The sequence below is a fragment of the Anolis carolinensis genome, chromosome 1 (assembly GCF_035594765.1).
Source record: "Anolis carolinensis isolate JA03-04 chromosome 1, rAnoCar3.1.pri, whole genome shotgun sequence".
Taxonomy (NCBI): Eukaryota; Metazoa; Chordata; class Lepidosauria; order Squamata; family Dactyloidae; genus Anolis; species Anolis carolinensis.
The window spans coordinates 134,032,070-134,176,248 of NC_085841.1; the positions used below are offsets into that span (position 1 = coordinate 134,032,070).

The 144,179-nt window shown below is 38.7% G+C and overlaps 2 protein-coding genes across 9 annotated transcripts; one reads left to right on the plus strand and one right to left on the minus strand.

Annotated features, from left to right (window-relative positions):
- Positions 1–18,556: 18,556 nt before the first annotated feature.
- Positions 18,557–69,412, plus strand: fbxo25 (F-box protein 25). Of its 6 annotated transcripts, none has more exons than XM_008118417.3 (11): positions 18,560–18,720; positions 28,662–28,804; positions 37,770–37,867; positions 38,834–38,883; positions 39,676–39,768; positions 43,658–43,751; positions 50,873–51,057; positions 55,230–55,409; positions 56,360–56,503; positions 59,014–59,040; positions 68,213–69,412. In XM_008118417.3, exons 2-11 carry the CDS (start codon positions 28,668–28,670, stop codon positions 68,300–68,302), a joined length of 1,098 nt encoding a protein of 365 aa, XP_008116624.1. In that variant the 5' UTR covers positions 18,560–18,720; positions 28,662–28,667; the 3' UTR covers positions 68,303–69,412. The 6 variants fall into 6 exon arrangements, with proteins under 6 accessions (XP_062838802.1, XP_062838804.1, XP_008116624.1 ...); XM_003215494.3 differs by having other exon boundaries at positions 18,563–18,720; positions 55,227–55,409; XM_062982732.1 differs by lacking the exon at positions 59,014–59,040 and having other exon boundaries at positions 18,557–18,720.
- Positions 69,413–81,066: 11,654 nt separating this feature from the next.
- Positions 81,067–119,740, minus strand: tdrp (testis development related protein). Of its 3 annotated transcripts, none has more exons than XM_008118398.3 (5): positions 119,583–119,740; positions 117,068–117,301; positions 96,635–96,694; positions 86,643–86,746; positions 81,067–85,941 (listed from the first exon to the last, which is right to left on the minus strand). In XM_008118398.3, the coding sequence occupies exons 2-5, from the start codon at positions 117,191–117,193 to the stop codon at positions 85,596–85,598; spliced, it is 636 nt and encodes a 211-aa protein (XP_008116605.1). In that variant the 5' UTR covers positions 117,194–117,301; positions 119,583–119,740; the 3' UTR covers positions 81,067–85,595. The 3 variants fall into 3 exon arrangements, with proteins under 3 accessions (XP_008116605.1, XP_062838866.1, XP_003215528.1); XM_062982796.1 differs by lacking the exon at positions 119,583–119,740 and adding an exon at positions 117,545–119,452; XM_003215480.4 differs by lacking the exon at positions 96,635–96,694.
- Positions 119,741–144,179: the final 24,439 nt, after the last annotated feature.

A 144,179-nucleotide genomic window follows, 5' to 3' on the forward strand; every position in this document is an offset into this window, starting at 1 on the left:
GGAATTTATAGTTCACCTACAAAGAGCCCCTTGAATCCCACCTACAATTGCCAAACTTCCCACACAGAATCCCCATTACCAACAGAATATACTGGAGGGATTTGGGAGGAATTCACAGTGATTTAGGGAAGATGTAGTATACCTACCTCTGGAGAACACTGTGAATTAATATGTTTTCTGACGGTTTTTGGCAACTCCTCTGACACCCCCTCGCGACCGCCCCAGGGGTCCTGACCCCCAGGTTGAGAAACAAAGCATTACTCCTCAGCCAGCAACATGTCACTTCATCACACCCTTATCAACAAACAGCCATTCAGCAATTGCCCAAATGCAAACCACAGAGTTCTTTGGTTGTGCTTTGGATGGGTTATATGTTCATAATTGGGTTTTTTTCTCCTGGGCATTTGTGTATTTTATCATTCTTCTTTACAGCTACAGTGACTTTTAAAAATATTTATTAGCTTCTTTTATTCTTCTGGCAATCATTTTTATTCTTTCTTAGATTGTTTGGTTGGTTAAAGATGTATTGATCAACTCTCAGTGTGGCTTTGCTCTGAAAGTGATACGCACGCAATAGAAACTGATAAAATTTTACTTTTCTGGGATTGTATACCAGACCCGTGGCCCAAATTCTTCTATACAGCACATATGGGAGCCATCCCAGGTCTTGACTACTGATTTCTAGTGAGAATGACAGGTTGCAGAGAACTTGCTGTTTAACTCGGTCTCTTCAGATCAATTATGAAATTCTGATATTTCTGTATCTTTCTGTTTATGATAAACAGCTAAGATAAATCTTTAGAAATGGTGAAACATGCTGGCACCAAATAGTTCATTTCAAGTATTATTAGCTGAAATTTGGAACAGGAAATTCTTTTTTTCCCCAGCTGTCACTGAATTGTCTCATTGCTATTTTTACTAGACATGTTTTATAATTTAGCATTGATGAAGAACACTGTCTATCTATCTGTGTCTAGTCATCAAACTCATAAAATGTTATGTTTCAGTTTAGTCTACTGTTCAACACTTGGAACATGTATTAGTTGTCTCCTTGCCGTAGGCTGATTCTATCTTCATGGCTCAAAAGGCAGACTTCTGACATAATGGGAAATTAGTACAGTTTGGAAAGGTTTTTTGTACTACTAGTTCCAGAATTCTCCATAACTATCTACAGTACGTTGTTTATTTAACAACAACTCGTTTGTTGACTAGAGATTTCTTTACTTTACATCAGCAGCCACCCATGACATATGACATATACTCTTGTGAAATAGATCCAATAAGACTTGGGTCAACTGCTCTTTCCTGTTCAATCAAAGAAAAGTTTGCAGATAAGTTTGCCATGAAGACAGTTTGGTAAGACTGTGATTTCCATATTCCTTAGATAATTTGTAATATTTTAAGTATTGTATTTTTAAAAAATCTGAAAACTATGTGAAAATTTCTGTTTATATTAAGAAAATGATGGCATCTAGTGGCAAAACACCTGATGTATGGTGCTTCCGAGACAATGCAATCACAAGGGAGACGGACATCAAAACTGATCTTTGCTTTGTTTCATCATCACAATTTCTGCTCTGTTCTTTCATCATGTTTAGCATCAAGCTATTATAATGAAAGTGTCTTGCATCTGACAAATCTTTTCATCTTGCAAGAGCCAAATTGCTTTGAAAGTGAAACATCGGGAGAAAATAAATATGAAAGCTATCTCATGGCAAGCAACAGTGTAGTCTACTGCATATATCGGTGGCAGAGTAAAGATTAAAAATGGGTGAGCTGCTGATGCTGGGCAAGCCAGCCCTCCAAATTGCTTAATGGCAGAACCCTTCTCTTAAGGGACTTCAATCCAGGGGCCTTGTCCCATTCCACGTTTATAGCACTATGGTTCCATTTTGACTGCCATGGCAACACCTTGTGGAATCTTGGGATTTGCTGCTAAGAGAGGGATATTTACAGTCTTGAGCCAAAGACTTCCTCCATGAGTTCTTACCAAGCTGCAAACTTCAGGATTTCATAGTGCACAGACATGGCAGCTAATACAACATCATAATCCTATACCTGTGTAGAACGAATTGACTCCAGAGTTGCATTAGAGTGCAAACTCAGGGCAACATGTATAAGGAAAATCCAATCCATTGTTGGTATTTCTATTGCTTATTGTATCATTCTCCCAAAACAGCTTTGTCTGTAGAGATAGTTCTACACAATTGTGTATTATCCAGTTTGGAAGTGGATCAAAATGAACTGGTTTGTGGTTTCCTATGCAGCACCTAGAGGGACTGGTTTGGGGTGGAGATAGTGGCCACAATATCTGTTGATTGGGGATTGGAACTGAACCCAAAAACTGTGGTCGCCATGGCTAGACAGCTGCTCAGGGTTTTCTTTTTTGCATAAACACTGCACCAAGATGCACTGGTGCACATATCAGTGTCCTTTTGAGATCAGTGCTGGACCATGGCAGGGCACAGGAAATGAGAACAAAAGGGTGGAAATCCAATGTTCCTATAGGAATGATGTGGTTTCCTCTCCCAAGGAAATAATGGTTTACCTTCTGGTCAGCTGTGTTCCAGTGTTTTTTTAAATGCTTCATTGCTAGTGGTCTCTTGACAAGCACTCCGCATTTTCCAGTCCCAGTTTCGAGCCCTGCATGGGATATACTCTGATCAGATGCAGCACATTAACGGCCTTGTTCCAGACATCCGTATGAATATTTTTAATGTGCTGCTTCTGGCTGTTTCTGCAGTGCCCATTGGGCACCCTGCTCTCAAAGTGGTATGAAACTGTATTATAATGTCAGTGTAGAACTGCACTAGGATAGACATTTTGTTAGTCATGCATATGGAATGTAAACAATTATCCTTAGTGAACTGAATGAAATGTTTATATTATTATTATTATTATTATTATTATTATTATTATTATTATTATTATTTTATTGTTGTTTTACTGTTTCATCAATTAGTTTTATTGGCTAGGATCTGGAGGAGTCCTTGTGCTCAAGGCAAAAGCTATCAGCCAATCTTGGAGAAGACAATTTCGTTCTGCCTCTACAACAGCCTCAGGATTCTATAATGGGACATTCTCCTTCTCTTCTTACAACCCTACACCTGCTGCCATATTATTCAATTCACTACTGGACTGGGTTTTTACAGCCCTCTGGAGCAGATATTGAGGGCAAGTTGTGTGTTTGTATGAGAGGGGTTTTGTTGAATCTACTTCCTCTAAGATTTCATAACAATCTTTTTCGATGCAAGGATCCAGTTGGATACCGGCTGCTGTGTTGCCTTTGTTTTGAGCTGCTTGGCAATTTTAAAAATTAAAATAGGTATAAATGTCTTCACTCTAGTGGTCAAATACCTTACAAATTAAAATGTGTTTATATTATGCAATTTACCTCGCTTTGGTGATTTATTTTATTGCTCATTTTTCATAGAGGAGCTAAGAGTGGATAATTATTGAAATGATGGCATGTCTCTTACAATTTTGGTACAGAACATGCAGTAGTACAAATATCCCAAATGGCATGAAATACCCCAGCAAAAGTCATTCCAGCTGTTTCTTTGCTTCATATTGTATAAGATCCCTTCAGGCTCCCCCATTATAAGCTGAGAGTACTGGGTCCATATGTGTATGTATGGTGGTAGCTGCAAGCTGACACGTATTGTGTCCCCGGTTGCCTCTTTCTAGTCTCACAGCAGCTCTCCTTCATTTGCCATTGCAAGATAACCTTATTATTTTCCCCGACATTTTCTGCAAATTGCTGAAGAATGCTTTGATGTTTCTAGTAGCTGCAGGCAGCCATCTTCCCCTGAGCCACAGCTTGAACAAATTTGGGCCTGTTTATCCAAACGTTGACAGCTGATCAGTTTTGTACTGGCAAAGTGTCAGGGGTGGACAGACTGCTAGAGAAAAGGAAGAGAGAAAAAGAGAGAACACTAACAAGGCCAACCTGGCGACTAGGCAGAAGGGAACAGCCATGCAGTCCAATGATATTTTGCAGCCTGAGGCAAGCAACAAAATTGTGATCCTTCCTGTTTCAGACACAAAAGATCACTCAACAAACAACTGAACTTTTTTCCAACACAGATAATGAGACAGTGGCCATGGCTCAAAGCTCTGGAATTATAAGTGTTGCCGTTTGGTGAGGCACCAGAGGAGGTTAAAGACTTGCAAAACTACAACTCCCATGATTCCATAGCATTGGACCATGGCAGTTCAAGTGGTGTCGAACTGCATTCATTCTACAGTGCAGATGCCCCCTTAGAAAGCTGTGGTCAGTTGGTTGCGTTGAATGCCCACTTCCTGAACACATAGGCTCAGTTCCCTTGTTGGAAAGGCTTCATGGTTCATTGGGGAGACCTTGAAGAAAGATAGATAAGGCATCTGAACTGCCTGACCTCCCAAATAATCATCATGTTCTTTTTCACATAGAAGGGAGATCACTATTAGCACATATTGTGGCACAAAATAATGGTATGAGGTGAAAATGTCCATGTGACATTCCAGTTTCACAGCTGATTTAATCTAATCACATACAGGTTCTTTACAGTCATTTCAAAGCAAAAGAGAAAAGGAACATTTTGAAATGTCATAATTAATCAATCAATCCTAGGAACGCACATAGACTGAGAAAGACGAATGAAACCTATCCTCAAGCAGAGTTTAGAAAAGTATTCCCTTCTGTTACGCTATGTTGTAAGTAATCTATAGGTGTTACTTGTTACAATGACAGGAAGTCAGAGTTAACTCATTTTATTTCTAGTTGCACTGTTCATTACCTTGCCCCCGGTGTCACAGTGGGTTAAACCCTTGTGCCAGCAGGACTGCTGACTAACAGGTTGGCAGTCTGAATCCAGGGAAAGCGGGCGAGCTCCCTCTGTCAGCTCCAGCTCCCCATGTGAGGATATGAGAGAAACCTCCCACAGGATGATAAAAATCAAACATCTGGGCATTCCCTGGGCAACGTCCTTGCAGACGGTCAATTCTCTCACACCAGAAGTGACTTGCAGTTTCTCAAGTTGCTCCTGACACGAAAAAAAACAAACCCTTTCAATTACTTTTTTTCTTTGAGAAAGGAATTTCATAAAATTTGAAAATATCTTGTTAAAATGCTCCTTAAAATACCCATATTTTTATGGGAAGGAACTAGACATTCTTACGTGTTACTCCAGGAAAATAATTTTGCTGTTAGTTACACTCTTTGATTATAATAAGTAATTTTGTCACACTCATATTTCCTAGAAAGTAACTGGTTACTAATATTACTTTTAAGCTCTGCTCCCAAATAGATGAGCATAGCATCAGGGATAAAAATTATGTAAACTATATTTATTGACTGTTTTAAGAAGAAATAATATTTCCAGGGAAAATAACTCCATTACAAACAGAACCTGTGTTTTTGTTAAAAGTGATTATATTAACACAGATTTCTGAAATCCAAAATACTCCAAAATTTTAAAATTGTCCATATGAGTGGCTGAGATGCTGACATCTTTACTTTTTGATGGTCCAATGTACATACAATTTGTTTCATGTACAAAAATATTCATATGTTCTATGAAATGCCTCTCAGGCTATGCGTATAATGAAGTATATATGAAACATAAATCAGCTGCATGTTTAGCCTTTGGTCCCATGTCCAAGATATCTCATTGTATATGTATATGAAAATATAGATATTCTGAATTTATGGGAGGGAGCAGGAATAAAATCCAAAGTAGTCCCTATTTCAAGTAGTGAATGCACAATCTGCAATGCAATCTAAACCGTCTTGATGCTTCTTTCATACAAATGTTAGCATATATACTCCAGTTATATATTTTTATGAGCTCATGTCTAAAATGAATTACACCCCAGATACAACAGTAAAAAAAAAACCTTCCTTGTTTTTGCAGCAAACCAGGCAAAGTTAGGTATACATAACTGAATCATCATATTGGATCTCTGAGCTCTTCATTTTAATACACTTTCTTTGCGGAAATCTATCATTGACCATTATAGATTATTGTGATCCAAATAAGTCATCTGACTTGCTATAACAATTGTAAGATTGTGTGAATGCCATTGAGATGATTCTTAATGTATCTATATGTATTAAAATGTTGAATACACTAGGCATCTTCTTTACTGTCTAGATGCTTTCTATAAAAGCGGATACACAAAATAGATCAATATCTTGTATCCAATGGGGTCACAGCTGTTTTGCATCCCTAGTATGAGAAAAAGGGGCTGGACACACCTAAGAAGGAGCCTTGAGCAATTTTGTGATTAAATCTGTTTTCTTCTCTTAAAAGCTGGGCTGTTTTCATATTTTCTGTCATCAAAAGTCAAAAGATTTGCCCATGTTCTCCCAGGCCCCAACCAAAAGCATATCCAGCAGTGAGCCTTACCAGATGGTAAGGCTCACTGCTGGATATGCCTTTGGTTGGAGCACCATGTCCACATCTATGGGACATTCTGGGAATTTTGTTTTTTCTTCTCCCTATCCATATATTTTGATTCACAGAAGGCAAACTTGCAGTATACCATCAGAAATCACATGGTTTCCTCTCCCACCTCTGCTTATTCTTCTCCTTTTTCAGCACAGAACATGTCTAGGACTTGTGTCTTTTGCTACCATTCAGCGAGGAAAGGAAATGGGATGAAGCACATGCCATTTTTTGCCGTTGGAGTATCACATTGTTCCCATCAGAGCGCCAGAGAAGAACTGCTATTATATTGCTCAGGCAGAAGAAGTAAATGTAGCCAGAGATCAAAAGAGAGAAAAGGAGGAAAGAGAATCTTCCTTAGCAATTTGAAGTAGCAGCTCCATTCCCTAATGTTAAGAAGCATAAACAAAATCTCATTAAGATATTTTTTGTGCAAGTGTGCAGGTGACAGGCATACAAAAGCATTCTTTCCCAAATAATCCTAAGAAACTAATCTTTTGTTCAGTAACAGTTAGAAAGCATTGCAGAAATTCAGAAGGAGCCCTTGAGAGAGAGAAGAGGTTGCAAATGCAGAGGTTTAATCAGATCAGGTTTTCAAGGACTCAGGACATGTAAGGTTACAATTGCAGGAGAGATAAACAAGGTTGTGGCTTTTCTATTCTCCATGATGTTGCCTTCCACTGTCCATGCCATATTGCTGTGCTTGTTCTATAAGAGTTTGTTATCTAAAACTTTTTCATAAAAATTGAAATTTCTAAGACCTTTAAGCTCTAATGAAGTACACAATTAGGAATCAGAGTTTATTAGCTCAAGCTGTCATTCTTGCTTAAAGTAGACCCACTGAAATGAATGAATGAATGAATGAATGGTTTATTGTACCAGCCATAGGCCATGACATCAAATAATATTTAAACTTTAAAAGTACAATAATCACTTTCCAATATAAACATTAAAACGTATTCGATATACTGGCTCTTTAAAATTACAGTAGCAGTGATGTGATAACAATACAATGTCTTATTTGTATCATCCCAAACTATCTCCATTTCCATTTCTAGACTCTGCTGTGGACTTTACTAATTTAGCTCTAATTTTTTGGGCTGCAACTGCAAATGTGGCGACCTTTAATGTTATATTTTTGGAATAATCTGCTAACAAGTCACAGATAATCGCTGAAATCAATGGATTTAGTGTAAGATAGCTTTTACAACCATTGGCATATACAATGTGGATCCCCATTCCGAGTATTGTGTGAATGCCCCTCAACTGTGCAAATGTACAGGTAAGTGTATAATGTTAAATATTATGTGAGAATTAACTGTAGAAGATCAGCAGTTTATGTGCACAAGTATACAAAATATTCATGCTCTGAATCCAGTTGATTTTAATGCTCCTTCTATAATGATGGCAAGGTCTGGATCCAGTTAATTCTTTCCTGTTTCTACATTATACATTATCATCTTTAATCCTAATATGATTGTGAACATCTTCCAGTAAACATCTCCTTTCACTGTTGTCCATTACTGAAATGTTCCATATTTATACCCTGTCATTCCTGCAAGGCTACTTCTTAGAAGATGAGATGTATTTAGGTGTATTTTTCCATTAACTGATTTTATTATATTTCAGTCTGTAGTGAAGAATAAATGACGGCAAGTTGGATCCATGGGGGAAATGTAAAAATTCAAAAACCATACTGACAAATCAGACAGGAAAACCTGGTAAGACAGGAAAACCTAGCACAGAAACACATATTTCTCTGTTCTTATTTAAATTTGATTCCTTGTTCCTGCAAAATTGCATGGCAGGTTCTGAAATTATCATCTGTCTTTTGCATTTATATGGGGAGGACCCCTTATTTTCAATGTGGTCTGTTGCCATCTAGTGTTAAGCATAAGCAATTTGCCTAAAGCTGTCTTCTCTACATTGTAAAACCACCAGCAACGCCCACATTCAAACATAAAAGAAAGTTATTATCTTTCCCAAAGGAACAATAGTTCTATGAGCCGAGCACAAATTCTCAAAAGTCTCACCAAAGTATTATTCACAGGATTTTTTCAATGAAGACTTAAAAGTATTGAATACTCTGAAAGTAATGTACCATAACATTACATGGGAATTGTACAGATGTCAAAGTACTGTTGGATTGTAATTCCCAGCAGCCTTGAACAGCACAGCAAATGGTGAGGAAAACTGGAGGCTGCAGTGCCAACAACATTTGGAAGTCTGACTGTGCGATTCTCACTACTGGTGCAGATACACCTTCTATTCAAGGACTTATACGGTGGGTTTTTTGTCATAGTCACATATTTGAGAAATATTTTGTTGGTGTTCATTACAGTCAATTTAAACAATTATGTTGAAACTCAGAAGGAAAGGGTTTCTCCCCAACTTATACCACAAATTACAGAGTTCCCCAAATGTGCCATGAGATCAAGAGTTTGAGTTTGTAAAGGAGTAACATCTGATTTTATCTGCTTGGATTTTAATGTATTTGTCCATTATTTTATTTTGTGTATTGTTGGAATGTTTTAAGTTTATGTTAAATATGTTGTTGTTGTTCGGGCTTGTCCCTGTTGTGAGCCGCCCCGAGTCCCTTCGGGGAGATGGGGCAGGATATAAAAATAAAGTTTATTATTATTATTATTATCACAGGGAGTCCACATTGGTGCAGCAAGTTAAACTGCTGAGCTGCTGAACTTGCTGGCTGAAAAGTTGGTGGTTTGAATCCGGGGAGCGGGGTGAGCTCCCGCTCTTAGCCCCAGCTTCTGCCAACCTAGCAGTTCGAAAACATGCTAATGTGAGTAGATCAAGAAGTACTGCTTTGGCAGGAAGGTAACGGCGCTCTATGCAGTCATGCTGGCTACATGACCTTGGAGGTATCTGCGGACAACGCCAACTCTTCGGCTTAGAATTAGAAATGAACACCAACCCCCAGAGTCAGACACGACTCAACTTAATATCAAGGGGAAAAGCTCTACCTTTACCTTAATATCTGAAGTATGAGACAGAGGTGTGAAGCCTCGGGTCCTGTGGATAGAGGAGCTTCTAGGTCGCTCCATCTGTGGGAAGGAAAAGATAACTGCCCCCACCCCATACATGCTCCAAAAGATTTGAAGGCCTTCCAGAAATGTGTGACGGATGGCAGCTGAAATGTTGCAGCAAAAACTGGGGATCTGAAAAAAATCAGCCACAGCAGCATCGCATCCTCTTCCTCCTCCTCAGAACCTCTGCTGGATGAAAAGACCCTGTTGTGGCTTGAGGAAGACCTTGTGGTTACACAGGGACAGCCCTACCATTAGATGGAGTTGAGAAAGCTGGTTTGGGCAACAGATTTGGAGTGTTGTGGCTAAAAATATTCAGGAAAAAATCCCCCAAACAAATCTTAATTTTGCTGCTCACCAAGAACTACAATGACATGTAGACATTTCCCACTGCAGACTATCACCATTCCACAGAGCCTCAGGCTCTCTCTGGTCCTTGTTTGATTTGTTTGCCATTTTACATAGGGGACATCATCTTACTATGCCATTTTACATAATCTGACTGGAGCATTTACAGGGAAGTAAGCAGAAGGCATCCTGTAATTCAGGCAGGGGGTTATTCAGAAAACATTCGGGGAGGCAGTTGGGACCATGAGGCACAAATACATATAAGCCAGACAGGTCCTTTGTGTGTTCTCCAGAGTGATGCCTTCCAGCATTTCAAGAAGTCAGGCTCTTGTTTATAATGCAGCAGAAGTTACAGAGCAGTTACACTGTTTAATCAGCAATCGCAGGGACATGAAATGATTTCAAATAACATAATTATTTCAAGACCCAGTGCTCTCTGTCAGTTGAAGCCCGCATACAATTTTCACATTGCTGAAAAACAGTTTGGACCTAAGTGGAAACAGCTCTTTCTCCTGTAAGAAAAGGTTATAAACCTTTGCTAATGCTGTTCATTTCTTTGGTTAACCCTGCCAACTCGTATGTACATACCGCTCCTTTTAAAGCAATTGTTTTGATGCAGTTGGATTCAGACAGCAGAACTAGTAGTCTGATCCTACTGTTGGCTGCGTCAACAAATCAATGCTCAAAAGCACACGTTCGTAACAGAATATAGAGCCAGCAGGCATTGTCAGTGTATATTTTGAAGCAACTGATTTTTTACCAAACAAAAAAGAGCATGAGTAATGTTACAGGCATGACAGCTCACATGGTTTCAATACAAAGGGAAGGGCAGGTGTGACAAAAAGGACTATTTGGGAAGAGCAAGAGTGACCAAAAACACCACCCCTCTTCAAGGCAGTTCCCCAGAATACAACCCTTAGGTCAATTGGTACTGAACCTAGCCTGTTTTACCACAAAATCCTTATCTGGATGCCTACCAGAGTGTTAAGGTAGTAACCCAGATCACTGATTTGAAAGGTAGTGTGTCTTTTGATAGATGGATTGGTCACAGGTATAGAGATGGCAAAGCACACATTCACATCCAGGAAAGAGGTAACAAAACAGAAATCTTCAGGCATCACCAAGAATCATAATGGTTACAGTGTAACTCGCTAATTCCTTAAAACCCCACCATGCCAGCTTCTCTCTCTTTCTCACCATTCACATGAAAGCCATCAATAGCCAGGATCTATGTCTGCTCCTTAAATCCAGATCTCTAACTATTTAACACACTCTAAAATAGGGGACATGGATTTATATATTTGTTTCTGGGATATTTGAAAGAAGATTCTGTTAAGTAGTTGAGCACATTCTTTATGTACAAGCCCCATCTGGGAATCCTGATTGTCCAACAGATAAAAGCAATTGATGAGAAATGCCTCCACCTGAGACCCTGGAGAGCCATTGCTAGTGAGAATAGATCAGGGATGAACATACATTTGCAGATTTTCCAATCTGCAAACAGCCCACTTTAAAACTAGTCCACTGAATCCCCTGAGTCCCTGTCTAGTGAGATTTGGGAATTAATGACAATGGTGACAGATGGCTTCCATATCTGGAGTACGGTGAATTTACCCTAAATTTTGTTTGAGAAATGCTATCCAGGGTGCTGAATCCTACTCCCCAAATAGGCCAGTGCCTTGGATAACTACTTTCAAATCTATATCTTATCTATATCTATCTTCTATCTATCTATCTATTAATAATAATAATAATAATAATAATAATAATAATAATAATGAATCTGTTGATCTATCTATCCATCTATCTATCTATCTATCTATCTATCTATCTATCTATTTTCCAAAACAGCTCCCCTTTCCAGAGAGCCCTGTGACTCTCACTGAAAATGAATCTCAACCAAACTTGGTCCACAGATTCCTTCCAACCTGCAGAAAAAAAGTGGTGGCTTTATGGGGGACTGACCCAGCATGATGGGGGATGCAATACAGTCAAATCCAGAAAGCACTGTGAACCCCACCGTTGATGGATTTGGACCACACATACCCATCATGACCAACTTTAAATACCAGCGGGGTTTGGAGAGGGACAATGGCAGAGGATGATGGGAGTTGTATTTTACCCACATTCTAATGGGACCATTCATAAATTCCAAAAACAATAAAAACCATAATGGATTCTCTGCATCCCCAACACAAAAGCCTCAGGCTGCCATGGATTGTGTATATGCGTGTGTGTAAGTAAAAACCTCTCTCATCCTCCAGATATCACTACACTGAGTCTATTGCTTCTCCTCCTCTATCAGAGACAGGAAAACAACCAAGGTCAGGGAAGACATTCCCCACCCACTGCCCCATAGCCTTATGCCCCCAAAGTCTCTACATTTGCTATTAAGTTAAAACAAATAAACACTCACATATACACTGACATGGTTTGGGATGGTTAAGTAGTTCCAGTAGTTTGGAACTGCTGGAAGCTGAATTGGTTGGTATTTTGGAACATTCCTCATTAACATGTATTTCACCCAAGTGTTTGTAAGGGAGGTGTTTTGTGGGCTCTCACAATCCATTTAGTATGATTTTCCCACATGGGCTTCCTTTAATTTCTTTTAGGCAATGCTCCCATATGGCAAAAACAGTGGTGCTTAGCTGTTATGATTAAACACTAATGAAAAAGTCAAGCTGGCTGAGAAAGGAAAGGGGGGAGCTTTATCTCCTGCCTCTGTGTTTTCTAAGTGGAACATTTCTGTCCATATGTTTACTTCAGTCTTACTTTCCAGAGCACTTGTCCTGATGTTTTAGTGAAGTGACTTCATCATAGGAACGGAAGTACTGTGCCAAATTCTCCATTGATGGATGAACGAATGACTAAATGTTCCACTTTTGTAAGCCTTTTCATCCATCCTCCCGTCTCAAAGATTTATGACTACAGAATTACAGCCACCTTTGCCAGCCCAAAGATTTCACAAACCATCTTCTTCTGCTGTAGGCTATGAATCTTTCTTTTTATTGGGCGAGGGGGGGGGGGGCACAACAGGAACATGCTTCTGAATGCAGCATTAACATAAATCACTTGGTGGAACACTTGTTGAAATCAGTTAAAATTATGCATCATTCAATAAAGTAAATAACATTAGAGTAGTTTATGTTTATATACAAAATGATGCCTTGCATAATTACGTGAAATTACAGTCTAGCTTATAATACTTTATTGTCTGTACTGATCTTTCAGAAAACATTTTTGGGTATTAAACATTTGGATGAACAGGATTTTTGCCTTTAGAGAAAGATCGTTTACTTTTCATTGTCCTTGTAGCAAACAAATGGCAGCTCTCACTAACTATTTATAATACCAGGACACTACCACACGTAATTGGGAATTACAACTCTTACTGGAACCTCATTTGCTGATCTATTGATCCATGGTATTTTTAAAATTCAATTAAAATGCTGTTAAAAGGCTTTGAGGCCTGTCCTAGTCTGGGAGGACAGTACCCCAAACTCTGCCTGTCTCTAAAAATGTCTGTGACTTCACTAAGCTCATCAGTTTCCCTTCTTTGAAGTTTCTGGCCATCTGAGGAATGGAGTAGTTACTGGTAAGCAAGGCTGACCTTAGCATTAGGTAGAATGAGACAAGTTCCCCCGGTTGGCTAATAAAAGCAAGGAAATGGCAGGCTTCTCGCTACTTTTCCTGAGTCCCAGAGCAAAATGTGACCACATAGTCTGCCCTCTGTCTCTAAGATAACCTATAGCTTTTATTTAAAATCATTCTCCTGTCACTGGTTGCATTGTTAGTGTGTGCCATCAAATCATTTCTGATTTATGGTGGCCCTACTATGGTGTTTTTGCCACAATTTGTTCAGAAGGGTTTTACCATTACCACTCTCTCAACCTGGAAGAATGTGCACAAGGTTATCAAATGAGTTTCTGTGGCTGAGCAGGGAATCAAACCCTGATCTCTATAATCCAAACCATTAAACCATGTTGACTCCCTCCCATTATCAGTAATGAGGTAAATTCAACCACCTATCAGGTTTGCTTCCATATGCCAAAAGATGCAGAGAGGGGCAATCTTATTCTTTGCTCACATGAACAAAATATTTTGGGCGTTATCACTGGTGGCATTCCAAATATACAGTGCATTTCCATAGGAACTTTGAAATGGAAGGTAGAAGGGGTGTGCCTCTGTTGGTTCTGCTGGACCTCTTATCAGATTTTGACACCAACAGTTAGGGTATTTTTCTAGGCTGCATTGCTGGAAAGCCATCGTCTTACAGTGGCTCCATTCCTTTCTGGAGGGGGTGAGCCCAGAAGATGGTGCTAGGATACTCCTGTTCAAATCTTTGCCTGCTGGTCAGCAGAGTCTTCCAGGGCTCTGATTTGTCTCCCATGCCTATCAAGGTCTCTACACCGAAATGTCTGAGAAAGATTGCTCAGAAGTACTGGAATTGGTATTACCCAACTCCATAGAAAGCAGTTTCATTTCTAAAACAATGCTTTAGCATTGCTGGCAGATTGGACTCGGTGAGGATGAACGAATTGAATCTCCATCTAGACAAGACAGAAGTCCTCTTGGCTAACTGTGAGGCAGGTCTGGGGATAGGAATTTGGTGTGTGCTGAACTGGATTCCAATCTCCCTGCAGATGCAGGCTTGCAGGTTGGGTGTACTCCTGGAGTCAGACATCAGTGCTTTGATTACATTTTAATGTAAGCATTTGTACATTTCAACTATATTGTGATTTAATTTGTAAGGTGACTTGAGTCCCACATTTGGAAAAAAAGGCAAAATATATGAAGAAGAGAAGGAAAAGGAGAAGAAACAGATGTTTAGCCCCAACTACCTCTACCTTTTTCCGTGCCTTTGTCATAGAAAAATAGACCCCAAATTTATGAATTATGGTCAGCAGCTCTATTGAGACATATAGCAAGCCTGCACTGACTTTTTCCTTTCTTTGACGAATTTCCCTTGAAATGTTGCTTCATCACACCCTGGACCTCAGGATGTAGCCTCATGATCACAATCGCCTCACAATGCCCGAGGAAGACATATGGGACACACAATGGGCTTACGGAAGAACCTCGGAAACTTTTCCTGTTTTTCCCTGATATGATCTGATTAATTTATGGGAATGTTTCCTCATACCTGTCACCAAACTGGACCTCTCCCTGGGGCTCCCATTGAAATGATCAAACCTCCTGAGTACCCTCTGTCTGCTGAATTTGTCTGCTGAATTAGAGTGCTGTCTCCCCTAACATCCTCTTTGGCCATTGAGAATAAAGCCTCTGGTTTTGCCTTTAATCCTACTGTTTCTCACCTGGCCTGCTGGAAAACATGACATGCCGGGCTCTGAACCCACAGATCTTGTGGAAGCTGAAATCATGTAAACACTGTCACAACTTTTTTGGCTTTCCTTTCATCAGAGGGACTCAACCCTAGCTCCCACTAAGTCTCAATCTCCACAAATCCTTCCTGGATGTTGGTGTTGTCATGTGCCTTCAAGTCATTTCTGATTTATTGAGTCCCGAAAGTAAAGCTATCACTTGAATTTCTTGGCAGAATTTGTTCAGAAGAATTTGCCCTTGCCTTCCTCTGAGGCTGTGACTCAAGATCAATGGGTGATGATCAGGGTCATAGTACAACACTAGAGCTAATATACCAAGCTGCTCCTCACCACAGGTTGCAGCCTCCCCATTCTGAGAATAAGCAAGGCTTCGGATGAGCTGTTACATAAGTCCTAGGTTAAAAACTCTATTTTTCTGACTCAACTAATTGAGAAATCTGGACCTTCAGCATCATCTTTGCCAAAGATGATCTCCAGTCCTTTACTGGTCATTTCACTCCTTCCTGGCATGTCTTTGGTGCCTCCAATAAAGTCCATCCTTTCACAGAAAAGATAGAAAATTTGGAAATTAACATTTAATGCTCCGAATAGAAGCCACCATGAGCCCAAATTATTCTAGAATAGAATTTGCTGTTTAAAAAAAATGCTACCATTAGTCACACAAAGTACAAGGTGAACCTATTAAGATGGTAAAGTATTCAGAGAATAATAGTTACATCAACTGACTAAAGAGAAGAAAGTTGCATTATGGTAAAAGGATCTGTATCTTGCTCATGTGCTTCTTTTGCTATTAGTCATAAATACACATCCCACCTCCAATTCATATATGAATAGAATGTATATGCAAAAATGTATTTGCCACAGTTGTGCCAAGTTTCGCCAATAGATAATGACTAATTAAAGGTGAATACACATACACACAACTGATATTTAAGATGGCTGGTGTATATTTAATTAAAGTTTAAGAAATCTCACTAAAATGGAAATGATCTCTTTAATTCAAATTAATTCAAGAAAACGGGCCTTGATTTCTAATTTGGCATTAGATATTCTGTCAAATGCACGACATCTTGCCAAGGTGCAAATCACAAAGATGGGGATGAATCTATTGATCAATATGTAATTCAAACATCCTTCCAAAGCCAAAGAATTAATCTGATGAGAGAGGTTAAAAGTGATAATTAATGCTTGATCATCTGTGAACACATTCTGTAAAATGTGAGATTTAAATATAGGCAGAAAGAAGACCTTCAAGCTAATTTGAAGTCTGCTTCTAATCTCCTGTGGGCATTTTTTTAACCAAACACCCTCTGTTTCTATGGCTAAATAGAATGCATGGTGATTTGGAAACAGCAGTGCAGAGTTCATTTAAAACATCTTGCTACCTATGGTAGATTAATAGAGATAGCCCACTTTTCAAATCAAGGCATAAAATCTGGCACACAAAACAGAAAACACCACAAGTCTATTAAAATAACATATGATGAGCTCTTTATTTAATGACGCCCACAATCACATTTTGCCTAATGGTAGCATTGTCCCACATACCTTCAAAATATAGTCACCTTTCCACATTTGAAGTCTTGACTTTTGCAGATTTGATTATTCACAGAAGTAATTAAAATATTATCTCTGGGAATCTTAAGGTCTTCCAGTGTGGAACTATGGTCAACGTCCTTCATCATAGCCATACACGACTTAAGTGGTTCTCGACCTGTGGTTCCCCAGATGTTTTGGTCTACAACTCCCAGAAATCCCAGCCAGTTTACCAGCTATTGGGATTTCTGAGAATTGAAGGCCAAAACATCTGGGGACCCCAGGTTGAGAACCACTGATCTAGGGGTTTATAGAGAGAAGCAATTCTATGGCCAGTTTCCAGTAGAAATTGATGATAGTTTCTTTGGGCGAAGAGACTCGTCTATTCCTGATTGCTGACTGGCCAAAAGTTTAAAGGTCTGTGAATCTCAGCCGTTGATTGGCCGAGGAGTCTGGCAGGAATTCTGATAAACTGTCACTGGTTGTCTTGGAAGCTGCCTGCTGTCCTTTTGTGTCAGCCCTCTGGAGGATGGGAAGGCATGTGGGCTAGATTTTGGGGACAAGGAGAGTTGATGGGCTTACTCCTAGTGATGTAGGTTTAAGGGGATGCCCAGATGTTGGTCAATGGGTGCAGGATGTCCTGATGGGTTTCAAGATTAGGACAATGGATGCACTTTGATGAGCTTTTTCAATGAATATATCAGTGTCTCAACCAATTCAACAGAGTTTGTGGCTGCCACAAAAACAAAGTTTCTGGAGTATAACAACTACTTTCAAAGTATTGTTGAAGGCTTTCATGGCCGGGATCACTGGGTTGCTGAGAGTCTTTTGGGATGTATGGCCATGTTCCAGAAGCTTTCTATCCTGATCTTTTCCCCACATCTGTGACAGGCATCCTCAGAGGTTGTGAGGTATGTTTCAAAGTAAATACCGCACATTTAAACAAGAATAACACTTTCCAACCAGGAGCAGAACATTTTTCAAATTGTGTTACATAGTGTATTCAGGGTTAAGTGTCCCTTTTATAGTGTTCTCATTGACATCTTAGATGGCATGCTTCTTGTATCTTGTTTGTATTTCCTGTAAATCTCTGTAAAATGCAGCATTGCTTAAGCCGCTGTGTCGAAAGCTTAAGTATCCACTTGCCAAAGGCCATATATGGTGATGCTGCTGTATGCCAGGAAGTTGAGGTCACAGTTGTAACTTTGGACGATGGCAACCTGGGTCCAAATTCCATTCAAACAGTATTCCCCCCCCCCCCCCCCCGATAGGCCTGATTATTGTTTAAATTAGCAACACACCAGCTTATCCTGGCATGATGGGGAAACTGAGTATGAGAGCATCTACAATGTAAAAATAATGCAGTTTGACACCACTTTAATTGCTACGGAATCCTGGGAGTTGTGGTTTAATTTCGCCGGCAGAGGAGGCAAAAGACCCGGTGGAACTACAATTCCCAGGATTCCATAGCAGTTAGAGCGGTGTTAAATTGCATTCGTTCCACAGTGCACCCTATTTCTGGTTCTCTCATCCTGAGTGGTCATCTCCCTGAAAAGGTGTCAGTTCGTATTCCTTGACATTATAAATACCAATTCCCTTCAAAGGAGTGCTGAGTGCGTTTGCCACTCTAACTCATGCTTCCCAGCGAAGCTCCGCCCACCATAGGCTAGGCCACGCCCCTCGTCCGACCCTCTGTGTGTGTGTGTGTGTGTGTCTCTCTCTCTCTCTCTCTCTCAACCCCCTCCTCACCAAAACATTGACACGTGCTCAGGTTCCTTCTGGTCACGTGAGGCGGGAGCGTCACAATGCCCGCAGCAGCCAATGGCCGGGCCGGGTTCAGGGTGGCAACAAGCGAGGCTGCGCTTTAACCAATGGGAGAAATGCAAAGCGGGGCGGGGACTGATGGAAGTGCCTTGCTGCTTCCGTCAATAACAAAGCTCTCGCTTTGGTTGGGGGTCTTCGGGAGCGAGGAAGGAGTAAGACCCGTGCCTGGCTTGGGCTGGCTTCTCTCCATTATTTACGGTAAGGGGGAACACAGTAACTCCCACCTCCTTCCAGGTGGGTGCATCTACACTGTGGAATCAATGCAGTTTAAGACCACTTGAACTGCCGTGGCTCAATGTTAGGGGCACCTGGGAAGTGCAGTATTGCAAGGTCTTTCGCCTTCTCTGCAGTGGGTTATTTGTGCCTCAGGCTGGATCTACACTGCCATATCAAATCCAGATCATCTGCTTTAAACTGGATTATGTGGCAGTGTAGACTCATATAATCCAGTTCAAAGCAGATAATCTGGATTATATGGCAGTGTAGACTCACATAATCCAGTTCAAAGCAGATAATCTGGATTATATGTCAGTGTAGACTCACATAATCCAGTTCAAATCAGATAATCTGGATTATATTGCAATGTAGACTCACATAAGCCAGTTCAAAACAGATACTCTGGATTATTGTATGACAGTGTCGATCCAGCCTCAGCAAACTGAAGGTCCCATGATTCCATAGCATTGAGCTTTGGCAGTTCAAGTGGGGTCAAACTGCATTAATCCCACAATGTAGATGCTTGAGAACTTCCTCTTCATTGAACTGACAACAGCCCACCTGAAGAAGCCCCTTTCTGATGCCTCATAGTGGTCAAAGGCCTTTCTTTTTGCCACATTAAAAAAATAATAGGCCAGTCTTGTGCTAGTCTACTTGGATGCATGTCCTTAATTCAATAGGAATGGCTTCCAAGGCTGTGCAAAAGATTTGGGCCCCCAGTCCTCTGGAGCAATGAGAAAATATAATATTCAGCAAAATTCCTTTTCACCCTTCTTTTTATTCTGAATGTAGGTTGAGCCTTCCTTATCCTCAAATCTGATCATATAAAATCCAGATTATCTGCTTTGAACTGGATTATATGACTGTGCAGACTCATATAATTTGGATTACCTACTTTGATAATCTGGATTATATGGCAGTGTAGAAGGGGCCTGAAAGACTCCAGAATCATCCATGTGGGTGGCTGAGGTAAGGACACCTTTTCTTTTGGATGGTTTAATATACACAAACTTTTTTCATGCATAGGATTATTTAGAATATCTATCTATATAAATTAAAATATGTGTGTAGATGGTCAATTCTGTCACACCTGAAGTGACTTGCAGTATGTTCTCAAGTTGCTTCTGACATGATTAAAAAACAGCAAAAGGTTATTGCTTGGTGAAGTGACTCCTGTGATGTCACTGCTAGGGGAAGGATTTTACTGTTGGTAATCCTCTGTGATGTCACTGGTAAGTTGCATGAGGAAAAGCAAGGATGACAGAGAGAGAGAAGAGAAGATCTAGGAAGGAACCAAAGGACAGAAAGAAAGGGCCACAAAGGGAGCCTGCCCACCGTTGGCATGAGGTTGCCATTGAGACATTGCGAGGTAGGCCTTACCATAGCTGGAGAAGGGAGAAAGCAGATGGAGAGCCGTCTCAGAGACACCTGGCCAACTTTGGTTGTATACACAAGTCTATATGTATAAAAGTAAAAGTAAGCCTGTCTGCCTGTACCACAAAGGTTATTGCGATGAAATAATCCAGTGGACCTTTGTGATGTCACTGGTCCTCCTCACAGCCATATAATGCAGAATATCAAGGCAGAAAATCCGACAATATCTGCTTTGAACTGAGTTATCTGAGTCCACACTGCCATATATTCCAGTTCAAAGGAGAAAATGCGGGATTTTATTCAGCTATGTGGAAGGGACCACTGTATTGGCTGTTGCTTGGCGAAAGATTGGCTGATGCCATACAAAATAGCCCTCTGATGTCACTGGGAAAGAAAGGTAGCCTATCTGAGGGGGAGGGAGGAGGGAGGAAAGAGCCACAAAGAGAGCCATGTTGCCACAGAGACAATGGAAGGGAAAGAAAGAAAGAGAAGGCAAAGGAGAAGGGAGGAAGAAAGAAAAACGAAGAAGTGAAGAGAAGGGAAAGGGGGAACGATGCGAAAAGGGAGAAAGAAGGAATGAAAGCAGGGAGCAGCAGTCACTTTGAAACCCTGGCAACACCAGATATATATGTTATATACATTAGTTGTGTATGAAAAATGACCTCCAGGCTATGTGTATTTAAAATGTAAATAAATTTCCCATTTAGTCTTGGGCCCCGTCTCCAAGATATTTCATTATGTACATGCAGGTATTCCAAAATATGGAACACTTCTGGTCCCAAGGATTTTGGATAAGGGCTACTCACCCAGTATTTCTCCCTTTCACTTTGCACCCATATTCAGCCATTTCACTGTTCTTCTTTTTCATAGAATCATAGAATAGTAGAGTTGGAAGACACCACATGGGCCATCCAGTCCAACCCCCTGCTAAGAAGCAGGAAATCGCATTCAAAGCACCCCCGACAGATGGCCATCCAGCCTCTGCTTAAAAGCCTCCAAAGAAGGAGCCTCCACCACGGCCCCGGGGAGAGAGTTCCACTGTCGAACAGCTCTCACAGTGAGGAAGTTCTTCCTGATGTTCAGGTGGAATCTCCTTTCCTGTAGTTTGAAGCCATTGTTCCGTGTCCTAGTCTGCAGGGCAGCAGAAAGCAAGCTTGCTCCCTCCTCCCTATGACTTCCCTTCACGTATTTGTACATGGCTATCATGTCTCCTCTCAGCCTTCTCTTCTGCAGGCTAAACATGCCCAGCTCTTTAAGCCGCTCCTCATAGGGCTTGTTCTCCAGACCCTTAATCATTTTAGTCGCCCTCCTCTGGACGCTTTCCAGCTTGTCAACATCTCCCTTCAACTGTGGTGCCCAAAATTGGACACAGTATTCCAGGTGTGGTCTGACCAAGGCAGAATAGAGGGGGAGCATAACTTCCCTGGATCTAGATGCTATTCCCCTATTGATGCAGGCCAGAATCCCATTGGCTTTTTTAGCAGCCGCATCACATTGTTGGCTCATGTTTAACTTGTTGTCCACAAGGACTCCAAGGTCTTTTTCGCACACACTGCTGTCAAGCCAGGCGTCCCCCATTCTGTATCTTTGATTTCCATTTTTTCTGCCGAAGTGAAGTATCTTGCATTTGTCCCTGTTGAACTTCATTTTGTTAGTTTTGGCCCATCTCTCTAGTCTGTCAAGATCATTTTGAATTCTGCTTCTGTCTTCTGGAGTGTTAGCTATCCCTCCCAGTTTTGTGTCGTCTGCAAACTTGATGATCGTGCCTTCTAACCCTTCATCTAAGTCGTTAATAAAGATGTTGAACAGAACCGGGCCCAGGACGGAGCCCTGCGGCACTCCACTTGTCACTTCTTTCCATGATGAAGACGACGCATTTGTGAGCACCCTTTGGGTTCGTTCGCTTAGCCAATTACAGATCCACCTAACCGTAGTTTTGTCTAGCCCACATTTTACTAGTTTGTTTGCCAGAAGGTCGTGGGGGACTTTGTCGAAGGCCTTACTGAAATCCAGGTACGCTACATCCACAGCATTCCCTGTATCGACCCAACTCGTAACTCTATCGAAAAAAGAGATCAGATTAGTCTGGCTTGACTTGTTTTTGGTAAATCCGTGTTGACTATTAGCAATGACCGCATTTGTTTCTAAGTGTTCGCAGACCACTTCCTTAATGATCTTTTCCAGAATTTTGCCTGGTATTAATGTGAGGCTGACCGGACGGTAATTGTTTGGGTCGTTCTTTTTTCCCTTCTTGAAGATAGGGACCACATTCGCCCTCCTCCAATCTGCTGGGACTTCTCCCGTTCTCCAAGAACTCTCGAAGATAATTGCCAGTGGTTCTGAAATAACTTCCGCTAGTTCCTTCAGTACTCTTGGATGTAGCTGATCTGGCCCTGGGGACTTGAATTCGTTTAGAGTGGCCAGGTGTTCCTGGACAACTTGTTTCGCTATTTGGGGTTGGATTTCCCCCAATCCTTCGTCCATTCCATGTTGCTGAGGTTGAAGATGGCTTTCTTTTTGTGAGAAGACCGAGGCAAAGAAGGCATTAAGTAGTTCTGCCTTTTCCCTGTCCCCTGTCGCCATCACCCCATCTTCTCCTTGCAATGGCCCTATCGCCTCCTTTTTCTTCCTTTTTCTACCAACGTAAGCAAAAAAGCCTTTTTTGTTGTTTTTTATGTCCCTGGCAAGCCTGAGCTCATTTTGTGCTTTAGCCTTGCGAACCTTTTCCCTACAGGTGTTGGCTATACGTTTGAATTCTTCTTTGGTGATTTCTCCCCTTTTCCACTTCTTGTGCATGTCACTTTTGAGCTTTAGCTCAGTTAGAAGTTCTTTGGACATCCATTCTGGCTTCTTTGCACTTGTCTTATTTTTCTTCTTTGTTGGCACTGTTTGCATTTGCCCCTTGAGTATTTCACTTTTGAAAAACTCCCATCCATCCTTAACTCCCTTGTTTTTTAATATCGGCGTCCATGGAATGCCGCTCAGTAATTCCTTCATTTTTTGGAAGTCAGCTCTCTTAAAGTCCAGAATGCGTGTTTGACTTGTCTTAGTTTCAGCATTCCTTTGTATTGCAAACTGCAGGAGCACATGGTCACTTGCCCCTAAGGATCCAACCACTTCAACTGTATTGATCAGGTCTTCCACATTTGTTAAGATTAGATCAAGAGTTGCGGATCCCCTTGTTGCCTCTTCTACCTTCTGGACCATAAAATTATCTGCAAGGCAAGTGAGGAATTTGTTGGACTTTGTACTCTTGGCTGAGTTTGTTTTCCAGCAGATATCGGGATAATTGAAATCGCCCATGACTACTATATCTCTTCTTTGTGCCTGTTTGGTCAGCTGTTGACAGAAGGCTTCATCAAGTCCTTCATCCTGACTCGGAGGTCTGTAGTAGACACCCACGACAAGATCTTTTTGAGTCCTGGTTCCCTTGATTCTTATCCAGATGCTTTCAAGCTGGTTTCCCGGATTACAGTCTTGCATTTCTTCTGCAACGTAACTGTTTTTGACATATAAAGCTACTCCCCCTCCTCTCCCCTTTGTTCTATTTATGTGAAAGAGGTTATAGCCCTCAATGGTTAAATTCCAGTGATGGGAGTCATCCCACCAGGTTTCAGTGATGCCTATGACATCGTATGTGTGGTGCTGTGCTAGGAGTTGGAGTTCGTCTTGCTTATTTCCCATGCTCTGAGCATTAGTGTAAAGACATGTAAGCCCCTGTGACCTCCCCTCGAACTGTTTATTTGGGATTATTGTGCTCTCTGTACTTGGTCCTTGCTGTGTTTGTGCAGCCCTCCGTTTAGCCTTTCGGCGGTTCCCTGTGGTCATGGGTAATATAGTGTTCGCCAGGCTGTTGTTCCCCTCCCCCAGTGGATCTAGTTTAAAGTGCGCCTGATGAGGTTTGTGAGTCTGTGTGCAAAAAGATGTTTTCCTACTTGTGTGAGATGCACCCCATCGCTTGCCAGTAGTCCATCCTCTTGGAAGAGTAGACCATGGTCAAGGAAGCCAAAATGCTCCTCTTGACACCATTTTCTGAGCCAGTTATTGACCTGTACTATTTTTCCGGCCCTTGTAGAGCCGTGTCCTACAACGGGGAGGAGGGATGAAAAGATCACATGTACATTATACAGTTTTAGCTTTGTTCCCAGAGCTCGAAAATCATTTGTGATCTTTTGAAAAGTATGCCTAGCGGTATCATTGGTACCTACATGAATCAACATAAGGTGGGGAGGGTGATGGGGCTTTAGGAGCCTGCTGAGCCTCTGAGTGATATGGTGTATTTTAGCCCCCGGGAGGCAGCATGTTTCTCGAGCCATCCCATCCGGTCTGGAAATGATGGCTTCCGTTCCTCTAAGGAGGGAGTCACCTACTACCAAGACCTGTTTCCTTTGAGGATTGACAGGGTCCCTTTTGTGCAAGACAGTGTGTATGTCCCCTGAAGAGTGTTCCTGTTGAAGTGAATCATGTAGGTGTAAAGTGTTGTCCTCCTCCTCAACATCCCCAGTGCATTCATCAATGACAATCCATTGAGATACATCCGAGAGCCCATTACTCTCCCAAGGATGTTCCTGTTGTTCCTGGTCTACGATTGGGGATGGAGCATTTGCATGATTACATAAGTGTGACTGTGGTGATGCACTGTCCCCGTCAGGGCTATCCCCTGCGCATTGATCCAGGGTGGTCCACTGAGTGGTATCTAAGAAACTGTGGTCCTCCACAAGATGTGTTTCCTGATTGTATGTTAATGATGTAAGAATTTCAAATCTGTTGTGTAAATGCAGCTGAGCAGAGGAGTTCTGCGGAGGCTGCCTGGTCCTGCGTCTCCTTCTATGGGTGACCTCCTTCCATGCCTGAGGGTTGTCTACCTTTGAGTTTTCAGAAAGGGGCTTTAAACATAGTTTGTGAAGTTTCCTATTGAACTAGTTAGTTCTTGAAACCAGTTTGTGAAATAGTTTAGAGTGGAAATGGTCAGTGTTTGGGTATATAGAAGGACTTTTTTGCTGAGATTTGTTCCCAGTATCACTGTAGATACCAAACTTCACAGATGCTCAAGTCCCATTATATGCAGTGGGATCGTAAAATAGTGTCCCTATAAACAGCAAAACCAAGGTTTCCTTTTTGGATTTTGTTTTAAAAAAATATTTTCAAGCCACAGATGTTAGAATCCATGGATGCAGGACTCGTGGATACAGGGGGTCCTTCCACACAGCCCTATATTCCAGAATATCAAGGCAGAAAATCCCACATTAACTGAGTGTGGACTGAGATAACCCAGTTCAAAGCAGATATTGTGGGATTTTCTGCCTTTTTATTCTGGAATATAGGGCTGTGTGGAAGGGTCCTCAGTAAATCAAGTAGAGAGATCTCTCCACATTACTACTTGACCAGAAACTTTGGTATCAGAGGCAGAATTAACACTGAAAGAATAGGAATAATTTCCTAAAGCACAAAAAAAGAAAAGAAAAACATTTGAACATATTTCACCAAACATTTTATCAACATTAAAAATATGCCTCTGTCAAATGAAACAACAAGCTCGGATAAGGCTTGAAGAAATTTGAAAAAATGTCAGTCCTCTAGTGACCATTTGAAGGGTCTTCAAAATGAAGTTAAAAGTAGTGTCGTCCCTCTGCATTTGCCGTTTGACTTTAGTAGATTTGATGAAAAATGTTTTCTCTGAGTTTTCCAGTGTAACTCTAATGCCAGCTTCCTTTAGTCATGCTGGAGGATCTGAAGCAGTGTTGCCCAACCTTTTGTCTTTTGGACTTCAGTACCCAGAATTCCTGACTGGTGGCCAAGCTGGCTATGGATTATGTGAGATGATGTCTAAAACAGCTGGAGGACCAACATTTGGGAAGCACTGAAGAGTTTTGAGAGGGAACATCTGTCCGAGACCACTTCTATACTGCCATATAATCCAGATTATCAAAGCATATAATCCAGATTATCTGCTTTTAACTGGTTTATATGAGTCTGCACTGCCGTATAATCCAGTTCAGAGCAGATGATCTAGATTTTATATGGCAGTGTAGAAGAGACCTGAGAATCTTTAGTTCTTCTGATGCAATTCTGTAGTCAGCTTTCCGTGGAAGTCGACCAAAGAGTCATGTTGGAAGACCTATTTCCTAGTGCAGTGTTTGGGTAAAAAAAAAAAAAATCACTTTCTTTATTTGCAGCTTTTCACTTTCACACGGGTCTTGTGCCCCTAGCCCAGTGGTTCTCAACCTGTGGGTCCCCAGATGTTTTGACCTTCAACTCCCAGAAATCTTAACAGCTGGTAAACTGGCTGGGATTTCTGGGAGTTGTAGGCCAGAGTACCTGGGAACCCACAGCTTGAGAACCACTGCTCTATCCACAACAAATGAGGGTTCTCTGTTGTGTGGATGAGGCATTGTAAATGTAGAATATACAGCCAGTTCCGTTTATTGTGTTTTACTCATTGATATATTAGATTGTAAGCTCCTTGTGTCTTGTTTATGCTTACTATATATATTTGTAAAGTTCAGTGCTCCTTAAACTGATGAGCTTTATCCTAAGTATATTTACTTCCTTGCCAAATGCCATATATGGTGATGCTGCTACATGCTTTGAAGTTGTAACATTGGACTATGGCAACCTGGGTTCAAATTCCTACTCAGGCACTATATACAAGTTGTTGACTTTAGGCTGGTGATATTCTTTGTTTCACTTTCATGACAGAGTAAGCTAATGTGCTGTGAATTAAAATAATCTTACCTTTGTGTTAAATGCCATATATGGTGATAATCCTTGTGCTAGAGCATTGATCTCATATTATGCCACCTTGATTTCCTTAGATGAAAGGGCATGTATATTATTTACATAACTAGGTGATAAAACAAATATCTGCCCGAACAAACAGAGTTCGTTTAAAGAAGAGGTATATAAAAGCTAATTGCAAACTTGTAGCTACTACTGACCACCCTTCCTTAAAGGTGAGTGAGAGGAGATGAACCAGGTTATAGATTTCTAGAGAGGGCAAACAAAAAATATTTTTTACAATACAATAATCAGACATATTGTAGATTAAAAGTAGATTTCATGCCTTTCTTCCATTCTCTTCTTGCTTTGGATAATCATCCTGAAGTTGGTAAGATTACAGTTATTAGTTAACAGTGACAGCAATAAATGTATTTTTCTTTTTGGTATGATGAAGAAAACAGTCTATATGGATACATATTTAGAAGTGAGGGGCACAACTACAGTTGCAGCATTAGGGGCTCAGTTTGTATGGGCTGTGTGTGTAAAAATAATTCTAGGTAAGTTTAGAATTCAAAGTCATCACCATGCTAGTCTATACTATTAGTATGCAAAGGGATCTTGTTGTACCTTAGGGACTGACAAAACAAAGTTGGTAGCATAAGCTTTTGTAGTCTACATGTATTTATTACCTGTCGTATATCTGTCCTTTCCTCCCAGGAGCTCAAGGTGGCATTGAGTGAGATCATCTGGGGAAGTAGACTTAGGCTACAAAAGCTTTTGATAAATGTGTGCAAATAGAGTATTGTGTCTGTAACTTTCAGACCAGATCAAAAATCCAAATGCAGTGGTTGAGTGATGTTGAGCAGTAGGAAGTTCAAGATTAAACAACTGAAGTATTTCTTCACATAGCCTATAGTTAAACTGTGTGATTGGTGCACGCAAGATATGTTGGTCACCAATTTAGATGACATTCAAAGTGATGGTAGGGAAGATAACGTTCAGTATCAGCAATAGCATGCCATCAAGTACCACAAACTAGAGCACCAGTCTTTAACATTTGGTCTTCCAAATATTTTATGCTTCCAGAAGCCCCAGAGGACATGGACAGTAGTGAGGACATCTCTAGATGTCCCAAACATCTAGAAGATCAAAGATTGAGAACTACTCTCCTAGGGGACAATAGTGCAAAGGGGTTTTCCCTCACATCCTTCTGATAGATATTAGGAACATTAGGAAGAACTTCCTCACTGTGAGAGCTGTTCGGCAGTGGAACTCTCTGCCCCGGACTGTGGTGGCTTTTAAGCAGAGGCTGGGTGGCCATCTGTCAGGGGTGCTTTGAATGAGATTTTCCTCCTTGCAGGGGGTTGGACTGGATAGCTCGTGGGGTCTCTTCCAACTCTATGATTCTATGATAGGTCAAACTCATAACTCATCAATCTCCTCTAAGCAAGCTTTGAAAAGTTAGAATACTTTTCTGTTTTGCTCCTTATTAAATATAGTCAACATATTTATGAGTGATGTTAGAGACACATTAATCTGGATTAAATTATTTTGAAGTGTGCACAGTGCTGTACTATAGACCCAGTACTGGAGAGATAAGCTATAGTATAAAATGCTGAAGGCATGCTTTGATTTTCTTCACTGTGTCTGATACCTTGTAATTGAAGATTCAGTTACTCAGTAGCCACTGAATAGTTATTATCTTTGTGACCATGTCTTATCTTAGTCTTCCTTCCAACAAGCTTTTTTGGGTTGATAGATGCTAAAGATTATTATACTGCCACAATGTTAAAATTGATAAAACTGCAATGACTATTTCTTGCCTTAAGGAAACAATGCCTTTTTTGGGCCAGGACTGGCGGTCTCCAGGGTGGAGGTGGATTAAGACAGAAGATGGTTGGAAGCGATGTGAGCCATCCAGCTCAGAACTCGAAGAGGAGAATAATCGCCTTAATGACATCAGTCATGCTGTGTAAGTGTTTTTAAGTTAGCAAAAAATGGGTGGGTTTTTTTTTTGGAAGCTGAGTAATAATGCATTTCTCTAATTTTATTTATGTTTATCTGCTGTAGTTTATATATTAGAACAACCAAGAAACTATCTACCTGGTGGCCTCAATTGTGACTGGAACCATATTTTGTATTCATGTGATGATTGGTTGCCAGCATTAAAATTGCTTTTAGATAAGTAGCCATTAGGGCCAAAACAAAACATTTGTTACAAAGCAAAGCAGCAATAATAAAACCATATACAGGCGCTGCCTGGTCTGATTGTCGGATGGTTGGGATTAAGAGAAGACTAGACATATCAATTTAAATACATTATTGAACTTCGAAATTCAATATAGGTGCAAGATCTTTTGAAGAAGCCTGTTGATGTGTGAATTTAGGACTGTGGGCAAGATAACTCTCCTGGAGTTAAACATTTTCAGACTTTACCCTATTGCTTCATGCCTTGCTACTTTAAAGCATTTACTAAATGTTTACCTCCTTGAATTGTTAGGATTACACTTACAGTGCTGTAAGTGTTGAAAAATGCCTTGTGTTTCGGCAGTGGAAATAAAGTATTAATGTGTGATGGTGCAGGTGTTGAGACGTGAAATCAGTTTTGTCTAACATCATAGTAGATGAAAGCTATTTTGGATTACCATGGTATTCAGCAATAATATAACCACCTAATTAACTGATACAGGGTTGCCATGGGGACTCTGGCTGTTTTGAGTGTGAGATGGGCCATTAGACCCATATCACTAAAATGAGGTTATTGCTGCAAAAAGCTTGAAATTGCTAGCTTTACGAGACTCAGTATGTGAACTTCACAAAAGTCATAACAACGCTTTAACATTCAGAGCACCCCCCCAAAAAAAATGTTTAAAATATGAGCATTCTTTGTTCGTTTGACACATTAGGGGATAGAGCATTGTCAAACTGGAAATCGGTGAAATGCAGAACCCTACGTCACATTTTCATTTGGTTTTATTTTAACATGGTTGTGTATTAAATTGGTAAAATTTTCATTCAGTTTCATTTTATAAAAGCACAAAATGGATCATGCATACAGTATCCACGTTCTGAGTACAATTCAAAACTGGTAGAAGAGTAGGTTCTCAGAAAAAGGGGTTGTGGAAAAATGGGAGACTCTTACATACCAGTAGACATTTACATGGAAGAAGAAAAGAAAACCATGAACATTTTTTATCTTGGGAAGGTTTTTATAGTGAATCGGGCCTCTGCTTCCAAGCAGATGGGCTTTGAAGTCTATATTAGTAGCATGTTAACAGATGTAAAGAACGTGTCAAGAAAGAGTCCATTTGTAGGACTGACCTTGCCGATAATTTTGTATTAGTATTTGTGAACTTTCCTGTATTATTAACCTGCCTGTAAAGGTCTCATAGCTATGAAGGGGGAGATAAGACATGCTTCTGCATTTAATTTTTCTTGGTTTGCTCCACCATTATATAACCCTTCGGAGTTCATTTGCCCCAACCGTTGTGTCCCAAATATTTAGCAATGAGGAATGTTTTGGCTGTAGATAATGTTGGCTACAGATAATCTGGGCAGAATTAGTTTTTGGGCCTGCTTGTGCCACTGGCTGTAAGAGGATGCTGGGCTCCATCAGCAAAGTGGTTGGAATGCTGCTTTGCTGTGTACCATCAGCTGTATTATTTACCAACAGTGAAGTTTATGCTATAGCCAAAGTACATGTCAGTGTTGAACAACGAAATGACTCTTGGTGAGCTCTACCAATATTCCCAATTTTGGAACAGAACTACTTTTATACTCTGTAGCTTCCATAATTCTAAGTGAACATTTCATATATATTCCAAAAGTTCACAGCTACCGACCTTTCTAGTGGCAGTAACAATGGTAATTCTAATCATGAGCTGTTCATCCATGTTGCCTCTTGTTTAATTATATTCTACATCCAAAGTGACAGAAAATGAGCTGTAATTACTGCTTGTTGGAATCAATTTTATAGAAGTGATATTGTTTCTTTATTGAAGGTTGCTTCGCTGCCCTAGATTATTTGCAGTGCATGGGCAAGATAGATTAGATTTATTCATGTGCAACTAAGCTTAGTCTAAGGTTCAGTGTGCATGATTTTAATATATCTGTTGTCTGTTTAAGCAACCCCTTTGTTGTATGAGCAGGAACATATCGGAAATGTCTAACCATTGTTTCTCATTTTCTGAATTAACTTGTTACCAGCTTGAGAACAAGTCAGACTGTTAAACCACCTTCAAAACTAGTTTTATATCCTGGCTTCTTCCAAAACGTGTAACCAAAATTTACATGTTGAGACAAAATGTGAGAATAGGATAACTTAAAGCAGAGCTTTCCAAACTTTTCGAGTTGCTGACATGCTTTGTAGACAGGCATCCTTTTGCAACACAGCAATTCAGTTTTACTAACAAGTCAGGGGTTAAACCAACCCCTTAGAAGAGTTTAATGCAATATAAATAACATTTGTATTCATATAATCTTTACTGTTTAAATGAGTTTCGGAATTTTTTCCAAGTGATTCTTGTGTCGTTTCCTCTATAGCTGTTCCATGGGGTTCATCACAAACATCACTGCCAACAATTTTTTCTTTCCTTAATTAGAAACTAGTCAATTTTCGTGGTCATTACTGCAAGTCAATAAACAAACTGTAAATGTTCTAGCTGCACCTACACTTGAACAGCACCAGCATTCTACATCTGTATTGATTAAACTTCTCTGGAGGCTTTGAAATGGAGGTTGGATAGCCATCTGTCAGAAGGGCTTTGACTGTGTCTTCCTGCCTGGCTGAAGGGAGTTGGACTAGATGCCCCTTGGGGTCTCTTCCAGTGGTGTCTTCTTCTCTGGAGGTTTTGACACACTTAGGGACTACAGGTGACACACTGGTGTGTCCCAACACGCCATTTGGAAAGCTCTGAATTGGAGGCTTCCTGTTATGCTTAGTAAGAGTGAAAGTGCTATGTGTGACTTGTTCACATCTTGTGTGTGACTTTTTCACTTCTTATCCAAAGAGAGCATTACATCTTTTCAGGAATAATCCCAGGAGAGTCTAACAAGAGATTTGGCAGTTATCTTACAAGGGGCTAGGTTCTTTCCAGCAGAAGAAATCAGAATGCCAGCTGACTGTTTCTGCCAAAAGCTGAAGCTGGAATTAATACATTTCAGCCTGGATATGGGTCGTTTCCCACCTCCTGCATTTGCAATATGTAGAATCATCATGGCAAAAGTAGAGTGGGTTTTGCCAGTCTACAGACTTTGCCACCCTTAACAAAAAAAAAACACCCTTGGTTGTAAAAGCTGTACAATTTTTGTCTTGCACTTATCTTTACGGTGAAGCTATAAGCATGACATTTAATTTATTGTGCCTCTCATATCATTGATGTGTGGCCACTCTGGGAGAGAGTACTGTATTTTTTGGTTAATTGTGTTTTGCCTAACAATCTTAATACCTATCTGCAGAATGATTTTAAGATAGCTACCACTGCTGTCTTTTCAAATGAAAGCAGACTGGAATGCTTGCTTGATCTAGCAAATTGCTGAAAAACTTATGGTCCTTCAGACATTCATGTGCTACCACTTTCATAAACTCTCTGCATTGACCAGGCTGAGTCTGATGGAATTTATGACCTAAATCAATGAGAAAGCCACATATTTTTGACCCTGATTGATCCCAAAATATCCTATCTTAGCCTTCCCAAACCTAGTGTCTTTCAAGTGTTTTGGTCTTCAGCTCCCATCAGTCCCATAAGTAATTATCAATAATGCAGGGAGCTATCGCCCAAAATATTTGGAGGGCAACCTTAGGGAGTCCTCTGATAGTCCAAAGAAATATTGAAGACAATTGCAGGACAATGTGGGTAAGAGTAGTCTAGAAAAGACCACGTTTTTTTGTAAATTCTCTTCCTGTGTAAATTCTGGTGCTTAAATGCACACTTGAATTAGAAGCTAGTGTCACAACAGTGACTATAAAGATTTTGGATGGCTTGTTTATGTGCAGGGAAGATACTAAGATTTTCCCCATTCTAATCAATGACTTAATTGCATAGTAAATAGTACATTTCTCAAATAGCTATTTTTACTATGTTTATTATTTTATGCAGTCTTTCAAAGTTTTAAAAACACCCTGCTGTTCCCATGAAGTGTACACTTTAGTTTATAGTAACCTCTCAATATTGCAACTTGCTTAAGCGAGAGTGACTTTTGCCCAAGGGAAAAAGTTTGGCAGCCTTCCTTTCCTGTAATAGTCACCTTATTAGCAATTAAAATAACCCCCCTGGGAGGTCATTTTATACTTCTTGAGCTATGAATACACATTATCTGTAAAAACAACAATAAACAAGGACCACATAAACTGGTGGAATTTTGTTGTGTGTGCATTGAAAATATTGGTAAAGTGGAGGGACGGGACTTGTGGCATCAGTCATTCTTGCTGTTCCCAAGCAGCATTGCAGAAAAGCAAGACAGAATTACTGAATAGACATCACTGAAGGGAGGCATTATAACAATAACATTCTGGGCATTAAAATGGAGGGGTTGTTTTAAAGGAGTCACAGATAGCAGACCTCAGGCATGGTATGTAAAAGAAGCAAAACTAGTATAGTATGGCCTGTATATGCATAGGGGATATGTTTCAATATGTTTGTGAACACTTGAAACTGTGAATAAATTGGACTACACCCAAGCTGAAACATCTTTTAGAAAATAAATGATTTAAAAATGCAAATCAAGAAAATATTTTAATGGAATGCAGTCAGTTTTCCTTATCTTGATTTGCATTTTTAAAACATTTATTTAGTAAAAGATGATTCAGCTTGAGTCACGTAGTCTGTATAACATCATGCATTTCTTTCATAACTCCATTAACATTAGCATAATATCCAGAAAGGCCTTATAAAGATACAGGCTGTTGCACTGTATTAACTGGGAAACAATGATGGCGTGAGGACAAACCTGCCTAGCAATCCCTTCCCTGTGAGAGGGCAGACCTTCACTGTTGTTGCTTGGGATTTAGAGCCCTGGTTCCCAAAATGGGGCACACACCCCACAGGAGGGAGTGAAAATTGATTTTTAAGGTTGGCAGTTTGAGAATTAGTTATTAACAGTGATTTTTTGCATTTCTTATAGTTCTAGAGGCCTCATATATGGTAATATACATATATATTGTGACATACATATTTTTGAAATTAAAATCAGAATGTACATGGCGGTCAGCTAGTAACAATGGAGAGGGAGAAAATCCGCTAATAGAGAAGGAGTGACGAGAGTATAGATAACTAGAGAGTACATGATCTCAGAAGGGGAGAGACCACTTTCATTCCAAACTCCTCCATTAACTTGTTTAGACCAAGTCATTGGCCTTTTAAGCTTCCTCCACACTTTTGAATACTAAAAATTATATGTCATGAGGGGAGGGGGGTGAGGACTTAGAGGTGCTTAGGTGGGGCATGGGGACCACTAGTTTAGAGGGAAGAGGGGAGCTGCCACATGCTACCAATCAGAAGATTAGAAGGGGTGGGGGTGAATGTTGCCAACCTGTATTACCTTGGAATAAGATGCATTGAAATAATGGGGTATATTTCTGAGTAAATGTGTGCAGCTAAGTTTTGTTTTGAAAAGGCAGCCCTCCCCAAATGAGAGGAATGCTGCCTAAACCAGAAACAGCTGCCTGACAACTCTGTTGGGCAATTTTCTATCCAGTGTTGCAAGAGGTTTCATAGGTTTAAAAAGGGAAACATAGATGGCATAGCAGAGCTGATTTGTTCAGTTCACAAAACTTCCATAGAGTTGTGCCTCTGCAGTATTAGGTACTTTTTCTCTGAGTAGTAAAATAATGGCTTTTTAGTTGCAAAGAAAATGATAGATCATTGGCACTGAAGGTCCAATTTTTTTCTTGCAGTGTAGGTGAATATACACTAGTAGATAACTTTTACCTGGGGTGGAGAGACCCTTATTTTGGTTGCACCTGTCTTGACTTCAGTGAAGATGATACTTCTATCCAAGCCGAGCATGATGTTAATCTATAATTTAAGAATATGCTCAAGATACAAGCTTTCAATTCCTTCTGTCTATTAACATTTGTTATTTTCATTGGAAATTTGCCAGACTTTCATTTATGTGTATAAAAGGTGATGTGAAATAAAGCTTATCATGTTTTGTGCAAGTTAAGAAATCCCCAGCTGTAGGTGCTGAACAAAAGATCTTACAGATAGATCCAGCTTTCTGCTTGTCAGGCCTGGATGTTTATAATAAAAAGGGGTAAGTCTCACTGCTGATAATTGGCGTAGACCTACCAGTATCAGAGACTTTTGTGTATTGAATGTGAAATGCTCTGTAATTCTGTTCAGTTGAGGGTGGCAACTCCTTTGATTGGAAATATTTGGGGAGAGATCCTGAGTGCACACGCTCATTCCTATCCCTGCTTCAGTCCTGCATAAACGCAGGTCATATCTTGTACGAGACTCCATAAAATAGATATTTCAAGGATCTCGTTTTGATGCTGAAGTTTGGATTTCTAGAGCACACATCACTCTACCAAGGCTGCCTTTACATTTGAATTTTTGACAATTTGAAAGCCTTTCAGTATCATCGAATTCCTGTAATTAATTGTTTGAAATCCAGCATTAAACTGATGGTGTGCCATCTTTTTAAATACGTGCTGTTTCAGTCCTAAATATATGGATACTCAGACATTCTTTGGCTCTTCCTTTTTCTCATCTTAGTAATTTACAACATCTAAGCTACATGTGTATGTTTTGTAAACCTACGTTGACAGTGATAAATACTTTCATTTAACAGAGTCAGCTGTTTATTAAAAGTGAACACTGGCAAGCATAGAAAACACTTGTATACAATTTTCCTGTCAGGGAATGAAGGTGGGAAGATGTTTACTGTCTTTTATTGTACATGTTGTGTTTGTAAAGCTTCAGCAATTCTCATCTGTTTAAGGTGAACTGCTTTGTGTGAAGGAGAACGTCCTAGCTAATCAGAGTTCTGGGAAGGTGATTACTTTGTCTTTATATCACTATTGTTCCTTGAAATATTGTGTGTGTGTTTGTGAATCAAAACGTTTAGACTGAGGAATTTTTTTTTAAAACCCTTTGCTAATTTTTTACACCAAACTGCTCTTGGCTCTGATCTTAAACAGCCTGGAATAATAGTGAAATAGTGTCATAAAATATTATAGCAAGCCATTAATTAGTACACAGTATTATCAGATGACCATATTTATTCCAAAAAGACTGAACATAATTACAATTTATCTACTCAGTTGCTTTGCCCATAAATAATGGTGTATATCTTTGCCAGCCAGATCTATTTTTGGAGATTGCAGAGAGTAGACACAGGTTTGGGAGTGAGTGGGAATTTTAAAAGCAGTGTTTTCTATTCCTTGTTTATGTTTTTACTGTGTTACAAATGTTATTTGAATTTTGCTGTTTAATTGCCTTCAGAACCATTTCTAACAGAAAGATGGGATATGAATGTAATTTTTAAATACAAAAGCATTCCTTCCATCTGATCAGTCTTAAAATTGGTAATAATAATAAATACACTTTATTTGTATCCTGCCACCATCTCCCTGGAGAGACTCGAGTCTGCTCATATTTTCAGAATATATTAGATATTTTCAGAATATATAATGTATTATTTTAACATTTAGTGTTCACACTGCATGATCTGTTTCATATATGTGAGTAGTAAATGGAATTGTATCGGTACTTTCATTAGTGGCACCACTTTTAAAGATACATTTTGTATGTACACATTTGTTGCCTACTTGTTTTGAAATGTATTCAAGGAAATTGACAGTTGTAGTCTTGTATGTGTTTAATTGGAAGTCCGATGCAGCACTCCAGAAATCATGATGCCTGTTATGGCTTCACGTGAACTTAATGGAAGACCAGCCAATGGGAGCAATAAAGAAAGGAATAAAACAGGGTGATAATTTTTTAGTTTTGGGTATTTAGCTTTCTCTGACTTTTAAATATACCTCTGTCAGCTGTAATACAGTTCATATGCTGTGGCACATGGTGGGCAATTGTGGAAGGCTGGACCACATTAGCTCTCCATGGGACCTTGGAGGATCCCACAATCTATAATATTCACTGGAAAAGACTAAAAATGTACAACATCAAAATGCCTCTAAAGGTACAGTAGTGATTTTTGCCATGCTTTTAACATTCTTAGGACATTTTATGTGAACCAAGGTCACTTCTTCTCGTTCAAAAAAAGACCTCTTATAATCCCAGTTTAGCTAATGGGTGGCAAGAATGTGGTGAAATGCTCCTATGGCCCCAGGAGGGCATTTGAGGACAAAAGTTTTAACATCTAGGAGGCTCTGGGGACTAGAGCTGTTTAGGATACATGCAGCTCATGGGCTGCCATTTGTCCATCCTTGATCTAGTGCTTTTCGTGGTTGATTTAGGCATGCTTCAGCTCTTCTCTTGGAAAATCTAATTTAGGGGAATGGTCATTCTCGGAACCCCACAGCTAATGGGGCAAGTTAGGAAGATCATTCTGGGAGATGTTCTATCCCATCTAGTTCTGTTCCAGCTTGATCAACCTGATCTACTCAAGCCAACATGGCTGGATTCACCCTGTGGTGTTACAAGTGTAGGTGAACTCTTGTGTTTACACACAAAGAATGAAAGCTTGTACTGTATGAAGTAATAGAGTTGGAAGAGAGCCCAAGGACTATCATGCAGGAACACACAATCAAAGCACTTCCAAAAGATGGCCATCTAGCCTCTGTTTAAAAACCTCCAGACAGAGAAAGGAAGCTTTTTTTCCTTGAGAACTGCAAATAACTAACACTTGTTGATGACCTTAATATGCTTGTTTGCTACTTTAGGATTTCAGTATTCAATGATTTCTATAGTATATGAAATGCATTTTATGAAATAGTTCACTAGCTGAAATGTGTATGTGTGTTCTTCTTCCAGCATCTTGGATAATGATGAAGAAATATATAATGCTGACTGTGAATTTGCAAGCAAGAAAAGGAAAAAGGATCATTTTAGAAATAATGCAAAATCTCAATGTAAGCTTTAATTTTTATTTTTAACTTTCAGTTCTAGAAAGAAAAGAAATAAATATTCAATGTAAATATAAACTTGTGCTTCAGTAGTACCTACGGAAAAACATAATGTAAACATAACACTTCGTATATATGAGAAGTGTAAATATGTGGAGATTCTGCTATTATATATCTAATTACCAATAAATAGAGAGAGGGGAAAAGAGGGATGTACAGTATGATGCCCGTATCTGCGGGACATATCTTCCCAGGCTTCATCGGGATACACAAAACCACAGAAAATAGCAAACCCTGTTGAAATGAAGGATTTCTGGTCAATCATAGCATTGTGTTGGAGGACCTAGAAAATGGCATTTTGTTAGACAGTGAAACCGCAGGAACCCTTCTTGAAGATCTGGAGGTCATACAGTATTTTACCCAAAATTTGACAAGGGGAAACCTGAAGGAAAATGATGTGCTTTTATTTAAGGCATGGGTTCTTACCATACCCATACAGAGGGTCTTTTTTAAACCTATGGCTTACTTCAATAAAATAACTTGTTTATGGTTATGTAGACTGTAGGTTTGTGAGACCCTAAGCATTTTATGCAAGCAAAAGTTTTTATGGCTCTGTCAGCCTATGTTCAACATATGCATTAGATAACCTCTGCCTCTCTCCCCAACCACCCAGCTGTGTGGAAAATATCCCAAAACTGGCTACAGGGAGCTTCACAATCCATAGGAGCAGATTTATAATGTACTCAAGTTGATATAAAGGGAAGAAGACAAGCCCTTCTAACTTAGGATTCTGCTTGCAGACATCTAGTGCTGGACAGAATTATTAAAGTCTGTTTCAGTCTGTGGAAGTCTTGCCTGTAGACAATATTTACTTTATTCCAGTTCTTCAAACAAAATATTTGTTATCCTCTCTTATAACTGTTATCACTGTAAAGTAGAACATTGGAATTAGTTTTGTGTTTTATTTTTCAGATTTCTATGGGGAGAAATGGATATATGTCCATAAAGAAAGTACTAAAGAAGTAAGTGTAACACAAACTAACATATTGCGTAGTACTCATCTATTTAATTAATACCTTTAATTAAATACCTGATTCCCTGTGGTGTGGTTTTTAATTCAAATACCTGTTGGTGATTTTAATGTTTGTGTCCTTACTGGATTATACTCAGCTGCTATCTGAATTAGTTTCATGATGCTTTTATTGGATTTTGTTACATGTATTTCACTGTGCCTAGAGCAATCTATTTTATTATAAGATTAATAAATTAATTAATAAAATAATTAAATATACATTCTACCCAAGGGGAGACTGGCTAACTAGTCTTCAGGGGTGGGAATAGAATGAGATATTTTTTTGCCATTCTTTCATTCATATGGACAAGAGGGAACAATTTAGATTTCAAGGCTTCAGTATCAACTGTCAGTCATCTGGGATTTTTTTCTTTTTTTATACGCTCTGTATTCCAATTTGTTTATCCAGAAGTGCAACACAGCATATATGTCTTCCTGCATATAGGTAGATCAAGGACATGCTGCTAAATATGGGAGAATGGGCCATTGCTGAGTGAAGAGGCACAGAAAACCAAGGCTGTTTCTGTGCTTTCGGGTACAGCTTCATTTGTCTTCTTTTAATAGTCTCTCTCTCATCTCTGAAGGTTATGGTACAGCTAGGTAGCTCAATGACTATATCACAGGGAAGGCTGTAGGTGGACCGTTGTATGGGCAGGGCACTTAAGGCTCTTGTATGCATCCCTTCAAGAAGCTTTATTTTTTAAATGGACTGCTAATATCCATTTCTCTTTTTCTCCTCCAGAGGCACGGCTATTGCACTTTGGGAGAAGCCTTTAATCGCTTAGATTTTTCAAGCGCAATTCAAGACATCAGAAGATTCAATTACGTTGTTAAAGTAAGATATTTGTGTGTTCACTCCATGTTTGAATTTCACTGAACTGTAAAAAATCATCAGCTCATTGCATGCTGGTGGCCTTCGGGGGAGAGCTTATCTGAGACTGGGAGAAAGCAATTGCCTCCATTTGTCAGATTAAACACGAAGGGAGAGTTATATGGTAACAGAACTTAAGCAGTCAGGAAATCTTTCTCCAACAGTAACCTGAGAGTTGGCTTCTCACTTTCGCAGGGCACTTGTCATAGTAGATGAGATGCCCCTCTTGCCTGTTCAATGAATATTCAAAGTTCTTCTTTTGAAGCTGCTTTCTGTGAGCCTGATAACATCTATGTTGTAATTTTTCCTCTAGTGCTGCTGTCTCATGTATTATAATAATATCAAAGTTCAACACCATAGGAGAATGAAGCCCTTATTTACATAATAATAACATATGCATCAAGGTAAAAGTACATAGTTTCCCTAGTTTTGACTGCTGTTCCTAGAAGCTGTTATTGGTCTGTTTCACTGCTGTGCTTTCCTAATATTACTAGGAACAGGAAATGCAATTTTTGTCCTCTTATATCATGTAGTAATTCCTGGTTGGTCAATTGGTTTGAATTCCTCCAGTGAGTAAAACAAGATATATATGTTTTTTAAAAAATGACACAACAGATGACATGTTAGAATTCTATATTATGGTTCACATTGTTTTACTTAAAATATAAAATATACAATGTGTCTTTTGCAGGAGTTGGGATGCAGGACCCTCATGGAAGTGGTAAAACCATGAATTCAAAAGATGTAAATTTGTATACGTTTCTAGGAATCTCTAGATCCTTCAGATCGGCTTTATGGTCAACGTCTGCCATAAGTTAAGCACAGAGTTGTGCTGGAGCAACTTGGGATTCTAGAGAGAAAATATTAATCAAATCTGCAAATAAACAAATCCATAAATGTTAAACCTACAAATGTGAAGGGCTGATTGTGTTTGGATGTCTGTTTTGTCACTCTTGCATTCAAGCCTTCTGCCAGAAGACAGTCCTCAAATAATCCTATGCAGATTTTTTTCAGACATTTATTCATATTCACATAAAAATCAGAATTAGGAATGGGGTCAATTCTCAGTCAAATATAGAAGATAGTTGAGAATGTCATTGATAAAATGGAGGCCTGATGTATATACAATGCTACTGATTTTGAGAGGAGTGTCTGCTTATGGTTTCAAAATGTACATTGTATGAATGGTTATTCACATATTCCTAGTTTCATTAACTTATCATAAATATCATAGACTTTTCATACTCCCAGCTTCCTTCTCTAAGCTAAATACTACTGTAACTTATTCCCCAGATGTCATTCAATCATCTTGTACTGTTTTTTTCTCTTCATCTCAAGTAGTTTTGGGAATATTCTTTATATTGTGGGCACCTCCCAAGTTTAGATTGGCCTTGGAATAAGATGGAGAAATGCCAATCGTACGTTTTGATTCTTTGGATACCCCAGCTGGTCTACACTATGGGATTAATGCAGTTGAAAGCCTTTTAACTGCCATGGCTCAATACTGTGGAAAACCGTGATTTGTAATTTAGTGAGACACCAAAACTTTGGCAGAGAAGGCTAAAAATCTTCCTATGATTCCATTTGACTGAGCCATGGCAGTTAAAGTGGTGTCAACCTGCTTCAATTCTACGGTGTACATGCCCCCCCCCCCGGGTGTTTCAGTTCAGACTGGAGCTTGGGTTGGTACCAAAGCAGGGGTTACTAGCTCTCTTGACATTTTGCAGGTCACCCCACAGGAATACAGCCTCAATGCTTCAGATTTTTAAAACAGCTTTTCTGTAATGGAACTAAGCTCCATTAAACACAGTATGGCTTGTTCAGTTGCATTTAAAACATTTTGACTAAACGTGTAGGATTGCACAGCAATTCAAAGAAATGTATTTGAAGTTTAATTGTCCAAATTTCAAACATGCAAATAAAAATATGCTGAGTGTGATTTCCCCCCACTATTTCTCCTCTTTTCCTTTCATATTCTTGATTGTTCCCTAACTGCTCCATTGAAAAAAGTGGGATGTGACTGTGTTTCGTTGAAGCTGATCTGTGTTTGAAGTGTCTCAAAAATGTAGGCAGGTGAACAAGAAATATTTTATCTCCATCATGGGGGCGATGTAAAAGTGTAGAAAAGAGTTTTAAAATGTTTTTGAGAGAATATTTCTGGAGGATTTAATTTCCAATCTGTCTTGCAATAGTAGGAAACAATTGCTTCTTCCTTTTGTGTGCCAATCTTTTAAAAATATATAAGTATATTTTGTTTTGAAGCAGAATTCAGTTTGAAAGGGAACACTGTGTATCTCCTAGGAGAGCTTTTGATGTTAACAGCAAGTGCTGACAATGGATACACAAGTAACTTGGACTCCTGCTGTGATACTGAAAAGGGGAATTTACATGGATTAGTGAGATATCAGAGATTGGAACATAGTTTGTGCCTATCTCTATTAAGAATTCAATCTTTGCCAACTTCAGAAGCGTCATTCACTTGCCCATCTTCTTCTCTAGAATTGCTCTTTAGCTGCATTTAGTGTCTTTGCCAAAATAGTAGGATAGTAGTAATAGTTTAAAATTAAATAATAACATAGTATGTCTATATGTATCCCAGTTTGCTTCTAACAAATGGTGACCCCCATGAATTTTATAGTTTTTTTTAGGTAAGGAATATTCAGGCAATTTTGCCAATTCCCCCCTCTGAAAGATACCCTATAACACCTGGTATTATTTGGCAGTCTCACATCCAGGCTGTGCTTGCTTAGCTTCCAAGATTAAACGGTGTCTGATGCCTTTAGGATATTGGATGTGAAATGTAGTCCTGGAGAAGAGTTCTCTGCACTGTTAAAAAGACACATGGCAGGCTCCAAGAATACATCAATCTTGAACTCTCATTAGAAGAGAAGATGTCTAAATTGAGGCATTGGTTCTTTGAGAATACCATGAGATTAAATGACTGACTGGGGGGGAGGGGATGGTAATTCTTGGCAAAGTGGGATATAGCAGGAAAAGTGGGGAACACTATACTGGATTAATTCAGTCAAGGTCCTGAGTTTGCAAGACCAGAGTAAGGCAATTGATGACGGGAGTTTTTAGAGATGCTTCATTCACAGAGTTATTGAAAATCAAAAGGTTTATCCGCACTGTAGAGTTAATGCAGCAAGTAATCTGGTGCAGTGATAGATATGAAAGAGATGGAATTGACCAATGGAATGGCACGGACTTGCTCTTGGATCACGTGATTTACTCTGTTGTCAAGGCAAGTGTTAATAGTTTTAATTATGTTTTAATTGTACTTTAATGTGTATTTTAATGACTTCCTTTGTATTTGTTTTTAAAGGCACTGAATTATTACCACATTGTCAAGCTGCCCTGAGTCCCCTCTGGGGTGAGAAAATCAGGGTTAAAGTATAGTAAATAAATAAATAAATTGACACCACTTCAACTGTCATGAGCACAATGTTGTGAAATCATATCAGCTGTCATTTTACAAGGTCTTGAGCCTTCTGTGCAAAAGAGTGCTGGTACCGTTAGTTACAGTTTTGTAACTAAATTCTATATAGCATTAAGTCATGGCACTTAAAAGTGATATCAAACTGTATTAATTCTACAGTGTGGATTCACCCAAAATCAGCTTGACAGCAAATAGCACATTGCATCACAATGGCAAGGGGCAAGGTTGGGTATTTAGTAGAGCTCCAAAATGACAGTGAGTTCACCATTCTAACAGTGCTGCTGTTTCCACCAGATCCTAGAAAACTGCCATACTAGTTGGGGGTTCTGTGTCTTATGTTGTTGTTGTCTTTATGACACAACTAAATGCTCTGTCTGGGCTTCTATGTTTTCTAATACAGGCTGATGTTTTTAGCTTTTGCAGTTAATAGCCAAATCTCAGTTGACGTCATTGAGTGGTGCAGCTCAAAAGAACTATTTCAATATCTTGGACAAAATTGTTCAAAAAGGTAAGGCTACAGTTATCCTGATCTGACTAAATGCTTGGAAGTAATGGGAGTTTGGGGTAGGGGTTTTACTGGTTTAGGTTTTGCTCACAGAAAAGCTTCTTGTATTTTCCTATCCCCTTTTCCCTTATTTATTTCCCCTCCCTTCCATCCCTTCCCTTCCCTCCTTGGCTCTTAGGGTCTAAGGATACCAGTAGCCATGTTTTGCCTATAATGACTTTATTTTTAGCTAAATGTTTAAAATAATTCTGAATAAAAATATTTTTAAAGATGTGAGCAATCAGGGATTCTCCATGGTGAATGAGCAAACTAGCAGCAGATGTGACACACAGTCACAAACATTTTTCCTCTGCAGCTCAGCACAGACAAGCATAAGACTGCAGGGTGAAGTTTGTGGCCTCTCTTCTGTCAGCCTCTAGCAAGCCAGTCGCTTGTGGAGTTATTTACTAGGCTGAGAAGGTCTAACCTTTCATGTGCTTGGTATGCTGTTCACCTGAGTAATCAAGTGTTTCAGGAATATAAATATGTAGATAACGCCTTGCCTTGCCTTTTTACTAGAAAGCAAGCAAGAAAAAAAATAGAAGAAATCCTTTTGGAGTTTCAACTCCAAGCCAAGGTAGCCATCAGTCATGTTGTGTAGGAGCTGGTAAAACAAGAAACTCTAGAAGCACAATATATGTTCTCTTATTGTAGACATCTCAAAGCAATTGTTGGCAAAGGCTATAAATTCTTGTTGTCAGATTAAGAGAAATGCAGATGTTCACTCCGCCTTGAATTTAATTGAATTACACTGAGCTGCCTGGACACACTCAGGGTGTATCTACGCTATACAGTAGAATTAATGTAGGTTTACATCATTTGAACCAGCATACCTGAATTCTATGGGATCGTGAGAGCTGTATTTTGAATATTTTAACTGTTATAAAAAAGGAACTATTCTCATCTCTGAACAGAGTAGTGAGAGGTAAGTGCTTAGTCAGTCCTAGTACAACCTCCTTACTCTCTCTGCCTTGGCACCACTTCTGGCTTGTTTGAAAGCCTGAGCGGGAAAATGGCTGTGTAGCAGTGGCGTTGGTACTTTCTTCTCTCTGCAGAATGGCCCTTGACTGATCCATGGATTATATCATAATCTATAAATTTAGCCCCGAAGCCTGCCATCAACTTCTACATAGTTGTGTATGGTAGATGTGGTTCCAGATATTACTTCTTTAACGAAAAAATTGGTGCAGGCTAAATATCTATACAAAATCCCAGAATACTTGTAAAGTATCTACACAAACACGATATAGTCTATATACAAAGAAAATATGTCCAAATAACATATAATATTATTAAAGTTCCCCGTACAAAGCTCAATTTGACAGTATCAGACAAAATGTCAATGAAAATATCTTCCAAACAAATTAAACAGATGGTTGGTCATGTTGCTGTATAGTGGAATGAAAAAAATAATGATGGAGCACCGCTCTCAAAAAAGTCTTCGAAAGTAAAGGGGCGGGGGGGGGGGGGGGTGAGAAGTGTTTTGGATTTCTGATTTTAGAATACTTGAGTTGGCATGTATTTCCATAATAATCTATTTTGGAGATGGGACCCAAGTCTAAACATGAAATTCATTAATGTTTCATATAAGTTGTACATGTAGTCTGAAGATAATCGTATATACCCAGCATTGTCTGAGTGTTGGAATGGCTGCTGCCCACCTGTTTTCTTATTTCTCCAGCTGTGAGAAAGCCTAATTCAAAATGTCTCCATGGCAATACTCTGACAACAGTGTCTTTGTGACTTGGCCACGGTGGTCCACGTTCTAGTTACATCCAGATTGGATTACTGCAATGTTCTCTATGTGGGGCTGCCCTTGAAAATGGGCCGGGAACTTCAGCTGGTTCAGAGATTGGCAACCAGTCTCCTAACTGGAGCTAATTACAGGGAGCATACTACACCGGTGCTAAAACAGCTCCACTGGTTGCCGATAAGCTGCCTGTCCCAATTCAAGATGCAGGTCATGGCCTATAAAGCTCTATATGGCTCAGGACCAACCTTTCTCCGTGATCGCATCTCCCCCTATGAACCGGCATGAGCCTTAAGATCCTCCGGAGAGGCCCTCCTCTCACTTCTGCCACCGTCTCAGGCACGGCTGGTGGGGATGAGGGAGAGGGCCTTCTCGATGGTAGCTCCCTGGCTCTGGAATACCCTTCTTAGAGAGATTAGGCAAGCCTCCACTCATTCCGTAAAGAGCTGAAAACTTGGTGGTTTAAGCAGATTTTTAATAGAGTCCCTTAGACTCTCAGTTATGCCCTGTTTAACCTTTTATACATCCTTGTCCACCCGGTATTGGAATACCTGGCACAATTAGCACTTTATAGTTGGCCACTTCAATGCTAAATCTTGGCCACTGTATTCGGATTCATTGATGGAGTTCTGTTATTAGGTTTTAAATGGTGAGTTATGTGTTTTATGATTATTTGTTGTATACATCTGTTTGGTGTCTAATGTTTTAATTGCTGTATTTTAATTAACTATGTTTTTAATATGTAGGAAACCACTCAAAGTCCCTTGAGGAGATAGGGCGGTATATAAAGTTGTTTATAATAATAATAATAATAATAATAATAATAATAATAATTATTATTATTATTATTATTATTATTATTATTTATTCTTGGGGGCTGTGTGGTGGTGGCGGCAGTGTGGAGGGAGGGATGGTTTTGTGATGTGTGCAGGGGGAAAACATTTAATTTCATTGTACAATGTACAATGACAATACAGGTATTCTATTCTTTGTGGTTCTTTCATTTCTTCTATTTCCTTCATATAACTTCTCCCTCTCTCTGTTCTCCTTTACTTCCCTTCTTCCGTGCTTTCTATCATACACTTTTTCCTTCTCTTCCTTCCATCCAGATTTTTCCCTTTTTTCCTTTTTCCCTTTCTTCTTCTTTATATCTTTATTGTTTTTTTTCTTTTCTCCCATCATACCCTTTCCTTTCCTTCCTTCCTTCCTTCCCTCCCTTTCTTTCTTTCTTTCTTTCTTTCTTTCTTTCTTTCTTTCTTTCTTTCTTTCCCTTCTCTTTCTTTTTCCCCTTCCTCCCTCCCCTCCTTCCTTCCCCTCCTTCCTTCCCCTTATAAACATGTCACCTAGCAACAGCCAATCTGCTTTATTATTATTATTATCAACACAACGACGTTGTATGGCACAGCAAACAAGATAGATATGCTGGATTTCGTTTCGCAAAACCACAAGTCGAACACTTCCCAAGTGTCTAGGACTGTGTGATGTATTTTCTGATGATGTGTGCAGATCCCAGTAGGGTGGCCTTTTGCAGTTGGCAGATGGTGATTTTGTCAATGTCTATTGTTTCCAAATGCCGGCTGAGATCTTTTGGCACAGCACCCAGTGTGCCCATCACCACCGGGACCACCTGTACTGGTTTCTGCCAGAGTCTTTGAAGTTCAATCTTGAGGTCCTGATAGCGGCTGAGTTTTTCCTGTTGTTTTTCATCTATGCGACTGTCACCTGGGATGGCAACATCAATGATCCAAACCTTGTTCTTTTCCACAACTGTGATGTCCGGTGTGTTGTGTTCCAGAACTTTGTCAGTCTGGATTCGGAAGTCCCACAGTATCTTTGCGTGCTCATTTTCCAATACTTTTGCAGGTTTGTGATCCCACCAGTTCTTTGCTGCTGGGAGGTGGTACTTGAGGCATAAGTTCCAATGAATCATTTGGGCCACATAGTTGTGCCTCTGTTTGTAGTCTGTCTGTGCGATTTTCTTACAGCAGCTGAGGATATGATCAATGGTTTCGTCGGTTTCCTTGCACAGTCTGCATTTTGGGTCATCAGCTGATTTTTCAATCTTGGCCTTAATTGCATTTGTTCTGATGGCTTGCTCCTGGGCTGCAAGGATCAGGCCTTCTGTCTCCTTCTTCAGGGTCCCATTCGTGAGCCAGAGCCAGGTCTTCTCCTTATCAGCTTTTCCTTCAATTTTGTCAAGGAACTTTCCATGCAGTGTTTTGTTGTGCCAGCTGTCAGCTCTAGTTTGTAGTGCGGTTTTCTTGTACTGGTTTTTTGTCTGCTGTGTTTTGAGGAGTTTCTGATTTTTGACTTCAATCAAAGCAGGTTCTTCACTTTGCTTGACATCTTCTGCCAGGGCATGTTCTTCTTCTTTGACTGCTTGCTTTACTTGTAAGAGTCCTCTGCCCCCTGATCTTCTAGGCAGATATAGCCGGTCAACATCACTGCGAGGGTGCAGTGAATGATGAATGGTCATGAGTTTTCTTGTTTTTCTGTCCAAATTGTCCAGTTCCACCTGTGTCCAATTTATAATGCCAGCAGTATATCTTATGACAGGTATGGCCCAGGTGTTTATGGCCTTGATGGTGTTGCCTCCATTGAGCTTGCTTTTGAGAATTTTTCTGACCCTTTGTGTGTATTCTTTGCTGACCACAGTTTTCACATGTTCATGCTTGATGTTGTCCAGCTGTAGTATGCCCAGATATTTATAGGCCTCTGGCTGGTGACACTTTATTGTTTGGCCATTGGGCATATTTATGCCCTCACTTTCAATGATTTTTCCCTTCTTCAATGCCACTGTCTTCAATGCCATTGCCTTCTTCAATGCCATTGATAAACTTTACAGGCGGGTTATAAATATAATAATAATAATAATAATAATAATAATAATAATAATAATAATAATATTATTATTATTATTATTATTATATTTATAACCCGCCTGTAAAGAGCTAAGAACGACTGAGGTTCTCTCAGGCAGGGGAGAAATCCTTTTGAATCCCACCGCTGCCACCAATTTGTGGAGAACTCAGGCAGGGGGGAATCTTTTTTTAAAAAAAATCCCACTTTTGCTATCAAATTTAAAGATGTTTATTTACGCTGCCACCAGAGGTAAAGATGTTTATAATGCTGCCACCAAATGTCAAGGGGATCATCAATTCTTGCCACCACTATAGGAATATGTAGCCACTAGCTACTTAGAGAGGAGACTTTTAAAATTTTATTTTTCTTACTTTCTTGTTTGCTTTTGATGGTAAAATAGATGACAGAAGCTGAGATGTTAAAAAGAACAATAACACATTTATTCAGGCACAAGCTTAATGGTTACAGCAACCTTTTCTTCTTGTTTGAGGCACTTTGACTAACAGTTGCAATAACAGAATGAGGTGATTCAAGCTTCCTAAAATGTCACTTCTTTCTCCACTGCTTTAACCTGCAGTCACCCTGTGAATTTCAGTCACAGACTATCTGTTCCTTATCTGGAAACAGACTACCTTAAAATAAGTCACCAAACTTACTTTAAACTTGACTCAAGATCCAACCTTTGAGCCACCCTGATTCTCCAACTGAGAATCAGTCTTAACTGCAATTCCTCCAATTACAGACTACCTTAAAATAAGTCACCAAACTTATTTTATTCCTGATCCCCTAACTTAGGATCAGCCTTCCCTGAGCTTCACCAGAGCCCAGACTAAAATCAACCTTCCCTGTGGTTCTCTGACCACACACACTGAGTTTCCCTCCAATTCTACTCTCTTCAGTTAACCCAGTTGGCTCCGCCCCCTTCTCCATGGCAACCAGCCTCTGAGTGCTGAGTAACTGAAATAATAACCCTTTTTAAAACACAGTTAAACATGGCATCTGTAAACTAAAAAATTCACACTTCTTTACACCGCCCTATCTCCCTGAGGGAGCTCAGAGCGGTTTCCAGCAAAAGTTAACAAAGTGACAAACATTCAGTGCCAAAAAATAATAACAAATCAAAACAGTGGATTAAAAAATCTCAATATAAAATTATAAAACTATCCAAAAAATTAACCAAAATTAAACTTAAATAAACATAACATGCTTCACTCTTTTATTTCCCAGTCACATGACAGGGCCACTTCACCTATCTGCAGCAAATAGATTTTGTGCTCTTTTACTTTCCCTCTGCTTTGGGCTCAAAAGGGATGGAGTTTTTCAGGCTTTGGTCCAGATATATCAAGCTATGTAGGAGCCTTTGTGGTACAAACCAGCCAACAAAAACATACATGCTTACATACAGGACCATAGCCAGAAAAATGGAGGGTGTGTGAAATTTTTCTTAGCGAATCATGAAGAGTAGTTCCATAACATAAAATAATTGAGAATCAGGCTCCATTGATAAACTTCAGTAGACACTCAAGACAGATAAACTTCAGTGGATACTCATGGGGATTTGGTTAATCAGTTAAATTCGTGATTAAACCAGTTTTTTAAAAAACTGAAAAAATTCAGTGGGGGGGGGGAGGAGTTGAACCCTTACCCTTCTCCCCTTGGCTACAGTTCTGCTTACATACTTTCCTTCCAAAAATGCATCCAGGAATGCAATTTCTTTTATAGGCTTCCCCTTTTTATGATTTCCATTTTGGTTGTCACACTTATAGGTCTAGACTTTTTTTTAACATGCTGTGGGGGCAGTTGGCTAGGCAAGATAATTTGCAAAAATTGGCTTCTGTGTCAGAAACTTAATGGACTGAGGTATACCTGCATATCTTTGTAAGGCAACTTTAAGCCTGATTTACTGAAAAGTGACAGGACAGGAGAGCTGATTCTCCCATGTTTGAATCAACTAGCAAGATTATGAGCAGCAGGCTCTCAGCCCTAATTGCATAGATGGCTGTACAGGTCAGGCACCCACTGAGATATATGCAATTACTGCAAAATGAGTGCCACCATCTTCGCTTTTGCTTGATCGAGGTCTGGGCAGGCAGGATGTTGCATCTACTTTCCTAAATGCAATGTCTCCATGATATCTTAAGGTGTTTCCTTAGTTTGCATATTCTGCTCCCCTATCTCATTCAGGGCTGGTTTGGGAAAGTCTTTTTGAGGTTTTGGACTTCAGCTTCTACTAATCTTTAATACATGTGCATTATTATCGGCAGTAATAGAGAAATATAGAAATGATGTCTTATTCAGAGTATGGCTTTCTATAATATATTAGGAAAGAGCACAGATGTACTATACGCTTCTGAAAATTGCAGTGTCACTTTTATCTTACAGAACTAAATTTCGATTGTAACGTAGTCTTTTAAAAAATTGAACATAACAGTAACCCAAAATACATATGTGTTTTTAAATTTTCCCCATCTAGTTCTAGAAGACCAGTACAACCCACGTCTCATCAAAGACCTCCTTCAAGACCTGAGTTCTACACTCTGCACCTTAATAAGAGGCGTAGGGAAGTCAGTGCTGGTAGGAAACATCAATATTTGGATTTGCCGGCTGGAGACTATCCTTTTGTGGCAGCAGCAGCTCAGCAATCTTCAGATGACCAAGGTATAGCTGGCTTTTATATTATGTCACTGATGTTTTTGATTTGTTATAATGGAAACATTTAAGTACACCTTTAATGATTGCAGCGTTAAATAACCATACTTGGTAACACTATTGCTTGAGAGAGGAGCAGATCCTGATGCTAAAAATGAGTTTGGCAAAGGTGCCCTCAAAATAGCTAGAGGATTGAACCGAATGAGTGTCACTTCAATAATAGAAGATAAAAAAGACAATTGAGTAGTATGTCCATTCAGCTTTCTCCATCTTCCAGTACAGTTGTGTGAAACAAGTAAATGACCTCCTGATAGTTTTCCAGGAAGGTGAGATCATAAAGACTGAATTCTTGCTGTTTCCCCCTTTTTGTGTTTGGTTGTTAACGCATTCTTGGACATCTTGATTAAATTCTAGCTTTGATTCTCAAAAAAAAAGTTTGGAAGCACAAAATCCTTTCCTCTAAATTTCTCAACAGTGTCTCTTCCCCTCCTGTCCCAACCTCAAATTGTGGGAAACAGTTATAAAATCTTTTAACTTTTTTTAAAAAGTTAGCCATTAAATAATTGAAACTGCAACCTAGCTAAGCTGTGATGGGTTTTCTTTTCAGTGTTGGATGTTTTCCCCCATTGGGAAGAAGTAACTAGTTTAAGCGCCTGGATATATTCCATAGCTGTGAAAGTATACATTTTATCTAGTTCCCATTAGAACACATTAGAACGGCTAAATATGAAGAAAGAACAATAAGGCATTCCTACATATTCATATTGGACTCTTTTCCATCATTTATTCCCTTGTCTTTTCTCCAAATTTCAGATCATTGGGCAATATGAAAGGGGAAAGTTTTAGATAGTCCCATCTTTCTGGTGTTTGTGGGGAATTTTAGTACATTATGTTTGATCACAGTTTTGTTTATACTTACATACATTAACAACACAGTGTAAACAGAACAGAAAACAATGAACATTTTACAAACACATAACCCCACTACCAAGGCCTGAACGAGTATCATTTTCTTTGCCATAATTTTATGAGTCAATCAGTAAACAAATATCATATCCAAAATTCCCGACCAAAAAGGTTGTATTATTTTCCCTTATCACTATCTAAAATATATTTAATGAAAACTAAACACAGTATTTAATATCAAAGCTAGGGTGAAATTTGAAATCCCATGAAATAGTACCCCAGTTTCTGTAAGCTGGAGAATCCAGAGAGGCCATTTACACTTCTGTTGTTGTTAACTGCCATGAAGTCAACTTCAACCTGTGGTGACCCTATGAATGAGAGATGTCCAAGTCACCTTGCAAACATGTTGCAGACCCCTGAGATCCATCTGTAATGTGGTCTTTCACTTTTTTAAACTGCAAAAGCATAATTGTCTTTTCTATAGAATCATGTCTTCTCAGGATACAATCTAAAGTTCAACAGCCTAGTTTGGTCGTATTGGCTTCTTCAGATAGCTCAGGCTTGATTTTCCCTGGACCCATTTATTCCTCTTTTTGGCAGTCCACAATGTCCATAGAACTTCTACAGCACTACGTTTTAAATGAACTGGTGTCTGGTGTCAGTAATGAAGCAGATGAGAGAGAAATTGAAACTTAATCCAGACTTGGAAGGCAGGCTAGGAAATAAGGATTCAACCTCTGGTAATTGGGATTGTGCTTTCTCTGAAATCTCAGGATTGCATTTTGTTCTCCTGGATGCCAAGGTTTCAGCAGTGGAAAGAAGTGCATTTGCCACAGCTAAAGTTAATGCACCAGTTGCATTTGTTTCTTAAGGCATCAGATCTGGCTATAGTAGTGATATTATATTCCTTGATTAAATCCCTTTGGACTAATGTAACACACTCTATGTGGGGACTACCTTTGGAAACTGTTTGGAAACTTCAAATGCTGCAGCCAGAACATTGACCAGGACAAGTTTCAGGGATCATGTAACTCCCTCGTTTCATAGTTCATTTCCAAACACAATTCAAAGTGTTGGTCATCATCTATAACACACTGTATGGCTTAGGTCCAGACTATCTGAAAACCCACATCACCCCATGAAAACCTACCAGAGTTCTAATATTTATAGGGTAAATGTTTTCCCTCAGTCTTGCCACCATCCCAGGCCCCCTCCTTGCTTTCCTTTAGTAAGCAGGCAAGTAAGGTTTGTTGTTGTTGTTTAAACAGGCTTTTGATGCATAAGCAGGGTGGCTTTTTATTGGGATGTTTTATTTATCTCTTTAAATATATGTTTGTTAAAAAACTAAATGTTTTATATGACAAGTGTTTTTACATTTTATTGTGAATGTTTTGAATTGACTGTCTCTAAAAGCTGCTCTGGGTCCTGCTGTGAGAGAAAACTGGTGTACAGTGAAATAGATAAATGATGAATTTATTTTCTTTCTGTCAGCTTTCTTCACTGTCCAGCTTTTTCAGCTATAAATAGAAATTGGAAATGTGATTGCTCTAATTAAATGTTACTTAGTGCCCAGTAGAAGCATTCATATTGATACAGCCATAATATCATAAGCTATTGAATATAAAATGCTAGAAATATCAACAGTATATCTTGTGGCTTTAATCAATGTTTACTTACTTAGGAAAAATAGGCTTAAGGTATTTTTCTTGTCCAAGAAGGGTTCCTTACTCCCCCCCCAATAATGAATCTAATATTCAATTAAAAATAATTATAATGAGAAGAGCAGTGATTTTTCTTTGTCATAATTAGTTGAATTAGTATAGCTTTAATGGGTTCCTTTTTACAATGGGGGTAAATGAAATAAAGAACTCCTATAAATTATGTTAATGATTTTACTTTTAATTCCCTGTCAGTAGAAAAATTAGACCCTGTAGTCCAATTCTTGAGTCAAATGTACCTCAGGAGAACCATATGAACCAAATATCTGCCTAAACCTAATCATGATAGTATTTAATTAACTTATAACACCTGATGCAACACGCCAAAACAGCTGGGACTAACGTGGAAATCACAACCAGAAGTAACTTGTGGTTGTCATTTTCAGCTGATAGTTGCATAGTGCAACCAACTACACCTCTACATGCCCTCTACTCATAAACATTCCTGGTTTTCACTACAGTATGTATAACTGGGCCAGGCTTGCATGTTTGTATGTGTGTGTGTGTGTGTACACACGCGCACACATTCATACATACATACATACATTAAATGCTAAAGTATTTTTTGAAACCAGAAATATTCTTCCCATGATAGTATTTTTGAGCAAGAAACACAAGGGCAATTTTTATTCACTATCCAGCCAGAATAATAATGCCTTGGCTAGTGACCCACTGGTATAACCTTTATCAGTTGTAATAATTAATGTAGATTCCTGTAAAATACATTGATTTGTGAACCACTTCAGATTTTAGATTTTGAGCTGCTGTTGCATCCTTAGATGTTAGCCCATAACCATAACTGTAATTACAACACAAGATAAATGGCACTAGTAGCTTTCATTTGCAACACCGGTATCTCCTGTGAAGCATTGTGGGAGATCTCATAGCTGAAATAACTGTTAAAAACATACATATTCTTTGATGTATCAAAAAAAAAAACTTGAAGAATGGAATTTTTAAAAACATGATTTGTAAAGATGTTTTCCTGTTTGCGATGGTAGCAAATAATTTGCTTTGCCTGTTAAGAAAAAAGATAAATACTGGTTCTCTATGCTGTATGCTCTTTTCTTAGATGAGAAATTTCTGGGCTAAGTGCTTCTAGAGACTACATTGTACCAATAGCTTTAAATCACTTGAATAGGGGAAAGAATCACTTAACTCTTCATATGCATGGTTTTCTTGTTGTCATTCTGGTAGAAGTAGAATTGATACTACATTATAAGGCAGATATAAAGATTATGTGACCCTCTGGATACTATTAGTCACTGCCTTCCAGATATAGAACTAGTTCATTTTGGCCAGTTGCAATGGATACTAGAAATTTGCTTTCCAAATATATTTGGAGAGCCACACAGCTACTACCTGCAATAAAAGTAAAGTTACATAAACTGAGTCTTGAAACATCTTAAATAGCTTATATGTCATTTTGGTTGAAGGTTACCAGGAACATGATTATGTGAAAGACATTCATAGGTTGTTTTCAGTGCTATCAAAGTGTGTTTCATGACTTGAGCATTAAACTAACAAACTAACAGTGATCAACTTGCTTTGCAGCAGGTCAACAATGGATGTACACTCAGTGATCTTCCTTTGCACATGTTGAACAACATTTTGTATAGATTTTCAGATGGTTGGGACATTATTACTTTGGGCCAAGTGACTCCCACTTTGTATATGCTCAGCGAAGACAGACAGCTGTGGAAAAAACTCTGCCAGTACCATTTTGCTGAAAAACAGGTAAGAGGAGCCTTCCTATATATCTGTACAGATATCAGGAGCTTCCATAAGCAGTGATCAGAAGGGGTGACAATAAAATGACTGTTGATAAAAGTTTTGTGCAGTATTTCAGCAGAAATTTATTGTTTTATTATTTAATATATACTTCTAGTTAGTTATAACCTCAGAATTGTTTTTTGTAAAGCTAACTGACGTGTCATATATTGATATACTTACACTGTGCTACCTTACTATCTGACTCTTCCAAAGTGGATGTGCTTTGGCAAGAACTGTCATTATTGCCCAGTTACAATGACAAATTGAATCATATTCTTTTGTTTGCACATACTAGAAGCATGCAGTTTTTCTTGCTGCTATTTGTTGTAGTCACTGATTTTGTCATTGCATTCAATAATATATGGGAAATATGCTTTATGAATAACATTAGTAGAAAAACATTGCTAAGGATTCTATATAGTCTAGTTACTAGTACAAGAGATAGTCCATGGGATGACACCATAAGTTACCACATTTGGTGACACCAATCCTAGTGACACAACTGTGTATAAATTTAGCTCTATGTAAATACAGCAGATATACAACAGAAAGAGAGAGAGAGAGAAGAAATCATACCCCTTTCATATTTGTTTAAAGGTCTGTGAATAATGTAGATCATAGAATTTATTTAAGCAAAAGAAAAGAATGTTCCTTTGTTGTCACATGTTCATTGTAAGTCTACTTTTAAAAGAAATGAACCCCACTCATTTCTGTGGAGTTTGCTTTCAGTCGAGTGTGCTTATGATGAAAGATAATGGGTGACTACAGAAATTTAGCATTTTTAGCAAAATCATCATCTAGTGTTAAATTTTGACAATAGTTTTCTGTAGCTATGTTTGGAGTTAAGCATTTTGGCGCCATTAGATATTTCTTCGCAGACTTGATTGAAATAACATGATGGCTTTTATGTTCAGTTTTGTAGGCATCTTATTCTGTCAGAAAAAGGTCACATTGACTGGAAGCTGATGTACTTCGCACTTCAGAAATGTTATCCTATAAAGGAACAGTATGGAGACACCCTGCATTTTTGTCGACATTGCAGTATTCTTTTTTGGAAGGTAATAAAATACTGGTTATAACTGGTTTTAACCATTACTTGGTAGCACTGGGAATGTTACTGTGTCTAATACTATTTTTCATATATTCTCTAGAGTGATCACAGTTTTCAAATATCCATATTTTCAAAACATATATATAATTTAAAAGATCAAACATTGTGTTATATTTATTAGTGAATTGTTTGGGGGACTTATTTTGAGAGCGTACTGATTGCAAACTTAGAGATGCAACACTGAAAGCAGCTTTGACATGACGAGTTGTGCCAGCTTCCATTGTCTTCTCTTTGAGCTTCTTCCAAATATCCAAATGGAACCCGGATTAGCAGAAATTGACTTAATAAATAAATCAATAATAAATACTGTCCCTTACAGTCATGCTGGTCTGCTTGGGTCCCATATTGCCCATTTAGATATGTGTAACCTAAATGGAGCAACAATTTTAAAAAACTAGGCAAGTGACAAAAAGAAAAAAAGACATGCTGTCCTCTCTAATTTGGGGTTTCTCCACAAGGATTCTCTGGAACCCTAAGATCATGCAAGTGATCAGTAGAGATCATGATTGCTAAAACAGGGGGGCATCTTTTATGCAGGAGTTCCTTGAGACTTAAAAATTATTTCATATATTCTTCCAGACTAAAAGGTTACGAAGAGCTGTCTAAATGTAGAATGGGTGCTTTTAGGCACCAGGAGCCATCCGCTTGGGCCTGCTGATTGAGACAGCTTCCTTAGTCCCTTGACAAGTCTTATTTTTTTGGTGGAAACTGACATACAACTGGTCATACTATCCTTACCCATTTCCCAAGATTTGAAGCTAGAAGGATGATTGATTGTGCATTAAGCTTGCCAATAATTAAACTTGCCAGAGCCACATTTTACCATGTTGAATAGGTTGATGAAGGTTTGTAAGCATCACAAGAGCCTTTCTAAATAAGGTCTAAGGCTTGTCTTATCTAGCATTCAGTTTCTGAACAAGCCTGATACAAAGGACAATCCTTTTCTTGCTAGTTTACAATCATAGCTGATCTATAACACTGCTTCTTAAACTGTGAGTCCTGACCCCAAATGGGATCCCCTTAGCTTAATGTTGTGGTCATGAAAAATTTCACAACAATGAAGATTTTCTGAATGCCGCCTCGTGGCTGTTTTAGATATTTATCTGACTGTTTGTGTAGGGTTTACGGTGGACTCTGCAGAAAATGCTTCAGCTGTATTTCATAAAAAGGAAAATCAGCCTGTTTAGCAAGCTTTGCAAATGCTGATTTGCTATTAGTAAATGTTTGGTTTTTATACCTGTTTTATATACCAGGTGGAAAGGGGTCATGAGTCTGTAAAAGTTGTAAGAAGCCCTAATCTAAAGCATAGTATTGCTATATTCTATCAGTTACAATGTTTCATAACAGCTAAAGGTACTGATGTTTTTGTGCACACATGGGCATTAAGCAGCTCTTGTTTCAATCAGTTTTATAAAGGGAGTGCAGGAGTACAGTGCTCATGACAGCTGCCTGCCTCTGAACAGCTATCAGACATTTAACATATAAATAGCGCAGAAAAACTCAGAGATGATTTAAGTATCACAAATGAAAATGCCTTGAGGCAGAGGTAACTGCAAACAGGGTCGAAGAGATGAGAAGAGGAGATATATTTAATGTCAGTCATTGGCAATGAGTAACAGTCAGGTTAACAGCCTCCCACCTACAGTGTTTAACTACTAGCTTTTAAAATAATTTACAATGAGAAATTATGCCAGTTTTTTTTGGAAGCAAGCACTACTGGTTTTAAAACAACCAAATTCCAAAGAGAGCTTTGAGGATACAGTGTCTGCCAAGCACCGTCTCCTGAGATAAACCTGCGTTTGGGAAGTGTGAAGATGGCGGAGATTCTGTAATTAAATAATATGACCTGCTGGATTTAGGCAGAGAAAGGAGCTGATACTCATATTTTTAATTTGAATTCCACCAACAAAGACCTTTAGTATGTCAAAGGATAAACAATGCAACAAATTGACTTTCATACAGAATGTAGAGTCTCACTTATCCAACACTTGCTTATCCAACGTTCTGGATTATCCAACGCATTTTTGTAGTCAATGTTTTCAATATATTGTGATATTTTGGTGCTAAATTCGTAAATACAGTAATTACTACATAGCATTACTGCGTATTGAACTACTTTTCTGTGAAATTTGTTGTATAACATAATGTTTTGGTGCTTAATTTGTAAAATCATAACCTAATTTGATGTTTAATAGGCTTTTCCTTAATCCCTCCTTATTATCCAACATTCTGCCGGCCCATTTATGTTGGATAAGTGAGACTCTACTGTACTTCTTATTCTTAATGTATTTTAAGGGATAATTTTCCCCGCTTGGCTTGTCTAGATAGGAATGCTCAGTAGACAGAATTGTAATCATGTATTGAACATTGCTAATTCTTGTCATTCTGTCTAGTAAAATCTTCCTCTCTTTTGCTTTACTGCCTTCCTTCCTGTTTCTTCTCTCATGGCTTCAAAAGGACTACCATCTTGCTTTGTTACTCAAGGTACTTCCACACGCTTTTCTTCGTGGTTTTTTTTTCTGTGTCATACTGTGGGCCTGACTAGTATGTTTAAAAACCACTTGGGTACTTAGAGTGGCAGAAGGTGGGGTTTTTTTCCATGTCAGGAGCAACCTGAGAAACTGCAAGTAGCTTCTGGTGTGAGAGACATGGCCATCTGCAAGGATGTTGCCCAGGGGACGCACGTTTTTTGTTTGTTTTTGTTTTTTTACCATCCTGCGGGAGGCTTCTTTCATGTCCCCGCATGAGGAGCTGGAGCTGACAGAGGGAGCTCACCTGCTCTCCCCAGATTCGAATGGCCAACCTGTTCGTCAGCAGTCCTGCTGCACAAGGGTGTAACCCATTGCACCACCAGGGGCTCCAGAAGGTGGCTTAAAGAAGAGGATTCAATCCTTTGACACATCACCCATGTGCACCTTCAGTAATTGCCTCAGAGGACTAAAAAAACCACCAAAGCAGAGCTTTAGATAATATAAGTATAGGTGGGAAGATCTTGCTTCTGGTGAAGGGGTTACTCAGGTCTTCCTTGATCCTCTGCTGGGCTTCCTCTGTCAACATAAGTCCCCAGTTGGGTCTGGGCTATACAGTTACTCATCCACATTTGTGGTTTCATTTTTGCAGATTTTATTATTGATGGATTTACTTGAAAATATTCTCTCTAAGAATCTCTAGGTCCTCAATTTGCTCCAGTCATGCTGGAGGATCTAGAGATTTCTAGAAATCTCTAGGTCCTCCCAATGCGATTCTGGTGGAAGTAGGCCATTATAGAGTCATACTGGATGAGGTATAAATTCCTAGAGAAGTGTATCTCACATAAAAATAATAGACATTGCTTTATTCATGGTTTTTCACTTTCATGGGAGTCCTGTGCCCCTACCCCAACAAATGTGAGGGTTGGCTTTGCCTCTTTGTAAATGAAATTTATTAAATCCAAGCATGTTCTCTCAGCTCTGGGTAATGTATAATATGTCTAGGTTACAGTTTTTAAGTACAGTACTGTAAACAAAACAACCCCCCCCCCCCCCCCCCGTTTAGCTTTCTAATGTAAGCAAGCACAGTTTCCAGTTAGCTTAAAGGCAGGAAAATGTGCTCTGTCAGATACTAAGTCAGAAGAGGGTGTCTCTTTATCTCCTAAGGAGCAAGAATTTTAAGATTTATTTTAGATTGTTTCTGCCCAGATATGGATGTCTAAAATGCCTTGAATAATTTCTTGATCCTTTGTTATATATTGACTGATACTTCCTGACAGCTTTTCCCAATCCTGAATCCTCCAGTTTCCATAGTGGGTGGATTGAGGAAAGCTAGTGTTTTAAATGAGGAACGTAATAAAAAGGTACTGTATGGGAAACTTAACTTTGGCTATCGCTACTCAATTTCTTCCTCATCTTGGGAAACAACCTTTTGGCAGAGTGTTTTGCAAATGGAAAAAAACTGCACTGCACTGCACTAGACTGCAAATTTTTCATTTTAAGTCTAAGTTTTTAATTTTTCCAAATGATTTTTGTCAGTTTTTATTCCAGAAATATAACACTTTAGATAGTATGTTCATTTTCATTGCCAGTTTCCTGCCCAATAGAGACAGCTCTGGTTTGCTCCATTTTTGTAAATTCTACTGCATCTCTTTCCACATTTTTTTAATAATTGTTTTTGAATAAGTCTGAATTATTGTTTGTCTCATAAATTCACAAATATTTTCTTTTCTTTACTGTATCTATTTTTACCTCTTGTGACAGAGTTTCTTGGTTCTTCTTGCTCATGTTATATGTCATAATCTTTGTCTTGTCTCTGTTTATAGATAAGTCTGTGATTTTCTCAAATTCTTTGGTATATTCTTTGAAGAATTATGAGTCAATATCACTCATCTGCAAACAGTCTCATTTTGTAATTTTTTTATTGTTAAGCCTTCTATGTTGTCATTGGTTCTAATCCTTCTTGCCAAGACTTCCGCTGCTAAGATGAAAAGTAGAGGTGAGAGAGGGCAACTGCATTGCACTAGATTAAGTGAATCAAATGTAATGAATTTGATTTAGATCCCACCTTCTTAGGATTGTGGCCCAAAGTTTGCCCCATATTACCACGTCTTATTTTTTGGGGGAAGTTAGTTTGATAAAATATGGTCCACTTCAAGCATAGAGAAACACTTCATTCCCAGACAAATACAAGGGGTCAGTTAGAGCAGAACTTTCCAAACATTTCATGTTGGTGACACATTTTTTAGATACACATTGTTTTACACCACAGTAATTCATTTACTACTAAACTGGAGGTTAAGCCAACCCCTTATGAGACATGTGGACACATACATAAATTGTTATAACTAAGTGTATGAAGACACAATGTGTCGCATGAAAACCTTTCAATAATATTTTTTAAAATACATGATTTCTAAAAGATTGACATACATTCCCAAGACTATCTTCATTTCTGATGTGTCTGTGTCTGTACAGCTGCTGTCTGTAGCTGTGTTGCATGAACATACGGATAAATGACAAAAGTCTGGAAAGTTTGGAAAGCTCTGAGTTATAACCATGGCCACAAAGCCCTTTCCTGTCTGCACCCTAAATAATTCAGAGGTCTCCCTCCTTTTATCACATATGTCATCTAGGCTCTCCTAAGAAGGCAGTGTATGTTTGTATGTCTTCAACATATTTCTGATCTGTTGTGGCCCTAAACCAAATCTATCACAGGGTTTTCTTGACAGGAGTTTTCAGAATGGGGGTTGCCCTAGTGTTCCTCTGAAGTTTAGAGAGAGTGACTTGCCCAAGATCAATTAGTGAATTTCCATGGCTCTTCAGAGTCGTAATCCAATAGTCAAACCACTACACCATATTTGCTCTCAAGAAGGCCCTACTTTTCTACATACAGTGGGGGAGAAAGTATTTAGTCAGATACCAGTTGTACGAGTTCTCCCACTTAAAAAAAATGAGAGAGGCCTGTAATTGGCATCATAGGTAGACCTCAACTATGAGAGACAACATACGAAAACACATCCAGAAAATCACATTGTCTGATTTGTCACAAATTTATTTGCAAATTATGGTGGAAAATAAGTATTTGGTCACCTACAAACAAGCAAGATTTCTGGGTCTCACAGACCTGTAACTACTTCTTTAAGAGGCCCCTCTGTCCTCCACTCATTACTTGTAGTATTGGCACCTATTTGAACTTGTTATCAGTATAAAAGATACCTGTCCATGACCTCAAGCAGTCACACTCCAAACTCCACTCTGGTGAAGACCAAAGAGCTGTCGAAGGACACCAGAAACAAAATTGTAGCCCTGCACCAGACTGGGAAGACTGAATCTGCAATAGGCAAACAGCTTGGTGTGAAGAAATCAACTGTGGGAACAATAATTAGAAAATGGAAGAGATACAAGCCCACTGATAATCTCCCTCAATCTGGGGCTCCACGCAAGATCTCATCCCGTGGGGTCAAAATGATCACAAGAACGGTGAGCAAAAATCCCAAAACCACACCGGGGGGGGGGGGGGGGGGGGCTTAGTGAATGACCTGCAGAGAGCTGGGACCAACATCACAGAAACTTGGATCCAAGAGGGGGATGAGATCCTACTCCAGGAAATAACACCTCCAGGTTATGTAATCACCCACCAGATGCAGAGTGGGAGGCGGGGGGGGGGGGGGTGGCTATGCTCTCCTGTGAAGGCTTTTCTCTTAGGGCAGTTCCTGTTTTGGACATCTTTGGCATTGAAAGTGTTGGTCTGGTGTGGGATTCCCCTGAGAGCATAGCCTTCCTACTGGTGTACCGTGCGCCTAGTGCACCAGCAGACAGCCTATCCCAGCTGCTCGAGACTGTGTCGGAGTGGTCCTTGAGGTTCCCCAGACTTATCGTCCTGGGGGATTTCAATGTCCACGCTGATACAGACTCTTGCTCAGCAGCCGCTATGGACCTAGTGTCCACTATGGAGACACTAGGACTCTCGCTCTGTAGTACTGGGCCCACGCATCAGGCAGGACACACGTTAGACTTGATCTTCAGCGCAGGAATTCAAGTGACCCAAGCCTCTATTATAGAGGTTCCATGGTCGGATCACTGTGCCCTGAGGGTCAGGCTGGAGCATGCCTACCCACCTGACAAGGGCACCAAGCCAATTTGGACTCGCCCAAGAAGACTTATGGAACCTAGTAGGTTCCAGAATGCTCTGAAGGATCTGGAGCCTGTCAGCGACTCGATCGATGTGCAGGTGGACACATGGAACATCAGGCTATCCAATGCACTCGACAAAATCGCCCCTAGACGCCCTCTCCAACCCCGCCGAAATCGGTCTCCTTGGTTCACCGAGGAACTTCGATCGATGAAGCGGGAAAAGAGACGGCTAGAGGGCGTGTGGCGAGAACTTCATGACAGAGCTTCGAGATCAGCTTATAGGGCATTTATGGAGTCCTATGAGCATGCTATCATCTTATGGCAGCTGCACTGGTTACCAATTGAGCACCAGATCACTTTCAAAGTGATGGTACTTACCTTTAAGGCCTTACATTGTCTAGGGCCGATGTACCTGAGGGAACGCCTCACTCCCTACAAACCCCAGAGATCCCTCCGTTCTGAGGACCAAGACCTGTTGGAAGTCCCCAGTTTTAAGGCCTTGCGTCTAACAGCAACTAGACGCAGAGCCTTTTCAGCAGTGGTGCCATCTCTCTGGAACACCTTGCCACCTGAAGTCCGTGCCTTGCGGGACTTGTCGGCTTTCCGCAGGGCATGTAAGACACACCTGTTTCGGCAGGCCTTTGAGTTCTGTTAGATGTTTTAAAAGGTGCTTTTAGGATGTTTTTAAGATATTTTTAAAGATGTTTTAAAGATGTTTTAAGATGTTTTTAAATTGTTGATTTTAGCTGGGTCTTGTAAGCTGCCCCGAGCCCTAGGGGAGTGGCGGCATATAAGTTTGAAAAATAAATAAATAAATAAAATAAAAATAACAAAGGCTACCATCAGTAACACACTACGCCGCCAGGGACTCAGATCCTGCAGTGCCAGACGTGTCCCCCTGCTTAAGCCAGTTCATGCCCAGGCCTTACTGAAGTTTGCTAGAGAGCAATTGGATGATCCAGAAGAGTATTGGGAGAATATCATATGGTCAGATGAAACCAAAGTAGAACTGTTTGGCAGAAACAGAACTCACCGTGTTTGGAGGAGAAAGAATGCTGAGTTGCATCCAAAGAACACCAAACCTACTGTGAAGCATGGGGGTGGCAACATCATGTTTTGGGGCTGTTTCTCTGCAAAGGGACCAGGGCGACTGATCCGTATACATGAAAGAATGAATGGGGCCATGTATCGTGAGATTTTGAGTGCAAATCTATCAGCTAGGGCACTGAAGATGAAATGTTGCAGTTTTTCAGCATGACAATGATCCCAAACACACCACCAGGTCAACAAAGGAGTGGCTTCGTAAGAAGCATTTGAAGGTCCCGGAGTGGCCTAGCCAGTCTCCAGATCTCAACCCTATAGAAAACCTTTGGAGAGAGTTGAAAGTCCGTGTTATCCAGTGACAGCCCCAAAACATCACTGCTCTTGAGGAGATCTGCATGGAGGAATGGGCCAACATACAGCTACAGTGTGTGCCAACCTTGTGAGGACTTACAGAAAATGTTTGACCTCTGTCATTGCCAGTAAAGAATATATAACAAAGTATTGACATGAACTTTTGTTATGGACCAAATACTTATTTTTCCAACACAATTTGCAAATAAATTTGTGAAAAATCAGACAATGTGATTTTCTGGATGTGGTTTCTCATGTTGTCTCTCATAGTTGATGTCAGTTACAGGCCTCTCTCATCTTTTTAAGTGGGAGAACTTGTAGAATTGGTATCTGACTAAATACTTTTCCCCCACTGTATTTGGACCAAGAATGTTTTAGTTACAGAAGGACTCTGGAGTTGTGAGCTTATTCCTCTCTGTGGACCCTCTCTTCTCCCTTCTTTACTGCATCTTGAAAGGACAATAAGGAAATCTTGTTCGCTTTATTTTTGCTTCAATTGACAGGTGTGGATTACTTTTCCCCTTTCCCTATTTCCGAACGTGTAAAAGCCACTCCTAATCAGACCAAAAAGCTTGCCTAATCCACTGTTTTGTTCACACAATGGAGAACCAGGTGCAATGCAGGAAACAGGGTATGAGGGCAATGGTTATGTTCCCCAGCAACTGATATTAAGAAAAATGCTTTCCCTTATTTTCAAGGTAACAAAATACCATGGTGACTGATGTTTTTCCATGATTTTTTAATCTCCTTTTAAAAGAGTTCAGGTTTAAGGTGATCGTTACATCTTGTTAGAATGAGTCCTAAAGCTGAACTTTGTGGTTTATGAAGAAATCTCTCTCCATCCAGCTCCATTGTATGACCTCAGATATTGATATTATAAGAGAGAAAAACATCTCTATATTCCACATCAGGCATTATTCTATTCATCTAAGGATTGCTACTATATTGTTAGAATATGAACACAGACTGGCTCTGACTTTTGGCTCAATTATACTGCCCTTTTGTAATGGTCACATGGTTTTTATTGTTTTAATTTGATTTGGATACTGGCTTTTAATTGTGTTTTATGTTTGGTTTTACTACATTTGTATTATATGTGGCATTTAACTCTGCCATTGTGTAAGACCGCTCTGAGTCCCCCTGGGGAAGTAGAGCGGTATATAAATTAAATAAATAATACCTTGTGTAACTGTAAGCTGTAAATTGGAAATGATGTAAAGAAGTGGTGTCAAACATGTGGCCCTCCAGGCATTTTGGACTTCAAATCCCAGAATTCCTGGCAATTGGACAATTTGCCTAGGGCTTCTGGAAGTTGGAGGCCTAACCACCTGGAGACCACAAGTTTGACACCACTGATGTAAAGAAACACAACAACATCAACAATCTGAGTATAAACCAAGATCGACTCCGCTTAGCATCTGCAATCAGCCAGGAAAGGTACAAGTTGCTCTTGTACTGCAATAAACTCTGAAGGTGACCAAAGTACTACTAATTTAAACATAATACTTTGTGTCAGATAGCAGCATGTGATGGCTGGCATCAGATTATGGAATGCATGATCACTGTCCAGGGCAGAAGGCATTGGAATCCCTCTCTTTAGAAAAGAAGCAGAGAAAAATGAGACAAACTTGTGCTTCTATTACATGTATGATTCCCCTTTTGGGGTGAGGTACAGCTAGCAAGGACCAGAGAAGCCAGCAAACAGAAGGAAAGGCTTGGGGGTGGGGGGAAGACGCACGTTGAAAACATCGGATCCATTAGAGATTTAGGCTAAATGGATTTTTTAAAATGTTCCCCTTATGTACTCCTGTATAAGTCCAAAGATTTTAATCAAAAAAATCAAACAACCTATCCATGGGTCAGTGAGTACTGTACCTTGCCACCAAAAAAATGGAGCTATCCTCTTCTCTAAGTAGTGGCAAAAGGCAAGAGCTTAATCCATCTGGGGAGAACCTGAAAGAAGCACCAACCTTCCCTATTCACTTTGCCATGGCACTACCTTTGGGTTTTTTGAATGCCTGTGTGGGGAAAATGGCAAGAGCAGTTGCCAGTGGCAGTTGCCCCCTGAGGCAGTGTTGATTTTTACCTCCTCTCCATGGAATGGCCCTTGTCTTATCCATAGGTCACATCAAAATCCATAATGTTAGCCCCAAGTCCTGTCCTTGATTTCCACATGAGATTGACTTGAGTGCATGTGGTAAATGTCTTTCTTCTCTGCCTTTCTACATTCTGCTCAAAAGAAAGAGACTGCTGCCACTCTTAGAAAGAGAAAGCCGTTTATGACATGGCAGGTTGTCTTGCACCAAACAGTGGTACAGCTTGCACTTGGAGTGGCTGGATGGTTGTAAGCCACAAAAGAGTTAAAGATGAAGGGGTATTTCTCTGCATGCCTGAGACCATCTTAAGGTAGTTTTAGAGACTGAGAGTAGGGTTTGTCTTTGCAGGCCAAAAGAACAGGGAAAAGGGGATTGAGTTATGACCTGTTTTGATGTGTCTGGCCAGTATATTTGTATACAGCAGGTGCTCTTCTACACTGTTGCTATGTGGGGCAGGGAGCAGGACAGAGTCCAGATCAGACCAGCCACTCTGGATTATGATGATAAGAGATCAGGGAAAGTCTGAACATATTTTCCTCCATTTTAAAAAATGGCACAATAACAGTTTGCAAGGTGATGGTGTAGACCTTTGAAACTGAGAAAACAACGTTGGTGGTATAAACTTTTGTGCCTGAGGAGGTAGACTTAACCTACAAAGTTTATTTATTTATTTACCATATTTTTGCCCCACCCTTCTCACTCAAAGCGGCCTCACATATCTGCAGCAGTTCAGTGCCTGAAAATACGAGTGTAACATACAATTGGTAAAATCTACATTAAAAACTATTATCTCGGTTAATCCCTAAAGTGCTACAAGATCTCTTTGCATGCTGATATTCCAGACTAACATGATTATGTCATTGAGTCATAAGAACTATTGCAGATTACTAGTAACAAGTAATCTAGCAAGTTACCTCCTGGACTGGAGTAACTGGAGTGATGTGTAATGAGTTATTGGATTATTAGTGAGTTACTAAATTAGATCGGCTTTAAAACTAGCTGTCTGCAATTTGTTTCTGCCCAATCCTGCTTTATTAGCATTGCCCTCTAATAAAACCAAGTGTGTATTTTATAAATAGAATAACATGCCTATTCAGTGTATTTGCTGTGTTCTACTTGAGAGGTATTAAGATGTAACATTTTTCTAGTAGAAGGACAATAAGTAGGACAGTGAAAGGAAGTTAGTTGAGAGAAGGAGGAAGATGTTCTTTAGCGGCTGTCCATCCCAGTCACAGCCATTCATAGAAGCAGATATACATATATCACAGACTAGTGGCGGACTCACATGTTATATGCCAGCTTCTTGTGCTCTTGACCCTGAAAATGTTATTTATAAGCAACTATAAGATTGGTCAGGAGGACCCTATTGGAGTTTAAAGTGGTTTTTGGCTCTCTCTCAACATGATTTAAAAATAGAAACAAGAAGATCCTGATAAAGCTGCACTTTTACCTTAATGCTGATGCTATATATAAACTTCTGGCTTTTGAAACTGCTTTACAACGGAGAATCGGTTAGCACTACCTAGAGAAAATAACTCTGTCCTTCTTTTTTTTTTTTAGGATACAGGACATCCCTGCACAGCCAATGATCCAAACAGCTGTTTCATGCCAGTTTCTCCTCAGCACTTCATAGACCTCTTCAAATTTTAAGCATAATCCATTTTTGTGTGTGTTCTTCACTTCTTTCTTGTTGGCATAATCATGCACTTATATGTATACTGCTTTTTGTGCAATATTTCTGTGAGTGAGCTTTGTAGTTTACAGGGACATAATGGGATCAAAGACAGAGAGTATTGACTAAACCATTTTGTTAAGTTTGTTGGAAGAAAATTAAAGGAACATGCTATTTGCAAGAAAAGATAAAACATGAAGAGGGTGATCTCGACCAAATGAATACATGAAGTTTGTCAAGCTTTGGAACTTTTATCAAAGGAATTATATTGTTATGGTTTGTCACATGGATTTTGAACTGGGAGAAGTGGGCAGTTTCATTCAGGAAAGGTGACCAAAAATGGATTTACTCCTTGTCTTCTTCACAATGTATACAGTTGACATGTCCTATGCATAGTCAAAGGATACTTTTTTGGCTTCTTTGGACATACTGTGTTGGCTGTGAATGTTGCACGTTTGGTAGGACATAGTTGTGCAAACCTGTTCTGCATCCTTGTATGAAAGAAGCCAACTACATTTTGTAAATACCTTTTGCAGATTATTTATTTTCTTAAAATCTATTTTGTTAATTATGTCACACCTGTCTCACTGTATCCTAAATAATGCGAGCTGCTGATTGTGTCAGATGGAATTGTCGGGTGGTAGTCCCATGGGTTTCTATGGTGTGTGCTTATGCTTTAAATGATTTGTTGTTAGTTTTTACTGCCATTAGGCTTCTTAAAAAGTCTTACAGGGCTTTAGCAGAGAAAATAAGAAATGTATTGCTAAGCTCACACTGCAAAGTCTTAAATGGTACCAGTTGACGTTCTACTACAAAAACTCTTAGTTCACTTTGGAGGAGATGAAGATGGACTGAAATCTCTTGGAAGCTGCTGTTTAGTTCTGCAGATTTGCAGGAGCGGAGGAGAGCAGGTCAATGTATGGCATACTCCAAAAGACTGATATTTTCTTCTGTCTTAAGCAATCATTTTAATGTAATGTTGTATACAGATCAGTGTAATACTGTATACAGATTAATACCTTACAATGTTTATCACATTGTGTTTTGGATCTAGTTTTGTATACAAATAAATAATGTTTTTTGCCTTTTGACTGGCGTTATATATTGTACACACACACACATACACACACTAGCTTAGGTACCCGATATTGCCCAGATTATTTGAAAAAGTCATGTTTTTATTTTACAAAATGTATAAGGTTATGGGTGAAGTACAACTTGCATCATGCAAAGTTAACTCCCTGAAACACCATCAGTAGTTAAAGCTTGTCACGTTGGGAAAATTGATGGGTCTGTCCCCCTCAATTTCCTCCAGTAGATTCAGTTGGTCATGGGAGTTCAGTGTGCCAAGTTTGGTCCAGATCCATCATCGGTGATGGGCACAGTGTCTCTGGATGCCAGTGAACTACAACTCCTAGAAATGAAGGACAGTTCCTCCCAAACCCCTCCAGTATATTCAGTTGGTCATGGTGGTTCTGTGTGCAAAGTTTGATCCAGCTCCATCATTAGTGTGGGGTTCACAGGTTCTCTAAACTGCAACTCCCAGAAATCGAAGTCTGTCCCTCCCAAACCTCTCCAATATTCAAATGTTGGTATATCAGTTACGTGTGCATCATCGTTTGAATTCACGGTATTTTCTGGATGTAGATGAACTACAGTTTCCCCAAATCAAGGTGAATTCCCTCCAAAACCCTCCAGTATTTTTGTTGGTTAGGTCATGGTCCATCTTTGGTGGGGTTCAGAGTGCTCTTTGATTGCAGGTGAATTGTAAATCCCAGTACCTGCAATTCCCAAATGTCAAGGGCAATTGCCCCCAACACCCACCAGTATTCAAATTTGGGCATATCAGTTATATGTGCCAAGTTTGGTCCAGATCCATTGTTCTTTGGGTTCACAGTGTTCTCTGGATATGAGCTACAAATCCTATAAATCAAGATCAATTACCCCCAAACCTCTTGAGTATTTTTCATTGGTCATAGGGGTTCTGTGTGCCAAATTTGGTCCAGGTCCATTGCTAGTTGAGGTCACGGTGCTTTATCTTGATGGAGGGTGAATTACAACTTCCATCATGTTGAGTCAGTCCCCCAAACCCTTCCAGTATGTTCAGTTGCTGATCAGTTATGTTCTGTTTGCTGTGCACCATAGATAAGAGTAGGAAAGGGTTATGGGAGAGCCAGTGGGCAAGATCATGCAAATTCCACACCAGTGGAGAGACTAAGAAACACTGAGATGTCTGTGGTGGAGGAAACACATAAAATCTAGGACGACATTGTCCCCGTATGAAAGCATTCACTTGGGTGGTGGCCAGTTTTGTGTTTGTGGAGGACACTGGCAGAGGTTGTACATGTTCACGGCGCTCGCTATAACCTGCAATGTCATTGGAGGGAGTGCCATTGGTGTCTCTTGCATAGCGTGAGCTATAGCTATTTGTGGAAGTGGGAGCCTGTTAGTGTGAGTGGACACCCCAGACACATTCACACATACTTATTTTCACGTGTTATGTATATAGGTAGATATATTGCCACCTTACACACTCGTCAATATATTGATGGAAATTTTCTTGATTTTCCATGTTGCCAATTTAAAATTATACTGAATTAGAACTGCATCGGTGCCTGTAACGTTCTTTTCTCTTCAGTGACTCATCAGTGAGATTATGCCCTTGCAAGATAGTCAGGCATCACAAAAGAATCAGCCAAAGAGTTATTTAATATAATATTTTGCGTAAACTATTAATTTCCCCAATTAAATGTCCCAGTTTCCCGCTTCCCCTCCCTACTGTCTCCTTGGTCCTTGATGCAAACTGTTTGAGAGTGCAAAAGTAGTTTGCATTTGGTTAAGTAAAGCAAAGGGGAGAGGTGGCTTGGAGCCTATTTTTCCAATAGGCAAAAGGAAACAACTGCAACCTCTGAGTCTGGCGTAAGCTAGAAATATTTTACAAACCAGACGGAGGGGAGAACAATTACTTTTACTGAACCCATTGCTCATCCCCAGCCATGAACACCTGGTTTCAGAGGCCTTGCAATCCTTTTGGAATTCAAAATATATGGAAGGTATTACAACTTACTTTTGAAAGTTATTTTCTCCCTAACAAGGCCCTTCCATCCCTGAAGGCCATGATAAATACTATTTGCATAGATGGTGTTATACACACAAGTAAATGCATGCACATCAGAAGTGCAAGTTAAGCAGAGCCATATGGAATATTACAAAGTACTTGAAGCACAAGTAATTCTAGACATGTGTTGGGGACAGTGATATACATAAGCCATTAGAAACAACTTACATACTTTTTCCTATATTAATTTGACTTTCCCTTATGAACAGCATGTGTGTTACAACCTAATTATGCATGTAGTTGTTTCCCCATATATGCACATCGGCTAACTGCCTGAATAAATGTATTTCTATGTAGAAAGTGAAAGGCACGGGCTTCCCAAATGAAAAAGCTTAAATACACTACAGCAGGCAATAGTAAAAGGAAGAGATCGAATTTAAGGGGTAGCTAAAAGGATGAGATCAATTTTGGAGAATGTCTAGGTGAAGAGACAAGCTCTTATCATTTTAAATACATTCGATTTCTGTCTTGGTAGGGGGAAGGGTCTACCATTCTTCTGGCAAAAGGGGTTTTATTAAACAAAGTGAAGACATGTATAATAATAGCTGTAGAGACCAATACTTTCTAACACTTAAGGTACATTAGAGTCTCACTTTTCCAACCTTTGTTCATCCAATGTTCTGTATTATCCAACGCAGTCTGCCACCCGCTCGGATCCACAGCTGTTTCTCTAGGCAGCAACACGCAGCAGGCCAACATGCCCAACAACAACAAGTGCAGCCACGTTCTGAAAAAAGTGGCAGACTTGTAAAACATGATGTTTTGGTGCGTAATTTATAAAATCTTAACATAATTTGACGTTTAATAGGCTTTTCCTTAATCCCTCCTTATTATCCAACATTTTCTCTTATCCAACGTTCTGCCATCCATTTATGTTGGATAAGTGAGACTCTACTGTACTTGAAGAAACTGCAGTAATTGTTTTCAAAATATTGGGACAAAGGTTTGACATTGTGTAATATGAATTGGAACAAGCCTGCACAACAGAGTGTCTCTCTGGTTTCTCCATCCTTTTAACTAAAACATAGGAGCCCCCAGTGGCCTAGGAGATAAAAGCCTCGCAACTTGAAGGTTGGGTTGCTGACCTGAAAGCTGCCAGGTTCGAATCCCACCCGGGGAGAGTGCAGATGAGCTCCCTCTATCAGCTCCAGCTCCATGCGGGGACATGAGAGAAGCCTCCCACAAGGATGGTAAAACATCAGAACATCCGGGCGTCCCCTGGGCAACGTCCTTGCAGACGGCCAATTCTCTCACTCCAGAAGCAACTCCGGTTGCTCCTGACACGAAAAAAAAAACTAAAACATATCATTTCCTCCACATCTTCTGTCTTCCTGCATCATGTTAATCTGCAACCATATTTTCTTCTCTCACACATACCTCCATTAGACTATTTAATTATGCATATTTTGGAAGTTAAACTTTTAATATGTTTTATGAAGATCATATCTTACTATCTGTTAAACCGTGTTCAGCTTCTGCCTTGTCGATATCATCACTCTGCTTGAAAAAAATCAGTAGTCTCACATTTCCCAGCACTTGAAACACACCTTTTCTGGTTAAAAGGATGAATTATCTTTCCTGGGAGTCACTAGAAGAAACAATTTACTTTTCAAATAAGCTGCAGGGCACCCATGGCAGCCTGTATGGACTCGGCACTTGAGTCCATCTTCTTCAGTGTTGTAATCTCTAGCTGGCAGCTCATCTCTTTCTCATTAACAGAATTTTTAATTGCTCAATATTACTGATGTCCTCTGGATGGCGAATTTAAAGCCATACTGATTAAACATTGTGCACAGGATATTTTCCTCCTGAGACTTTTTAACCCAAGAAGCTGGTGTTTGAACTGGGAGCCCTTCCTATTCTCACGGGTGCCACTGCCTGGTTTTCCAGGCTTAGCAGGCAGGCAGTCAATGAAAGCTCTATTTGGGTAAAAGGAAGGTGGGATTTGAATAGAGTGTGTTTTAAAATAAACCCTAACAACAACAGCATCAAAATCCTTGAGTTAAATAAAAATGCCTAAATTGAAATGGGTCTCCTGCAGCTGGAGGAATGCGGAGATGAACGAAGGGGGGTCGCATGAATCATGTCCACATGACTTCCAGCAATTGTGCCAAAGTGCCTGCTGCCTGATTTACCTTTTGTGAGTGTGGGTAGATGTGGGAAGGGAAAGTTCTTGTACTTCTTGGAGTAACTTTTGTCCTCACTTGCAATGAATAGGCCATAGATCAAGTCTGACCTGTGGTGGTAACTCAGGACACAAAGGCTTTCTGCTGGAGCAATGCGGTCATTTCCAGACTCAGAAGATGATGTGGAAACTTTCCACTGCTGAAGTTTTCCTGTCTGAAGTTGCTTTTCTTTAAAAACTGACTAAATTCATCCCCATTACTGCTACCATAAGCAGCAGAAAAATCCTGTTGTTTGAAGGATAGGAGATGAATTTGGAAGGGTTTTCAGCACTCTTTTCACTTAGGATGCATCAACTCTAGAGTTAATGCAGTTTGGCTACACTAACTGCCACTGCTCAATGCTATGGAATCATTGGGGAAATCTAATTTTGTAAGGTCTTCAGCTTTCTCTGCCAAAGAGTGCTGGTGCCTCACCAAACTACAACTCCCCTAGCATTCAACCCAACATTACTACTACTACTTCTATTACTACTACTACTACTACTACCCCCCCCCCCCAAAAAAAACCTGGAGCTCTAAAGTGCCTCGCAATTTAAAAGAACAATAGAAATAAAACACATAAAAGTGAGCATTAGAATTAAACTATTTAGCCTTCTGATGGAAGGTCAAGAAGGAAGAGGGGGGTATTCTGGTTTTTCCAAGAAATGAGTTTCAGAGTCTAGGTGCAGCCACCAAGAAGCCCCTCTCTCACGTCCCCACCAACTATCCTAGTGATGATGGCGGGACTGAAAGAAGGGATTGTTCTGATGATCTCAGAGCCAAGGCAGGTTCATACTGGAAAATATGATTTGCCAAAAAGTCAGGACCTGAGCCATAAAGACATTTATAGGACACAACCAGAACTTTGAATTGTGCCTAGAAACAAATTGGCAGCCAAGGAAGTTGTTTCCATAAGATCATAGTATGGCATCTGTAACTTCCGTCAGTTAACAGTCTGGCTCCAGCTCTGTGGACCTGCTGACATTTCCACACGCATTCAAAGGCAAAGGCATGTGTTATAGTAGTCCAAACAGGATATAACAAGATATATGCCACTGTGGCCAGATCTGACATCTGATAGAATGGGCACAGTTGACGCAAACTTTACATGTGCAAAAGCTTCATAAACCTGGGTCTCCAGGTTCAACACAGACACTTCAGGGGGTGTAACCTTTTCTTAAAAAAAAACAGCTGAATCCCTATTCCTTGATCTGCCTTTTCACTGACTAGGATCACATCTGTTTTGTCTGGATTAAATTTCAATTTGTTTGCACTCATGAAATCCATTAGTGATGACAGACAATGATTTAGGACTGGGAATGCCTCCTTGACTTGGGATGAAAAGAAGCTGGGTGTCATCCACATATCGATGGCAGCACATCCCAAAACTCCAGATGCCCTCTCCTAGTAGTTTCATGTATATGTCAAAAATTTGTTACTTCTGTGTAATTATGTTTGTTTGTTTTTTGTTTTTGTTTTTTTAATTTATTTGCAACATTTATATTCCGCCATTCTCACCCTGAAGGGGACTCAGAGCGGTTTACAAGTATATATACATACAATATATTATTTTTCTTCAAGAAAATTTACAAAAAGCATAGGAGGAGGAAAAAGATTCAGAAGAACACCACAGCCCAATGGCCAGAAGGTCAAACAGGATTTCCCCCTCCAAGGAGGAACTAGGTCACTGTAAAACAATCCCTCCACATCTCATTCTAGGGAGACAACCCAAAAGGATACCATGGTACATGAGACTGAAAGCCATCCAGCAGAACCAACAAGGACATGCTCACCCTTGGCAATTTCCAGTGCAGGTTATCCAATCCATCAATATAACCAAAGATGTCTTTGTTCCATAACTACGTCTGACATTAGATTAAATTGGTTCTAGGTAATCTACTTCATTCCGAAACCCCCAAAGCTTAGGAGGCCACTAAACACTTCAATAACTTGCCTCCAAATGGTAGATCAGACACTAGCCAGTAATTATCCATTATAAAGGAATTCAGTAATGACTTTTTCAAATGCTCTGCTTAAGTAAATATAATTCCTATAGCATTGACTTACTTCCTTCACCTAGTCAGATAGTCCTCCTCTGGCCTATCTGATAACTACAAAGGGCAAGGGTCTAGCACTCATCAGATGTGATTCTCATCTCTCCAAGAATCCTGTCCACATCCTCAGGCTCCACAAACTGAAAGGAGCCCAATAACACTGGATAAGCAGGAGGCAAGGTGACATCCACTAGAGTTATATCAAATATAACATCCAAGTTGAAGTGGACATGAGCAATCTTATCTGCAAAATACAAAAATATTTGCAGCGGGCTGTTGAACAATCAGCGATTTCTATTTCAGGACCATTGTGTAAAACTTCTGACCACCTAAAACATCTTTTCTTAGTGGTTTCTTGCAGAACATCAGGAAGAATTTCCTCACTGTGAGAGCTGTTCAGCAGTGGAACTCTCTGCCCCAGACTATGGTGGAGGCTCCTTCTTTGGAGGCTTTTAAGCAGAGGCTGGATGGCCATCTGTTGGGGGTGCTTTGAATGCGATTTCCTGCTTCTTGGCAGGGGGTTGGACTGGATGACCCATGAGGTCTCTTCCGACTCTCCTATTCTATGATTCTAGATGTAATGATGGTGGCAAAAAAAGAAGAATTTCTTTGCAGTCCATAGTGCTACGGTGTAATCCTTCAAAAATAGGCTCTAGCTTGGATTCAGTCAAACTTACTCAAAGTCTTCCATCAACACTATTCTGGTCTCAGTCTCACTCACTTTGACACCTTCAATTCTTTTGGAAAACTAGAGGACTGGTTTAGCTCCATGAGAGGGGATACTCAAGGGCCATTGTGTCCACGTTCCTGGCCATTTCCCCATTCTATAGATAGGTCAGCCAGAACTTAAAAAGAATACCTGCTGAGGTGACAGGAAAATCCCCCAACAGGAATCTCTCTGGATGCATCCTCCTCCTGGGGCACACCATGACCCTGTGTACACTGACCACTTAGCCAAATGCCGCTCAGGTTTGATCAGAGAAACATGAGGCAAAGCCACTTTAATGTGGCCTTGCACCATATTACTCAGTCAGGGGAAAGTCCAAATTCTGCTACAGACTATCTCGCGATTTAAAGCTTGTGGGGACATGACGGTAGCAGTCTGTGGCTGTGACATGGTCCTGTCTCTTCTCTGCCACTTGCCATGACACTGGCTGAGAGTGCTGGGAAAGGAGGGGAGAGAGAAAACGGGTTTTGTCCTCCCCCCTCTCCCTTGGCATCCTGTTGCTCTCGTTGATGTCATGGCAAGGGACATAAAACAGGTGGGACCCATATCTCAGCTGAAGACCACTGTGACACAGGGGCGAGAGGTCAGCTGCTGTGGGGACACTTATTATGGCCATCCGACATCCAGCATGTGGAATCCATTTGAAGTATCAGTGGAGATCCACCCCAAATCTAGATAATGGCTCTTCTTGCTTGCAATTAGAAAGCACAGTGCACACAGTGATTGTGTTTTCCTGTTTTGGGTAAAAAAAGAAATATGCAAAAAAATGGTTGAAACACCAGCGAGGTTAGGAGTGGAAGGTGCTATAATATGAAGTTTTTATTTGGCTGACCTTGTGTGCTTCTGATTGAATACCGGAAAAAAAGAGAAAGCTGAGCTAAAGGGACCTTTAGTTTGGTATGGTATTTAGGATACATCCGAAGACATGGCAAGAGTTTCAAAGCAAGCTAATGAACATACACATACACAAAGAGAAGGAAGCTTTTAGGCCCCACCTAGGATTAACCTTGGCCCAAATCCAAAATATGGCAAAGGATGGAAAACTGACATTCTTTGAGTAGAGTTTTTTTCCCCAAATTTCCTTTGAAAGAGGTTTTGTTACATAGAAAGTCTCCTCATTCCAAGAGTATTAATTATTTTGTTCCATAAATAAAGTTAAACTATTTTTAAAAATCTGTGAACTTCTTAGGACATGTGCTCCATCCAAAAGTAATCAACCCATAGATCTTATCAAACAATAGTTTACTTCCTCATGGGAAGCAAGACTGATTTGTTTTCCTTTTGTTTGTGGCTGCCATATGCTGCACTGCCAATTTATTGTCATAAATATGTTGTTTACTGTTTAAACAGAATGCACAGCAAGGGAATGTGGGGAGAGTCAAAGCCTTTGAGCAACCCTGGGCAAAACATGAGATGAGCTGAAGACAAGTAAGAGGGTCTTTGTCTAAATGACCTTTTAATTAAAAAAATAGAGAAAGAGAAAACAAAGAAAAATTGTTACAAAGCACTGTTTTACCCAGGGTTTATTTACATTCCCACCCCCCACCAATTCCCCATATGATCTCTTTCCTGGTACGTAGATATAGTGAAAGATGCTTTATGCCTCTAAGGCCATTTGGTTACAAGTTTGCTGTGATCCCTGTGATGGGAACAATTTGGAAATTTTCCCAATAAAGTATAAAATGGTTCGACAAGGGACCTGTGTGAAAACCAACAAATATCTAAAATATTATTTTTGATACTTAGATTCTTTTAGAACAGTTTTCACAAGGTATCTCATATTTAAAAAGCAGCAATAAAATTACAATGCATAACCCAAACATGGTTGCAAAACATCTTGAATAATCATTTGAAACAATCGTGTTCTTATAAATGAAGAGAAAACACCTCATTTTAAACCTAGTCACCCATGCTTAGAGCAGAACCATCAAAATCAAGACACTTAATGTGCTCGTGAGCAATTTTAATCCCATTGATTTAAATGGATCTAATCCACATATTACTAAATAGATCTGATTCTTGTCCTCCTTAGGGCAGCACAAAGGTAGAACTGTCCTTCTGAATGGCTACCTCGCTGATATGGATCATCTCACTCGTTGACCTTCATAATGCAATGTTCCACAGTGTGTAGTTTATCTGCTCTTTATGTATTCTCCATCGTTTATTTTTTTTTTGAAATTCTCTCCTTTCTGCCTCAAAAAGGAATGCATTTTTATTGGCACCCTCTATTGGGGCCAATAAACTCTTGTTGAATAGAGGCCATTCCAGTCCTGATAAATATGTATGCAGCGAACCTATCAGCCTTTCAGATGGTACTATACTTTTGTTTATATAAAGCAACAGTGAAATCAACTTTTGGGTCTTGACTTATTTTGAATATTTATGCAAAAACAAAGCCCACTAAGACCATGTTTACTGGACACAGCAGCTTATCAAACATGCTCTTCAATAATTACTATATTTGTTTAAAGGACAACGCGGGAGCCAAGGGGCAGCATCACAATGTCATGTTGAGCCTGGCATCTAATGGGTCCCCAGGAAACAAAACTTGCTGCAATGTACAATATATAGTAGGCTGATGATAAGTATTTGAAGAAGTGGCTGGTTGTCAATATAAGGATCTGGACTTTTACTGCATTAAGCAACTGAACAAATAAGCAATGGTAAAGTATTATAATGTCTAATATATGTGCTGTGCTAAGGATTTGCTAAGGGGGAAGAGACAAAGATATGGAATTTTGGGCGATTCCTGAATGCCTGAAAGGACTTTAAAGAGGTGGGTGTGTGTGGCAAAGAATAGGGTCTGACAAGGTTAGGACTGGAGTTTGTCAGCATTTCAAAAAAAAATCCTCCTTTATCCCAGTTCCAGGCAAAAAAAGTGGATTTTCCCAAGACTGTGTGGCCCTGCAATCATGTAAAGTTTGGGATTTCCCTCTTTATCTCCTGTGGAGACTGCTCCCACCCATGCCGGTTTTAAAAATCCCGAAACAACTGATCAGCTCTGCTTTCAAGAGAGGAGAAGTAGAAAGCCATTAGAGGTCTCTGAAAGTGTTTTTTAAAAAATGTTATAATATCAAATAAGCAATTAGGAAAAGAGGAAAATTTGGCGGCATTAAAATATATATTTCCTGCCACTATGCGCTGAGGAGTACATGCGCTAATAGCCGACAGGGAACTCTGGCGTGGACTGGTCCATGAGGCCATGAAGAGTCGGAAATGACTACGCGAATGAAGAAGAAGAGCATGTGTGAATATAAACATCAGCACATAATTGAGTGATTTTAAAAAAAACTTCCAGTGGATGTCCCCCATCCACTTTTCATTTTATCCCGAGTCACAGAAAGGCTGTGAGGACAGTGGAAAAGAAAGCCCGTGACTGGAAGATCTGTGTGGGGACCTGCTCTGAGGTCCCCAGTTTGTTTATCCCACGTATTAATCCCGCGTTTTGGCTCTGTCTGGAAGCGCCCTAAGAAAGATGACATTCCCAGACTTTTTCACCAGAAAAGAAGGTTTTGATGAGGAAGTGTGATACAGGTCCCATTTCCAATTGTCACAGCTTCATTTGCTGGCAGGAGAGGTTGGAAACGTGTTTAATCAGCAGCTAAACAAATTTTCTTCACTTGATTGGCAGCTGGCTGTTAAGGTGACCTCAGGAGGCATTTAAGTAGTCCTTCAGTAAGACTATAAGTAGTCTTACTGAACATGGAGCAGTTATGGGTCCATAACTCTAGGTTTGGAATCCATAACTTACAGGACAGAATGCCAAAGTATTAGTTTGTAAAGAGAAACTGCACTCTCAGCATTCAAGGACTGAGATGGTGAGACTTAGCTTGTGGAGAAGCTTATGCCAAGGCTTTGCTAGCCACACACATGGACAGCAAGGAAACTGGAAATCATTAAGAGGAAGGCAGGACACACAGTACCTTTGATCATGCTTCATGTAAATTCCAAAAAGTGGCATTTCACAGAAAGATTTCCATCAAAATCCGAACTAGGGAGGACAGAGGGAAACCAGCAGCAAGGTAATTGTACCTCTCCTTTCTGACTTATGGCAACTCCAACACAAACCTATAATAGGGTTTTCTTAGTATACTTTATTCAAAGGAGGTTTGCCTTTGCCTCCCTCTGAGACTGCGTGTGTGTGATCTATCAAAGGACAGCCAGGAGGTTTCGATAGCTGAGCAGGGATTCGAACCCTGTTCTCCATGTATCATAGTCCAACACTCGAACAACTACACCATGCTGGCTCTCACTGTAGTGTACTGCCTAAATTTAATGTATTTTTGCACTGAGACTATAGGATTCCAAAAAAAGAAGGTAAGCAGCTGGTATTTTGCTCGAATTTGGCAAAAGGTTCAGAGTCCACTGGACACATCTGCTTTTGCAAGATGTTACTAAATCTCCCATGATATGCATCAAAGTCTTTTCCATTTCCCTTAAGCAGTCAGCTATATGCATCACCTGAACCTATTGCAGATAGAAGAGTATTCACCTGCTCTTTGCTTTACACTAGGAAGTCAGCTCTCATGCTGTTGCTGAGATATCAAACCACAGAAATATAGACAGATTTCGCAAAAGGGACAGCTGGGCAAGATTTTAAAAAGTACTCAGGGACCACTCCTTAAAGAAACAGCTTTTATCTAACAAAAATAACAGAATGAAATGATGAGCTTTAACGTTTTTGTTTCAACTCATTTTTATTCATCTGTGAAAATACTATATTTTTGAAGTGAAACTAACAAAATACTAGAGAAAAGGAAATGTGATCATTATGTGACTAGTTGCAGCCCCATAAAACATTTCACTTTCTTTAAATTTAAGCCAGGAATTTATGCATAGATACAGTGAAAAGGCAACATAAACAATTGTTGATTCATTACATATGTGCAATTTTTAGAATACAATCACAATGGTATCTTCTTTTAAACCAGTAGACACAAAATCAAAAAGTTTTACAAAGCAGAAGAAAGTCATATACCATTTAAAGGAAGATCCCAAAAAGTCTAGGTAGTAATATTTCTCAAAATGACAAAGCATCGACATTCATCTAACAAATAAAAACACACAAAACTCAAATATTTCTACAATAGCATAACAATAAATTATATTTAAAACTTACTGTTGTTAAAATTAAACAATTCTGCTTTAGAAAAACATGGGCATAACCCAGCCAAAGTGAAGGGCACTTCTATCCCCTTAATTTCAATGAAAGGATTACACGTATTGGCCAAATCCATTAGCTAGTGCTAATTGCAGTAGACACATTGACTCAATGTGACATTGGTAAATCAGCACTTAATGCAAATTTCATTGATTCAATGGGCCTATGCTAGTTGACTCTATAATTGGATTTTGGCCACTGAACTCCTTAGAAATCAATAAGGTATGAGATTACAGAACTTTGGGTGGAATATGTCCCATCTTTTTTAAAAAAAATATGCTTTCATAGCTTAAATAAATTCAGGCCACACTGTATGTATCCCCTGTTCCTCCTTGAGGCCTGACCTATGGATCTGCCATCCAGAGGACCCAGGATTTAGTTTTAAGAACTAATGGGAGGACAACACATCACTGGGCAGGGAGGCCATCCACCACTGTTTGGTGACCTTTTCTTCACAGCAAGGTATGCCATGATGTCAAAAAAAAGGAGAAAGCAGGGCTAGGCATCCTTGTGGTCTACAGGACTAGTGCCAGCTGTGATTTACCTAGCCAAACGAGATAAATCTCGTTTGACTAGCCAAACATGTGCCGTGAGCAGTGACAGAACAGATTTTCTAAAAATGGAGCACACATGAGACAAATCCATCCCGCTTCTCTAACTTCAGCATCACCAGTCAGTTGCTCAAGCAACAACAGTTTGATCCAACATACTGGATCCAGATGTTGTATGTTTGCTATTATGATAAGCAGCTGTACCCTTCAGAGGATCTCTAAATACAGCAAAATTGTATGAACTTTGCTTCAGCAAAGAAAAGAGCCATGCATCACCAACATGGTGACGTACAGGCACTTGACTGCGTAACATACGAGGCAGAATCTCCACCTGTCACAGTATTAAAAAGCTTCCCTAAATCCCTGAGCTCCTGATCTCATCCACAATCATTTTTGGAGTCCCCGACATGGGTCAGCATGACATGTTTCTACTCCTGCTATAGAAAGATCCTCTATGTGTAAACTAGAAAAGGTTTTACATAAAGAAGTGACTATATTCTACAATGACATATGTCAGGATGCGGGGGGGGGGGGGGGGGAAGGAAACAATGAAATGATATCACCTTTAACAAGAAAGAGTGAAACTTTTGCTAACCTGAATGGAATAAAAACATAATTTTTACTGACTTGCCTAAATAAATCTACAGTATTCATTAGAGGTTCAGTAATCCAAATCTTAAACCACTGTGAAGAGACACTTGCTGTATCAAGAGAACCATCAGAATAGTACAGATGCAGTTGGTTTCTTCAGGAATAAAAAGGAAACAAGATGATGTGATCTGATAACCCAGTTCCAAGTTGCAGGCTAACTGGACAGAACAGGAAGATAGCTCTCCTCTGATGCAAGCATCCTCTGGTTAGGAATGATTAGTCCAGCAATCTGCAAAGGAGTCACCAGCTCCCGCTGGCACAGGAATGTCTTAGCATGAGCAGAGGCAGGAAGGGAGAGGGACCAACGGATTAAGGAAGTTCAAAGGCATTGCAGAGTATTTATACATCTGAAGGAGGCCAGGTGTGTTTACATTAATGGAGGCTACTGAGGGTGGGTTGGGGGACGGACGAACAATATACACCAGGGCAATGATAATCCCTCACTCCTTCTCATTACAGGATTGTACATGACCCCAGAAGGAATAATCTGAAGCAGATATACTGAGGATCTGTGGAATTGTTCCTTCTCCACACAGTGGATGGCCTTAAATGAATTCTATGCTTTATCTGGATTAGGTGATTAAACTGCAAGGGGAAATTACATAGGAGCTCTCTGCATAGTTACAAACTAGTTCATTTTACTTAAAAATTACTCATAGATGAAAGCAAACTGTGAATTTTGTGGGGCTTTTTTGTTTGTTTTGGTGTCAATATTGCTCATTGCATAAGCAGCAATATAGAGACTTATGATCAGTATCAAGTAAAGGTCTCTCTAACTGAGGGAAATCAACTATTCTAGCAACCTGGATTAAACATTCAATTCACAGAATCTTAAGGCAGAAATTAAACAAATATGCATCTGGAACAGGAAGAACGTGATTAAAATGTCTAACCAAACATTTACAGGATGGAACAAGGCACTTTAAACATTTTTTGTTATATTTCAAATCAGTAGTAGCTTTAGTTAGCAGAGAAGATGGCTTTCTAGTGACTGTCTTGCTGATTCCCTCTGATTTGCAACTTGCTCTTTTCCTCCAAGTGGCGTCAGCATTTGTTCCCATGTCTTCTTCAAAGCAACAACATTTTGTGGCAAAATTATTTTTGTGAGTTAGATTTCCATCTCTTGAGGGAAGCACATACATACATCCAGCCATCAAAAGAACAGGAAAAGGTCTAATGCACAGTTATATTGGCCATTAAAATAGTCCTTTATGGCAAAGATGACCTTTTATTACATTTCAAATTCATTCAACTTGAGATCAGAATCTGGTTATGGCAGAGGCAAAAAGGTGTGCATGGATCAGATACCGTTTTTCTTTGTAAACTGAAAGGGAGTTGCTTATGTCATATGCTTGACCTTTTTCTGCTCATATCACAGTGGTATGTAGGCACACTGCAGTATGCAATATCCTTTAGTCTCATAAATTGGGAAATTTACAATAAAATGTTTTTGTAAAAATACTCCATTGGGGGCAGAAAGAATCCCATACTTTACAGTACTTCCCTACTCTCCCACGTGCACTATAATGCATAGCTCTTTATTATTAATAAAAAAAAATATAGCAGCGACCGGTAAGACTGCAAATCACAACAGCAAATTCACAACAGCAACTGCAACTGCTAAAATGTACATAAAAATCATACTGTTAACTTCTGTCAATCTGAAAATACAAAGGGAGGACACTCTTCAATACTACTTTGTTGTTGAGGGAAAAGAGGGACAAAATATGAAAATGCATCCTTGGAGAAGCCCATAGCTCTTTAGATATTGTTGAACTGCATCTCTTTTGTATTTTCTGGCTTGGGCCACTGGAAGCTGCAGTTCAACAATGTCTGGAGAACCACACAATTCCCACTTCAATGGTTACCAACTTTGATTTTCCACATGTTTAGTGGTCAGAGATTCAGGAAACTGACATCCAAAACATTTGGATGATCAAAGTTGAAGAACCACTACTCTAATCTGATGAATATACCTGCACAGATTCAATTTTTCAAAACTCATATCTGATTCCTATATTCCCAGAATGATGCAGTAGTTGAGAACATTTACTTCCCTGCAAGCCAGCTGACAAACAGCAGTGCCATGGGAAGTATCTCTGTAGTCTAAGTTATTGAAATGACCAGCCCTTGCTTCTGTTATTTTTGCAAGATACAGTCCGATAATTTAGAAGCAGTTTTTGATATTTATTACAAAGAAGGTGAGAATACAAAAACCAGACCTTAGCTGTTACCTTTGCTCTTTTTCAAGTGATTGCAACACTGTTTTAGCAGAATTATAAATTAAAGTAATAATAATATAGAGGAAACTTGTTTTACTGATCTCTGAAAACTTTGCAGTGGAAGAAGAAAGGCCCATGATATTTTCACATGTCATGTACAAGCCTGAGAATCATACGTTCATGCTACGGACAGGGAAAGCAATATATTACGATGAAAAAATGCAGTGTTAGCTGCAAATGAGTACTTTTAAATAGCAGAGACAGCATTCACATATAAAATCATGTCCAAAGACCATGAAATATAAAACTTCATATTAGTGAAGTTCTTGTATAAGGCAATCAATATTAATCCAATGTATACATTCATAAAGGTTTCTTTAAAAAGAAAGACACCAGACAGTATGAATAGGTGAAACAACATTACAAAACAGGATTTGTACTTTTGTTCAGCATGGAAAACACAAAGAGTAAGAAACTTGCAATAATGTGAGCGAACTACAGGACAATTTGAATAATATTGTTTGTAAAAAGGTGCAATAATAAGCAGTTTTGATTTTGGTTTGAGGATATATGTAAATCACATAATCTATAATCATTTGGAGAACATTTCACATTCTTTGTTTTATTCCAGTTCTTCCCAGTTATCTGTAAGGTTACCTTTGCTTTGTCGCCTAATGCTAACCAATTTCCCAGCTGATTTGATACTCCACCGTGAACTATTTCCTGAACTTGCCAGGTTTGTGTATTTTGTGGATCCTTTGGTTTCGTCCTCCCAGCCTGACCAAGAGGAATAGTCATTTAAAGCATTTCCGGCATCGCTGAGGGGATCTCCAGCAGGAATCTGTGGCGGCTCCCATCCTTCTATCTCATCTGGCTTCCTGGATGTGATATTCTGTTTTGTCACCAAACTGTCCCAAAATCCAGGTTTCTTTTCTGACTTCACATCCTCTTTCAATTTTAAACTTGTTCTAATGAACAAACAAAAAGAAAAAAAATCACTTTAAAGGGGGAAAGACTAAAAAAAAGAAAAGAAATAGTTTTGCAAAAGAGGACCAGTGTAATTTTGCCATTATTCTCATATAACTTTATTTAAACATTTATTCTACTTTTAAAATGGCAAAAACACAGAATAAAATAAGATTAAGCAAAATGGCATAAATTTAAAATAGATGTGACACAAACCTATACAGTCATATCAGGCAACATTGAATAGGGTAGCAGAAAAGTGAGCAGTCATCTCCTACATGTTGTTATGACTATATCTTTCAGTAATTGACTAACCAGGCATTCTATTTGAAATGAAACACTGGATCATAAAGATGGGGGAGGCACAGACTGAACTGAGTTAGCTGGGAGTTTAAATACACTGGGTTGGTCCCAGCCAATGGCTTTGTTTTTAAAAATGCTATTCCATAATAACTGAGGTTTATGGATGAGGGTTTTTTGAAGGGGGAGGGTTGTTCTACTGTGTCGCCTTAGTTTAAACAAGGTGTTTTCATTTCAAGAACAGTGTGACAATGAACCTTATAATACAACAAGTGTCTGATCTTAAAAATTTCAACTTGATAGTTTTTATTTCAGCTTTAATATTTTAGCAACTTGATAAACAACAGTCAAAGAAACAGTTTATTGCATTTTTGCATCACTGACTACTTCTCTATATACATACCCTTTGGATTTTGGAGATTTACTTCCTGTTAGCAATTGTTGCTCATCCTCCTTATTGAATATGGATGTTACCTCTTTCCAGCCCCGAAAACCTGCACCTTGAACCTAATAATAATGATAATACAATTTTAAAATATAATCTGTATGAAGTACAACACTACTATATAAAGTGCTTGTTATCTTAGATTTATTGTCATGTGTGACATTTGTTAAAACACCTGTTGCAGCCTGGTTTTGCGTTACTATAATGGAATCTATAGCTGTGGCACCGCTATGTTTAACTTTCCATGTGCTAATTATCTGTGTTTTCATGCAAAAATAAATCTGGTATTTGCAAACACTTGCTTGTCCTCCATCATAAAAAGCCAGCAGAGATTTAAAAGCTTGTATGATGTATTTTGTGCATTTCAGCCAATAGAAGTTCTGCTCTTCGGTGGATATTGCTGTATTTTGTTGACTGGTCAATGTGGCAACCCCAGAATATTTTCCATGGATTTGAAAATACAATTTTTTCAAATATACCAATTTTTTGATGCAACAGGAAGACTTTTAGAGGTTGGAGCTAAAAGACTGGGACTTAAGTGTTGGAGGGTGTTGTTGTTTATTTTTTAACCTCAAAAGGTAACGTTCCTAGATTGGACTATAATTTGACATTTTTACCTATGCAGCACTTTAAAGGTTTTTTTTCCCCAGAGGTAGTAATGATACAAGTTCTTGAGGAATTCAATGTTCTCTGTCTGAGAAAAGTTCAGTTAATTTTGCACAGAATAGGGATAACCTGAGTCTCAGAGGAAATTACTATTCTGTTGACAATAGAGTTTAAATGTTAATGCCTGTCTTTTATTGCCCCCTTTTGCTGGTCTCCAAATGACTGAGAGGGGCTGGACTTTGCCTGAGATATCTCTAGAACTGCAAGAGAAACAACACTGGATACAAAATGCAGGTCTGTGACTTTATTGTCATCCATAGGCTTTTTAAAAAACGTATTTTGTCTGACAAAGAAGCCAGTAGCATTTAGACAACTTGTGTGGTGTATTTTGTGTATTCAGTTTGGCCAATAAAAATAACATTATTTGGGGGGAAATAGCCCATGCTACCTCAAATTGATTTCTATGTTAATGTAATTTCCTAAGACAATTCTGAATTCAAATAGGGGCTACTGCCCAACATAAAACACAACTAGAATTTCCAATCTACAGGGATTATTTCTGTATTCTGTCTTTTGCAACACCTATGTGAGAACCAGAGCATTGCCATATATACTCATATAGAAGTTGACTTCATGAACAAGTCAAAGGCAGGTATCAGGGCCAAATTATGATCTTTGATATGACCCCGTGGATTAGCACCCCAGGAGAGAGTCATCCAGGCCACTCCCGCTATTTTCCCATCCAGGGATTCAAAAAGGCCAGAAGTAGTGCAATGACAGAGAGAGTAAGGGAGTCGGTGTGTTTTTAAGGTTTTCTTGAGGTCAGCTAAATTCCTTCTTTTACCGCCCTACTCAGAGAAGTGATGGTTCCTTTTTTTTTTATAAGCAAGAGGTGCAATACTTACAATGAAGAATGGTAGCTTTGGGGAGGGGGTTGTTTTTTAACTAAAATTTCTAGACCTATACATGGGTATATAGCATATATAATACTGTAACTACAGTACCTTGGTGCTACCATAACTACAGTGCTGCTTGGTAGAGTCTAGTCAAACACCTCCCTCCCCAAAGCCCACTAACCAGCAAGCAACTGTTGGTATTGAGGGGGTCTTTTCCTCAGCTGACTAAGGTCCCTTCTTCACTGCCATATAAAATCCTGATAATCTGCTTTGAAATTGACTATATGGCAGTGTAGACTTTTATAATTCAGTTCAAAGGAGATGATGTGGATTATCTGCTTTGATAATATGGATTATATGAAAGTGTACAAGTGGCCTAAGAAGTGACTGCTTGACATTCCAGCTTCACCCCATTCAATGGATCTTCAGTACAAGGGGGATTTGTACCAGGGAGGCTTTTTCTGGCTGTCACATCAGAAATCATTCACAGGAGCTGGTAGGAACATCAGGTGCCCCTTTACTGATCAACAGGACAATAGATCCCCATCAATCCCAGCAGCTGCTTACCAGTTTGGGCGTCTTTCACCGTCTACCTAGGGGCTCCACAGGGATCATGAATATATAGGAGTTATGAATGTATAACTGTGGGTTATGCCTTTGTAACTGTCCAACAGGATTCTGCCCTCTGTACTTTACAGCTAGTCCAAAAATTGTTTTGTTGGGTCCTGCAATAATATAGTAACCATGCAAGTCTAACTACCCTACACTATACAGTTAGCTAAAGATGTTTTTATTTTCTTTTTCTAATATAAAGAAATGTGTCCTGATTCTGACACAGAGATATATAAAGCAGAAGTCTAAATGCTGTTCTTGGCTTTAATACTGCTTCTCACTTGCTAATTGGTTCACCTACATTATCAGATTGAGGGCCCATCTACACTGTCATATAAAATCCAGATTATCTGCTTTGATCTTGATTATATTGCAATGTAGACTCATATAATCCGGGTCAAATCAGATAATCTGATTTATCTGAATTATATGGCAGTGTAGATCCAGCCTGAAAGTGTTTTTCAAAAGACAGGGCTAAAACGTCTCCTGGATATAAAGTAAGCAAAACCTGCTCAATTATGTTCACAGGTGATCAGCTTCAGGCAAGAACGGAATGTACATACTGTTACCAGAAGTTATTTTACAATGTTGAGGGGGTTTTTTTGTCTGCTTTGGTATGCTGAAATCAGGAGGTTTTGTAAGCATCAATCCTCACATTCAAAGCTTGAAAGACATGTGCATTGGCAAAGTGAGAACTTTCCAAAGCACCAGAATTTCTTTCCATCCCCTGATTTCACACTCTTGCTCACAAAGTAGTGAAACTGAATATTTTACATAGCAGTTTTATATTTTTAAATTATCTAGGTTATCAAAATAGATAAGTTTCTTTTCCTCACTACAAAAACAATATTTACTACTTTTAAAACACAGAGTAGCTTTTCTGCATTCCAGAGTCAGTTGCCATTTATACTCATGTATAAGTTGACCTCATACATAAGTTGAGGGCAATTTATGGGGCTAAAATTTTGCTCTGGCCCATGGATAGTTTGAGAGTAATGCTGCAAAGATGGAAAAGCACCTATGCCATTCAGGCCCCTGATTACTTCTCGGGCATTCAAAAAGGCATTAGGTGGCACCTCGAAAGAGAGAGTCAAGATGGTTGGTGCTTTTTCTCCCCAGGACAAAATAAGCTCTTGCATTTCAACACACTACTCAGAGGAGGGGATAGCAATCTTTTTAAAATTAGAGTTAAGGTACAGTCCTCACACTGATCCAAGTTTTTTCATTTGATTTTCAACTAAAATATATATTGAACAACCATACACAAACAAAAAACAAAATATGTATAAAATGGAAGAAATCCAAAGTTACAGCCTCTTTCCCCTCTCCCCATGGAAACATAGTAATTACGGCAGGTCGCTCAAGGGCAGTTAATAGATTATTCATTATTAATCCCCCTCCCCTGCTCATCAGGAAGCAATAAAAGAGGCTTACCCTGCTAGAAGGGGAAACTTGTAATTCATGTTGCTGGGAATTTTTGCTAAATTGGGTTTACTTTAAAGTAAACATAAAAGGAAGAAATGGACCACAGGGAAGAGTACTGAAGGATATAATGAAACGTTTTAATTCTGTATGTGTCTTCAAGTTGCCTGTCGAGTGATAGTGATCCTATGAATTTCATAGGGTTTTCCTAGGCAAAGAGTATTTAGAGCTGGTTTTACCAGCAATTCCCTCTGAAATATTGCCCACAGCACCTGGTATTTATTGGCAGCCTCCCATCCAAGTACTAAGCAGGTTATTTTCCAAGATCAGACAGGGCCTGGTGCCTTAGATACTTTGCAGTGATTTAGGTTTGCTTCTACATATCTGCAGGGAAACAATCCTTCATGAAGTCTCTATTCCAGAAGGAAATTTGCTTTAGCATACATAAAAAGGAATTCTGTTTCAGAATACAACATACATAAGAAAAGTTTTAGTTTCATTTACTGAATAGTTGTTGTCTTTAATTGTGTCCAATCTTCCTAGAATTATAGCAAGATGTGATATTTGAATGAAATTCACATTCTTTAAGCTACCAACCCTACAATTTTGTATGTTAAAATGCACCATAAAAGATAGCACATCATTGCAACAGATTTTAATAGTTATGGCGCACAATTCCCAAACATTTATTTAGTAAAAGCTTCAAGTTCAAAATAGAAAAAAATTAAATCTATAACTTAAATTGACAGAGAGTGTTTCTAATCAAGCCACCCCACAATATCTCCTCTAATGAAGTCCCAATGGTAGTAATTGCACAGAAAGAAAGCGAGAAATTGGGTGGTTTTGTTGTAGGCTAGAATACTGTTTTCCCCCACTGATCTTATACAATCATAGGTAAAATGACAAATCTTGAGAAACCATCTTTTGATTTCAGCTTTACTCAGTATCTTAGAACAGGCACCTGTACTTTCAGCACCCAAAACGTACAGTCCCAAAAATATTCTGTCAATAAGCAATTGTAGTTTCATGGATACAGCTTGTGCAACAAAGAATATGAACAGCAACTTGTAATTGTTAAAGCAATTAAAGCAGGTGATTATTGTTTACTCCTATCAGCAGAATGAATTCAGAATTCAATTAAACATTTAAAAAAAATTACAGCAGAGCCTCTTATTATGTGAGCTTATTGAATGTGGTTTCAGTTATATGCAAATAGATTTGATACTAAAGAATCAATGTTGGAAGACCTAGTGATGCCTAGAGAAGTGCTCTCTCTAGGCCTCCAGAGCAATTCTATCATCAACTTAAGCCAAACATTATGCCAGAGATTCTGCTGAAAGCTGACCATAGAATGGCTCTGGAGGTCTACAGAGAATAGTTTTCTAGGCATCTGTAGGTTCTCCAGTGCAATTCTATGGCATGCTTCACTGGAAGCCCAAGATGTCAGTCATTTCAGGTAAGAAAAACAGGGTTCTAGATTGTATGTGGATATAGTATTACACAAAGGATCCTGGAACAGACCCCTCACACAATACTCAGATCTACTGCAAAAGAAAGAACAGATCTGTTTAAAATAATGTCAGCTGGGGGGGGGGGGGATCCATACAAATTGTGAAGCCTGTGCATTATCTTCATTAAAACCAAAAAGAAATAAATGTATTTATGTCTGACAAGAGAAAGAAGCAAAGGTGGTTTCATTCATAATTCTACCATCAGAGGGAACAGACAATACAGCAAGAATCATAGCATTATAGGATATGCAAAAATAAATGTGAAATAAATGGCAAACAGAATACATAACCGTTTTAACAAAAATGAAAAATGTATATGTTATGAAAAATGTTTCAGAATGGGACTGTTCTGCTTCCCAATAAAATATGTTGTTCAATGTTTTTCATGTTAATGAGAAATAACCAGATAAAAATAATTTTTGGATGACGTTAATACAATTCATATATATATTCAAGGAAAACATGAATCAACTTTCTGACGTGTGCACAAACACATCAAGGTACATAGGAAAAACTGTTGAAAAGTGCTGCCTGGGATTAAGCACCTGTTTATTTTGTGGTTAATAATTAAAGAACGTGAGAATGGAAACAATGATCATCATAGAAAGAGGCATGATGCTCTATCTCCTGTTGTGAGAGATTTTGGAACAACTAACTAAACAAAGCATTTGTTCTATAACCAGGCACATAATGACACTGTCATCCCCTGGGACCTCCACAGCATATCCTGAACTATGCAATCATCATGGTGCATCTGGCTACAGAGACTTTTGACGTGTATTTTTCTTAATTTTAAAGGACATTTTGTTAAATACTCGCCTTTTAAAGAGCTTTTTGTTAAAACGACAGTGAGCCCAGAGATCTGGTAAGTGATTCACTAGCATAAAATCAAGACATAGGCTGTTGCACTTTTCTCGGAGGAAATGCTTCTAGCACACCCAGTTATTCTGCAGTCACATACACAAACCTTTCTCTCACTTGCAACGTGGTGATGGTAGCTAACCAACTGTAATGGAGCAGGTGCACTCAAAGTCATGGTGCCCATTAAACAACTGGGAGTCAGTGAAACTTGCACCATCAGACACTTATGTGATGAAAGATCTTGGATTGAATTGCAAAGTGGAATTAAAATTCAGTGGGATGTCTCCTCAGCTATGAAGTAAATATTTTGCATAGTTGTATATGAAATAGAATACAGTCTAAGCTGAACTTCAGGGGTTGTTTTAAGCACAAGTGTGCATTCCATCTGGAAAAGAACAAATTAAGTAACCCGCTTTTTTCTTTTTGTTAAACCTAAGATGGCTGTAAAGCAGTCAAGATTAAGCTTACTACAAGGAAGGTCACTGCACCTCAGCCTATGTCTGCATTCTAGCCAAAGGAACACAACTTCTTTCTTTATTACAACCCCTCAACTGAGCAGCTATGCAGAGTATCTTGTCTACTACAGGACAGTCTGACTGAAAATGAGATAATTTCTGATGAACTCCATATTGTTTTCCCAACACCATACTAAACAGACAACAGAACAGAGACTGACAATTTGTCACAGAGTAAATCTACTAGCCAGTCCTGGGTCACATTTTTCTGTGTTAATTTGCATAAAACAAAATAAGGAAAGGAGAAATCTAGAACAATGTGATGTTGATAATATCTGTAAAATAATTCTTTAGGGAGAGGGTTAAAAAGAAATGCAGCAATGCATATGGGGAGAAATGAGACTTGCAGATTACTGTGAGACAGAATTTGCTGGCTGGGAAAAGAATGTCACTTGCACATTAGCCTCCAATTACTGAGCAGGTTTACCCAGAAGTCTGATGAGAAAATATGGCCAAGTATTCATTCTCACAGGGCTTCAGACCATAGCTCAACTCTCACTTTACAATTATGTGTCCTCTAGCCAGAAATCTCTAGATCAGGACTTCTTAAACCTTTATTTATTTATTTATTTATTTATTTATTTATGTGCTCTATTTCTACCCCACCTTTCTCTGCCCCGAGGGGGACTCAAGGCAGCTACATGGAGGCAATATTCCATGCCTTAAAACATACAATCCAGACGTTAAGATTAAATTACATTAAAAACAGACATTATTAAACATTTAAAAACATTACAATCAAAATCATACCATCCATAGTCATAATCCATGCCTTTCCATAATCAATTCCATATTTGCCAGATCTTTCCCCACTAGCAATCCCTTTCCACCTGATCAATTTTTCCATGGCCCTGGGTACATAGGCATATAAAATATGTATAAAATCAAACATCTACTGGCAATAAATCAGCATTTGCAAGGCTTGCTAAACACACTGATTTTCCTTTTTGTGAACTCAGCTAAAGCATTTTCTGCAGAGTCCACTGCAAACATTTCATGTTGTTCCTAATAAATTTGTGTAAATAGATGGCCTTCAGAAACCTTTTAATGTCGCCAATTTTTTCATAATCCCAACATTGAGCTAAGGGGACTCTTTTGGGGTCAGGACCCATAGTTAAGAAGTAGTGCTCTGGATCACTAGCATGAGTCCTGAAATCCAACACATGATAGCATCACCTATACAATTATCACATAATGTCTCAGCTTTTGATTACAGCACCAAATCTGATTTGGAGTTATTTGTGCTTATTTCCTGCATAGATTTAATAGCTGCTTCCTTCTCAGCAAATGGCCTGGATAAGTCACTGTTGCATACTTCTCACTTTTGATACAATACCTTTTCAGCCTACAAAGGCAAAGAATATGGGGCTGGAGAAGGGAAAAGGAGTGAGTTTCTCCACACGTTATTAAACAAGCCACCATCGTCCCTCATCACATGCTATGCTGTATAGGATTCCTTGTAGTTGTTATCCAACATCCAGAAGGCCACAGGCTTATTTCCTTTCGGATAGCAAATCAGTGCTTCATTCAATATGCATGTGACAAGTATAAAGCTGCCATGTTTATTATATCAACAGCCAAACGAATAGCTTGCATATTCTCTTTAAAGGCAGTCCAGTTTCCCACTTGAAGCCAATCTCCTCATGCCAGTTCATGCTTTTGCCAGAAATCACTCTTGATACATGACTGTAGGACTGGTACAGGATACGCAGAAGAAAGATGCTTTAAGCAGAAAGTGTGACAATTTGCCATGCTGGAAATCTTCAGAAATGACTATAGCATGTTCACAAACACCTTGTTGAAAAAGGCATTAATTATTATTATGCTTCTTAACTTTTTTTCTCTAGAAAAAGCCTGACAACAGTTAACAATATCAACATCTAAAAAAGACATTCATTCTTCTGAACTCAAGTAAGAGCAATGCAGGCAGTCCCTGAGTTACAAACGTATGACTTACAAACGACTCAAACAGGAGTGAGACAACAGGAAGTGAGAAATCTACCCCTCGGAAGAGAAATTCACCCCTAAAAGACTTATCATGGGGAAAAGGTCTTCACTGAAGCTTTATCACCAATCATTGTTTCCACAACAAGCCAAAAATCTAATTATCACAGGGACAAAAAATTAAATCTTCTGAACCTGGACACAGACAGCAAAATAAAAACAACAAGGGTGTTAACCCTTCCCTATGCTATCCAAAGCTAAAGTATATACATTTTTGGCTGGAGTTATACTTTAAAATGTACCTGTTATGACTTACATACAAATTCTACTTAAGAACATATTATTATTATTATTATTATTATTATTATTATTATTATTATTATTATTATTATTCCACTTTATCTCTCCTGAAGGAAACTCAAAGTGACCTAACTTAAAAGCAGTAGCACACAATTTAAAATATACAAAGATACAAACATTAAAACAGAATTAAATATAAACAGTATTAAAAATTCTCAGACTTGCAGAACCTATCTTGTTTGTAACTCAGGGACTGCTTTGTACATTGAGAATGTGAAAGCATGAGGTACAGGAGAGGCACACTTCCCTATACTGCTTCATGTTTTTAAAAACTACATTTTATAAAGCAGACAACTGTGTGTGCATGTGAGAACAAACATACATATGCATCAATACACATATGTATTGATAACTGAGGATGCTATCAAAGGGAAATGTTGCTGAAAGAAACTTCAAGCCAAATCTTACTGGCTACACAAATACTATGCGCAAAACTGATTCAAAATATAGAAAAAACACAGGTGTTCACTTGATGTTTTATAATTTGACTTTTCAATGTTTAATACATTGTATTGCTAAACTGAATCAAAACACCTGCACTTGTGTCGGCTTGCAATGCCAGAAAAGCATTTCTATACTATATGAACATAAAATAATGTTTTGTAAAATTATGGCACTTGCTATATTTTCCCCAAAATACTAATATGCTAGATTTAAGAACATTTTGGTTCAAGATCAACCTGTTAAGTATATAACCACCTATACATTTGGCCTACTACATACCTATGTAATCTATTAGCATTAATCAAACTAAAAATCCTAGAGGTTGACAGTGCTGCAAAAATGTCATACACACTCCTATTGCAAAGAAAGTAAGCAAGCATTATTGTTTTTATTTGTTTTGTCATAAGAAAGTATGAAGTACAAAACACTAGTAAGCCTATCATCAAAATGGAAAGAAGGCAGAGGAACCAAAAAAATAATAAAATAAAATAGAGACAATAAAAGACATATTAAAGGAAACCCTGAAGGGATAAGATACTGTTTGATCTTAGAAGCTAACCAGGGGCTCTGGTTAGCATTTTGATGAGAGACTGCCAATGTGCTGTAGGCCATATTACAGAAAAAGGAAGGAACTGGCAAAACTACCTTTAAAGCAACTTGAAGCACATATATACAGAAACAAAGTAATTCCATTTCTGGACTAGTATAGAACAACAGACACACAGAAAAGTTATTACAAGAAATATGCTTAATGTCATATCTCAAAATTAGGCATTTACCTTTGTTGCAAGTTGTGAAACTGAGGATGTAACTTCATCATGAAGACATGGATCCTTGGTCTTAGTTTTTAAAAGTGAAAAGAAAAAATAGGGACTGGGGTTAATTTTAGACTTTTCAAAGATAGCTGAAGAAGCTTTGTGATTATTAAGTAGTAATAACAACCAGATATTTATATGAATAGATGCCAGTAGTGCCCACAATGTACTTTGACTGCATTTACTTTCTTACACAGAAATGCTTCTTGTTCTGTTCAAACCACTGTATGAGACAGTGAAGGGATTGTAGGAGATGGCTTTCTCTTGGATATGTGGATTGAAAATCAGACCAATCTGGCCCATCCTATCCTCCATCATTAATCCTACTAAACCTGCCTAGAACAAGAGAAACAGTTGGTGTAGGAAATAAAATGGTGAAAGAAATAAAATTTGTGGTACATGAATTCAATGTTTACCATGAATTATCATTCTAAGAATGCTAAACGATCTATAACCACTGGGCTAATCCCTTGTTCCAGTTGACTAAGGCAGGAGTTCGAAATTCTAAATCATTTTATCCCTTGCTCCCTTTTTTCACTCTTTCATTTTTGTTAGATATCCTTACAAGATGCAAACATTAAAGCAACTCAGAATTAAGTTAAAAAGTTAAAAAGTGACATATCTTCCCTTCCTTAAAAAAAAAACAACAATACAGCTATGAGGGGAGATAAATTGTTCTTTCAGCCTTCCTAGAATGATCATCATTCATAGTAAGTATCAATTTCTTATTCTCAGGAAGGCTAAAGGAGAATTCCCAAATACCAAGCTGTGTCCCTTTGGCTGCTCAAGGCTTAAACAATACCTGCCAGTTAGTTCATCCAAAGATGGTGGGAACTGACATATATTTATCCACTTTATAATGCCTTATAAAGTTGATGGTTCTTTCTATCCAGTTGCTTTGCATATGTGTTCAAAACAAAGCGTTACCCTGTCTGCTGTTGCAGTCGCCATTTATCTAGTTGAATGTTGTGTCAATAGAGATTTTCACAACACTTCTTAGATCCAAAGAATGTCCTTTTTAATGGATGTGTCAGGTTCCAATGATGGAACAATTATGAAACCTTAAACAGATTTTGGAAGAAATTATGGATCAATGCTTGAGAACAACTTATCTTTATTAAACCAGCCTAGGTTTGGATTAGCTGACAACAATACTATTTCTGACACTTGCCCAGTTGGAGAAATGACCTCTAGAATTGACACCTTAAAAGTCATTAATCTTAGTCATTAATCTTTTTTACAATGGGGGCATTTTTAAAAGAGTTCAATATTAATCCGAAATCCCATGATGGAAAATTCTGAATGTTGGAAGATGTTTGCAAAGTTGTTGTCCTCAAAAAACATTTAATATGAGGATGTGCTACCACAGGCTTCCTTCTTATTGATAACACCAAAGACAAAGAAGCTTCTGTCTTTTCTGTTTTGATCACTTCTCAATTCCTCTAGGTAAAAAGGGTAAGACGCTACTTATCTGTAGCTCTTCAATTAATAATTGTAAAGAAGTGTTTTATTTTGATTTATGGATGACATGTTTGTTTGATTTTGTTTTAGAAGTCATGTTTGGCTATGTTTAAAATGGGTATTAGAGTTGATAATATGTAAGGGAATGTAGCCATCTTAGCATTCTGAGGCAGTTGCGATAGCAACGGGGGCGGAGCTAACCGCTGTTTGAAGGAAAAAGGAGGGAACGTTTTAAAACCCAGTCAGTCAGTGAGAGTCTGTAATGGTGAAATTACAGTGAGGACTGATTCTCAAGTGGAGGATCAGAGTGGCTCAAATGAGGGAATTTGAGTCAATTCTAAAATAAGGTGACTTATTTTAGGTGTCTGTGATTCTTAGTCACAGGAGAAAGACTGGTTTCAGATTAGGAAATCAGGCAGGCAGACCTCTGATAGGCCAGACTAAGCAAGTTGGGTGACTTGTTTAGGGTTATTTGTGGAGGCTGTGAAGTAAGGGGAAGTAAGCCTAGTAGATCCAAGTGATCAGTTTCTAATTTAGTTCTGAGAGGAGAAAGCATTTTGGAAGTTAGAACATCTCAACATCTATCTGTAACAGTTATTTAAGTGCCTTAAAGAAGTTATTGAACCACTAAGCTTTGTACTTGAAATAAACTTGTTTTTGTTCTTTAAAACCATCTAAGTCTCTGTCACACCTATATTCAAGCTAAACAACGTTACCATCTGAAATAAATAAGAAGAATTAAAAAGAATAAGTATCCTCTGCCTGACATCACCACAATTGGTGGCCAGAGCTGAATAAATCATATCCATAATTGGTGGCAGCGGTTATAAAAAATCATCATCCAGACATCTTTACAATAATGAATTTCATTCACATCACCTTTGGAAAGCCCTTCTAAGTGGGGAGATATTATATACATACATAACCAATTAGAAGCCAAATGATGTTCAAAATTGGCTTTGTATATATCCCATTATTTAGAGACTACTGCTGCTCAGCCTCCACACGGTTAATCACTAACAACTATGAGTTTGGATGATTTGCTGAATCTTGACAGATTCAGCAGAAGTAGATACCATGATTTGCATGGCCTATGTAGTGGGGCAATTAAGACTATCTCTGTACTGTCATTTTCATTACAATCCCTGGTAGAGGAATGCAAGCATATAGTAGACCCTTTGGCCAATCCAACACCAATAGGTCATGTTCTCTAAGGCCCCTTCTACAATGCCATAAAAATCCAGATTATCTGCTTTGAACTGTATTATATAGCAGTGTAGAAGGGGCCTAAGTTGTTGAACACCTTCTGGTTAAAACTCCACTGCTCTGGATGATCCCTTTCAGGCAAATAACTGCTGTCATATTTGAGTACCCTTGGGTAAGATTACTATTTTTTAAAAAATCAACCAGTTCTCAACACAAAACCGTATTCTGAGTGACTCTTTCAGCAGGTATGATCTCATTCTGCCTTGGTTGCCAAGGATCGCTTTGAAAGTGATGTTGTCCGCATACTCCTGCATTTTTGTATTTTATTTTACTTGCAGACCTGACTGCCCACATCTTGTGCAAATTTATACTTGGTCCCTTTTCTGACGTTGGCCATTCTCCTTGAATAACTGGATTTTGACAATTGACTCATCCTCAGAATAAAGACTGGCATGGATTGTGATTGTTACTTTCTATTGTGAATAAAGCAGTGTTACCTGCTCTAAATTGCTTCTTTTATCCACCAAAGCAACTATCTCTTACTTGCTTCAGTAACATTAGACATATATTTCCCTTTTTATATGACTTTGATAGGCTTCGTGAAAACTTGTAATGTCCTTGTGTGAAGTCTTACTCATTGAAACTGAGTTGTTGGAACTAAAATTCAGTACCATGGTCAAATGTCTTAAATCCACAATACCTCTCCTTCCCCAACTTCATTGCTTATTTATGTGCCTCAAACTATCAAGCTCATGGAAAAATTATCTTACAAAATTACTAATACCAAACTGACTATAGTCCAGCAAGGCAAGAAAAAGTATTGTTGTCATTCTACTGGACATTTGACCATGATGTCAACAAGACCTCCAAAACCAACCTACCTTGTAGACAGAGGACTAGCTCACTAAAATCTATCCTTAAAGGAACTCTTGAACTCAAAATCTTGCTCAGAGACCAATATAAGAAGCCAATATCAGATGACAAGGAAGTGTTCACCTTGCAACTAGACTTAATATGTTTTAAAATTCCCTATCAGAACTTCATCTTTTGATTAAAGCATCTCAAGAGGAGGCAACAAAATGTATTGTTATGTCTTGAGGAATGACACATGTATTGTGCCATAATAAGGATTTATCACTTTAATGGATAGAAGGGTCATTATGATTAAATGTGTTTAATCAAGAGTATCACATTACAATTGATGAACATCTTGCTAAGTGATTTCAGTACCAATGACGTTTTGGCGAATCACTCAGAAAACACTAAGTCTTCTTAGGCCCCTTCTACATTGCCATATAATCCAAATTATTAAATCAGATCATCTACATTATCTGTTTTGAACTGGATTATACGAGTCTATACTGCCATATAAACCCGTCTCAAGCAGATAATCTGGATGTTATATGGCAGTGCAGAAGGGGCCATAGACTGTCCTTGTGAAGTCAGTTTGGTTGCAAAGTAAACTCACGGTATCAGAAATAAAACTGACCATGGAAGTCTTTTTCCTTAACTATGCTGAGTAAAGGGAAGATCTAGTAAAGCAATTCCAACAAAAAGCCAATCTCAGGGCATATGGTTTAACAAATGCTGCCAACTATTTCCAAGAATCCATATATTTAATAAAGAAGCAGCAATAATTCCTCACAGAGAAAAACCAAATTTGAGGTAAAACATTGATTAGGTGCTAATATTAATTATACTTGCATTAGCATGCAAAGCACTGTGATGTAATTGAAGCCTATACATTAGATTTAACAAAATATTACTGGTAAGCCTGTTTTTACACCAGCCCCAAACCCCTCAGAATTACCTCCTTAACTGTTCTTATATCTTTCAATGATCACAAACATTTATGGTAGTTACTTAGAAGAAAACTTCAAAAGATGAGGTTCAGTGGCAAATAATCTGCATGTTGTTAAAAAAAAACAGAGCAGAGTTGCTGGTATACAGCAATTCAGCCAAGTTTGCATTAAATTTAAAAGAAAATTCACCACAGGGGATGGTCCAACAGGTGTATATATGTTGTAGAATACTGCAAAATTTTATATGAATTCCTGATAATTCAAATTTATTTTTCTCAAATAATAAGTGTGGGTTATTAGAAAATCATAGAAAACTTTACAGAAAATGCAATTGATATCTTTTTACATATGACTAATTTTAGCTCTTTGTCCAAGTTTTATGTCACAACGACTTATACTCTTGCTGCATAGTAACTATCCACGTAAGAAATCAGTTATTTTTAGAGACAGGCAGCTTACTACTGTGACTCTTTGGAAGTATACAAAAGTGTAAATGCAGTCAGATGTATGACATATGACTGGTAGATACAACTAAGGCCCCTTCAACACAGCTGTATAAAATCCACATTGAACTGGATTATATGGCAATGTGGACTCAGATAACCCAGTTCAAAGCAGATATTGAAAATTATCTGCCTTGATATTCTGGGTTATATGGCTGTGTGGAAGGGCCCTGTGTCTGGATAACCACACAAGTAATTTTCCTACCATGTGCTCAAGCTCCTGCAATTACTTTGCAGCCATCACAATATCCAAATTCCCAAATTGTGAAACTCTATGGTTTTGAAAAATCCACCTGAAAATTTAACTTATTTCATATTCTGGGCCCTTTCCCATCTTTCTCAATCATGTGTGTTCAAGCAAAGAAATGCAAGACATGTATGGCTGCTTCCGTGTTAGTTCTTTCATGTTTCATCTCAAAGTTTTAAATGAAGCCTAAATAACAACTGAACTTGGGATGGGGCAGAGTCTGGGCCCTTCCATACAGCCACATAACCCAGAATATCAAGGCAAAATAATCCACAATATCTGCTTTAAACTGGAATATCTGAGTCCACACTGCCATATACCCCCGTTCAAAGCAGATAATGTGGGATTTTATTCAGGTGTGTAGAAGAGGCCTCTGTTTCATTAAAGAGACATATCAACTAGTTTACTGACATATGAAACAACATCACAGCCTCCAGATGGCGACTGTGACGATTAGCAAGTAGATAGTGATTGCAAATTTGTTCTTCTAAAATTGACAGAACAGAATCCAAGGAAAATTGTTTTCCAAATATGTGGACTCATGCCCAGGTAATGCCTTTTAAAGTACATTTTATGAGTAGGCAACAGAAACAGCCACAGTGTTAATGGACTATACTTAGTCAGCTCACTGTGTCCTACTTTGCTAAATTAAAACACCAGTATACAGTATAAGATGGGCATTATCTTCAAAGATATATGTTTTAGATGACAGCCCAATTTGTGTCATTTAAGAAATATTCTTATTCCTTGTTCACTATTTCCTCCATGTTTTATGTCACTCTTTAGTAGAAAAGCTATTTTAAAATAAACCTTCTACTACCTTTCCACACCAGGATGAAAACCAGACAGATTTAAATATAATCACTTAGGGCATTGCTATAGCAGTAAAGAAACAAATAAAATATTATGTTAATGCTCAGAAACATGGACTTACTGGGAAATACTGGGTTTGCCAATTTACTACTAAAATTAAATAAACACAACAAAAGAAAAGAGACTGAAGAAAATGCAGCCTCCAGTACAGAATGACCCCTTTATTCATGGATTTGCCACCCGTGATTTCATTAATATTAAAAAAAAAACCTACCACCACCACTCCCAGCCAGAAGTGTTTACATATCTCTCTAATTTCCCAGTACGGCTCTATGGTATCCTCCCAGCCCAAGTACAATAAAAATACAGAGCTTGCTATTATTCACTGTTTCAGGTATCTGCCGGCCCTGTGGATACAAGAGTTGTACTATACTCTAAATATCTGCAGCAATTGGCTGCAGCTTCCAACAACATCAATTTTGTTAAAAGACAAAAGCAGCCTAGGAATACATGAAGCCATATGTTGGCACAGATGAAAAGGGGATAAGAATAGTAATCAATTTTTGCCAAATGTTAATGGCAAGTGTTATTTTAAAAAGCCTGCTATTAATATAGAATATAATAGTTTTATTGTCATTGTACTACTGCACAACAAAATTAAATGCCTTCCTCAACAAACACCACAAAACAACACACCCATCCTTCCACACTCCAACCACCTATACTTCTATATTGAATATAGACATTTAGATGAGTATTTTGTTACCACCATTAAACAAATGAACACACTTCTTCAGAATATGGGAATAAGTAACATCTAGCAGCTATGCAGGCCTCAAAAGAACAAAATATTACTAAATAATATAATATTAATGTATGTGATTTCCTCCAGATAATCATGTCTGCAATTTTTTTTAATGGAAGTGGATTGTGGTTATCATAAGTGAGGAATGTACATTTGACATGATTTGGGAAATGTGTAAGAAAGAAGAAAATAGACCAAAATGATCACACATTAAAAACACAGATACACCAATATGCATAGGTCTTCTTATGCATTGTGATGCTAAAACAAAACAATTTGAAAAATGAAGAGATCTCTTGGGATAAGAATAGAGTTGCATAAAATATAAAATGTGAAACTTTACATCTTTATAGACAAAGACTTCTTAATAATTTTTGCAGAAACCAATCAAAGCACATATTTCAATGAAAACATAACCTAGAGCACGGGTCCCCAAACTAAGGCCCGGGGGCCGGATGCGGCCCATCGAAGCCATTTATCCGGCCCCCACGGCACAAGGGCAGAAGGGGGTTGGGCTAAATGACCCAAGGGGTCTCTTCTTCTCTTCCAACCCTTAGTATTATTATTATTATTATTATTATTATTATTATTATTATTATTATTATTATTATTAACAACATTGAGGCTGGGTGGCCATCTGTCAGGGGTGCTTTATTTGTGCTTTTGGTGCACAAAGGCAGAAGGGGGTTGGACTAAATGGCCCTAGGGGTCTCTTCCAACTCTATTATTATTATTATTATTATTATTATTATTATTATTATTATTATTAATAACATTGAGGCTGGGTGGCCATCTGTCAGGGGTGCTTTGCTTGTGCTTTCAGTGCACAAAGGCAGAAGGGGATTGGACTCTGGCCCAAAGGGTCTCTTCCAACACTCTTTTGTTGTTGTTGTTGTTATTGCTCGGTGGCCAACTATAGTCCGGCCCTCCAATGGTCCAAAGGATCGTGAACTGGCCCCCTGTTTTAAAAGTTTGGGGACCCCGGACCTACAGCCTAGAAGTATCTCATGTTACAAAACAGTTCCCATATTTCTTGGAAGGAATATGAAATATAATCTAATCCTTTTACAATGTTCCTTGTTTCCTCAGATCACTCTTAAATATACTGTGTCATATGAACAATTAATTATATATGAGTAGCCAAGAGAACTTTTGAACATACACATAAGAAGGTATAGCACTCTTTACATATAACTGCCAGCAAAATGGCAAAAAAGAGGTCTATTGCTATTTTAGTCTGAATAAATTGACAGCATCAGTGTGAAAGACATTTACTTCTGAAAGGTTTAAGAACAGTGTGCAGGCGGTCCCTGAGTTACAAACATCCGACTTGCAAACAATGGGGGTGAGACAACAGAAAGTGAGAGAAATCTACCTCTAAGATGGGAATTCACTTCTGAATGAGTTATCATGGGAAAAAGGTGTCTCCATGTAGGCTTTCTCAACAATCCTTGTTTGCACAACAAGCCAGTTTTTTCAAACTCAAATATTACTGGGACAGAAAGTGATGTGTAATCTTCTGAACAGGTGCACTGACAACAAACCTCTATGCTATCCAAAGACCACCCCCTCCCCCCCTCTCTCTATATAAAGGTAGGTAAAGGTTCCCCATGACATTAATTCCAGTTGTGTCCGACTCTGGGGGTTGTGCTCATCTCCATTTCTAAGCCGAAAAGTTGGCGTTGTCCGTAGACACCTCCAAGATCATGTGGCCGGCATGACTGCATGGAACGCCGTTGCCTTCTCAATCTGGGGTAGCCAGATGTTTTTGCCCTCCAACTCCCAGAAATCCTAACAGCTGGATAAACTGGCTGGGATTTCTGGGAGATGTAGGCAAAAAAAACATCTGGGGATCTCAGGTTGAGAACCACTGATGTATATATACATACTCACATACACACACACACATATTTGACTGACTGGGGTTACACTTAAAAATCTACCTGTTCTGACTTACATACAAATTCAGCTTAAAGAAAACCTACAGAACCTATATGTAACCATGAAAATTTGTATTGTTTCCATAAAGTCAACCATTTTAGGTCCAGGAGAAAGCTTTATTTAACAAGGAAATAAGCAAAACAAAATTTACTTCCTTGCTAAATAAATGAATCTTTGAAAAAATGTGGTAAAACTGGTATGTGCATGTACGTTTTCAGCAAAATGGAAGTGAGTCCTTTGAAAGACCATCAGGGCCACATGTAACCTTTAAACCCATGGTTTAAAGGGTTCACTGACAATATCAAAACATAATAATATGTTTTACAATGAAAGAAAACCAAGTAACATTCCATTTCATTTTTTAAAAGATACCTAAAACATCTTATCAGCAGAAATAGTGCCAAATACCATACAACCACTCAAAGAGCAATAATATCTCTTTAGTGAGAGATGAATTTGCAGATGATGTAAGTAATTCATCCATAAAAGAGTCTATTTAAGTTAATACTCATACACTCAGTGTAGGGGATATGAAAACAATTCAGTGCTCTGACTACACCATGGAAGGGCTGAGCAACAGAGAAGAAAACTGTGTAGAAGAAATAAGAGTAAGAGTGCTTCCAGAAAGCACAAAAAATGCAGGTTTAAGAGGGAGGACAAAAAAGGGACCTGAGAGCAGCCCCCCACACAGACCAGTGGGTCCCAGGATTTCTTTCCCCTGCCATCCTCACAGGTCTCTTCTGTCTCGGAACAATATGGAGGAAGGATGGGGGACATCTGATGGAAGGGGTTTTTTTTGTAATTCACTCCGTTATGTGCTGAACGGATTCGATTTTGAGGTTCAGAACATAATTGAGCAATTTTAAAAAAAACTTCTGCCGGTTTCTCCCTTGCCCTAATTGTTTATTCAAGCTCTGTTTGATATTATAAAGTTTAAAATAAAGACCTATGGAATCTATATTAACAACTTTTTATACAACTAAAACTTTTTTAAAACTATATTGAATGTTGGAGGTGTAAGGAGCAAGTAGGGCCGTGTCACCATATGTGGTGGAATTGTAAGGAAATTAAAAAAATATTGGAGAATAATTAATATTGAATGTAGAAAAATCTTTAAAATAAATGAGAGAGGAGTAAAGAATAAAGAAAATATAGAAAAAATTATACTTATTTAATCACAGCAGCGAGACTAGTAATTGCTAAATATTGGAAAAGTACAGTTATTCCCACTAAAGAAATGTGGTTAGAAAAAATAATGGATATCAAAAATATGGACAAATTAACATATTTAATTTAAAAAAATACGGGAAGAGCCATGAAGGAAACGGACTGGTCGAATCTTGAAGAATACATAGAGGAAGAATTAAGAAGATAAACCAACGAATGTAACGAACGGAAGATAGAAGACCGGAAGTCTATTCCCCCCACCCCACCCCCGGTTAGGGTGCCTTTCCTTTCCCAACCCATTTTCCCTAAAGACCCTCCCTACCCCAATCCCCCATTTCCTGCATTCCGCAATAGGACCCTATCCCCCACCACCCACCTCACCCCCTCCCCTTTAGGTTTCCCTCGTTTCATACTCCCACACCTTTCCCTTAACTTTACCTTTGAACCCTTCCCTCCTGTCCTTTAGATTAAACTTGTAACAATTTTCAATAAAAATTACTTTGAAAAAAAAACACTATATTGAATGCCATATTTTATGTATTGCCTTTTCAAGCTGCCAGTGATCTTCCCCTAGGATAAAAGCCAATGTGCTCTAATGAATTTAGTTCCCTGAGCCAAGCCTGCTCAACAGGCTACGCTTGATTTAAAAACAGAATAGAAATTTCAAAAAACAAAAACCTCTGGAGAAGTGTTGTTGACAATTCAACGCATGACATTCTTTATAAATGTCTGAGGTAAACCACAATATAAATATGACACCAATAAAGTGACTCAAAAAAGGCTTGCTGTGTTTTTACAAGGCTATTCATGCTGTCCAAGCCAAGTTCCAGTAATCAGCCTTCTAAGAGCAAATCTCTCTGCTTTTTCCTCTGTATAAAAGTAATGATCTATGCACATCTGTTTAGTTAAGATTACTTAACTGAGTAATCTGTTCTAGTCTGACATCCCTCTACCAACTGATGGAAACATCACTCATCTGTGCTTTGATTACTGCCAGAACGAACCTTCTATAACAAAACTGTAACGGAACAGTTACAGTATATACCCACGTACAAGTCAAACTCACGTATAAGTTGAAGGGAGGTTTACATCTGACCCGTGGCTAAGTCAAGGATATTTCTGTGGAAAGGGGAAAGAACCAAAGTTGCCCCAAGAGGTTAGTCACGCCTGGTTGCTGTTGCCATTTCCCTGCCCAGATATTCAGAAAGCTAGAAAGGATGGCACAATGGAGAGAAAAGAGAAGGGCAATGCTTCCTTTAGACCCTCCCAGGATGAACTAAGCTCTCGCCTTTTGCTACTCTACTCAGAGAAGAGGAGTTTCTTTTTTAATCATTTAATCTACACATTGACCCATGAATAAGTCAGCCCTTGTTTTGGGGGTTGATTTTCTAAAATTTCTAGACTGGACAGGGTACCTACATTTTCTCATCTACAAATGTTCTGTATTCACATTTGCTACTAGACCATGATTTTGACTCTATTGCCATGATCCCAACTCTCCTTGCCACCTAATTAACTGAGAATTGGATGCATGGGAAATGAGAGATGCATTCAGAATGGTGAACAATTTTTCTCTAGGATTTAGGGAAGTTTGGGTTAAGAGAGATTGCAAAAGCATACTTAACTAGGTAGCCAATAGAGAAAACAAGGCATTGTCATCATTCTGAAGTCAATATACTACCTACAAATGTTTAACCACACAAAGATTTGAAATGATCCCTACACAAAATTATCAAAAAATCCACAACTAAGAGATGAAAGTGTGCTTAGCTGCAAGTTGAGCTATTTCATAGGAGCTGTTCTTTGTTCCAAAAAAGCAATGCCTATAAAGAACTGCAATTCCTCCACGGTAACCTTTTGCAGATGGGGAAACCAATGCTTATGCATATACAGTAATAACGATCCTACATTAAAAATGTTTTCTAGAATGGGAATACATGTTTTAAATGACCAGTCTTGCACTAAAATTGTAAGTGATGTAGCCCGTCAGTTACAATAACATAAAATTACACACTGCATTTCTTCCTCCAAATGTCGGGGTGGTGGTGGTGGTGTACTATTTTATTTTATTTCTATGTACGGATTGTTCAGTTTGCCTTATATAAAAAGCTTTTGCTAAAGAAAAAACTTGAAATTTACTTCCTAATTTGGCTTGCCTTTCCCCCACCATTTGACATTTAAAGATACATTCTTCCCATGATGAATAGGTAACTAATGGTAGCTTTTCATGCAGTGGGAAAATCCTGATTAACACCTTGGCAACAACCTGCCAGTTTTGGCAAAGCAGTGCCAGTGTGTCTCCAGGGGAATGTACAAATGCTCTTTTATTGACTATTCTGCAAACCATAAGGTAATCAAGGGATTAATTCAACAAGCACACAATCTTTTTCTTTTCTTTTTGTACACAGATTACACTCTGATTCTTTTGTGGTTAAGTAATAAATCTTTCTTGCTTGTTCACTTTAATAGTTAGGTTTGTATTAAGAAACTATGGGTTCTCATACCACAAATTCTGGATGTCAAAATCTTAATGTATGATACTAATCAAGATATAGCCATTTAAGGCAATAACTTGACATTCTAAATATAATTTACACAATTTTCTCATTCTCTCCCGTACCCCCACTCTTTCAAAGATGAATTTACAAAAGTATGCTATCATTTAAGAAATTCTTAATATAAGCGTATTTGGTTAAAGGCCAAGTACTCTATATGCTTAGAAGAAATTCCAGACCTTGTGACTGCATTTTAACATTAATGCATAGTGGCAGTAATGGTGAAGCATTTGCAAAGGAGTCAGATGGCAAGAGAGGATTGCTTAAACCTTTGTTGTTTATCAGTTCTCACCTGCAATCCACCCCAATAACATTTTCCCCTGTTCTAAGAGAGGAAATATACTTGATAGGTGGGAAAGGTCTTGGGAGGATATTTACTTGTCACTAATTTTTCTCTACAGATGACCCAGCTCCATAAAGCCAAATGTATTTGCTGATGAAACATATTTTCAACATATGACGCAGTCACAAGACTGGATAATATATGAAAACGAATATCTTACTCTTTTCCTATTCCAAGCTCTCTTGAGAAAGAGTGCATTTGTAACTCCATCAAAACCTGGCCAACCACTGCTGCCTAAGCCAAGGAAGAATCAACAAATACTTGGGAGTTTATTTTGGAGTTTCTGATTCAAATGAAACTCCCCACCAAGGTGTGCATGTGTTCCTTGAAGTCATCTGTCAATGTATGACAACCCCATGAAGTTAATGTTTGTTTGTTTTTTAAGGCAAGGACTACTCAGATGTGGTTTCACCACTTTCTTTCTCTGAAACATTGACTCGGGAACAAACTCACATCAGAATATTATGACCAATTTTTTAAAAGCCTATCTCAAAAAGGTCTCGTTTCCTGTTTAGCATTTGTACACCCCAAAAGGGAGTTAAAAGTAAAGGAGGGATCAGTCCTAAAATTTACATTCTAAAAGCACCTCTTTCCTAATTAAAGGCTTCTCAAAGGTCTCCATAATGAACCACTAATAGAATGCTCAGAAACATCTGATCTTGGAAACAGCTTGTAACTGTGTAAGCAGGATGAATTATCACCATCAGCAAAAACAGCAGAATTTACAAACAACAGTATCAAATATCTTTCAATGAGGCAAAAACAACTCTCAGATTACATGCATGAGTGACAAGGAGAATTGGGAGTCAAAAAGTAAGATAAAAGTAGAGAACTCTGCATAGCTATTTTTGATGCAGAATGTAGACTTACGATTCTGGATGTTTGAACATACACAAAAATACATGGAATGTGTATAAAGAGAGGGAGAGGAGATATAATTATAAGTGGAAAACATCCACTTTCCGGGTAACCCCATTGTCGCTATTCTAGTTTCATTGTTTTTTTCTTTATCTCTCTGATTTAAGACAGTTGCAAGGAAAGTGATGAGACAAAAAAAATCCTTGCTTACTAATTACTTTTGTGTCTAAAATCCTTTCCTCAATCCCTTCCACTTTACAGTTTTCACTATGTCTATTTGCCCCTTCTTCTAACATCTAATATATGGTATGTGGTGGTCTTTGTTTAGGTTTTTCCCAAAATATGCATCTTTAAATTCAAACAAGCATTTCCTGAGTATATTTTCCTATGTTCTATGCTTTATGAAATCTGATTTCATTGCTTTTATTTCATATGTCTCAGTGAAGTATACTGGGAAGCCACTGATCTACTTCCCATTCCCTCAAGGTTTTTCTTGAGGTCCCTGAAATTCACAGAAAAGTTACTGTCAGAATTGTATGACTGATTTTCAAATAATTAATTCATGTAGAGATAAAACTGCATAGCCAAATTATGAAACATTCACTGCACAGCCTAAGCTGCAATTAATGTGAAACATGTTTCTGCACTTCTGCCACTTAAATACAACATAATACAAGATCAAAGGAAAATAGGTCAAAGAGGAATGTCAATAGTGTATATTTCTACTCCCCCACCCCATTTTTCTTTGCTTAATTTAAGGGTAGAAGAATAAAACTGGCAGCCCATCTTCACTTTGTTCTCCCTACTTAACTCATTACATTGTTAAATTAAAAAGTACACCCTGCCAACACAAATATTCGAGTTTGACTTATCACTGACAGCTCTCACAGGCTATCCCAACAGTCAGTCTCCCACTCCTTAATAATTATATAAGCAGTTTTCTAGAAAAAGCACACAAGCCACACAGAAGCTCAATTAATATGTTAGATCAATAAGGAGCTGGGATCTTTTCTTATAGTGAACATATAGACAAGGCTACATTCTTCTTGGCTATGGTATTGCCGTACTTTGGCATTTTGATTTAAGGATATACTGGAAAAGAAGGAGGGTTCAATCCTGCAGGTCCCAAAGGGATAGCCATCCAGATACACCTTACAAAAGCAGGAACAGGCCTGGCAGGTCGCTCCTACATTGCTGTGTATTCAGCTCTGCAAGTAGACAATATACTCCAGGGGCGCATTTACACTATAGAATTAATGCAGTTTGAAACCACTTTCACTGCCATGTCTCAATGCTATGGCATCTGGTATTTGGAGTATGGTAAAACACCAACACTCTTTAGTAGTTATGGAACTCCCAGGATTCCATAACATTGAGCCATGGCAGTGAAAGTGGTGTCATGTTGCATTAATTTTGCAGTATAGATGCATTCTAAGACAAGGTCTTATTTACTTTCTCCATAAGTATCTAATATTTTCTTCTGAAAATCCTTTAGATGGTCTTGCTACAGGAGACTCTGTGGTAAAGTGGCTTGCGCATTGGATTACAACTCTTGAGACCAGGATTTGAATCCGCATTTAGCCATACAAACCTATTTGGAGATCTTTGGGTAACTCATGCTCTCCCAGACAAAAGCAAACTCCCTTTGAACAAATCTTGCCAAGAAAATACTGTGAAAGGTTCACATAAAGGTCATAATAAGTCAGAAACAACTTGAAGTCATACAACTACAAAAACATTAGCCTTACTTTATCCAGGGAAGAAGCCTCCGGTGCCCAAACGAAACAAAAATGTTTCATCTTGAATGGTATAGTTTTACTAATATGCACTGTTGTGAGAATTAGCTGACTATATTAGTTATTTTTCATCTTTTCAGCTATTTAGCTGATTGAAGCAGCTTATGCTACTCTTCCATGACATATCCAAAGAGCTGCAAGAAGCTGTCATATCACAAAGCTATCTCTGGATTAGTACTCTTAGGAATGAGAAGCAATCTTTACGATACTTTTGAACAAAATAAAATTGTTTTACTGCTTCAGCTTTCAGAAGTGAATGATGTGGAAATCTCCAGGCCACTTCAGAACAAATCTAAGATCCAAAAGTCAACTTTGCTTTTAAATTTAAGTAAAAAGCAGTTGCAGGGTGATGTGGAGGATAAGGTAAGTCAGACAGAGACTACAGTGCAGTGTTATAACCTCATGAAGCCACGCATTTTCTAATTACCATATTTCATCTATTCTAAGATGCCACTGCTTCTAACACATGCTAATTTCACTTCCAACAACAGAAAAAAAAGCTTTATTTATTTATACAAAAGCTCACCCAGGATGCTGAGTCACACACCATTTTTACAAAATGTTTGTAAGAATTGAGGAACTATACTAATGAATTTGTATAATTTTATTTATATACCATCTTTCTCCTAGGACAGGGATTCAAAGTGGTGTCTAACATAACTAAAAAGATTCCCATAAAATTACAATAAATTATACATATCGAAGTAAAAAATTAAACTACCATACTCGAATCTAATGTTCACCTTTTTTTTTTACTAAATTACCAAAAGTAGGGCACAGATTAGATTTGCATATTATGGTAAATACTTTTTTGGGTTTCAGGGTTTTGAAAATTGAGGTGCACATTAGATTCGATGGTGCATTAGATTCAAGTAAATACAGCAATTACACCATTAAAACAACAATGTGAAGAAACAAGAATTACCTTCCTGAAACTACTAATCTCTCTATTGAGAGATATATGAAAGCTTAGTGTCATGCTCAGGGCAATTCACAATGATAGCCATACACACAGAAATGCATATCTCAAAGTAACATAACTTTTGGGTAAAATCAAATTTCAGATTCTGAATTTTAAAAAAATGATAATTCATTAAATTATTTGGTAAATGTTTGTAAGTACTGTATCTAGAAGAAAGTGAACATCCAATGCATTCAAGAGACAGAAAACAGTGACATTGTGTAACGTTATATGTATAGATCCTTTTCCAAATACAATTGAATGTGTTGGTTAAGGCCTATAAAGGCCTACATGGCTTAATCCACAGTATCTGAAATCCCACATTTCCACATATAAGCCTTTCTGAACCATAAAATTTTCATGGGAGGTCATCATCATCATTATCATCATCAGATACAGGATGAGTGTCACCTGGCTTAAAAACAGTGCATATGAAAAGTATTTAGGAGTCTTATTAAACCACAAATTGAACACAGCTATAAAAGCCAAAGCAATTTTAGGCTTCTTACTATCCACTTTGTTCCAATATGACTGTGACAAGATCGTTGATGGAAAGGTAACTGTGAACCGCATCATTCTAGTTTCCAATATTCCATCTCTGGGAGAAATGCTATAGAGCATCTTTCAGCTCCATAAGTTTCCAGATGAAACAAATAATCTGGATGGATTTCAATCTGGCCTTTAGCCAGATAAAATGAAGTATGTCCCTCTTGATTCTTCTGTACCTTTTGGCAGTGTTCCCTATAACTGGCCATGGTATTCTACTAGATCTCTCCAGGATGAAGAGGCACTAACTTATGGTAGCTCTAGTTTTTCCAGTTTTTCAGTCCTGTCAACCTTCCTACTGTAAACTACCACACCAAAACACTTCATGATAATGTTGACTGTGACCATCTCCTAGTGGAATTTATTGAAGGCTTCATAAGATTTAGATATGCAAAAATGTACATTAATTTTAGGGGTGAAAGGAAGTGTTTGAAGTTAAAATTGAGAAAGAAATAAGTAAAGGTGCATGAATGTTTGTTTGCTCATTCCATCACAAGGAGATCAGTAGGAGCAGATGCCATAATCTATACTGCATATCCAGAGACACGACATTCCTCATCACAGTTATAAAGACCTGAGGGCTTACACCTTCCAGGAGGGGAGAGCTATAAATATTGTACAGGCTCTACAAAAATGTTTAGTAGGGCTAAGGTGGCAGGACTAGCCCCTTCCAACAACAGTGAAAGTGCAAGCAGCAAACTAAGTACAGCCAGATCTCTACATTTGCAGGTTTCATTTTTGTGGATTTGATTATTCAATTATTTGATTAATATATTATGTCTAAGAATCTCTATGGCCAACTTCCATAGAAGCAGAAGCAGACCACAGTCATGCTGGAGATTCTAGAGATCCCTAAAGAGAACAATTATGTAAGCAACTATAGGTCTTCCAACACAATATGGTTAGTTGCATAAATTTGCCATGAAGTTATGCTGGAGGACCTAGAGATTCCGAGAGAGTTGTTCTCTCAGATTTTAAAAAAAGCATTTTTAGTTCACATTTTTGTTACTTTCCACCTTCACAGATGTCCTGAGCCTCTAACCTCTGTGAATGTGGCGGCCTGACTGTAATGCTTACTGATAGGTTTTTACTTGTATGGAGATATTTTCTCAGACCAGTCTCCCAGAATAACAGAAAAAGAAAATCAATCTAATAGCATATCTACCTCATAGCAATAGAGTTATTATTTTGATGACTGCTGACTTAGGCTTAAGGCCTTCTCTATAACTTGCTTTCACAGTTTCTGTGGTATCTTGGACCATTACACATGGAATTCAGTTCAGTGGAACCTCTACTTAAGAATGTTCCAACTTAAGAATGTTTTGAGTTAAGAGCTGTTGCTTGGCCCGGTTTAGCTTTGACATAAGATCAGAGTTTTGAGTTAAGAGCTAGTGCCAGAGGGAGATCTAGCACAACAGTACAGAGTTTAGGGCTTTAGGGCTTCAAGGGAGCAGCCTCCATGCCTCACGCTCTTGTCTGCTTTGAGGAACTTTGGGTTTGTGTAATTTTTATTCCTGGTATGGTTGGCTTCCTGAAGCGGGGCGGGGGGGGGGGGGGGAGAGAGAGAGAGAGCAAGATAGGAAGGGAAGATGAAATGAGTACTGTGAAGAAAATTATGCTTCTGCCTCTTCACTTTATGCTTTGCGCTTCCACAGCTTTGTGCTTCTACAATTATGCCAAAACTTTGTGGTTCTGCCATTTTAAAGTTGATCTTTCTTTTTTGTGAATGTGCATTTATATATTATTTATTATGTATAAAGTAAATTTTCTTATTTAAAAACATCTAACAAAAATGAGTGGTGAGTGGGAAATTAAAGCACTGGAAAAACTGGATCAGCATACTATTTTTACCAATATTTGTTTCCTGATTCAGCAAGTGTTCTGTTGTAAAAAAAACATGTACAGTATGTGGATCTCCTTATCAGGGAGTTAGGAGGACAACAGTCCCCCCCACTGTTTACTTGTCATTATCCAGTTCCTTCAATGACATTGATGTCATGGCCTAGTTATGTTTCTCCACAAGCAGTAAATCTTTTTAAAGGAAGCCAAAATACAAACTACAAAGTCCAAATGTTTAAGGCCTGATCTGCCTAAATCTTTCTTAATTCTAAATAATCTGCTTCATATTTTCAAACATTAGCCTAAATCATTGCCAATCTTGCCTTGGGACATTTTGAATCAAAAGTGCCTACAAAGTTTGGTCTTGTTCAGCATTCTTTAATTTTTACATTTGAAGAAACCATACAATTATGAATCCAAATCATTACATTCTTGGAGATAATTACAGCAGAAGTTTAGTAAACTATATATAAGGAAAGATTCCAGAATGTAATCACACTACACTGTAGGGCTTTAAAGATACTCCTGTATCAGCTAGACTTTGGAGGCATCTTACATTTGTAATATCTATGTATCAACCATTTACTTTATGTATCCATAAACTGTCATTCTTTTTTTCTATTTTGAAGAGTTTACAATAAAAATACAACAGTTTTTAAAAGTTTCATTTTAAGCATGGATATCTAACACTGCAGTCCAAAGAACTAAAGGTTGTACTCCTTAGCCTTTGCTTCACAGAAAACAAAGTCAATTTTGGCAATAATAAAGTCCAATTCTGAGGGATCAAGATGTCACCCACTGCTGTACTTTTAAGATGCTACAGATTATAGATCCAATATATTTTATATTCTTAATACCCAAGAAACATAAAATGTACCACAAATTAAGAAAATTTAAGACAAAACCAGATATATCAGAATGTTAAGATGCTAGAAACATCCCTTGTCTCAAGCCTCTTAGCTTTAAATATAAATGTTAGAATTTGAATAGTCCTCTCCTCAAACAAGCATTACTCTTTCTGATATGCTTAACAGAAGCGATTGTCTCACCAGCCCTTTTTTCCCAACAAACACACCTAATTTTAAAAAAGATTTGAACAGTCCTCTGCCCTCTCTTCCAACAAGCATCACCCTTTCAGCTATGTTTAACTGAAATGGTTGTTTCACTGGCTGTTTATTCCCATCAGTAAAGTTAAAAAAGACTTCTACTTTACAAAAGTACTTTAAAAAAAAGTGGCTTGAAATAACTGTTTTGACAAGTCTTTGCACTGCCAGGCATGAAGTTTTAAGAAAAAGACTGAAAACAGCTTTCCAGAGGGTGTGTAAACAGCAGTTCATACCAATGCCTCCTTGCCACAAGAATCATTATTATTGCATCCAAGTCAAAGGGAAAGTGATTACTCATAACATTAAAATCAGATTAAAGACGCCAAGATCCCAGGAGTGGCAAAGTGGGAAAAGACTGTCCTATGAAACAGAACAAAAGGCAATAGGCCTCACAATGATAAAGATACTAAAAATACTATCTGATCCACAATCAGCTTGATCTTTTTACCTGTGCTGAGAAGGTGGCTGCTGGTGATGATGATGATGGAGGTGGTGAATCATGACATCGACTGCTCCCTTCGTCTTCCGGAGAATCATCCAGGAGAACTTTGCCGCTCTTGTTAAGTTTCCACATTATTATTTTTTTTGTGGAGGGGGGGGGGGGAGTGAAGGGAAGGGAAGCAAATTGGGGAATGAGGAAAGGAGGGAGAGAAGTGGGTGGGGGAGCCTGCCTTATTTATCCCTGAGAAAAGTGAAGGAAAGAGAGAGAGAGAGAGAGAGAGAGAGAAGAGGAGAGGGGGAAATGAGAATGACTTTGCTATTCAGGTTAGTTAGAATTGCCCTGGAGAAGCGCTTTGAAAGACACCTTGGCCCAGGCATAAAGACTAAGAGATCAGTCAAAAATATGCAAAAATAAGGAAAGAAGTGCAAAGAATATGCCAAAATAATAACTGAGGCAAGAAGCAAAGAGGCACCCCACACTCACCAGGCCCACAGCCTCACACCTTCATGGCCTGAAAACCCACCAAGGAGCAGCTCCATCTTATTCCATGCCAAGCGAGGAGGTGTGGGCCTCCAAAGCTCCCGAAAAAAGAGCAAAAAGACACTCCCACTTTTGAATATAGATCCGGTTGGACTGGGGATTCAGCCAAGTCAGAAGTGGCTTCAATCTGTACATGCTCAGAGGCACCTCTGAGGAGTAAAGGGGTGCTGAAGAGGGGGATCTCAAGAAGAGACCTTGCTACTCGGGAGGTGTGTGTGGGTGGGGGGACCCTCCCATTCCTAATCATGCATACAATTTGATGAGATGGAGATTCAGGTTAAGTCAAATGCAATTGCAATCTGGACATGCTCCAAGGTACCCTACAGAGTAAAAAAAGGCACTGAATCCCCAGGAGGGTGCTTTTCCTGCATGGCAGGGGGTTGAACTAGATGGCCCATGTGGGTCTCTTTCAGCTCTATGATTCGTGCTGTGGGAAGTAGAGAGGCCCTCCCGTTCTCCAGTGTTTCCAGTCTAGTTGTCCCACAGTAGTTGCTCAGCCAAGCCAGAGGCAGCTGCAATCCATACATGCTCAGAGGGAGCATTGATCAGGAAAAAGAGGGCACGGAAAGCAGAAAATCTCAAGAACAGGCCTTAACACTGGAGGGGAGTTTGGGGAGGAGACTCCTTTTTATTCAGGCAAGCTTTTTAACAGGAAGGCCTTTAGCATCAATTAAAGGAGTGCTGGGGGTTTTAACTATGCATGTGCCTTACTGGTTTTTTAACTGGGATTTTTTTTTATCCTGTTTTAATGTTAATAGATTTGTATATTTGTAGATTTGTAGATTTTCAAATGGTTGTGCTGATGCTTTTATGTTAAGTCGCTTTGAGCCCCCTAAGGGGGAGACAAAGTGAGGTATGAATCAATATAATAATAATGAACCAACCTGGATACAGTATATTATTGGAGAACACAGAAATGCTGGACCCCTCTAACAACCACCATATCAGACTATACAGAGAAGCCCCTGAAACCCACAAGCATGTGGGCAATTTCAACAGAAAGGAGAAAACCATGAACAAAATCTGGCTACCAGTATTTAAAAACTCTAAAATCAGGCCAATAAATAAAGAACACCACTCAGAAAACAGGAGAATTCCAGGCATGAAACGATCAGGGCCAGCTAACACTTCCCAACAAAGGATTCCCCCAAACAGGAAGCAGGCAGGCTTTGAAGCTGCAAAGCCATTCAATGCTAATCAAGCTGGCCAGTTGCCACATTCACACTTGCCTCAAGCAGACAAGTATTCTTTCCCCTACCCTGGACTTTCCACAGATATATAAACCCCATTTGCCCAGTTTCCAACAGTCCTCAAAACCTCTGAGAATGCCTGCCGTAGTTGTGGGCAAAATGTCAGGAAAGAATGCTTATGGAATATGGCCATAACAGCCCAGAAAACTCACAGCAACCCTGTTGTTGCTGTTGTTGTTATTATTATTTCCCATTCTTAATATGGTATATAATTGGGGCCTCTTCCACACAGCTGAATAAAATCCCACAATATCTGCTTTGGACTGGGTTAAATGGCAGTGTGGACTCAGATAACCCAGCTCAAAGCAGAAATTGTGGGATTATGTGCCTTGATGTTCTGGGTTATATGGCTGTGTGGAAGGGCCCTCTGAGGAAGCTGCAGTCTGTACATGCTCAGAGGCACTCAGAGCAGCAAAGGAGCTCACAAACTGGGATATTAGATGCAAGAGACCCTCCTTTTCTTAAAAATGTTTTTTTCCTCTGTCAGGGAGACACATAAATCAGAAGCAGTCGCAATGTGTACATGGCTAGAGCGGCAAAAAAGGGAAGGCTTGAGACTGAGGGAGGGGAGCAAGAGGCCTTCCCCCTTCCTTTAAGAATGTTATCTGGTCTGGCTGAGGCAAAGGAGGGAGAAGGGACGGAGACACAAGGAGGAGGCGAAGATGGCCCTCGTCCCCTCAAGGCCCTTCTCCCGCCTCCCCTACCCACCCACCGACCCCTTCCCCCTTCACCTGGACTGGGGCCGGCTGTCGAGAGAGAGCGCCACCGCCGCCAAAGCAGCAGCAGCAGCTCCGAGGCGGAGAGCGGGTGACGCTGCCATGTTTGCAGCTGACTGACTGGAGGGAGGGAGGGGCGCGCCGAGAGGGGAACAGCCAGCCAGCGGGGAGGGGGGAGGAAGAGCGAGCGGGACAGAGGGAGAGGGGTTGCCGCGTTGTCACGGCAACCCCGCGCGCGCCCCTTCCCCCGCCCCTTCAGTGGACACCGGAGGAAACAGAGGCTCTATATAGAGACCAGGCCTGGGCAAACTTGGGCCCTCCAGGTGTTTTGGACTTTAACTCCCACCATTCCTAACAGCCGGTAGGCTGTTAGGAATGGTGGGAGTTGAAGTCCAAAACACCTGGAGGGCCCAGGTTTGCCCAGGCCTGATATAGACCCGTTTAGGCTGGCTCTACACTGCCCTATCCCAGCTCACACTATAAAGCAGGCATGGGCAAACTTGGGCCCTCCAGGCAGGGCCATAGCCAGGGGTGAAACTTTTTTGTTTTAGCGAATCATGAAAAATAGTTCCACAATGTAAAATAATTTAGAACTCAGGCTCCATCAATAAACTCAAGAGCCCTGGTTCTCCACCTTCCCAATGCCGCAACCACTGAATACAGTTCCTCATGTTGTGGTGACCCCCAACCATAAAATTACTTTTGTTGCTATTTCATAACTGTAATATTGCTATTGTTTTGAATCATAATGTAAATATCGGACATGCAGGATTTATTTTCATTCACTGTACCAAATTTGACACAAATCTCCGATATGCCCAAATTTGAATACTGGTGGGGTTGGGGGGGGGGGAGGATTGATTTTGTCATTTGGGAGTTATAGTTGCTGGAATTTATAGTTTTGTCATTTGGGAGTTATAGTTGCTGGAATTTATAGTTCAACTACAATCAAAGAGCATTCTGAACTCCACTAACAATGGAATTGAACCAAACTTGGCACACTGAACTCCCATGACCAACAAAAAATCCTGGAAGGCTTTGGTGGGTTTGAGTTTTGGAGTTGTAATTCACCTACACCCAGAGAGCACTGTGGATTTCAAACAATGATGGATCATCCATACCTCACAACCTCTGAGGATGCCTGCCATAGATGTGGGCGAAACGTCAGGAGAGAATACTTCTGGAACATGGCCACACAGCCCGAAAGACATACAACAACCCTGTGATCCCGGCCATTAAAGCCTTCGACAACACAATGATGGATCTGGACCAAACTTGGCACAAATACTCAATATGCCCAAATGTGAACACTTGTGGAGTTTGGGTAAAATAGGCCTTGACATTTCGGAGTTGTAGTTGCTGGGACCCCCCCCCCCCCGAACCCCACCAATGATAGAACTGGGCACTGACACAGAACCCCCATGATCAACAGAAAATACTAGAGTCCCGACCCCCATGTTGAGAAACGCTGCTCAAGACAGATAAACTTTAGTGGACACTCATGAGGCTTTGATTAACCAGTTAAAATTCATGAGTAAACCAGGTTTTTTAAAAAACCTGAAAAATTTAGGGGAGGGATTGAACCCCTACCCCCTCCCTCCTTGGCTACAACCCTGCCTCCAGGTGTTTTGGACTTCCAACTCCCACAATTCCTAACGGGCTATAAATGTCATTTCTTAATTGATTCTATCATTAAAACACACACATACACGCACATGAAAAGTTTATTAAGCTACAAAATTTTGGGGTTTTTTGCGTCACATCCTGCTGCACATTTTGCTCTTCTTTTTCAATTTTTTTTATCATGTCAGAAGCAACTTGAGAACATACTACAAGTCGCTTCTGGTATGAGAGAATTGGCCATCTACAGAGATGTTGCTCAGGAGACTCCCAGATATGTTACTACCTTGCTGGGAGGCTTCTCTCATGTCCCTGCAAGCTACAACTGACAGACAGGAGCTCATCCCATCTCGCGGATTCGAACCGGCAACCTTCAGGTCAGCAACCCAACCTTCAGGTCTGCAGTCCAGCCAGCACAAGGGTTTAACCCATTTCACCACCATAGAGCTCTACTTTTTCAATGATTTCTTTATTTATTTGCTGTATTTTTACCCTGCCCTATCTCACCCTGAAAGGGACTCAGAACGGCTTCCAAATTGGCAATAATTCAATGCCGACATGAAACATATAAAATATAAAATTGCATTAGATATTAAAATAATAAAAATAAAACCTATAAATATATTTAAATATGCTGTTAAAAACATACCACATAGTCTTGAAAATCATAGTCCAAAGCCATTGCAATCATATTTTTTGGCTGCATATTGCACTGTAACTTCTTCCCAAATGCTTGGTTCCAAAGCCAAGTTTAAACTTTCTTTCTAAAGGCCAGGCAGGAGGTAGCCAATCTGATTTTGCTAGGAAGGAAGGTTCACAGCCAAGGGGCCGCCATTGAGAAGGCCCTGTCTCTAGTCCCCACCAGCCGCACCTGCAAAAGAGGTGGGACTGAGAGCAGGGCCTCCCCAGAAGGTCTTAATGTCTGGGCTGGTTCATAGGGGGAGATGCGTTCGGACAGGTAAGCTGGGCCTGAACCGTTTAGGGCTTTATAGGCTAATGCCAGCACTTTGAATTGTGCTTGGTAGCAAATTGGCAGCCTGTGGAATTGACGTAACTGGGGGGTTGTATGGTCCCTGTATGCCACTCCAGTGAGCAGCCTGGCTGCCACCTGTTGGACTACTGGAAGCTTCCGAACCATGTTTAAAGGCATTCACATTGCCATATATGTATATTCATCATATATCTCTATCTATCTATACATACATACATACATGCATACAGACATGCATACATAGAGAGTGACGTTATATAGAGAGGTGGGTAGAGAAATTTCGAGAGGGTGATATATATTTTGTGTGTGTGTGTATGCTCATATGGATGTTTATAGACTATATAGAGAGACTCACAAAACTCATATGTGCATGTTTATTTGTGTTTGTAGGTGTGTCTATCTATCTGACTGCTTATCATAGATATTAGGCTTGTGCATAGATTCGTTTTGGTCGGTTCCCTTTGGCCATTATGGTTTGTTCAGCTTGTTCGGTTGGCCATAATGGCAAGGGCTCATCTACCATGTTTGTTTGTTTTTTTTGGTTTTTTTGCCTGAAATAGACCAGGTGGTGTGGCTTCTTCCCTTCTATTTGGGAGTACACAGTGCATGCCTCCCTAACCCCATTGCTCAAACCCAGACTCCCTTGAAAGCAAGAAAGGAAAGGGTCTCAGGAAGGATGCTTCCTTAACCCCGATACTCAATCACAGATTCCCTTGAAGGCAAGGAAGGAAAGGATCCCTGGAAGAGTGCTTCCTAACCTCATTCTCCAAACCCAGACTCCCTTGAAAGGAAAAAAGAACAAGATCACAGGAATGGAAAAGGGAGCCTTGTAAGTTCCCCACTGTCGCCACTTGGCTGGATCTTCTTGGATCTTTCAGCTGCCTAGCCAAAAACAGATATTTCCATTAGCTGATTTTTGGAAGGCTCCCGAAAATGGATCTGGGTGATAAAATGATATAAAATTGAATCTACAAAGAAATGACTCAGTCCGCATTAGCTTATATTAGACTTTTTTTTTTTTCTGCATTCTGAAAGGTGGGACAGGGCTCCTTGACATGGGGTGACTACACTGTAGATTTGGTGTGATTTGAAATCACTTTAACTGTCATGCATCCTGGTATTGCTAGTTTAGTGAAGCATCAGGATTCTTTAGCAGAGAAAGCTAAAGACTTTGTAAAACTACAACTCCTATGATTCCTTAGCATTGAATCCATGCAGTTAAAGAGTTATCAACTGTATTAATTCTACAGTGTAGATGTACCCATTGCTGTTGATTCTTCATAGTCTCTCCTGTAGCTCCCCCGATAGCCTTTGGGTAACGGGCATTGGTTTACTGCCATTATTGAAGCAGAATTCAGCTATTATTCTAGTTGAGTTCTTTAGGTCGAATGGGATAGGATTCCATCAATCTTTCTCTGCAGGCAGCAAATTATTTGTCACCCCAGCTTTTACTTCACTATTTAAACATGGTGCTTCATTGTATCTATTTAAAGCAAATGATAGGTCAACAAAAACCAAACTGCTGTGATGTTGTCAAAATAGGTGTACAAGGATGTCACTCTATATCACCTCTGAGTGCTAATCTACCATCACAGAGTTATTACTGCATTCAAAATCCCAGGCAGTTCCAACGACTCTATCAAGGTTTCAAAGCATGATGTATTTTTTCATATATCTTCCAAAAAGTTATATTGAATTGAGGCCAAGGAGGAATAAAATTGAATTCTGAACTATGTTGCTAATACATAAAATGTTATGGCTTTGAAATTGGGTATCTTACTGCTACAAACTATTGTATTACTATTGAAGAAGAATGCTTTTCTGTTAAGAGCGCAGATAGTTTTTCTACCAAGCCAATTTATTCTTTCTCTTGACCTTGAAAGGAATTGAGATAACAGTGACATTGGACACTTAGGAAAACTTTTATAATGTATTAATATCGCTTCTGCAAACCTGCCTCACCACATTGAACAAATCTGTTCATTGTATATCCTTTCTAACCTGAAGAACTCAAAATATTACACAACTAGTCATTGCAACCCCAAGAGATCTGAGTTCTTAAAAATAGTCTCCCAGTATTACATCATAGGGCCAAGTGGTTGTCCCATCCATCTTTCCTTTGTCCAACAGGAGACATGTGCTATCATTCAATTTATTGCAACACTGTGGGGTGGTTGGCATTGGTCTTAAATCCAGGATTTAAGACCAATGAACCCCAGACACAGTTTTGGATAGAGGGTCCCAGTGGGGTACTCAGGAGATGTGATTCAGAAACAGTCTTTCCCAGTAGTCAGTGGAAACTTTTCATAGCATAGAAAGACAGAGTATGATTTGTCCAAGGTCATTGAGTCCCTATCTACACTGCCATTATAGTGCAGAATTAATTGCATTATATGGTCATTGTAGACTAATATAATGCAGTTTAATTGCATTGATTTTGATTATATGAGTCTACACTAACCATGTAATGAAGTTCAGTCTGTATTATAATAGCAGTGTAGATGGGGCCCCAATAGGTTTCCATGGCTGAGACAGGTTTTGAACCCTGGTCTCTGATCATAATCTAATGTTCAAACCACTATACCATGCTGACTGCCACCAACTCCTACCCCAAATGTTCCAATTCTGAAGCTGGGAGCATATCAGAGCTTTGGGTTTCTATAAAGATATTTCTGCTTTATGCTCTATTGGTGAATACATCCTGACATTTTCTCCCCTCTCACCAAGAACCAGCTGCTTCTTCATCAATGCAATTACCCTATTATGCATAAATGTAGAAATGTGAGTCAAAATTCAGCTTAAAAAATCTGGGACAACTTATTCATAGGGTGGTATGAGTACTGAACTACCCATATATAAAAAAGAAACCATTTCTTTCTCTTAGTAGAGTGACAGAAGGTGACAGCTTAATCCATCCCAGGAGAACTTAAAAGAAGCACCTCTCCCCTCTACTCTCTCTGCCATGGCACCGATTCTGACATTTTGGAATGCCTGCAGATGTTATTGAAAAATCAACCGCCCTTCCCAAAAGAATGAATTAAACATATCATATTATATTATATTTAAATTAATATAACTTCTGCAGTTGTGAAAGATCGATGGTTCGGCCTTTCAAAAGGGTTCATCTCTGCAACCACCCAGAGCCCAGACACTCCTGGAAGGATTAAATCATCTATCATGCCCAAAGCCCTGGGGAGGTGGAAGGGGAATATTCCTAAACAATAGGCTAATCCCAAATCCCTTCAACCAGAGAGTTTCACCTTAAGCACTTTTGAGTTTTCACCTTCCACTACATTCATGGTTATGATTTATACATGGAACATGAACAAGAGGGGACCCATATATGTGTTATATTAAATAAGACGGGGGTGCACTGGTAGGGATAGAGGCAGATATGATCCAGCACACTTAGAGAACTTTCAGAATACTATATTATGTTGGTGCTTTTGGAACTGGTTTTTTGTCCTACTAGGAGTAATTCCTCTCAGGTAAGCAAAGTAAACAAGAAAAAAACCCATTTAAAGATACAAAAGAGGCCATGCTCCTGAGAATACAGTGTTTAGAAATATCAGACACAAACTGCATCTAGATGAAATGTATATTGTTCTGTCTGTCTTTCATTGAACTGTCTGCATTTACATGAGCCTCTTCACTGTCTCAGAGGCTGGCTCCTTTTGTATATTCATATAATTTCATTACAGATTCTTTGCATTGATTTAAACCAGTAGTTCCCAACCTTTCATTCTCCAGGTGTTTTGGACTTCAACTCCCAGAAATCCCAGCCATCTTACAGGTGTTAGGAATTGTGGGAGCTGAAGTCCAAAACACCTGGAGGACCAAAGGTTGGGAACCACTGATTTAAAACATTTGATTGGATTTGCCTGGGCAGACTCTCTAAATGGTTCCAGCTTCAAATGCACAAATGACAGCTCTGCATTCTTCCCACCACAGGGGAAACTTTGCTCACCTCTGACATCAGCAGGAGTCCCCAGATAATGAAAGCCAGGATCCTAACTTGACCATTTCTGAGTCAATCAAGGGAATGAACAGGTCTTTCTAATGGCTGTCAAAGGGAATAAAATATATTGCACTGTGTTGCAAGGGTATGCCTGATTCCTTTGAGCATAGACTCTTTATCACACATTCTTTCAGGCCTGAAAGTTAATACACCTCAGATAGTTGCCTTCAAACCCAGTTTGTGTTTCATCATCTGGCCAAAAGATAACATAGCATGCTAGGCGACAAATCACACCACTCCTTAAGTGGCTAGCTGATTTAGGCTTTCGGAGATGGCATTAATGTTTTCCTGTCTCTGCAGAATGATCCTTGATTATATAAAAATGCATAACTTTGACCCCAAAATATGCCCTCGATTTATATAAGAGGTTGACTTATACATGAGTGTATATAGTACCTCCTTCATTCCTCGCCACTGTAAACAGCAGTAACGAAAGCAACCGCTGGGTTTTGACATCTGACAGGTTAAAGGCCAACATGAAGCTGAACAGGTGGAGCACTGAACTGTGCTGCTCAGTATAGGATCTCGGCCAGAATGTGAGAACGTATTTCTTTGTCACAAGCAGCAACATGTTTTAGGCAACTGCTATGAATAAGATCAGACCCTACAGCTAGGCCAATACATTTAATCAGCCCCACTGCTCAACTTAAAATAACAGATGTACTTAAAACAATTTGATAAATAGAAGAAACGTAGACCTACATCAAAATAAAGAAAATATATATTCACAACAATATCTAATTACTAGATTTAGTACAAAATATTTTTTAACCAACAAGCAACACAAGTTAACTCATCCTAGACAAACTTTAGAACCATTCAAGTGATATATGTAACAGTGTTGGGTAGTTTTTACTTCTGGGGTTTCAGGGGGAGACGGGGTCAGGTGAGATGAGCATCAGTCAATAAAGTGGGTAGCCAGAACTCTTGAACCACTTAAGAAGGGCTCATCTACATGGTAATATAACCTTTATTCATTTTGAGTCCAAATCCTGGCTGTCTCCACAATATTTCTGTATTTTCAGTAGGTCGTTGTGTGGTTTATCTGAATTATCCAGCCAATGTAGACATGGCTTAAAATTCATTAAGAGTTAACAAAGGAGAACAATGCATAATAAACAAGGTTCTGTTTTAATGAGAAAGAAGGACCATGTCCTAGGGTGCATCTACACAGTATAATTAATGCAGTTCGACACCACTTTACCTGCTATGGCTCAATGCTATTGGATTCTTGGATGTGTAGGTTGATGAAGCCCCAGCACTTTTTGCTAGAGAAGGCTCAAGACCTTGTAAAACTACAACTCCCAGGATCCCATAGCCTTAAGCCATGACAATTAAAGTGTTGTTAAACAATGTAGATAACCCCTAGTCGGGTACAGTGAAAAGACAGTCAAGCATGTGATCTCCAAGATTAACCACTTAATAGTCTGAAAGTAAACAGTCAGGAGCTGAAACATCACTTATTACAGGGAAGAAAAATATTGGCAAAGCATCAACTGCACTGACTCTTTATGTGAAGATAATATAACTGCTGCATTAAGCCATACGTAAGTACTTTCATCTCCTGAAGCTCCTATGCCTCAAGCATTGATAGTTATCAAAGAACAAGAAACTCTGCTCCATCAGTTTAGAAATATGAGAAGACTGAAAAGAACAAAATATCTTTCCCATAGCAAAATATTTATACACACACAGAAGAAAAAGGCATTTGTAAGTTTATATGTAACTAGATACAAGATTATTGTTTTGGTGCCCACTTAAACAGGTTCACCCATGTATGGTCTTGCCCTATTTTAGTGCCATGTTTTGAGTGCTGGAGGTTTTTAGATGTTTAGGTGTTTTTTATATTAAAAATTACAAATTAACCAATAAAACTAGATGTCTCACACTAATTGTACTCTTTATGGAAAGATTAAAGGGAAGCTAGTTCTTTAGCTAAAATAGACTGAAATTGACCTATTAAAGCAGGGGTCCCCAAACTAAGGCCCGGGGGCCGGATGCGGCCCTCCAAGGTAATTTACCTGGCCCCCGTCCTCAGTTTTATAATATAATATTTTATATCAATTTTAATAATATTATATATATATATATATATATATATATATATATATATATATAAATATTGATAATAATCTTATGTTATACAATATAATACTAATAGTAATACCATATAATAATATTAATTATATGTTATATATTACATATATAATAGTATAGTGGTATAGTTCAATATAGTAATATATAATGCTAATATTGTGTTATGCTAATAATATAATATATTGTATGTATATACAGCTGCTCTGAGTCCCCTTCAGGGTGAGAAGGGTGGGATATAAATGTAGTAAATAAATACAGTAAATAAATAATTTTAGACTTAGGCTCAGCCAAAGTCTGACATGACTTGAAGGCACACAACAACAACAACAATCCTAATTAACTTGACTATCTCATTGGCCAGTAGCAGGCCCACACTTTCCACTGAAATCCTAATAGGTTTATGTTGGTTAAAATTGTTTTCATTTTTAAATATTGTATTGTTCTTTTGTTGTTGGTGGTGTTGCACTACAAATAAGACATGTGCAGTATGCATAGGAATTTATTTGTATTTTTTTTTTCAAATGATAATTCGGCCCCTTAACAGTCTGAAAGATTGTGGACCGGCCCTCTGCTTAAAAAGTTTGGGGACTCCTGTATTAAAGAGTGCCTGTTTTCCTGTTGAGTTCTAAATCTCAGTTTCTTAATTCATATTTCTATCCTGCTCCCAAAAAGTCCAAGCAAGATAAGAGGTTATAAAAAAAAACACAAGACAATGCATTAACAAAATAATATATATTAATTTATATTATGGAAATATGTGATTCTACTCAGAGCCAGCATGGTGTAGTGGTTTGGGTGTTCAACTAGGGCCCCATGTACACTATCAGATAATCCAGTTTCAGATTGTGGGACTAACTGAATTGAACTGAATTATCTGGCAGCGTAGATGGGGCTTAGGAGCTAAGTGAGGTGAAGAAGGTAGAACAAGCAAATATATCAGAGAAGCATTTCAAAAACTTCCTGTCAATACTGAAACACATTTTAAAAATACAAACTGCCAAATTACGCTTAACTTTTCATAAAAATACTTGGATTTTATATCAATACTGATCAGTTGGGGATTATCAGTTCTTCGGAAGGCTATCTCCACTGACATCCTCTCTGGTCATTCACAATAAAGCCTCTGATTTTGCCTTCAGTTCGGCTGTGTGTTATATGGCCCTTTAGAATCTTGGCAATCTGAGTCCCAAATCCACAATTTCAGTGGAGATGAAATCACATCATAACAACAACAACAACAACAACAACAACAACAACAACAACAACAGCAACTTTATTCTGTATCCTTCCCCATCTCCCCAAGGGGACTCGGGGCGACTCACATGGGGACCAAGTCCAACAAGGTACAGTAAAATATATCCATATAAAATACATACAAATCACAGCAAATTAAATACATCGATGTTAAAACACAACATCAGAAATAAAAGTGTAGCCAATGGCCACGGATGACATAATAGCAATCTTCAAACTTGGCAGAGAGGGGTAAGATTATAATTGTGCAATATGTTTGGAGTACTAATCACATGGACCAGTGCAAAGAGTAGGACATAGGTAAAGTTAGGGACTCAGTCAACTGTTCTTCTTAATCAAAGGTGGCTTGAAAAAACCAAGTTTTCAATTCTTTTCAGAATTATAGGGCAGTGTAGATGAAGCTTACAAGTACAGCTCAATTTTAGACATTCCTACTCAAATGTAACTCTTGGTGCAATGCCTTTCAGTGCTAAAGGGGGTAATGGCATTTTTACATTTGATGGTTTAGAGCAGGGGTCCCCAAACTAAGGCCCGGGGGCCGGATGCGGCCCATCGAAGCCATTTATCCGGCCCCCATGGCACAAGGGCATAAGTGGGTTAGGCTAAATGACCCAAGGGGTCTCTTCTTCTCTTACAACCCCTATTACTATTACTATTATTATTATTATTATTATTATTATTATTATTATTATTGACATTAAGGCTGGGTGGCCATTTGTCAGGGGTGCTTTGCTTGTGCTTTTGGTGCACAGAGGCAGACAGGGGTTGGATTTAATGGCCCAAGGTGTCTCTTCCAAGCCTCTTTATTAATTATTATTATTATTATTAACATTGAGGCTGGGTGGCCATCTGTCAGGGGTGCTTTGCTTGTGCTTTCGGTACACAAAGGCAGAAGGGGATTGGACTCAATGGCCCAAAGGGTCTCTTCCAACCCTCTTTTTATTATTATTGCTGTTATTATTATTATTATTATTATTATTATTATTATTATTAATTATTATTGCTCGGTGGTCAACTATAGTCCGGCCCTTCAACGGTCTGAAGGATTGTGAACTGGCCCCCTGCTTAAAAAGTTTGGGGACCCCTGGTTTAGAGAATAGAATGCTTTTAATGCCTTCAAATATTAATTTTGATTCTTTAAACGGGAAAGTCATTTGAAAAGAAAGGTATTTAAACTGGCATGCAGAAGGTTGGTAACTGGAGGCTTATGATTTAAAAGTTTCCTTTCTTTCCTAATTACTTCTTAGAATATATTTGAAAAATAGGTAAATGAGCTGAAACCTATTTGTACTTGCAGATCTGTGATTTTCCAATGGACCTTTTACTAGGCTTGAGCGATCCATGAAAAAATTGATTCTAAACTCGTTTCAAAAGTAGGGGGCGCCAGCGTTTCGTTTCTGATGTCATTTCCGAATTTTGCCCCCCAAAAAATTCGAAATTAACGAAAATCGTTAGTTTCAAAATTAATTCGTTAATGGCGGACGCGCATGCGCAGTGGCCAAAAAAAACAGCACGAGGGGAGATTTTACAGGACTCTCCCGCCCTCATTTTTTGAGTGATCTTCTTCAAACTTGGTACAGTGGTAGAACACATTTAACACTGATAGCTCACCAAAACGTTTCCCTTATCCTCTGATTTTTGGCGAATTTTCATAGCTTTTATAATAAACCATTTTTTAATAATTGCAGAAATCTGTTCCTGGTTTGAAAGTCTTATTTCCTGTTAAATTGGGTTGTCACTGTGAAAGTCATTGTTCTACTTCAGAAACTTTGTTTTTGTGGCTGAAACTTTGTTAAATTGGTGTGTGTGTGATATATACTGTATATATATATATATATATATATATATATATATATATATATAGTCCCTGCATATATGTGTGTGTGTGTGTGTGTGTGTATAGGTAAAGGTAAAGGTATCCCTTGACGTTAAGTTCAGTCATGTCTGACTCTGGGGGTTGGTGCTCATCTCCATTTCTAAGCCCAAGAGCCAGTGTTGTCCATAGACACCTCCAAGGTCATGTGGCCGGCATGACTACATGGAGTGCCATTACCTTCCCACCAGAGCGGTACCTATTGATCTACTCACATTGGCATGTTTTCAAGCTGCTAGGTTGGCAGAAGCTGGAGCTAACAGCGGGCACTCACTCTGCTCCCGGGATTTGAACCTGGGACCTTTCGGTCTGCAAGTTCAGCAGCTCAGTGCTTTAACACACTTCGCCATCGGGGCTCATGAATATATAATATACATACACATACACACAATGTGGAGAATATGTGGAAAGGTCGATAGATAAGTTGAGAGCCACAGCGAAGGCACCTTCCTGGGAGCAAGGTCTAATAATAATAATAATAATAATAATAATAATAATAATAATAATAAATCCCTTAAAATATCCAAGATGGCTCACTGCTACAGAATCTTGGGAGCTTTAGTTTGGTATGGTACCATTATTGGCAGAGAAAGCTAAGCTGTAGGAGTTGAAATCCAATCATTTATCCTCCCTATAGAATCAATTTTATATGCATTTTTAGCTGCAGAAAAGCTAAAATCAGGACAGTAAAAGAACAACACCCAGAAAATGGGAATTCCAGACAGGAAACAATCAGGGCCAGCTAATACCTCCCAACAAAGGATTCCCCCAGGTAGGAAGCAGCCAGGCTTTGAAGCTGCAAGGCTATTCAATGCTAATCAAGGTGACCAATTGCAACATTCACACTTGCCTCCCACAGACAAGAGTTCTTTCTCCCACCCTGGACCTTCCACAGATATAAACCCCACTTGCCTAGCTTCGCACAGACGTCAAAACCTCTGAGTATGTCTGCCACAGATGTGGGTGAAACATCAGGAGAGAATGCTTCTGGCACATGGCCATAGAGCCCAGAAAACTCATAGCAACCCAGCCAGTAGGCTGTTGCTGAACAACCTATGAACTTTTAGCATTAAAGGAAAAAATGCCCAAGATTTTATCACTTAATACTGTTGGCATGTCTGGAGAAGAATAGAATGCTTCTATACCAGGCAAGGGCAAACTTTGCCCATGTCTGGAGTTAGGAATTGTAGGAGTTGAAATCCAAAACAATTTGACAGAAAACTGGGAGTTGTAGTTTGGCATGGTACTGGCTCTCTTCTGCAGGGAAGGCTAGGGACTTTGTAAAACTACAGCTCACATGACATGGCACTGAATCTGTTGCAATTGAGCTGGTGCCAGAATCCTTTCCGGGAGATCTCCTCAGTGGGGAGATATCTCTTAAAGGGATATCCTCTGGCTCTAAGGATTCCGTTTAGGAAGGCAAGCCTTGTTTTGGTATTCCCCTTTAAGCCTGGCTGAAGAAGCAAAACCAAACGGCGGCTCCAGGGCGAGGCAGGGCGAGGAGAAGGCCAAGCGCAGGCAGGCATGGCTCTTCTCTCTTCTCTTCGCTCCCTCCCTGCTTCGCGGAAGGCTTCTACTGAGCCGGTGTGGTCCCCGCGGGGGGGGGGGGGGGGGATCCGAAGACATCAGAAAAAAATGAAAAAAGGTACTTTTATTATTCAAATTTGTAATATTTGTAAGGCAGTGAGCAGATGTTTCAATATCAATTCAAAAGTAATTACGAAACGAATTTTAAACGAATTTAACGAACTAACGAAAAATTTGCTCAAGCCTGCCTTTTACAGAAAATAAATATCTAGAGAATTGGCATTACAAATGGCTGTATTACTCTTTTTCTTTTGTCTTATTAGTGCATACACCAACAGTGTAGTACCACAGAAACAGAAACTGATTTCAGACATATCAACTGGACGTTCTATGGACATTGTATAGTGCTGGCCAATAATATACTCATGGATGCATCTACACTATCGAATTAATCCAGTTTGACACTACTTGAACTGATATGACTCCACACTATGGAATCTTGGAAGTTGTAGTTTTATAAGCTCTTTAGCCTTCACTGACAAAGAGCACTGGTGCCTCGCCAAACTACAACTCCCAAGATTCCATAGCATTGGGTCTTGCCAGTTGAAGGTGTCAAACTGAATTAATTCTACAGTGTAGATGCACCCAATATCTTCTAACACTTCACCGTAATTTCCCACCCAATACAGCTACCTTGCTCTAATATGACTTTCAGGGAAGCCATATTAACAATTTTCATCTATTTTAATTGCATACTGAATACTTTCTCATACCCTGAAGAAAATGTAAATGCAATCAAGAAAAGCTATAACTTGTGGGTATAACTAAAATCTCATCATAAATATATATGTTATCTGCATAATATAGCACACTTAAAATATATTCCTGGTGTTTAAAAATGGTTCATAATCATATATATTTGAGATGATCAATTAAATCATATTAAATGTACCAATTAAAGTAGCCGTAGCCTTTGGCCCCTCTATACTTCCATATAATGCAATCTGAAATTGCATTAGATGGTCAGCGTAGACTCATATAATGCAGTTTAATTGCATTGATCTGAATTATATGAGTCTACACTGCTCATCCAGTGCAGTTTCAAATTGTATTATATGGCAGTATAGATGGGGCCTTTGTTATGCTGTTGCCAAATATGCTGATCATAGCAATATCTTTTTAAATATCTTTTTAAATATATTTTTAAATAGCCATAGCAATATCATACACTATCATTAACAATGACATGACAGCAGAATGGGATGACAAAAATAAGCCTAATGGTACTGATAAGGTGCTATACAAAATAAAACAAAGGAAAATAACAAGGGGTTTTTGTGGGATAGAGCCTACTAATCAAAATTATACACAAATTTTGGATTCTCAAAAAGGCATAAATAGAAAATGGGCCAATGAGCCCTGTGTGAACATGGTGAAATGTAAACCATTCACATGACCTGTTGATTCAATGGCCTGGTATCTATTTTACAACTTGAGATGCAGTTGCCAAGACAGTTGAAAACTGAGCTTCAGGTACTTGCTTTGAACTAGTCGTGGGCTTTATATTCTCATGTAATGCCTTGTGCATTTACAACAAAAACATATTATTTTCTTCATGGGACATACTGCATGTTTGCTTGAGACACAGGTACACTTTGGCCTGATCTACACCAACCATTTAATGCAGTTTCAAACCAGTATTGAAAAGGTAGTTTCACTGTGCAGATAATTACATAGGAAATTCTGGAACCAGTTTGAAGCCAGGATGGTGATGATCCAAACTACAGAGCACTGATGTGCAATAAGAGATTTCTTTTGCATGGTTTTTGGGGAGTTTGTTGTCTGGCCACCACAATTTGAAGCACACTTCAAACTGTATTAATGGTCAGCGTAGATGAGGCTTTTGTAATTTAGGTTACATTCATGTAATTGGTATTAGTCACAGATTAGTCTTAACATACAGACACCATAAAGCATTTACCAAGTCATGAAGATTCCTCCACTGAGTCAAAGCAACCAAGGAACCTTCCACCCAACTCACCTGGAAGACAGGAGGTACACCACCATACGAATAGCAAATTCACTCTTGATTTTATTGCCACTCCTCCCACAACTACTCCAAATTAAATGGAATTTCTTTTGGTGTTGGAACCTATGTATGACTTCAAAAATTTTCACTCAACTCTTAGCAACTGTGGAAACAGCAGCAGTAATATACCAGGTATCAACTATGGAACACAGGCTTTCTGCAAGAAGAGGAAAAACCAGTACAAAATCACATCTGATTTCTCAAGCAGCAATATGACTCATGCAGCATTTGGTTTTTTTAGTAGAAAGCTCCTTTATATTTAATCAGGCTGCTGCTCCTTTTATCCACCATACCTTTTATACCAGTTTCTTCCGGATTTTCAGGCCTGTGTAGATGGGCCCTAAGAAGCACATATGCTTTCCCTCCATACTGTATAAATTCCCAACACTGTCCAGAGATAGATAAATAATGTTTATAGTTTCCTGCTATGGATGAAAGTTTTGTTGGGTATTCATTACACCCTGTGTGTGGAATTTTGCAGGAAGTTCTATTGATTTAAAACCTTGACATGTTTTGCCATAATTTTTTCCATTAAAATATTATTATAATTATATCTCACTGTTTTGAGAGGGAAAGATAGAAGTGTCAACATTTCATTTGATTTGTAGCATCAACATCTGTGTGTCTGGAAGCAACCACAAATGTATTCTTCTGCTCAAGACCAGGGGGGGTGGATTACTGGATGAGTGATCTTTTCATTTATTTATTTTTTCTTTGTTGTTGTTAATTCCAGCTTAAAACATGATCCCTCAGTGTTTTCCTTAATAACCACAGATGAAGTCCAAAGATGTGTTCTGTCCAAACAGAAATAGCAACTCTCTTAATAATTATTAAATGTAAAAAGACTAAAGGGGAAAAAATACTCCATGCATAGATCATTAACCAAACAAACGTTTTTCTAAGTGAACTTTTGTTGTAATCTGTTAATAAAGTTCAGCTTTGTTTCTCTTGTAAAATGTAAGCCGCAAGTTTCTTTTAAAAGATGCATATCATATAAATATTATATAATCATAATATATTCAATGAATTACAAACATATTCACAACTGTTAAGTTCACTTTTTCAGTAGTTCACTCGCCGTGAATCCCCTCAGGTGAGAAGGGCGGGGTATAAATGTTGTAAATAAATAAATAAATAAATACTTTTTAGGTACACAGATACACAAATCTCATACATCTTCTTATATTAGACATAATTTAATTGGCTATTACTCCTAATCTTTAGATCTAGAAGGAATTACTTTAACGCATACAATTCACAAGATTTCCCATCTTGGTAGCTGCAATGAAAAAACAGTTAAATTCTTAAACTTTCCCAGCAATTTTATTATTGATTGATACAAATTTTTACTTCACAATGAGGACAGTTATGTATTTGTTACTGTGTTTCAGAAAGAAATACTGTATTAATTTCATTAAAAGGAATATTCCCATACTTTGATTTTATATGTAATTATTAAAGCTGGTCTTTAAGTATAATAATAATGTGCGCATAATCACATTATTATGTTAAAGCGCTGAGCTGCTGAACTTGTGGACCAAAAGGTCCCAGGTTCAAATCCCGGGAGCGGAATGAGCGCCCGCTGTTAGCCCCAGCTCCTGCCAACCTAGCAGTTCGAAAACATGCAAATGTGAGTAGATCAATAGGTACTGCTCTGGCAGGAAGGTAACGGCACTCCATGCAGTCATGCCAGCCACATGACCTTGGAGGTGTCTACGAACAACGCCGGCTCTTCGGCTTAGAAATGGAGATGAGCACCAACCCCCAGAGTCGGTCACAACTGGACTTAACGTCAGGGGAAAACCTTTACTTTTACCTTTAATCATGATGATGATGGTGATGATGATGATGATAGTAAATTTTATTTGTTACCTGTCTCTTCTTATGGCTTGAGGTGAGGCACAACACAGTTAACCATAAAATGCATACAATAAAATGCATATTACTATAAAACATATTACTATAAAATGCATATATTAAAATACATGGTACTAAGATTAAAATACAATAGTAATAGAATATAATACTTATATATCCCAAGACCTATTAATTTCTAATAAAACTGAGCTGAAAGTTTTAAAAAAACATTTTGATCTTTAAGTGATCAGCAGGTGTTATTTCTTCTGAGGAAGTGCACAACATTTAAAATTATTTGCCTGATAAGTTATGCCCTTCCCTTCTGGTCAAGACCTTCAGTTGCTCTTTAACATAGTTATCACTAGCAGATGTTTATCCGTAAGTAATGGCGCCTCTAAATCAGTGGTTCTCAACCTGGAAGAAGACACACACAAATATGGATATGGGCTTTTGACATACTTAGCACATGGAATAAAATGTTTGGCACACCGAAATACCTCATTATGGCTTCTGCATGTCATTGTCCCAGACAGTTCCCCTTATATCAGTGGTTTTCAACCTGGGATCCCCAGATGTTTTTGGCCTACAACTCCCAGAAATCTCAGCCAGTTTACCAGCTGTTAGGATTTCTGGGAGATGAAGGCCAAAAACATCTGGGGACCCCAGGTTGAGAACCATTGCCTTATATGCTGCTAAGCCTAAGATTTTACAAGTTCTGATCTTCAAAATCTGGCAAATGACAGGCTTTGAAAAATAAAATATTGGTAGTGAATAAACCTACTGTATGACTTGCAGTAAAGAGTGTAAGTCATTATGCAAGAGCTGCAAAGGGCTTTGCAGAACATGAACTTATCTTTAAAAATCTTGAAATAGTGAACAATGTATTGGGATAACTCACACGTGTCAAATTCAAGAACTGCAGGCCATATCTATCCCCCGAGATTTGGACACCATGATCCACGATGCAATATATATGTGTACATATATACACATAAACATATGTACAGTATAATAAGTACTCAGTGTATCAATAAGTAATACAGTATCACTATACTCTGTAACTATGGCCGCTTCCAGACAGCACTTAAACGCATGCTGAAGTGGGTTTAAGAAACCTGCATAGGTGTGTGTTTGAGTCCCTACACCTCCCCCCAAAACATGTGCTTTCCCAGAGGGATGTTTAGATGCCTTCCAATACCTTCAAGGAAGAATCCAGCAGGACCTTAATATCAGCCAAATAAGTTATTTTCTATTTTAAGGCCTTTTGGAAGGGGGTTGGGGAGGAGGTTGGTGCCCAAAAAGCCAGAGGGGCTGTGTGGATTGGGTCCGGGAATCACCTGAAATGGTCCCTGGGCCCAATCCATACAGGGCCCATACCTGAAAAGATCCGGATCTTATCAAAGGTCTGGGTCTTACCAGGTATCAAATTAATTTGGGACAAAGCAAAGTCTCAAATTAATTAGATTTTACCAGAGGTGTCATTTGGATACCTCTGGTAAAAACATGCGAGCTCATGCATTTTCAGCCCTGACTGGATGGGCCCTATATACACATATCTCAATATCCCTCAACATCATGACTGGTGGTTCACGGATGGGGGGTTCAGAGGAATGGCATACTTGTATTATGTGTATTCAATTATCTTTAGATGTTTTTCTTTCTCATAATCTGTATGCCACTAATTCACTTAATAAAAACCTTTAATTTAAAAAATCCCATATATGTGTGTGTTTATATTGTGTCTCTCAGTCATCATATTTGTGTGCCTATCTGTATGTATCAATCTATGCACAAATATCTCTTTTTAATCTATTTTATGGAAAGATTTTAAAAGTTACAATAAAAGTTTAAAAAGATAATTAAGATAAGAAGTATAGAACAGAAACACACAAAATAAACATAAACAGCAAGAAATATAGAACAGAAGAAAGAGATAATAGAAAAAGGAAAAAGAAAAATACTTGACTTCCAATCTATCTTCATTCAGCTATAAAGAATATCATAAGCATCACCCCCTAGGTTTCTGAGTGTTGACCCTTTTCTCGAGCCAAAACACTTTTCAAATTAGTCTTCAAAATTTAAATTGGTGCAAAAAGTCAATAAAAAGTTTCAAATCATTCAAAAAAATTTCAATGTACGTTCTTTTCATGAGCAGGTTAATTTATTCATCTCAGCCAGGTCCATCGTTTTTATCGCCCAGCCTTCTGTTCTTGATGCTGCTGAGTTTTTCCATTTCTGTGCATAGAACAATCTAGCTGCTGTGGTCATATAGTTCAGCAGTCTATCATAGTCATTTATATCAGTCAGTCCAAGAACAAAAGTATCAGGTTTTAATTGGATATTTTCCCCAAAATTTTCTGAATCAACTTATAGATTTTAATCCAATATTTCTTGACATAATTATATGTCTAAGACATATAGAAAAAAAATCACTTGTCATTTACATGTCCAGCAAATATTGGAAACCTTTTCAGGAGTCATATACCATCAGTACATCATCTTATAGAAATTTTCTTTTAAATTATAACATGTGAATTTTAACATTTTGTCCACATTTTCTCCCATTGAGACAACATAATATTGTATGCATACACATTTCAACAGCTTATATATTTGAATGTGTTTATATATTTGAATGTGTCTCTATACGTACTTACATATATGCTTTCAGGACTTCCCTCCAAAAATATACAGTCTTATAATTACTAATGCCCCTTTGAAGGCAATCATAAGGCTTATATGGCCCTCAGTGAAAATGAGTTTGACACCCTGGGCTAAGTAATATTGTGCCAAATACATCAGGTTTGCAACACATCACACAATCCCTTATCATGCTCATGGAAATACACCTCTGGGTTCCAGTTCCTTTTTCTGAGGCAAAGGAAGAGTGATTCTTGGTTTGAGACACAACACTTGAGAAACAAGAACAGAAATTAAGGGAAATGAAATTATGCTAGGTCAAGACCTTTTCCTATTTGTTCCCACAGAACCTTGTAAGATATTTGCCAGGGCAAGGCATTGAACAGATGCTTCTTTTTTTTTTTCAAGTCTTTTTTATTAAGTTTTGACATATTAGTGTACATATATACATAAAGATTGTGCACACATATATACTAGGGAAAGGAAAACATACAAGGAGAAAAGAAGAAAAGAGAAAAAAAAAGAAAAAAAAAGAGAGAGAAAAAAGAAAAAAAACCAACAAGAATGACAAATACATTAAATCACAAAACAAGTTTAAAAAATCGGTGGTTTGACTTCCACATCTCTGGCGAAATGGATCTATCTTTCTCTAATGGTTGGTTATTTCATCTGTGGCCACACTCATTTCTTCCTTCTCAGTTTCTGCTGTTCATTCTCTTCTTCCTCCTTTCGGTGGGGGTTTCAGTCTGTTCTTACTTCAGATATAGTGTTCAGTTTTTACATTGAACTTGAATAGTTCAATTCCCTATTACGTATTTTTAAATTCCAGGTATTTTTCTATCTGTTGCCAATTTGTCTCTTTTCTTGGCCTGCCCTGAGTTTTTGCTATAATGTAAGTTAATCTGTCCATATTTTTTATTTCGGCAACTTTAATAAGCCAGTCTTCTTTCTTGGGGGTTTCTTTTTGTTTCCAAAGTCTGGCATAGGTCATTCTTGCAGCGGTAGTTAAATACGTCATTCGTTTCTCTTCATTCTGATCTTGAGATTCTGTAAAGATTCCTAATAGATACAGTTCTGGGAGCTTTTTTAATTTTCTATTTAACATTTTTTGTATTATCTCGTGTACCCTAGTCCAATACTCTTTAGCTTTTTTACATTCCCACCATATGTGGTGGAATGTCCCTTCTTTTTTATCGCATTTCCAGCATTTGTAATTATTAGTTTTATTAATCATTCCTAGTTTTTTAGGGGTGATGTACCACCTATAGAACATCTTCATCCAGTTCTCCTTTAATTGATACGCATATGTGAATTTTAATTTCCTGCCCCAACAAGCCTCCCATTCCTCCATTAGGATAGGCCTTCCTATATCTTTGGACCATTTAGTCATATTACTTTTCACTAGATCCATCTCTGTGTTCCATTCTAATAGAATTTTATATATTTTTGAAATTAGTCGGCCTTCTGAAAATAATATTTTATCCCATAGATTGTTTTTCCCCATGAAGCCCTTTACTTTATCTTTTTTGTAATATTCCCTTAGTTGGCCGAATTGTAACCATGTGATGTTAAGTTGTTCTTCTTTTAGTTCTTGCTGAGATTTTAGTATAGGCTCCTGTCCTTGCCACTTTATTAAATCTGCATATTTGGGCCATTGTGACCATCCTAAAAGTCTCCTTTGGACTGCCTCCATGGGCGAAATCCAAGTCGGAGTTTTACTATACATTCTTAATTTATACTTATTCCAGGTTTTTATCAGGGCTGCTCTAATGAAATGGTTGCTAAAATTTTTCTCAATTCTAGTTTTATCGTACCATAGATATGAGTGCCAGCCGGCCCGTAAGTCGAATCCTTCTAACGTCAAAATTTTCCTATTTTTTAACTGAATCCAATCTTTTATCCAAATTAGGTTACTGGCTTCATAGTATGTTTTTAAGTCCGGCATAGCTAATCCACCCCTTTTTTTATCATCTATTAAGTTTATCCTTTTTATTCTGGGTTTCTTCCCCTGCCATATAAATTTGCTCAGGTCTTTATTCCATGCTATAAAGTTTTTCTGGGATCTTAATATGGGCAAACATTGAAACAAGAACAACATTTTCGGGAGGATAGTCATTTTCACTGCTGAGATTCTGCCCCAAAGGGAGAGTTTTAAATTTTTCCAAACCTCTAAATCCTTTTTTATGTTTTTCCAAATTTTTTCGTAATTATTTTTTAATAACTGGGAATTTTTTGGGGAAATATTTATGCCTAAATACTTTATTTTGGTAGTTATTTCTATGCCTAATTTCTTTGAAATTAACACTTGTTTTTTCTTATTTATATTCTTTGTAAGGGCTTTTGTTTTATTTATGTTAATTTTAAAGCCAGAGATTTCACCATACTCTTTAATGGTCGCAATCCATTTTTCCCCTTTGTTAATCGGGTCTTCAATAAAACATATCAGATCATCTGCATAAGCCTGTACTTTATATTGTATTCCTTGGATCTTTGTTCCCTGTAGATCTTTATTGCTTCTAATATTAGTTAGTAAGGTTTCTAGGGTCATAATAAAGATTAAGGGTGAGAGAGGGCATCCCTGGCGGGTTCCTTTTTCAATTTCTAGGGTTTCTGTTTCTCTTCCATTAACCATAATCTTTGCTTTTTGCTTCTGGTATATTGCCTCTATTGAGTTTTGGAAGTAAAATCCCATATCGAGTTCCTGTATTAACAATTTGAAGTAATCCCAATTGACCCTATCAAATGCCTTCTCAGCGTCAATTGCCAAGAATAAGATTTCAGTTTGGCTGTGGGTTTCATAGTATTCTAATAAATCTATTACTAGTCTTATGTTGTCTTTGATATTCCTATTGGGAAGAAATCCTGATTGCTCTTCCTTTATCCAATTTCTTAAGAATGCTTTTAATCTTTCCGCTATTATATTTGAGAAAATTTTATAGTCAACGTTTAATAATGAGATAGGTCTGTAGTTTTTTATTTCTTCTGGGTTGGAATTCTCTTTATGTATTACAGTAATCCGGGCCTCCTTCCAAGATTCTGGCATTATTTTCTGCTCCCTTATTGTATTCATTATTCTATAAAGGTATGGTGTCAGTTCCTTCTCGAAGGTCTTATAATAAACTGCTGTGAGACCATCTGGTCCCGGAGATTTGGACCCATCTAACCTTCTAATGGCTTCTTGTATTTCTTTTTTAGAAATTTCTTTATTCAGATATTCTCTCTCCCCTTCAGTGATTTTTTGTAATTTTAGCTTTCCAAGGTAACTTGTTATTTTCTCCTTTTCTATTGAATCTTTCTCATATAGTGATTTATAGTATTTTGCGAATTGTTTTAAAATGTCTTCCTCGTAGTAATGATATTTTTCCCCTACTTTTATTCTATTTATATAAGTGGCTTCTCTTTTTTTCCTTAATTTCCTTGAGAGCCATCTTCCCGGTTTATTCGCATTTTCAAAGTGTGTTTGCTTTATATAATTCATTTGTTTGGCTCTTTCTTCCATTTCTAGGTAATCTCTCTTTTTTTGTGTCAATTCCAACTTTTGTAACAATTCTAGATCTTTAGGTTTTAATTTTAATTCTCTTTCAATTTTTGAAATTTCTTCAATTATAGGTTGAATAAGACTAAATTTTTCCCTTTTTTTCCGGGCTCCTTGTTGAATAAAGTAGCCTCTCATGCAGGCCTTACTGGCATCCCATACTATATGAAGAGGGGTTTCTTGGTTGTCATTTATTTTGAAAAATTCTTCCACGAGCTTTCTGTTCCTTTCTATGTCTTCTTTCTTTTTCAATAAGTTATTATCCAATTTCCATTTCCAGCATTTTTCCTTCTGATTTAATATTAATTCTATGGGATTGTGATCAGCATTGATTCTTGGTAAAATTAAAGTCTTTTTAACTAATGGAGATAATGATTTAGAAACCCAAAACATGTCTATGCGTGACCAGCTTTTATTTTTCGCTGAGAAAAAAGTAAAGTCTCTTTCTTTCTCATGATGTGTCCTCCATACATCGTCTAAATCATATTCCTCTTTAAAATTTCTGAATTCTTTTGATATGAGACCTTTATATTTTTTATCTCTAATATTCCTACCCGGGTTTCTATCTATTTCACTATTCATCACCCCATTAAAGTCCCCCATCAGAATTATTTTGTCAAATTCTTTATCGTACATTAGTTCCTTTAGTTTTTTCACAAATTTTGATTTAGTGTCGTTTGGGGCGTATATATTTATTACCAGAATTTTTAAGTTTTCTATATTGATTGTTATTCCTAGTATTCTACCTTCCGTATCTTTGAACATCTGCTGGGCTTGCAATTTGGAGTTAACGTATATGACTACCCCTCTTTTCTTTTGTGTGCATGAGGAGTAGAATTCCTGACCTAATTTAGGTTGGGCTAGGTATTTGGCTTGATCATGTCTTATGTGTGTCTCTTGCAGAGAAATTATGTCATAGTCTGTTTTCTTGAGGTAATTATATACTTTATTTCTTTTCTGGGGTAAGTTAAGACCGTTCACATTGTTACTATAAATCTTCAGATGTCTTCTCATACTATATCTTCTCTTTTTTTCATTTTCAGCCCTTCCTTCTTCTTCTTCTGAGGGGAGAGAGTGCTCTATCTCATCCTCTTTTTCCTCTTCTTCCATC

What these genes read in the sequence shown, in the direction of transcription:
- tdrp (XM_008118398.3), bottom strand. Translation starts at nt 117,193, where the DNA reads ATGTGGAAACTTAACAAGAGCGGCAAAGTTCTCCTGGATGATTCTCCG. An exon ending in CAGCCACCTTCTCAGCACAG is followed by an intron (nt 96,695 to 117,067) that starts GTAAAAAGATCA and finishes TTAAAAACTAAG; the next exon opens with ACCAAGGATCCATGTCTTCA. An exon ending in AAATCTCCAAAATCCAAAGG is followed by an intron (nt 85,942 to 86,642) that starts GTATGTATATAG and finishes TTTGTTCATTAG; the next exon opens with AACAAGTTTAAAATTGAAAG.
- fbxo25 (XM_003215494.3), top strand. Translation starts at nt 28,668, where the DNA reads ATGCCTTTTTTGGGCCAGGACTGGCGGTCTCCAGGGTGGAGGTGGATT. An exon ending in AAATAATGCAAAATCTCAAT is followed by an intron (nt 37,868 to 38,833) that starts GTAAGCTTTAAT and finishes TTTATTTTTCAG; the next exon opens with ATTTCTATGGGGAGAAATGG. An exon ending in ACCATTTTGCTGAAAAACAG is followed by an intron (nt 55,410 to 56,359) that starts GTAAGAGGAGCC and finishes TTTTATGTTCAG; the next exon opens with TTTTGTAGGCATCTTATTCT.